Source organism: Panthera tigris, chromosome D2, assembly GCF_018350195.1.
Source record: "Panthera tigris isolate Pti1 chromosome D2, P.tigris_Pti1_mat1.1, whole genome shotgun sequence".
NCBI lineage: Eukaryota > Metazoa > Chordata > Mammalia > Carnivora > Felidae > Panthera > Panthera tigris.
Genome location: NC_056670.1, coordinates 39767752 through 39911930, shown reverse-complemented (window position 1 = coordinate 39911930; position 144179 = coordinate 39767752).

Sequence of the window (144179 nt, the reverse complement as noted above, 5' to 3'; positions counted from 1 at the left end):
ACATACAGATACCCCTAATAATGTTTCTACATAGAAGACATATGGCTATTTCTTTAAGTGTCACCATTCAATATATCCTTCCACAATTTTAGCAATCCATTATAAATTTGTAAGTCCCAATGTTTCTAATTTAATGGTAAGATTCATTTTTGTTTCTTGCTTAGTTCACTAGGTTTAGAAACAATTGAGATTTATAGTGTGCAAAGCAAATGCAACCAGACAATTAAGGACCTGATTTTATTTAGGCTACTGCAATAGGGTGAATGTTCATTAATGAGCAATATCTCAAAGAAAAAGAGGGAGGCCTGGGGATTTATAAAGGCAGGTACAAAAGGAAACTATTTTCAATCTTATGGAAGTCATGAATAAATATGGAAGCCGGTTTTATCTTGGAATATGTGAGAGGAGGGTTATTAGCAAGTTCTGAAGCCCAAAAAATGTGGCGGCATTCCTTAACTGTTGCTGTTTTCCAGGAGCATGGAGCTCAGGTAAGGCCAAACATTCTCAGTTAGTATGTGGTGTCGTGGGTCAAAGACACAATTTAAATGTTGGCTATCGAATTCCATAGTCATTTGTCTTGGTGACATGGAGACATAGACAAACCTGATGATTCATGATAGGCAGATAATTCTGATGTTTTCAAAATCAAAAGTTTTGTTAATTTTTCCTTTCCAGTCCCAAGAAAGTATTTTTAAATAGATGACAGCTATTTAGAAAACATGTAAAAATTTTCAAGCACTGGAAAATTCTTTCCTTTGCACTAGTCCAAGAGATTCCCCAGGGTACTCTACTTTGTTGCAGTATTCAAGTGAAGAAAGTATGTTCAGAAGGCAGTCTCATTAGTAGGCAAGTTGTAAAAGGAGCAACTACCCCAGATTTTTTTGTTTGTTTGTTGCTCATGACAATGAAATTGTGCCTGAAAAATAGAGCCAAGTGACTAATTATGGCTGAAATTGGGCAATTACTCCGCAAATTAGCCAAATGCAGGTGTAATTATTATTTTAATAAGACTAATTGCTCAGTGGTAATTTGCTAAGGGGAGCCTGCATTTGGTGGAGACACAAGAACTCCTGCTACTTGACATATAGCAAATATAACGTGATATAAGAATACAAAGTGAAACGAATTCACCTATATATGCAGTGTGTGTGTGTGTGTGTGTGCGCGCGCGTGAGAGAGAGAGAGAGAGAGAGAGAGGAAATGATGAAGTAAAGATCAAGAGAAATCTAACATCAAGCTATCAAATTTTCCATGAAAATGTCTGTGAAAATTGTCAAATAGGGAAAAATATTCTAGTACCTGAAGTTAAGACACGCGTTCAGCATATATAAGAATCCAAGATCTCCAAAACCAACCACACCTATTACAAATTATTTTAAAGTCACATCAAAAGAAAATCACCACTCTACGTTCCCGTAATTTCTTAATACTTTTAAGCTGTTGCTATGTCTCACCTGACTCACTGAAATAACTTCCTAATTAGGCTCTGTGTATATTTTTCCTAAAAAGTAGCCCAACATCCCAACATGATGTTTTAAAACCATAGATCAGAGCAGATCGTTCTCATGCCTGATACTTTCCAAAGGTATTCTTACCACACTTAATAAAACATTCAAAGGCTTTTGCCTTTGAATACCCATATTTTGCCCAATACCCATAATCAATTCCCAATACTGAGGATTTATTCAGTCCTCAGTATTGATCCTCACTGAATCCATCTCTATACCTTTTTACTTCTCTCTCCTACACTCCTTGATTCATTCCTTCTAGTGAGGCCAGTCTTGCTATTTCTCAGTGATGATAAGAAATTTCCTGTCCCAAGGTCTGGGCAATCACTTTGTTTTACAGATAACCTCATGATTCTCTCCTCTCTTTTATTTAAATGTGACCTCTCCAAACAGCACAACTGATGAACTTACCCAAATTGGAAACACTTCTATAATACTTTATATCCATTATCAATAAATTGTTCTTGAGGCACCTGGGTGGCTCAGTCCTTGGATGTCCATCCCTTGGTTTCAGCTTGGGACATGGTCCCAGGGTCCTGACTCTGTGCTGAGCATGGAGTCTGATTGAGATTCTCTCTTTCTCCCTCTGTCCCTCTACCCTGCTCACACACACTCTCTCTCTTAAAAAAAATTGTTCTGTTTCTTTATAAGACTTAACAGAATCCATAATGTTCTTGTTCATTTATTTGTCCATTAATATTTGTATAACATAGTGAATGAATACTTGAAGGATGAGGGCAGAGGTTTTGCTGATTTATTATCTCTATTTCCTGTAATTATATCTGGAACCATGACATTTGCAATGAATAGTTATTGAAGAATGAATAAATAAATGAACTAAGGGTGACCCAAGTTGGACTCTTTCAAAGTCCTGAAGTTGGGGAAGGGAAAGATAGATTTTGTGTTGAATGGAACATCAGTGCCCAAATAAACTGCATGAAGTAAAGTCAAAGAACCCTTTTCAAAGTAGCAGGGTTTGTCAGGGAAATGTCAGAGCCAGACAGTAGCTAGAGTGGTAAAAATAAATTTTACATGGGAACTACTCCAATACGGGAAAATAGAGCCCAGTATAGAACTAGATTCAATTCCAAATTGAGCGTGGACAAGGAATTTATAGCGAGGGAGCAGGGTCAGGGTCAGTGGTTGGAAAATTACTTAGGAGGAAGTATAAGGGGTAAAGGAGGATTCTGACTAAGCCAACTTGACAAGAGTCGCTGAAGGTAGGTCAGTGTGCCCAGAATAGTGGGTGAGCAATTTGATCAGCTATAGAAGGTGATCTGCTGGGGATTCTTGCTAAATTGACTAGGCACAGGATTCGAGGGCTCTTTATCTCTGCCAAAGGGAACTCTGACAGTGCAGGGGCTGTGACTGCCTTTCCCAATGGTCTACAACCTCTCCTGCTCAGGACTTCCCTCCTGGTGTATTGGAAATACAGAAGATGGGAAAGAATCATCAGACCAATTCAAAATCTGGGACATTCTACCAGAAAACTGGCTGGACTGATATATTGTTTTGTTTTGTTTTGTTTTGTTTTGTTTTGTTTTGTTTTTCAAGTTTATTGACTGCATTTATACCCAAATCTTTCCTCCCATCCTCCCTCTTTCTGTTTGTCACTACCTCTTTTTGTAATGCCAGTAAGCCAAATGTCCTTAAATAAGGTTTTTTTTAAACTTTATTTATTTATTTATTCATTTATTTATTTAAGAGAGCATGAGAGAGGCTGAGAGAGAGAGAAAGAATCTTAAGTAAGCTCTACAACCAGTGGGGAGCCCCTAAGGACTCGATCCCATCACCCTGAGATTATGACCTGAGCCAAAATCAAGTGTTGGACGTTCAAGGACTGTGCCACCCACACATCCCAATAAATAAGGTTTTATGGGAACAATGATCATGCTCATTCACTTATGTGTTGCCCACGGCAGCTTTTGCATCACAACAGTAGAGGTGAACAGTTCCTGTAGAGGCTGTATGGCTCACAAAGCCTAAAGGATTAACTGTCTGACACCTTACAGAAGAAAATTGCTGACTCTGCTTTAGGTTAGACAGCAAGGGGCTTCAGAGCCGAGTCAGTACATAACATAAATGATGGCAACTTCAATTTACTTAGCACTTAATAAGATCACAGGCATTATGTACATATTTTACACAAATCATTTCACTTAACTTTGCTATCAATAGCACTGAGGTAGATATAACTATTTTTTTTATTTTAGAAATGATAGAATCGAGTTTTAGAAAAAATTGAAAGACCAGATTAAGGTCTGAGTACTGACCACCATTCTAACCTACTGCAGGTTACAATCCAGTTCTGTAGATTGAAAACTTTTAATATTAACACTTAGAATACTTCTGCTGGAAAACATGGTTGCTTTCTTCAGATTCTTATTTTAAAATACTTACAGATTCACAGGATGTTGCAAATAAAAGTGCAGGGAAGTCCCATGCACTCCCCCCCCCCCCACCACCACCCGAGTCTCACCAATGCAACTCTCAAGTTGAACACTCTCTTTCCTTTAAAACGTTTGAGATTCAAAAGTGCCTCGGTTGAAGGATGAACTGAAGTAGTTAAAAGGAAAGAAGGGAGTGTGGATCTGGGTAATGAGGAACTTCAGGAGACAGTTCTTGCCTACCACTCTCCCAGTAGGCAAGCCTGGTACCTATAGGTCTAAAGTGCCAATGAGTGTTGAAAGAGAATTATTTGTGCCAGTAACAGTCCACGTGCTCTAGTCTATGGTTAGTTCAGGACTGTGTATACACCTTGGATGGCACTGCAGGGATTCTGAAGCCCTTGATAGGTTCAGGAGCACCACGTCAGGTGTAGACTAAGGTTTAAATACCCAATAGTTTCTACAGGAATATTTGTTTGATTTTTCATTTTTATGATAGATTCCTAAGATGTCATAAAGAAATGTATAAGGAAGTCTCACCTAAGCCTCAATGTTAATACTTGACATAACTCTACAAATTAACAGTATCAAATCCAATAAAATATGACGAGTGTAGTTCCGAGTGCTCGTTCAGATTTTACTAGTACACAGGCACTCAGTGGTTTGTGTGTACAATTTTACCACACGTGTAGCTTTACGTACCACCACCACCATCAAGATACTCCACGGTACATCACCGTGGGCTCACTTATATTAACTCTTTGGAGCCACACCTATCCCCTCCCACCCCACCCTTAACACTGGGCAACTCGTGATCAGTTCCTCTTCTCTATAATTACGTTCCTTCACAAATGTTACAACAACATGGAGTCACGCTGTTTATACCATTTTGCGTTTGGCTTATTTTTTCTCGTAGCATGATTTCCTTGAGGTTCATCTACGTTGTTAGGCATATGAATAGTTCATTCCTTGCTGAGAGTGAGGAATATGAAGGGTTCATTTTACTACTGAGGATAATTCCATAGTATTTATGGGTGTATCAAAGCCTGTTTCACCATTCATCCACTGAAGGATGTTTGGGTCCAATTTACGGCTGGGATGAATAAAGCGACTATGAACATTTGTATATAAATCCTCAGTAAAACTTGGTCTTGATTTCTCTGCAACAAATGCCCGAGAGTGTAAATGCTAGTTTGGACGATAAGCCCATTTTCAGCTCTAAAAGGAACTACCAGGTTGTTTTCTAGAGTGACTGTTCATTTTACATTCCCAACAGCAGTGTATGAAAGGGTCACTTTCTCCAAATCCTCACCAGCATTTGGTGTTATCACTATTTTTCCCTTTTGCCATTTGGATAGGCTTGTTGTGATAGCTCATTGTGGTTTTAATGTGTGATTCCTTAATTGCTTAGGAAGTTGAAACATCTTTCCGTGTGTTTATTAACCATGTATATTTCCTCTTCAGTGCAGTGTCTGTGTATGGCTTTGCCTATTTTCTAATTGGCTTGTTTTATTGTCAAGTTTTAAGAGTTCTTTATGTATTCTAGATACAACATCTTTGGCCAATGTGATTTGAAAATGTTTTCTCCAGTATACAGTTTGTCTTTTTTATCTTTTTAACGACTCTCAGAGCAAATTTTTAAATTTTGATGAGGTGCAATGTATCAGTTTTTCCACTTAGGGATCTTGCTTTTGCTGTTAAAACTAAGAATTACTTGCCAAGCTCTATGGCCTGAAGATTTTCTACTCTGTTCTTTCCCTAGAAGTTTTATAGTTTTTTGTTTCACATTTGATCTATGATCCATTTTGAGCTAATTTTTGTATAAGGTGTGAGGATTAAGTGGGTCATATTTTTGCTGAGGGATGTACAATTGCTCCAGCACCATTTATTGAAATTAATATTGTTTTTTCTATTTTTTGGCTTTTGTTTTTCTATGTAAATTTCATTTTACTTCATTAACATTGTTTAAAAATTTTTTTTGAGAGAGAGAGACAGCGAGAGAAAAGTGTGAGTTGGGGAGGGGCAGAGAGAGAGGGAGACACAGAATCCAAAGCAGGCTCCAGGCTCTGAGCTGTCAGCACAGAACCTGATGTGGGGCTCGAACTCATGAACCGCAAGATCATGACCTGAGCTGAACTTGGACGCATTATCAACTGAGCCACCCGGGTGCCCCATATGTAAATTTTAGAAGAAGCTTATCTATGCCTACAACAAGAGCTTTTGTCTATGTTGATAGGCTGAGATTTCGTAAGGAATTGTGTTAAACTCCTAAGTTAATTTAGAATTGACAGTTTTATTTTTTGTGTGTTTTCTAGCCCTTGAACATGATATGTCTCTCCAAATATTAAGGTCTTTGATTTTTTTCATGAGCATTTTATAATTTTCATCATACATGAAATACATTATACATGTTACATATACATTATACATGTTTTGCTAGACTCATTTCTTATAATTGCCTTTGGAAAAACTGTAAATGGTACTCTAATTTTGATTTGTTTCCACTTGCTCATTGTTAGTATCCAGAAATATAATTGATTTTTCTGTGTTGATCTTGTGTCCTGTGACCTCACTGAATTCACTTCTTAAATCCTGGTGTTTTTTTTTTTTTTGTAAATTCCTTGCGAGTTTATACACACAGAGGCAATCATATTGTCTGCAAAGAGAGACTATTTTGTTTTTTCTTTCAAAATTGAATTCATTTTTTGTCTTATTATCGTGTCTAGAACTTCCAGTACAATGTCCATCCAGTAACAGCAGTGAGAGAGTCACCTTGTCCCTAATCTCAGAGAAATGCACTCAGTCTTTCACCATTAAGTGTGATGTCAGCTTTAGGTTTCCTTTTGGATAATCTTTATGAAGCTAAGTTCCTGTCTATTCCAGTACAAGGAAAATTTTAAAATCATAAGTGGGTAATGACCTTTGCCTTCAATTAATATGATCATATGATTTTTCTACCTTGACCTGTTGTGGATTGCATAATTTATTTTTAAATATAGAAGCAAAGTTATGTAACTGAAATAAATGATTCAATATTGTGGCATACTTATTGTTTTTATGTACTGTTGAATTTAATTTGCTAAAATTTTGTTATGGTTTTTTATATACAAATTCATGAAGGATATTGTTTGTTTTTTGTGTTGACTTTGTCTAGTTTTGGAATTAGGGTAATGTTGGCTTCATAAAATGAGCTGGAAAGCATTCTCTCTTCTGTGTTCTAGAAATGATTGTGTAAATTTGGTGTTTATTTTTCTTTATGTGTTTGGTAAAATTATCTACTAAAACCATCAGGGCACGGAAATTGCCTTTTCTAAAGCTTTTAATTACAAATTTAATTTCCCTAATAGTTATAAGACTAATACTTTATCATCTTGGCTAATTTTTGGACTTTATTTTTTAAGGAATTCAATACTCATTGAATTGAATTGAAAATATAACTAAATTTTAAAATGTCATTTTGTAGGTAGTATTCCTTTATTAACCTTTTAATTATCGTAGGATTCATTTTGATATTTCCTGATATTCCTTATATTAGCAAACTGTGTCTTCTTTCTTTTTATTTTTGCCATTCTTTCTAGATTTTATGAGGAGTTCTATTATGCTAGCAGGAAGTTAGTGTGTGGTCAGATCACCTGAATCAAGTTTTAAATTAGTAAGGTTTAGTCTTCATTGAGGACTAGCCTGGGTATTTTTTTCAATATAATTTCTGGAGATTAGATAGATAGATAGATAAAAGGGTGGATGGATGGATGGATGGATGGATGGATAGCTAGCATGTGTATCTGATGGCATGATTGCTTGGATGATGTTATTATTTTCCTTTGAAGTTCTTTATAGTGTTTGAATGGTTTCATAATAAACACATTAATTTTACAACAGTAATGAGGTCATGGTTCTTAAAAACAAGATTTTTCTTACCTTGACATGATATGTAGTCAGAACTTTTAAAATTAAATGTCCTAAAATAAGGGCTTTAAAAATGTTGACTGCACTTTATTTTTTAAGCTGGCATAGACTTTTCAATTTCAAAAAAAATTGCTGACTAACTTTTGAGACCGATTAGCCATCAGGCAGTATGTAATTTGGAAATGAAATCCTGCTGTATTAAATTCTGATCCTTTTTAATAAGCTGCTTCTAAATGAGCTCAACTGTACACTGTCAAAAAGGTCAGTATTTATGATGTAAGAGAAATATGTAATGTGGTTTGAGGAAGCCCAAAAGGCCAACTTGACCAGGATTTTATTTCCCAGTCAGCACCCTAAATTTGCAACGTTAGATTCTCTCGGAAGACTCACATATTTTCCGCAGATGAGATGGCTTCAGGCAAAGCATAAATCAATGATGTGGATTGAATTACCAGGTACTTGGATGAACCTCGTCAGCATTGTCAAACACAAAATTTTAAGGCCTATTTGTTACTGTAGAGGGTACCACCACACTCATAACTGCCCCATCTTTTGGCCTTCAAAATAATAGATATTTGCCCAAAGATCTCTGTTTCTAAAGGCTCGAAGAGGCTAAGAGAATGTATATGGTGCCAGCCCTTCAAGACTGTCAAAGGGGCTTTTTTTAGTGGACTCTCTCTCATATTGTAAGAGGATGTTGTGACACATATATTGCAACCATGCAATGGTTGCAAGGTAGCAGACGCTACCGATCTTTTATCAAGAATTCTAGCTACCCCAAGTAGACTTCAATGTACCACCAGCCTTGGTGATGGAAGATCATTTAAAATTTTCTATTTTTTCAGATCACATATGTTAACATTGGCTTTCTCTCTTTCTCTCTCTTTTGTGGGAGAGCTACAATTCTATCAGTTTTAGCACATTTATAGATTTGTATAAGTACCATTATAATTACAATAGAACTTTTCCATCACCCCAGATAACCTCTCTTGTGAGAATCCTTTGAAGCCACAATTTCCCTAGTCCCTGACCTCTGGCAAGACACTGACCTGTTTTCTATCGCTAGATTTTGTCTGTTTGAAAACGTCATACAAATAGAAGCGTCGTATGTAAACTTTTGAGCCTTATTTCTTTTACTCAACAAAATGCTTCTGAGGTTCATCCACATGGTTAGGTATATTAATATTACATTCTTGTTTACTACCAAATAGTATTCCCCCGTATGGCTGTCCCAGGTTTGTTTATCTATTAGCCCATTGAAAGACATTTGGGTGGTTTATAGTTTGTGATAACTATGAATCCATATCAGCAAGATTAGGTAAATTTGAGGATTATTTTTTGAAACAAATCATGGGTTTGATTAATCATTCATGGTACTGATGGGAGGAAAAAAATAAGAAGCTTACTGAGTTTTTTGAAGACATTTCAATGCCAAGGAAACCAAGATCCTTATCTAGCAAGCTTCTGACTGTTTGATGAGCGTCAGGAAAGAAGCAGTCTGGGAAGACCGAGTGGTGTCAAAGTAAGGCATTAACCAGCAATGACATTTTATATGGCTGCAGAGGATGATAAACAAAGAAGTGTTTCCAGAAGTTGGAGCCTAGAATGTTAAAGAATAATGGACATAGGGTGCATGGATGGTTCAGTCAGTTAAGCAACCGACTGACTCTTGATTTTGGCTTAGGTATGATTTGCGGAGAGCCTGCGATGGGCTCTTCACTGACAGTGTGGACACTGCTTGGGATTCTCTCTCTTTTTCTCTCTCCCTCAATCTCTCTCTGCCCCTCCCCTGCTCTCTCTCTCTCTCTCCAAATAAATAAATAAACATGAAAAAAAATAATGGGCAAGACAGAAAAAAAATCAAGGTCTAATCAAAGAATATTTCCCTCTTTGTTCCTCTGCTATAGAACAACCACTGATCTGTGTTTCTCGCCCTTCTTTCCAAATGGAAGATTTACTATGGCTAAGCCATCTCTGTTCCACCATTGTGTATTGGTTATGTTGGAGAGTAGATAGAGCGAGCAATATCTTTTGAATTCAAAGGCCACTGGACCATGAAGACACTTCTACACCTAATGCAGAATAATGTGTATCACCTGGAAAACCAGGACCTGACCTGGATACAGTTAAGTAATGAAACTTCTGATGATCTCCTTTGTAAAGAGGGTATGTTCAATATGTGAGGGGAAAAAAGTTGAAATTGGTATTTGGTGATCAGAAGATCAGATCATAGCAAAAAAAAAAAAAAAAAAGAAGGTATTTTTGTCAAATTTTCAGTACATGGGAAAACTACAATCTGTAGATTTCCTGAAGGATTAATGGGGCTATTTGACTGAACTCTAGCCAATGGAATGAGGGTATTATTATTGATGCATATCAATTCTGAACTAGGTCCTTAATTTCACATATGATCCTCCATAATTTCTTTCTTGCATGATCTACCAGCCATACCAAAAAAAGAAAAAAAAGAAAGAAAGAAAGAAAGAGAAAAAGAAAAAGGAAAAGAAAAGAAAAGAAAAAGAAAAAAGAAAAACTCCAGTGGAAATCTGACTGAGGGCAATAGTGCAATCTCTACATCAGTGATTTCCAATGGGGTTGCTTTACCCCTCCACACCCACCTGCAGAACATTTGGCAATGTCTGGAGAAATTTTTGTTTGCCAAAATTGAGATGGTCCTACTGGACTCTAGTGGAGAGAAGTGAGGGATATTCATAAACATCCTACACGCATAAGACAGCTGCCCACAACAAAGAATTATGTAACCCATAATATCAATAGTGGTTCAAACCACTGAGAAATCTTGCTGTGCAGAGAGGACAGCTTGGAGCTTGCATGACCCCATGAGGCAGAGTTCCTCTGCCCACCTTCATCAGATAATAAATGTGAGACACAAACCTTTATTGTATTAATGCCCAGAAATCTGGAGATCGATTTTTGCAATATACTGTAATATAGAGAGAAGGCTAAATGTCTAAATGCTTATTAATAACTATCTCATAAGATTGATGGGAAGGTTGAGTTATTTTATTTGTAAAGCATTTGGAACAGTAGCTATTACAAGGTTAAGCACTCAAAGCTTATGATTAAAGAGAAGGATTGTTTGTTGTTCTCCCACAACTTTCTCCATCACATGATGTAAGTATTCTTATTTTACCATTCCCTTTTGTAGATTAAGAAATCAAGACACAGAAAGGTTAAGTAGGTTGACCACAGTCACAGAGATAATAAATGATAAAACTAGGTTATAAACCCAGACAATATGGCTCCCAAGTTCTTGGGATACTGCACTAGTACTGTTTCTCATTTGGAAGGAGCATGAGGTCCCACAGATGTGGAATATTTCACTTACTTGATGATATTTTCTTCCCTGTGTGTCCACTGTTATAAAATCAGCTGCTCTTAGATGCTCAACATTAATTAGAGGCCTTTCCTACAGAAATTCAGGCAGTTGTAAAGTCTCTAAAGTATATCCAGGTTTCACATGTAGTAACGGCCAGTAACCAAAGTAGACAGAAAATTAGATACTGAAATCTTATATTTCTTGTAAGGGTTTCCCTAAGTAAATAAGGAACTATAGTGAGATACAGCTCACTTGCTGAGACTGCTCGGCCAGCAGGCTGCTGGATTACTGAATGAATGATTGAAATTTATAGAAAACCCTCCAATAGCTTAGAATCTGGGAAAAATATTCTGACCTATTTTATCTTAAGAGTGAGAAAATAAAAAGAATATATATTCATTGAGCTTGGGGCAAAATGCCCTTGATATAAATCTCCACTCAATAAAAGCTATGAGAAAAAAACGAATCACTGAAGAAATGTGGAAAATAAAGATAGAACTTTTACATGTGACTGGTGGAGTGGGGGATATATATGGCATATAAATGATAGTGTAAGGTTAATTTTAATTTAATAATTTAAAAAAATGTAAAAATTTTTCAATTCATGGCAAAAAATTCTATGAACAGAGTAAAAGACAATTGACACAATGAGATAAAATTGTCTCCAAAGGGCTAATATCTTTAATATATTAAAACTACCCTCAGGGGTGCCTGGATGGCTCAGTCAGTTAAACATCCAACTTCGGCTCAGGTCATGATTTCACATTTTGTGGGTCTGAGCCCCACATCAGGCTCTGTGCTGACAGCTTGGAGCCTGGAACCTTCTTTGGATTCTGTGTCTCCTACTCTTTCTCTGCTCCTCCCCCACTCGTGCCCTGTCTCTCAAAAATAAATAAATGTTAAATTTTTTTAAATACTCCTAAAATTGAGAAATAAATTTCCAAATACCAAGTAGAAACAGGGTGAAAAAGACATGATCAGAAAATTTCCCACAAAAGTATAAAAAAGATTCCTAAAGGTATAAAAAATTGTCACTCTCTCACAGTTAAAGAAGAGCAAATTAAACCCTGCCGAAGGAATGTGAGGAAGAAAACACAGTCATTAAATCCTAGTGGGAATGTGAACTTCCATAGCCCTTCTAGGAGGGAATTTGGAAATACTTAACAGAAGTACTTATGCTTTTTCCTTTTGACTTTTCAATCTCACTTCTGAGAATTTTCTGTAGAGCTAGACCTCCAATAATAACAATTATATAGGCAAAGTTATTCACTGCACCATCGTTTGTAATTGCAAAACAATGGAAGCAACCTAAATGTCTACACATGCATAATGGTTCGATAAAATATGGTTAGTGTAAACATTGGAGTGTTATGCAGCTTTTTAAAAAATGAAGATCTCTTTGAACTACTAGTAATGATATCCAGTGGTTTCTAAGATCTAATAATGACTCTTAGCCAACAGCAAGAAAGAAGATGAGAGTCGCAGTCATACATACAACTAAATTAATTCTTCCAATAACTGGAATGTGGTTGGAAGTGGATTCTTCTGTGATCAAGCCTCCAGATGAAAATGTAACCTGGTCAGCACCTTGATTGCAGCCTTATGAAAACCTAAGTAGAAGAGCCAGCTAAGTAGTGACAATTCTCTTGATCTCAGGAAAACTGTGACATAATAATGTGAGTTGTTTAAACCACTTAATTTATGGTAATTTGTCTCACCGCAATATAGAACCAATTCAGTGATATTAGATAGTAAAGGTGAATGAATGTATGAATGAATAGGGGAGAAGAGACAGCTTTTCCTTGTATTGGAATTCTAGACAAGAGATATAGAGAGAATGATGAAAATAGGAAAAAAATGTGATTAGGCAAATGCCACAGTAATAATTAGTTTAGGCAAAGAAAGAAAATGCTAAAATTAGTGGGCAAAATGTAATGGAAAACAGAGTACTTACACAGTCTCAGAGAATCTCTCCAGAAGACACTTATTAAGTGTAACAGAAAAATAATGACTTCACAGAAGGTATCACCTTAATCAAGTAATAAATGTTCACACCAATGGTAAGACACATATGGTTATGTTGCATCGATGAGGGAAAACCATCACTTTTTGTCATAATATTGCCCCAAATGAATAACTTTTACTGAATGACATGAAAACTTAGGCAAATGGAAATTGAAAGACTGTCTGTAAAATAATTCTTTAAAATTATTAAGGTCCCGAAGGACAAAGAAAGATGCCACGGACTGAGGGAGATTAGGGAGCCACGACGACATATGCATTGTGCTAAGCCAGATTGGACCCTGAACAAGAAAAGGGGGTAGCCAGGAAAATTCAAAATTTTTGAGATTCAAAATTTTTGAGATTCAAAATTAGCAAATTTTGAATAAGGTCTGTGATTATTTATAGCATTGTATCAATATTATAAGAATTTTCTAGTATTGTTGATTGCACTACAGTTACATCAGACATTAAAATTAGTGGATAAAAATTAATGGGTACTCCTGAACATTTTCACATTTTTTCTATAAATGTAAAATTAAAGTAAAATTGAAAAACAAAGAATATGTCATAATCTTATTAATACTGAGACACTAGAATTAGTAAAAGCCCACAAAAAAAGGGATTTTAAAAAAGAGATGACTGATACACTCATGAGGAAAAAAAGAAAGGAAATCACAACCATAGAAGAGGAACATGTTGCTATAAAGGGTATTGTGTTGAAGAGTCCATTGATTCCTAAGCCAGATGAATGCAAATGATTTAACGATGGAAAAATGGTGATATTTTAGAACTCCAGAGGTAAAGAGAAAATTCTAAAAATCTCTAAAAAATAGAAAAAATTACAATTTGTAACAAAATTGAAATCACACTGGCGTTAGATGTTTTGGCAACAATATTTAAAAAACTAGAAGAAATTTTAGAAGATACTGGAAGATACAAAGTTCTAAGGTAAAAATCTTTAATAGAACTTCTAAAGAAAATTATTTTTGGATCTAGCATTTTACACAACTAAGCTAGTGTTCAAATTAGAGACCAAAGATATTTTTAGGACATTTAAATGTTCTTTTTGCATCTAGAAACCCTCTCTGCTATATTTAGTCAAAAAAACTGCTTGCGAAATAAAAAGTATTCAGAAATACAAATATTTGGGACACAAAATCAGTAATGAGGAAAGAAAAAAAAACCAGCACTGATTTTCCTTGGCCAAAGAATTTTTGACAAACATGTAGGCAGAAAATATTATTATTTCATCATGAAATAGTGAAGCAAACACAAAGCAAAATTGTATTAGAAATAAGTTAAAATACATCATGAATCATAACAACATCCAAAGAACAAATTTAGCAGAACACACAGAAGATTTATAAAAGCCATAATTAATATCCTCTTGAGAATGAGAAAAGATACTCATTTATAGATGAGTAAGGTTCAAGAAGAGGCAAATTAAAACATGGTAAAGGTTTGTTTTCTGTTTTGGTAGATGGCATAGATCTTTACTGACTCTATATGTGGAAAAAGTATGAGGCCAAATTTGTATGTGTTAAAATCATGTGTACGTTACCAGAATACTAGAAATGACTTTGATATACTGATATGCTACTGCAAAGACTTATGTAAATATTTATTTTTTTAAGTGTATTTATTTTGAGAGAGAGAGAGAGAAAATGAATGAGTGGCGGAGGGGCAGAGAGTGAGGAGTGAGAGAATCTCAAGCAGGCTTCACACTGTCAGAGCAGAGTCCAACTCGGGGTTGGTCTCATGAACTGTCAGATCATAACCTGAGTTGAGATCAAGAGCTGGACACTCAACTGAAGTGAGGTGAAGTACGTAGGGCATGGTGGATATACATAAACTTTTTGACTTACTGACTTTTTGATTTATATATATTTAACTTGGCTAATCATGTTACAGGAGATCGAACAATTCTGTACCCATCTAAGAGCTTCTTGAATATGCATTCATTTTTCTTTATACACTCAAGACTGCAGTTATATGATCTCACGTGTCAATTTTGTTAGTTTGCATATTACCTCAGAATTTTTTGAAATAATAAAAAAAAACTTGCACAAAAATTTGAATTTCAGTAGAAAGAACTCTTTTTTCCTCCTTGTGTGTTGACACATCACTCCATCAGCTCTCATGTGTGGAGGCCCTGCTGCTCACTCTGTGATATGTCATTACCGGCTACCTGCCAAGGGCATGCCTCTTACTCTGATCAAGTTCTGACATCCTGCTCTGGTCCCCTGTCCTCCCCCAATCTCAACTATAGACACCTACCTTGATGTCTTCCACCTAATGGATTTAGGACTGAATTGTTCAGGATGGAAAAATGGAAGAACTCTCATTTGTTTGTTTGTTTGTTTGTTTTAATTTAAAAACGTATTGAGATAATTTATTGAGACTTGTGTGCACATAAAAGAACCACTACACAGAAATCCCAGTGTACCATTTACCCAGTTACCCCAACTGGAGGAGTTTGCAAAAGTATAGCACAACATTACAAACACAGTACTGACATTGATATTATTAACTAAACATATTCGGTTTTCCAGTTTTACATTACTTATTATGTGTGTGTGGGGGGGGGGGTATATGTAGCTCTATACAATCGTGTCACTTGTGTAGCTTGGTTTATTCACTACCGTGGTCAAGATACCATACAATTCCATCCCCACAAGAATCCCTGGTGTCACCCTTTTATAAATCAACTCAACTCCCTCCAGATCCCCTTCCCACTTCATCCCCATCCCCCAGCAATCACTATTCTTTCATCACTTCTAAATTTTTTTCATCTGAAAAATGTTATATATAATTGATATATACAATGATTGATATTCTGTAATTCATATGGAAAGGCACAGGCCCTTAAATGAGTTAAAAAATCTTGAAAAGAAGAATAAAGTGGAAGGAATCACTCTACCTAATACCAAGGCACACTATATAGCTGCAGTAATCAAGGCAGTATGGTGTTTGCAGAGAGATAGACACACAGATCGGCGGGACAGAAGAGAACAGGATGACCTAATAGAAAGGCTAACGTGATTTTGTAAAAGGAGTCTGAGCAATTCAATGAGGACAAGTTGCTTTTAACAACTGTGCTAAATTCATTGAAAATGGATATGTAGAAAATTGAAGCTTGACCAAATCTCCATACCATATAAAAATTAACTCAAAATTAAGATAGACTTAAATATATAATGTAAACAAAACCTTGAGGAAAAAAATTTCAAGAAAATGTTTAAGATCACATGCTAAAGCAAAGAGTTCTGAGACTTGACCAAAAGCAAGATTATATATATAATATATATGTTGGTTATGTATAACCAATATATATAGGTTAACTGGATTTCAGCAAAATTAAACATCTTTGCTCTACCAATGATCCCATTAGGACGAAAAGAGAAATTATAGACTGGAAGAAAATATGTGTGAGCCAAAAATGCTCTAGTGTTTAGATTACACATAAAGAATTCTCAAAACTCAACAATAAAAACAAAACAAACAATAAAAAAAATGACCTGATTAAGAAATGAGCAAAGCACTTGAATTGATATTTCTCCAAAGATATGTAAATGACTAAGAAGCATATGAAAAGATGCTTACTATCACGGATCACCCAAGAATTGCAAATAAAACCCACAATGAGATGCCACTTCATACCCATTATCAAGATGGCTATCAAAAGAATACCAAATGTTAGTATGAAAGAGGAGAAATGAAGGGTGACACTGGACAGCTCAGTCGCTTAAGCGTCCTACCTCAGCTCAGGTCATGATCTCATAGTTCTTGAGTTTGAGCCTTGCATCGGCTCTGTCCTGAGAGTGTGGAGCCTGCCTAAGATTCTCTTCCTCTCTCCCTCTCTCTGCCCTTCCCTCACTCTCTTTCTTTCTTTCTCTCAAATAAATAATCTTAAAAAAAGAATGTAAGAGAAAGGAACTCTTGTACACGGTTGGTGGAATTATAAAGCGGTGCAATCACTGTGAAGGGAGAATGGCAGTTTCTCAAAAAATTAAAATAGAACTATCATATAATCTAGCAGTCCCACTTCTGGTTATATATTTTCTGAGTATAAAGAATTGAAAGCAGGGTCTGGAAGATATAGTTGCCTAACCATGTTCACAGAAGTATTATTCACAATGGTCAAGAGGTAGAAGCAGCCCAACCGTCTATCTATGACTGCATGAACTAAATGCATGGTATTCATACAATGGAATATTGTTCAGCCTTAAAAGGGAAGGAAAACCTGTCACATGCTACAACATGGATGAACCTTGAGGATATTATGAGAAGTGAATAAGACAACACTGAAAGACAAACACTGTATGATTCCACTTATTCGAGGTATCTGAAGTAGTGGAATTCATAGGAACAGAAAACAAAGTGGTAGTAATCGTGGGGGGAGATGAGTGGTTTAATGGGTGTAAGCTTTAATTCTGCAAGATGAAAAAGTTCTGAAGATCCATTGCACATCAATATGAACATACTTAATATTACTAAACTGCACACTTAAAATGGTTAAGATGCCAAATTTTCTGTTGTATGTCTGTCACTACAAGAAAGAAAGAAAGAAAGAAAGAAAGAAAGAAAGAAAGAAAGAAAGAAAGAAAGAAAAGAAACAGGAAGGAAGGAAGAAAGGAAGGAAGGAAAGAGGGAAAGGGAGAAAAGAAAAGAGAAGAAAAGGAGACGTATAGGGAACAACAAATCCTAGTTAGATAACTCCAGTACTGGGTTCATCTCAGTCATTAATTGTCTTTTTCATTCATGTTGTGATTTTCTGAGTTCTTGGTGTGAAGGGTGGTTTTCTATTGTATTCTGTACATTTTCCCATCGTGTTAGGAGAGTCTGGGTCTATATTATCATACTTTTGTTTTAGCTATCATCCACACTATTTAAGTTTAGCATACAGCATCTGTTGTTTTATGAGCTGTCATTTTAATGACTGTTAAAAAAAAAAGCTGCCTTGTTTAGAGTAGGAAAATATTGGGTCTGGGTCACCTTCTTCTATTGGGTGGGGATGACGTGTCTTGCGTTGTCCTGCTCATCCTGGGATTCCTAGCCACTTACCACTTTTCAGAGCTTCTTTGCATTGCCTCTTTGACTGCCTTTTCCATTATGTCTAGGGTTTGTAGTTGTCCCTAGCAAAGAGAAGCAGGGAGAACTAGGTGTGTAATACCTTGTCTAGATCGGAAATCTCTCTTGTTTGTAATCCCTGAAATTCCTCCCTAACCTCTTCCCTAGCCTTGGGCATGGTAGCCACTTTCTGCAGATCTGGCTCTCTGGACCATCAGAAGTTTTATTTATTTTATTTTATTTCCTTCTGAATCCTTCATACAGGTATAAATAATACTTTACACTAAATGCTAAGTTAACATTGCTGGTTTGATTTTAGGTTTCCTGACTGGATCCTGACTGATACAGAATGCACGGATTCTGAAACTGCTTCTGCCTTACTTTCCTTACTGTAGACATTTTATACTGAAATTAAAATATTTCAAATGTGAATGCCTGCAACATCAAACACCCTCCCTGTTTACATGGACTTTTACAAGATACAATTGGAATTTACGTGAATCTATGTGCACTTTATAACAGATTACAATCTGTTTTTGATACCCATACATAAAAGTTCATTATTCTTCTTATTACACCCTGTTAAACACATTTAACATTTGAGTACATTGTATAGCAGGTTTTAAACTAAATACCAACTGTATTGGAGCATTCAATTTAAATATTGAAGTAGTTTTAGATGGCTGTAGCATTCTCGGTTACTAGAAAGGACATCTGTGCTATGCATCATAACAATATAAAACTCCTAAATAAAATGCCATTCAAGATTGGGTTATGAAAGCACATGGTAATGAATGATTCAAGCATCATTGGAACATTGGTGCCCTCCATCTGATTTGAAATATAACATGTTTTTATACTAAAAACTTACTATCATTACCATTTTGGTGTGTTAATAAGAATTCTACCCACCTATTTATAATATGGATACTTATTTATATTTTTCAAATCCCATATGTTTCAATAGGATAACTGTATAATGCATTGAATAGAGTTTGAAGACTCTTGCAGTGACACAGAAATGAAGATTCTGAAATTATGAATTTCTGAAATTATGAGGAGGAATGAAAATTATGAGGGGATCATCTTAGACTTTCAGATGGAAAACCTCAGAACAATGGCTCCAAATCAAAATCAAAAAACAGGTAAATGGAGCTTAAATGAATTTTCCTGAAATCTAGGCTCATGGCAGTTTAGTCCCTGACTAAATTAAAATGATTAGCCTCTATACTGCCTATCAAAGAAAAGATAAGCTGTCTCTGGAAGAAGATAAAATAATCCAGAAAATCCACAAATCTAGTACACAATGTTCAACATTTATTTTTCTATTTTTTCTCTTTTATTTTACTTTATTTTTTTATTTCTTTTTATTTTTAATACAATTTATTGTCAAGTTAGCTAGCACACAGTGTATATGGTGTGTTGTTGGCTTTGGGAATAGATTCCCATGATTCATCACTTACATAGAACACCCAGTGCTCATCCCAACAAGTGCCCTCCTCAAAGCCCATCACCTATTTTCCCCCGCCCTCTCATCACCCCCACTCCCTTCCATCCTCAGTTTGCTGTCTGTATTTAAAAGTCTCTTATGGTTTGCCTCCCTCTCTGTTTGTAACTATGTATATTTTTTCTTCCCCTTCCCCCATGGTCTCCTATGAAGTTTCTCAACTTCCACATATGAGTGAAAACATATGATATCTGTCTTTCACTGACTGACTTATTTCACCCAGCATAATACGTTACAGTTCTATCCACATTGTTGCAAATGGCAAGATTTCATTCTTGTTCATTGCTGAGTAGTATTCCATTGTGTGTGTGTGTGTGTGTGTGTGTGTGTGTGTGGTAGATAGATAGATAGATAGATAGACATAAATAGATATACCATATCTTCTTTATCCACTCATTAGTTCAACATTTATTTTAAAAAGATATTGCAATTGCCAAATGACATGACTTCATGATCAAAGTAGAGGGTAAAACAGAACCACAAGTGATGAAAATTTGGGAGTTATTTGACAAAAATTTTTAATTTGTTTACATAATATATTCAAGGGGCACCTGGGTGGCTCACTTGGTTGAGCGTCCAACTTCACTTCAGGTCATGATCCCATGGTTCATAGGTTCAAGCCCCACATTGGGCTGACTGCTGTCAACCTGTCAGTGCAAAGCCTGCTTCAGATCCTCTGTCCCCCTCTCTCTGCCCTTCCCCTGCTTGTGCTCTCCCCAATAAAATAAATAAATATTTTAAAAATAATATATTCAAGAAAACACAGGACAAGAAAATAGACAATAAGATTCAAAATGTTAATAGAAAATTGAAAACTATGAAATAGGTAAAAATAAGACCTCTAGCATTAAAAATAATAATAATTAAAATTATAAGCTTAAAAGATATGTTGTTGCAGATTATACAATAACCCAAAAGATAATTTAAAAAGCTGAAAGGTGATTCAATACAAAGTTTCATACTGAGTTGCACAAAGGCATAAGAGTAGAAAATCTAGAAAAGATGGTAAAACATATATAGGATATAATAAAAAGCTTTCCCAAAAGGAAGAGAGGTAGCATTGACTAGAAGCAATATTTTAAGAATTAATAGCCAAATATTGCAAATATTTTCTAAAATTCATGAAAAATAGCAAGGCACATATTCAAGAAGAAGATTATAGAAAAATTTCATGCCTATGTACATCATAATACAAACTATTAAAAACCAAAAAGAAATAGAAACTCAAATATGGTTGATGTTCAAAAGAAAAATAGGAAGCAAGGACAACGGTTCAATGAAATTTCAATGAAATTTAAAAAAAAATCCCCCTGGAGAAATATCTTTTAAAAATATGGTTAAAATATTTTGAATAAATAAGAATTGAAAGAATTCACTGATCAACTATCTGTGCTTGGAAAAATGTTAAATAGAATTCTTCAAGTGCCACACCCCTCAAAAAAAAACAGCTGCAAGGAAATAAAAATTTGAAAAAGAAAGGAGTCCAAAATACAGTAAAACCTTGGTTTGTGAGCATAATTTGTTCCAGAAACATGTTTATAATCCAAAGCACTTTTATATCAAAGAGAATTTCAAGAACCATTGGCTCAGTTGTGATCACGTGCCATTCGGTATCACAAACTACTTGTATTATAAGACATCACTCATTTATCAAGTTAAAATTTATTAGAAATGTTTGTTCATCTTGCAGAACACTCCCAGAACAAGTTACTCTCAATGCAAGGTTTTACTGTATATGCAAAATGTCAGATAAATATAAACAAATATCAAGCATATGAAATAATAAAAACAACAATAATTTTATGAGATTAAAATGTATGTAGAATTAAAATGTACAATAGTATTGGTAAGAGAATAAATGGAGTTAATGAATTCTAAAGTCATTGCATTGTCAGAAAATGGGAAAAATAATAATTTATATTAGATTGTAATAAGTCAAAATGCCTGTTGCAATCCCTAAGGAAACAAAAAGTAATATTAAAAACTATAGGGGCGCCTGGGTGGCTCAGTCAGTTGAGTGACCGACTTCGGCTCAGGACATGATCTCACGGTTTGTGAGTTCGAGCCCCACATTGGGCTCTCTGCTGACAGCTCAGAGCCTGGAGCCTGCTTCGGATTCTGTGTCTCCCTCTCTGCCCCTCCCCGACTCATGCTCTTTCTCTCTGTGTCTCAGAAATAAATAAACATAGAAAAAAATTTTAAAAAAACTATCAATGAAAGACAGAAATAAGAAGTAGAAACTGAAAGGTAAATAACAAGACCATCATTATTTGTTGATGATGCAATTGTTTTCATAAAAAAATCTAGGTAAAATACAGGATCAATAAATGACCTTAGCAATATTTCAGGATACATGACCATAATAAAACAAAATCAGTTGATATCTTTGTCCCAGAAATGAACAAATAGAAAATACAATTTAAATAATAATTACATTTTGGATAGCATCAAATAATTCATAATTAAAGAATAAATCTAATGAAAGACTTGCAAGGCATCTACGCTGAAAACTACTAAAAGTATTGAGAAAATGAAAGAAAGGCCTAAATAAATAGTGAGATACAGCATACTCATGAGTAGAAGATTCAAACGTGTAAAAATGCAAACTCGGTCAATTGTCCAGCAGTTTTGAAAAAAATAAAATTGATGCATTGAGGCTCAAATTTAGATGGAAATGGAAAGGGTCAAGAGTAGCCAATGCTTACTGAAAAAGGGCAAATGGTGCACTTCCATTACCAGAAGCCAAGGCCTATTATAATGCTAATGTAACTCAGGTAAACTGGTATTTGTGTTGAGTATAGAGGAACAATCTGTAGTATAAAATTGAGAGTTCAGGAAGATGCCCACATGCATAGAGTCACTCGATTCATGGTAAAAGTAGCACCGAATTGTAGTGGATAGGAGTCCATCATCTCAATAATGTGGTGAGTCAATTGTATATCCACACGGAAAAAAATCAACTTTATCCCCTGACCTCCATCAACATAATTTCCATATGGTTTGCAAATCTGTATGTGAAAGGCAAGATAATTCATCATCAAAACAAAACAAACAAAACAACAATGAAAAAAAAAACAACAGGAAAATATCGTCACAGACGGGGTCGATAAAGATTTCCCAAATAAGACAAAAAAGTCCTAATTGTAAAGGAATAAAATAATATTGATAAATAGGACTTTATTCAAATTAAGAACTTTTATTCAACAGAAAACTATTAAAGTGAAAAGGCAGGACATGTTAAAGTTGTTTCTAAAACATATGTAAAATAAAAGACTCTTCTACAGAGTCTGAAGAGACATCCTAAAAGTCACTAAGAAAAAAAAGACTTAAACCTGCCAGAAAGGCCAAAATGCAAAAGACAGACAAAAGAAATGTTGACAGAGTCTGAGCAATTCCACCATGAGGTATTTACCAAGAGAAATATACACATAGGTGTACCAAATATATGTATAAGAACGATCACAGCAGTAACAATTAGTAATAATTAATGGGAAGCACTCAAATATGCCAATAGAAAATAGGAAATAATTTTTATGTTCATCAAATGGATTTTTATACAGTAAGAGTAAATAAACCTTCGTATGTACATGCCTATTCAGGGATGAAAATCAGTTACAATTTTTTTTAATGTTTATTTATTTTGAGAGAGAGAGAGAAGGAGAGAGAGAGAGCACAAGCAGGGGAGGGACAGAGAGAAAGGGAGAGAGTGAATTCCAAGCAGACACCGCAGTGTCAGCGCAAAGCCCGATGCAAGGCTCGAACTCACACACTGCAAGATCATGGCCTGAGCCGAAATCAAGAGTCACTCGCTTACCTAACTGAGCCACCCAGGCACCCTGGAAATCAGTTAACAATTTTAAGAACAAAAATATTTTTAAAAAAGACACAACAGAGTATATATAGCACAAACTCACGTATGTATGTTCAAACACAAGTCAAATTTACGGATTTAGAACTCGAAATAGTATTTATGTTTGACAGGAAGGAGTACCTGAGAGGGTACATTAAGGGATCTTTCCAAATTCTAGTACTGTTCTATTTCTTGTCCTGGGTGCTGTTACATGGGTGGGTTCACTATAAAATTCATAAAACTGTCTCCTTATGATTTGTTCAGTTTGCCTCATGTATGTCATTCTTCAATATTAATTTAAAAATATAATAGAAATATAAAGGGAAAATTGGAACATCAATAAATTAAATATTTCAGTGTAAAATTTAAACGGTGGTCAAAGTTAAATTTACATCAATTTAGTAAACTCGTTGCAATATTTCTGAAACCACTTATTGTCTTAATGTTCAAAGAATATTTGAAAATAAGTTAGAATAAGAGGCCAAAATAATAACAATATCTAGGGGTGCCTAGGTGGCTCAGTCGGTTAGGCGCCCAACTTCGGCTCAGGTCATGATCTCACAGTTCGTGGGTTGGAACCCTGCGTCAGGTTCTGTGCTGGCAGCTCAGACCCTGAAGCCTGCTTCAGATTGTGTCCCCCTCTCTCTCTGCCCCTCTCCCACTCACCTCTGTCTCTCTCTCTCTCTCTCTCTTTCAAAAATAAACATTAAAAAAATTAAAAACCACAATATCTAATAAGAAAATGTAATAAAGAATAGTTCTGTCTAAAAGAGCAAACAAAATCTTAGTAGCTAGTCAACATAGACATGAGAAATGCGTAAGTAGGAAACTTTACAACTTTGTGAAAGGACATAGAATAAAACCTAAAGAAGTTGAAAGACAAGCCCCATTTTGAAATAAGAAGTGCCAATATTATAAAAAGATCATGCTCCAAAGCATATTAGGAAGTGAGAAAGAACAATGCACAGAACTGTGGGATTTCACGAGTGTGAGAAAAATAGAAATATGTTATATGGATACGTATACGGGCACAATTGCATAAAAAAGGCACTGGAGAGGCAAATACCAGATTCTTAAATGTGCTTATTTCTGCTCCAGAGAGTTATAGAGATTATATTTGTGTGAGAGGCAGGGAGGTGAAACAAAGTTGGAAATTGAAGTTTTATTACAAGTTCTGAGGTATTGATAAGAATATATCACTTAAGAGAAAAAATAGGTGTAATATATTGAATATGTGCTCATGAAGAAAAATGCAAATATCAATCAAATACATGAAAGATGATTAACCTTATTTTTTTAAATTTTTTTAATGTTTATTCATTTTTGAGAGATACAGAGAGACAGAGTGCAAGTGGGGGAGGAGCAGAGGAGACACAGAATCCGAAGGAGGCTCCAAGCTCTGAGCTGTCAGCACAGAGCCCCACGCGGGGCTCAAACTCACAGACCTCGAGATCATGACCTGAGCCGAAGTCAGACGCTTAACCGACTGAGCCACCCAGGCGCCCCACTTACCCTATTTTTAATTAAAAAGTATATCATTTTCTCAGTAACGTATATATCAATTCAGTCTTGGAGAAAGAAAAAGAAATATTAATGAAGGACTCTGGTAGTAAGGAAAATAAAAGGGAGACAGTAAGCAACCAGGGATGGAATCCTGAGAAATAAATGTGACAGGATCTCCCCAGAGAAAAATTCTGTGGGAATGTGTTTCACCTTAGTCCTGATCTCCGTAGATAGACATGCACAGTCCTCCCTGCAACACACACACACACACACACACACACACACACACAAACACACACACACACACACGCACACACACACACTCACAACTGTTCCCTGAAGTAATCACAATAGAAAATGAATCAAAAGGCAAAATATTAACAGTTCATACAATCTATAAATGACTCTACTCAAAGATTCGAGATCTATAAAAACCCGATGTTAACCTTCTGTATCATTGATGGGCAGTTTCTCAAATCCAAATTAATAAAGGTGACAGAACAAAGAAGACTAGAAAAATCTAAATGAATCCTCCAGATTTTCCTACCTGTCTCACTTGTCTTCAACAATGTTGTGGTTGTGGTAATTTAATATGATTATGCTTGTAAGCTCTTCTTTGAAACTATAAATTTGTCTAATTAGATTATTCATGATGACCTGAAAAATAAAATCCTCTAAGACAGAAAATTCCATAGTGGAACAGAGCTTGAAGGCAGTCTTGTCAGTTTGTTCGGGAGCAAGCATAGAATGTTGTATTTGGGTCAGGACTTGGCTAACTATTCAGTCTGATTTCAGTTAGATTTCTAAATAATATAAGCAAATACTGATTATTGATTTACCCCCAAATTGTGATATTGGAGAATGGGATGGTGTGGTGTCGTGTATGTGTTAGTATGTATATATTTCTTTATCTGTTACAGAAATGATTGTATAAGGATTTGCCCTCATCTTCCATAACAGACATCAATGAATATTGCCTAAAATTGCAACCAGTAAATAGAATAAGTATGTTATTTAGAAACATAATAATATGTGAAGAATTAACAGTTAAAAGAGCTGAAAGTTTTTACCTCTAACTGGAGCACAGAAGTAATCAGATATTGAGTAGTGATCAAATTTTAGGGTTATAAACATGCAGTAAGTAATATTTGCCGACTGAATTATACATACGCTTTATTTGCTAAATTTAAAAATTAAATGTAAAAGTTATGTAAAGTAAAAGTTGAGTGGATTTTTAATTTTTTAAGTTTATTTATTTATTTTTAAAGAGAGAGAGAGAGAGAAAGTGTGGGGGAGGGACAGAGAGAAAGGGAACGAGAGAGAATCCGAAGGAAGCTCTGCACTGTCACCGTAGAGCTCGACACGGGCTCAAACTCATGAACTATGAGTCAAAATCAAGAGTCAACCAACTGAGCCACCCAGCTGCCCCTGAGTGAATTTTTAAAAAGCACTATTTCTTGTGTTATACACTTACTAATATACCACTAGCCACTTAGGTCTTCATGGTTTATTTCAAGGAGCACCTCTTGTGCTGATCTCCTTTAACCTCTCCAGTTGGTAATTATCTGTCATGTGTTTAGCATGTCACATTGCTTCCTTCTGCGTTATACCCATTATATTCTTCTACCTTAAAAAAAAAAGTTTCTCACATACCTGGCTCTATAATTTACTCACAGATTCGTTGTTGGCATATACCAGTTGGGGAATGCTCTCTTTTATGAGAGGAGTTCAATGATTTCTAACTTACTAAACATTTACTCTAGGTGATTTACTAAATTGTGTACTCAATATTAATATTATTAACCTGCAATTGGTGTATTTTTATAAAATAATCAATTACATTCAAACTGGATATTTGGATGAGGGCTAGAAGTATGGTTTTAAATTTTAGGTAGTTTTAATTTTAACATAAATAGCTTGTCTACCGTAGTATGACCATTCAAACTCGTCTCTGCATCTGGTTACATCCGCATTATACAAGGTCTTATGTAAATGTAATTCGAATACAAAGATCAGGGACAATTCCAAGACACTGGGATATAAGTATACTTATTTGATTATTTCTGTATGATTCCGAAACTTTTAAAATTTCAGATTATACAAAAAGCAGTGAATCAAATTGAAAAAGGAGGGGAAAACTCGGCAGTGATTCATTTCATGTTAGATTAGATATTCATAATAGACTATGCACATAAATTTGTTTAAAAATCTATTCTATAGAAAAATTTAGGGAGAAGAGTGATAAACAGGATATTAGTATTTGATCTCCTTCCTGCAAGTTCTGTGACCATGGACAAATCATTTAACCTTGATTATGCCTTGATTTCCTCACCTGCCGCGAGAGTGTGACACGTTTTATTATCTATTTCTAATGCTGATAGATACTAAATATGTTCCCCAAATAACATTCATGATAAAATGTCATTGGATAGTCAATTACAATATTAATGTCTGTTTAAAGATGTATATTTTGAAAATGACCACACATATTTTTACTTCTATGACAAACTCATTCTCAGTGTCTTAGGGTTAATGCATTATTAATTTTATGTCTGTACTGTTCAGGAGACACATCAGCTGGGCAGAAACTAATGAGAAATTCACAGTGAACTAGTTAAATATTAATAGTCCATTCACATATGGGCCATATAATGATTCTGTTGGCTTCCAATTTTATTATGAGCCTGCAGGTTGGTTTCTCACCATATTTTTCCCTTGTGCTAGGTCCATCATGAAACACAATGGAAGATTTCAGAATGAGAAGATTTGCAAGTATGTGAGATATCCAGGTTGCTTTATGGAAGGCAATTATTGCATATATAGCCACATATGATCAGAGGTAATATGTATCAATTCTTTTGCATAAGTATATAACTGACCTTTTAGATTTTATTATTACATCTAGTCCACTAGGTTGCAATAATTTTTAAAAACTACATATATTTAAGAGAAGACTCTAAGAAGAATATTCATTGAGCACCTACTATGTGCCAGGCACTTGTACATCTAGACTTTATGAAAAGCACTGTCATATTTCCAATTTCCCCAGATCATGATTTAAAAAAAAAAAAAAGGACATTTTGCTTTAGGAGCGAACATATCAGTTTTGGTATGAAACAATGAAACAATGCTGGAGGAGATCATTGAAAAGACATGAGCGCTGGTTGACCTTCCAGCTCGATCCAGGCAACCAGAGGCTCCTCACCTCCTCCTCTGTTCTTGGAATGTACATTTCTGCCCACCATTTCCACAGTGAGAGCCATTTCAAGGACATAACTTGGACACAGTAAGGTTTTGCTGAGACCACCTGAACGAGATACATGGCTGAACCGAGGTGAGGCCTCTATATAAACTTTAAGATTGTGGGGGGCCAGTGGGGAGATCTACCCATCTCGTGGCTGCCCAGGACAAACCTCGTAGGTAAGTTCCTTTTCTATTAAATCTACCACCTGTTAATCTAGAGCAGTCTGCATCTTTCGTAGGTCTCTCCTTGCCCTCTGTGTACTCTGGCCAGTTTCAGATTTAACCTGGGGCGCTTCCAGGGATGTGAACCAGCAAACGTGTCTTGTGTGATGGGTTTTCTCATTTGCTATTCGCCTATTATAATAAATTTCCCTCTCGTGTGTGTGTGAGTATAGCACCTTTAGCCCCTTATACGATGTATCCTATACGCATTATGCCCAGATGATTCTTTTTATTATTCATAATAGCAAAGTGAATTGGAAAGGCTAGATTTCAGATGCCTTGTAATATCTGCTTATTGTGGAAATGCATTTTAGGACATTATTACAGAATAGTAAGTACCTCGTTTCCTGGCTTCACTTTATCCACGTACACCTGATTTTAGTCAACATGAGAGATCTTTATACCAACTTCACTTCTATCTGTACCCTTGCCTTAACAGAAAGGCTCATTTATGATTTTCTTTCTTTCCAAATTTTATTTTCCTCTTAGTTCACAAAGATAATGCAGGTGGTTATTAATTACACTTACCTATCAACTCCTCAATAACAGGGATGTGTTATTCATCCCTGGCATCAGCTAGTGCTGAGCTGAATCACTTGATATTACTTAGAAGACAAGACCAAAGCAAGTGTGGGTTAAACTGTCATATAAAGGAAATTAACTCGAACAGATTCAAGCTAAGTTGTGTTTTGATGCTTGCTATTTGCTGCTGATTTTGCTCTAATTTGCTACCGTCCCTCTGTATATGAGTGTTTATGTTCTTTTCTCTAGTTAAATGCCTTCAATTCAGAGGTGTTACATGTATTATAATACAAAGATGATGAAGAAAACGCATTGCCAGAAGTAGATCAAAGTGGTTAATTGCAAACGAGCGTCGGTATTTTCGCCCCTGTTTGTCAAGAGAGGAAAACAGGTGGTGTGGGCTCCTCTGCGAGAACATTGCTATATAAATAATCATGCTCTTTGAAAATAATACCTGTAAGTAAGTCATTTCAAGATAATTTCAGTGTTTATAGATGTTTCTTCTGAAGGAGCCTTGGAATATTTTGCATTTGCCAACTGATGTTTAACCCTTTCTCCTATCAGTGTAATTGGATCATTCAGAACACTTCAAGAATCCATTTAGCCTGAAGGGTACTGATAATTGTACCAGACAAGAATTAGAAGAACCGGATTTTAACAAAGGTCATTACATCTTACTAGCGTAGTGAATTTTGTCCATGTTCGTAAACCACTCTCACTAGATATTTTGTGATTTTTAAGTACACTTTATATACTCATTCTTTTTTTTTCCTCTTCATTTTCTCTTTTCCCTTCCTTCCATATAAAAGGCTAGTAGATTTTGTTCCCCAGAAGGAATGTGATTGAACAGAAAGCCATCCTCCATATACATTAGGATTGAAAGAGGGGTCTATAGGAGTCCCTCATGCTCCCAGCCAGTCTACTACTTAGCCTCTTCCAACAGCCGTCTTCTTATTCCCAACAACTACCCAAGAACAAGCTCCAATTAGAACTGAGTATCGACCTCCCACTAAGAAGCTCTCAGGACAAACATCATTGTGCCTCGCATCCCTGGAGCCCTCAGACTCTGTGAGGAAGCCAAGCCTCCAAGATCCTGGGTCCGTGTGGCTCTAGCCTGACTCAGCTCTGTCCGCTGTCCAGTGCTTGCTGGGAACAAGTCTGTTTTTTGGAAAAACTTCCCTGTGTCCTCTAACTTTTCTCTGAAACATACCTTACATTTTTGTACTCTCAGAAACCTGCGTACTCCCTGAAAACACTGTTTCCCCTGTAGTCCTCTTGATATGTGGCTGTTTTCTTTCCATGTCATATTTCATACCTGGTTTACTCTCTCACTAGTCACAACTACCCTTGTCTTTCTGGTTATTTTAATACCACTCATATAATCTGTCCAACTCTCTGACCTCTCTGTTTTAGGCCTCCATACTCCTAATGCCTCAGTCCTCTATCCCATTTTCAGCTATTGTGTCAAACCCTAGAACTTGCAATTATGAATTAATACAGACCTTCACTTTATTTTTTTAATATTTATTTATTTTGGGAGAAAGAGAGAGAAAACAGGGGAGGGGCAGAGAGAGAAGGAGAGAATCCTAAGCAGGCTCCACACTGTCAGTGCAGAGCCTGATGCGGGGATTGACCTTATGAAACATGACATCATGACCTGAGCTGAAATCAGGAGTCAGATGCTTAACTGCCTGAGTCACCCAGGCACCCCTAGATGTCCACTTTAAGACATGTCAGTCTCTAACCACATTCTCTCTTTTTTACTTGCTCTCCAGAACCAACAACTCCTGTACCCACCAGGACTTCCATTTACCCTCCCACAGTTTTACTGTGTAACACCACCTCCCTAACACAGAATTGGGGTGGGGGGGAATGATCCATGGCTGCAATCACTTCCTTGTTTTCAGCCTTACTCCTTCACCATTCCCTTATCCCTGTTTATTTTCTGCCAAACCCCAACGCTAGTTAAATCCATTTTTGCCTCTCCATTTCTCCACTCCTCAGTGTAGCTGGAGATCAGTAACATGCTGATCAATCTTGCCTAAGATCGATGACCTCACATTTAAATGAATCAGTAGAGTCAGGTTCAACTCTCACAGGGTAATTGATAGGTATCTATAGGATAAGAAATGGGGGATGGACGTGGTAACAGCAGTGCAGATTTAAATAAGACTGCTTTACAAAGCTTCTCCGAGTAGGTAACATCGAAGCAGAGCCTTGAAGGAGGCATAGGAATGACTCATACAGACATTGAAGAGAGTAAAGAAGAGGGAAAGAGCTGGGGCAAGGCCAAGAATCAGGGGTGTGCCTGGCAAGTTCAGGTTTCCACAGGAACTTGAGTTGAGGGAACACGTGGATAAATGGTCAGGAATATGAGGAGAAATGATCCGCAAGGTCATGGGGAGCTAGATCCCCCCCCCAAAACATGTAAATAACTGTAGGATATTTGGATTTAATTTAAGCAAGAGGAGAAAGCATTGTGGAGTTTACGGTGGAAGACTCATATGGTCCGAATTACATTTTACAGTGATCTTACAATGATCTTTCCGGCCGCTGTGTTGGGATAAGACAGTGCTAAGCGAGGAACTAGAGTAATATATTTTGAGGTGATTGTAATGTTTCAAGAGGTTTGGACGAATTAGACCACAGCGGGAAAGATAGGCAGGTATTTCCACCTCCAGTGAATACCATCCAGCCTTGCCTTGTGAATTCAAGCCATTTACCCTAGCAATTACCCCTCTTTTCCTTTTTTCAGGATTATTCCTATCAGCATACACATGAGTCTATCGTATGCCCTTCTAAGCCAAATCATTTTCAAAATAGAAATTAAATTCAATACTTCCTACTCAAGGGTGCGCCCATTGCTCTGCCCCGCTTTATCTGAAAATTCCCAAAAGGATCACTTGGCTCTGTCTCTACTTTCTTCTCCTGTCTCTTGTACCAAACAAGTCCGGCTGTTGTTCATATCTTTCCACAGAGGCAACTCGCAGAGTCACCAACATTGAAGCTTTCTTTTCAACTGGTGCCAAAATGTTGTGTGTTTTATTTTAAATCTCAATATTTCCTACAAGCTTTTTCGTGAAGAACAGCAATCAGCTGCCCCATCCTGATGACCACTTTCAATTCTTGTAGCTGGTTCCTCTTTTGTTCGCCACCGTGTTTCTAAAGAACACACTCTTTTGTTATTTCATAATTATCTGTGTCGTACCCATACAATCACTATTCGCCCTGCATGGTCTTCCCATCATAATCACAATTTTTGGTTGATTACCGTTCATTCACATTAAGTGTCTGGAATTTAAAATATTAGTTATCCTTGGAGCACCTGGGTGGCTCAGTTGGTTAAGCATTACTTCGGCTCAGGTCACGATCATGCTATTTGTGAGTTCGAGCCCCACTTCAGGCTCTGTGCTTACAGTACAGAGCCTGGAGTCTGCTTTGGATTCTGTCTCTCTCTCTCTCTCTCTCTCTCTCTCTCTTCCCCTTTCCCACTCACACTCTGTCTCTCTCTGTCTCTCAAAAATAAACATTGAAAAAAAATTTTTGTAATAAAATATTAATTATCCTTGAGTCACTTTTCCTTTCTCGTATTACTTTTTGTTTTCTGCCAAGTCCTATGTATTTGTGCACTCTCTCTCTCTTTCACTTGTTCCATCAGTGTTTTACATACTTTTTATTAATTCATTCCTAACATTTCTTCCAGATCGGCAAATCTCCTCTGAACACCAGTAAAACATATTAAGAAAATCTGCAACCTCTAATATGTCTTTCGGGGGCCCTTTCCTCCTAGAATCCTCTTTCTCCACTCTGGACTAGATGCTCTGGAATGTAGTGCTGCCCTTGAGCATTTCTCCACCATCTTCCTATGGATTCGCATCGTTTCTCTGATATTTAGAACCTCTGTGCCTTCAGTTCTATATGCTTTTCTCTATGTTGGTTTACACTCTTATTTGGAGTATATTCTCTAGAAATTTCTGGAAATAGGATTCATGGGAGATGATTTTTTTAAATGTTTATTTATTTACTTTTGAGAGAGAGAAAGAGAGAGAGACAGACAGAGAATCCCAAGCAGGCTCCATGCTGTCAGCTCAGAGCCCAATGCAGGGCTCGAAACCACAAACCGTGAGATCATGACCTGAGCTGAAATCAAGAGTCAGAGGCTTAACCAGCTGAGCCACCCAGGTGCCGCGGGGAGATTATTATTATTTTTTTATTTTTTAAATGTTTTAATTTATTTTTGAGACAGAGAGAGACAGAGCATGAGCAGGGGAAGGGCAGAGAGAGAGGGAGACACAGAATTCGAAGCAGGCTCCAGGCTCTGAGCTGTCAGCACAGAGCCCGATGCGGGACTCAAATCCATGGACTGAGGTCATGGTCTGAGCTGAAGTCGGACGCTTAACCGACTGAGCCACTTAGGTGCCCTGAGATTTTTTTTTTTTTTTGTAATGTCCGAATGTGTGACAATGCCAGCACTATATCCTTTGTGGTGGTTTCTAACGGGATGCGGATAACTTGGCTAATCTGGAACAATGTTGACCACAATTTCTGTCCCTCCCTCAGATTCCAGGTCAGGTTTGGCCACAGGAAAATGTGGGTGAGATTCGGGAGTGAGAGTAAAGCAGCAGCCATTCGGCTCTATGGGCCCACGTAGGGCATCAGGTGCCCTTGCAGCTGTCATGCCTTGTCACTCATCTCCCTGGCTCGAGATACTTGCTCCTGTGGAGTGGCAGCCAGGCTTGCAGCTCCTCCAGCTCCTGTCTGATCTCTTCCTCGGCTTCTCAGAGTCCTGGGCCAGGTGCCACTGCAGTGGGAGGTAACAGGTGCCAGTATCTTTTGCAGGTTACCTGTACCAAGATTGGAGATACAAAGACAGCAAGCGTTCCAGTATCTCCCTTACTCTCCTCTGCTTCACGTCCAGCCTTATTGCCTATTTGCCAGTCCTGCTGACCTACGGTAACTTCATGCTCACCATCAGACATGAAGATAATAACCCTCCATAAGTTCCTTAACAGCCCCCACAATTGTGTATAAAATAATCCTTACAATGTTTCCCTTTATTACCTATCACTCAAGTGGTTCTACAATATACCCAACTTACTGAGTTGTAGTTTCACTGGATTCTAGGTTGGACTTCCCAGGTAAGAAATTCTTGGTTGAAAATGGTTTTATCTCAGATTTCTAAAGGCTGCTCCACTGGATTTGATTGTTCCCTCTTTTCTTTAATTTTTTTTTTTTTTATTTTTGAGAGAGAGAGAGAAAGTGAGAGAGAGAGAGAGAGAGAGAGAGCAAGCACGTGCTGGGGAGAGGGGCAGAGGGAGAGAGGGAATCTGAATCAGGTTCCGCACTAAGCATGGGCTCAGTGTGTGGCTTGGTCCCTCAACCTGACGGATTATAACCTAAACCAAAATCAAGAGTCGGGCATTCAACAGACTGAGCCACCCAGGTGCCCAATAGTTGTCTCTTAAGAGCTATAATGTTTTTTTGATTCTTGATTTCCTATTTTTGTCAATGTCACATGAACTTTCCCCCCAATGTCCTGAAATATCATGACTATTGATCCTTTAATGAATTACCCATTTCCTGCACCAGCCAGCTGTATCTCACAGCACCTGTTGGCTATAATTCCTGAGCATTTTTGGAAATCTGTGGGGCAAAGCAGCTTGCTCCTAGTCTTTACTGCTTGTATGGATTTTAGGTTTTTTTCCAGTATGGTAGGTCTGTCTTTCTGGTGAGCTAGTGTGCCTCTGATCTCCCTGCTTTCCAGCTCTTATAATTTTGTTCCCCTTTTCCCTCTTTCATTGCTTTATCCTTGGAATTTTATGTCTTTTCTGATGTCTCTTCATTAAGGGGGAGTTTTTGGAAAAAAATAAAACAATCTCTCTCCCTTGTCTAATATCAACTTGCACTGCTTTTCAGGAATATTTATTAACACTGGAATTCCTGGGCACAACTCGCCAGCTGATTTCCTTCTACCGTACTGACCACTGAGACGCCTTTATTATATTTCCCCACTCTTTATGTTTCCTTTTCTCTCTAACCTCCTCTATAGCAATCTCATCCTGTCCTGTGAATTTAAACGCAGATCTACGACAATGATTGTGAAATGTACATCTCCAGCCCTGCCCTCACCACAGAGCCTCAGACTGGTATACTCCAAATGTATAGTTGGATTTTTCAAAAGCTTCTCAATCACAACATTTCCATGGTTGATCTTTTGTTTATTTCTCCACCCTAATCCAATCCTCCCCAAATGGCAACCTATATATCCAGTGGCTCAAGACATTAACCTAGGCATCTGTCTGACACCTCATTCTCTGGGGGACCTCACATCTAATCCATAGCAAATCCTACTCCCTGTAACGTCAAGGTATGTGTCAAATACAAATAGCAAACCTGAACACTTCACAGCCTCGATGGCCTCCATATGAACTGCCAGGGCTCCTTGTCTGGATCATTGTAACAGTGTCTCCACAGGTCTCTCTGCTCCATTATTACTCACCTGTAGTCTGTTCTCTACAGGGAAGTCAGAGTGGTCCTTTAGGTCAAAGTCCTCCAACATTTTCCCATTGCATTTTGACAAACTCATAAACTAAAAGAATTAGTCATTCTTCAGATAAACCCGGTCTTTCTCACCTGAGAACCTTTGCACTTACTAGAGGACATTCTCCCATAGAATGTCATGTTTCAGTCAATAATATTCCTTGGGCCACTATTCAATTGTGACCTTTTCAGAAAAGTCTTCCCTGATCAAAATAGCTAAAATTGCATCCCTGGACACTCTCTATCTCATCCCATACACTACATGTCTTTAGAGCACTTATCACTACTTGATTTATATCATATATCTTGCTTATTTGTTATTGCCTGTCTCCCCACTACAAGATAAAGTGTTTGAGGTCGGAGGTGTTATCTTGTCCATGGTAATATCTCCAGCTCTGGAACTGTGCCTGGGACATGGTAGGAATTCAATAAATATTTACTTAAAGAATGAATATTGAATGACCAAAGTGCCAGGCACTGTTCCAAGTGGTGGACCAAAGCACTGAACAAGACAGATGAGCTCTTCTCTCTCATGACTCTTATGTTCTAGTGGTCACAGTCCTTCTATACCATGTACCATGTTAATAAATTTACCTTTCATGTGAACCTATCCCTTTGGCTTGAAAATGATGTCCTAGATGCCATCTTGCTGTCCTGATCCTAATCTAGTACCTGGAACATAAAATCTTGCTAAGACATTTTCAGTTATCCTACATATTTCAATCGTTTACCTTTATTTATAACAGGCTATCTAGCTCATCACAAAGTTTGCAATTATATTTTAAAATTCTTAGTAAGCAACTACTATCCTTTAAGTGAGGCTTAGGAGTTTAGTGGCAATGGTTAATATCCCCATTTACAACTAGGAAACCACAAGAGAGTGTTGAAGTAACTTTCCCAAGGTTATCCAATGAATCATTGCCAGAGCTGGAATTAAATCCCATAACTCATTCTTGTTTAGGAAGCACTTTTATTCCTGGTTCTAAGATACACTGTGAGAACACTGCATCACCATCATTTTTCATTAGAGAGTTTAGAATAGACAAGGCCTAAATCAACTTCATAATAGAGGTCTTTATTTCATTTTGGAATTTTAGCGAAATATGGTTGAGGATCATTAAATGTTACAGATTGTCTTAAGCTTAGATTGGCTTATTGATCATCAATCAGCTAGCGAGTTCTTAAAGTAATCAATTGCACATATTGGAAAAAATGTTGCTAGTGGTCAAAATTCATTGTACCTACTATGAAAGATGTCATTATCAATTGTGAAAATAGCAAAAAGAAAAAAAAAGTCAGCTTCTGTATAAAGGTATGACTTTGCACTGGCCATTGCTTGTATAGAGATTAATAATATTAAGAGTTCATTTACATGTAGTCAGAACACTCTTCTTTTAACAGTTTGCAATTAGGTTCTACCCATAAAGTTGACGGAGATATTTGTGGGAAGCAATAAACATAATATTGTAATGATAATTGCTAAAGCTATTACCTAAATTGAATTCTGGCTTCCTGAAATCAGCTAGTACTATTTTACTTTGAAAGACTCTTCTGTTTTAAACATTTTACACATTTCTTTTTTTTCTACCATATCATGATAACTCTACCTTATGAATTATAAAATCAGCTTCCTCACCTGTCTGTGTGAGGCTTTTATACCTCCTACAATGGTCAGAATGATTTTTTTTACCAACCTAAATAGTCGTATGCCATTATTCTATTTAAAAGAAAAATCTGATAGATTTCAATTTTATTTTCAATGAAGTCTAACCCCTTTTCATGGCCTCTCATGCCCTGTGTGAATTCATGCTTATAAGTCACCCCAATTCCAACTCCCACGCTATGGTTTTCATTATGGTCCAGACTTGCTAGACTTCTTTGTGAGTAGCCAAACCTCAAGTCTTAAAGACCACTGCATTAGCTTTCCCTTGTGTCTGGAGGTCTTGCGCCCTCTCTTTCCATTGCTCTCTTCTTACGGCTGTCGTCTTGTCAGAGATGACATTTTGATAGCATCCCGTCTAGAATGCCGCTTTCTATCCTATGGCCCAATTTCTGTTGTAGGCAATTTTTGTTTTTTTTATTTGCCTCCAACATGTTCCCCAGAACTCATTAGAATATAAATTCCATGGGGACAGTGTCTTGAAGTTTTTGCTCTCTAGCTTATCCCTACAGCTTCTAAAAAAAAAAATGGTGCTCATTACATACATTGTTTGGATGAATGAAAACTTTTTTCTTCAACATGGTTGGACTTAACAAATTGAGGTAGGAAACTGGACTCCATGTTGATTTCCTCTCCTTAATATTATATGAATGCAACTCCAGGCCTTGATATTAAACCCATTATTTTTTTACCCTAATTTTAAAAAAGACTGTGTACATAAACTACCTTAGTTAGAGACTTTTATAAGTTCATAACTCAATATGCACAACAAGGCAATATGCAGCCAATGACAGAATTTAATATCTGTATCTTCTAATTTGGTTTAAATTATATCATAACAAGCTAGTATACTTTGAAGTACATAAAGGCAGGCTTTTCCTAGTTTGAACATAGGTGTTTATGTTATCTTTGATTTATTTTTATGGTATTGGGAGTTAGGGCGGAGAGAAAATTAGAATATTCATTTATCTCTATCCTTCCTCAAAGTCTAAATATCCTTCAGAAAGCAATGTTCCAGAATGCAATGCAATGTGCACTGCATGAGGTCTTGTGATGTTTTAGGCTTATTCTACGAAATACAAGACCCTTTCTAATTCCCTTTTAGTTCTGCTTCTCCTGTTATGAGCAATCTTCTTTCATAATAAAGAGTAAGAACCAGGAGTACCTGTGTGGCTCAGTCAGTTAAACATCCAACTTCGGCTCAGGTCACGATCTCACAGTTTGTGGGTTCGAGCCCTGTGTCAGGCTCTGTGCTGACAGCTCAGAGCCTGGAGCCTGTTTCGGATTCTGTGTCTCTCTTTCTATCTGTTCCTCCACCACTCATACTCTGTCTCTCTCGCTCTGAAAAATAAACAAACATAAAAAATTTAAAAAAAAAAGAGTAAGAACCATAGTTCTCATAAGAGGCAGAGGCAGAAGGGGTTACATTGAAGCGTTACAGTTTTTTGCCAAAAAATTATTTTAAAAAAGTCTAAATTCATCCAGTAAGGTAAATTAAATCTTTCTCTAAAAAATCCAGCATTATTTTATTTTATTTTATTTTATTTATTTTTAATTTATTTTTGAGACAGAGAGAGACAGATCATGAGCAGGGGAGGGGAAGAGAGAGAGGGAGACACGGAATCCAAAGCAGGCTCCAGGCTCTGAGCTGTCAGCACAGAGTCTGAAGCGGGGCTCTAACTCAGAAACTACGAGATCATGACCTGAGCCGAAGTCAGATGCTTACCCCACTGAGCCACCCAGGCACCCCCAGCATTAATTTATTTTAAAAATTAAAACAATGCTTAAGATTTAAAAATCCTACATAGCATCTAAGGATAATAATGTTGTTAATTTATTTTATCATAATCACAGAATAGACTGTGAGCTATATCATCCAAGTTCAAAAGAAACATCTTCAGAAGCCCTCTTTCAGAAAATTAAAAAGTATATTGAGAGGTTTTTCATTATATAATTTAATAGAAAGGTTAATGCAGCATCAAATATAATTTATTACCTTAAGTTGGCATTCACAGAAGCAAAGCAAACTAGCCCTCTTTCAGGGCAGTTGTTTATATTTTGTCCATTCTTTTTTTTTTTAAGTTTGTTTATTTATTTTGAGAGAGAGATAGAGAGTGAGCACGCCAGAGAGGGGCAGAAAGAGAGGAAGGCAGAGAATCCCAAGCAGGCTCCATGCTGTCAGTGCAGAGCCAGAAGCAGGGCTTGATCTCATAAACCGTGAGCTCACGACCTGAGCCATGAGGAAGAGTCAGACACTCAACCGACTGAGCCACCCAGGGCCCCACATTTTGTTCATTCTTAAGCGTGGCTCATAATACAGCAGTGCCATTCAAGGTGGTTCCTGGACCAAGCAGTGTCAGCATTGCCTGGAAACTTGCTAGAAATGCAAATTCTCAGATCCTACTCCAGACTTATTGAATTAGACATTCTGGGCGTAAGCCACAACAATCCAAGTGTTAACCAGACTTTTAACAGAGTGATCCTGATCAAAACACAGTTTGGGATCCTTACTCTTCCAAAGACCACTTCTGGACAATTTGTCATTGTTTTTTATATAGATTTTTTAAATGTTTACTTATTTTTGAAAGAGGCAGAGCATGAGCAGGGGAGGGGCAGAGAGAGAGGGAGAGAGAGAATCTGAAGCAGGCTCCAGGCTCCGAGCTGTCAGCACAGAGCCCGATGTGGGGCTTGAACTCATGAAGCTGTGAGATCGTGACCTGAGCCAAAGTTGGACACTTAACCGACTGAGCCACCCAGGCTCCCCTAATTTTTTTTTAATATAGATTTTTTTAATGTGTCATTGTTTTTAAGAGCAAAAGCTGACCTACTCTAAGTTGGGAAGTCTGTGATAAGATTGATCAGACTCGATTGTGTTCATTGAAGAGAGATTTCACATCTTCCTTTTGGTTTCTGTTTGCTGAAATATCTTTCCATAACTTTTAATTTAATCAGGATTTATATTCTAAGTTACTTTCTATCTCCCTGTGCTATAAACTTTCCTCCTACAGACTCTAAATTTTCATCTGTTTGCAACCACACAGAATCAAAATACATCTAGTGGGTAACTACCATGGAGCCTAGAAGAATTAACAAGAGTATCTATTTTTCCCTTATCTCCTATTTCTCTAAAATTAAAAATGTTGAATGCCATGCAAATTTACACAAGCATATCTACCAGAAAAGCACACAACGCATTCAAGTGTCACAGGTGCAATTCAAGGTCCTATGTGATAAAGAACACTGGATTCTACACAACCAAAGTCATCTGCTGCCTTGGTTGTTTTCCGTCTTGAACGACCAATTGTGAGTCCTTCTACATATCACTTCAAAAATGACTAAAAATATATATATACGTGGAAATATACATATATATATATATGTGTGTGTATATATATATATATATATACACACACATATATATATATATATATATATGTGGAATCACAAGCATAATTGTGAAGGTTCTGATGTAAATGAGCTATATACCAGCTTCTCTAATTTGTGCACTGAAACCCTATTTATTTTGATGTGACAGGCTTCTAAAAAAGTCAGAGCATATTTTGTAGTTGATTCTATGACGAGAGCCACACACATGCACACACTCAATTAAATAGAATGTCGTATTTGCAATATGTGAAGGACAAAATGGGGGGCAAATTTGTTTGTAAATCAATTTCAGTTAAAATGCTATCTGCTACAATGAGCAGGAAATCTCATTAGAAAGTTAACTTCTGGGGACTCTGGGTGGCTCAGTCAGTTAAGCCTCTGACTCTTCATTTCAGCTCAGGTCATGATCTCATGGTCGTGAGATAGAGCCCCATGTTGGGCTCTGTGCTAGGTGTGGAGCCTGCTTACGATTCTCTCTCTCCCTTCCCCTCTGCCCCTCCCCTGCTCACACTCATGCTCTCTCTCTCCCTCAAAAATGTAGTAACCTCCACTAAACAAAGTAGCATATAGGATGTGAAAAAGAAGAACCTGCATTTTAAAAAAAGTTTTTTAATGTTTGTTTATTTTTGAGAGAGAGACAGAGCATGAGCAGGGGAGGGGCAGAGAGAGAGGGAGACACAGAATCTGAGGCAGGCTCCAGGCTCTGAGCTGTCAGCACAGAGCCTAATATGGGGCTTGAATTCACAAACTGTGAGATCGGGACCTTGAGCGAAGTCGGATGCTTACTCGATTGAATCACCCAGGCGCCCCAAGAACCTACATTAAAAAAAATATATATAAAATTGTTTACAGATGATATCAGCAAAATGAGAAGATGCCCAAAATGACCATGGCCTTTGTTAGCGACCATGATGAGTGAAACTCCAAATGTGTCATGGAATGACTAGAATGCATTCTTTCTGTGTAGGTGGGAAAAGGTTGGGAAATAATGCCAAAAACATAAATTAGCTCTCATAACTCATTCTATTGTACTGAGTGGGAGGAAGTAAAAACTTTCTTCTGCGCCTCCCTTTTCGAACAAACACCATGCCTACTTGCTCATCTTCTTCCTAATCTCCATTTCAAATTCCTTCCCTTCCTTATTTTGTCAGATGATTACATGGCAACTATATGTTACGCTACTTTTTATACCAAGTATGAAACCAGACCTGTCCCATCCTGCTTTTCATTCGAAGCTCAGCTCAGTTAGTAGTATCTCTCCCCACACAGTCAGGCCAGATGGCATCATAAACAAACTTCTCATTAATTCCTCACACTCACATTTCACATTCAAGTTACCACATCTTGTTAGCCATTTCCTCAAAATAATCATCAAATGCGTTGCCTCCTCTCTACTGCCATTGGCATTTTGTCTTAATTCAAACCGTAGGACTGGGAAGCTCGTTATCCTCCATTGTACTGGAATGTTCAATATTAGCTAGACCTGTGGCCTTCAGAAGAAAATCGTAATACACCTAAAATCTTAGGAGCTTCTGGTAGTCATGTGATTGAATTCTGGCTCCTGGGGAAGGCAGTATAGAAAAGAATCTTTAAGAGGAGAGTGCTTTCGCCCCCCCCCCCCTTCTTTTTCTTGCTGCTTAAAATATGACCAAATAGCAACAGCTACAGCTGACGCGGTGGCTCATGAAGTGACCTCAGGAATGACAATCAGGCAGGGTGGAAAACAAAAGAGACAAAACCTGTCGTCCTGACAATAGAAAGAGCCATTCTGACCTTCTACTGATGACCTCAAAACCTACTGAACATGAGAAAAAAATATTTATCTGATTAATATGGTTATTTTGTATGTTTTTGTTATTGGAGCCATACCTAATCCTAAAATATATTCCCTCAAATTTTTTCTTGAAAAAGTTTTCAATATTCTACCTGATCTGCTATGACTCCACTCCAAAACAGGCTTCAGATAACTGCCAACTAGAATTTCTGAAATCCAAATCCAATCACGTTTACTAACCTGGTTATTTCAACTTATTGTCTATAAGATGAAATTAAAAATATATAATCTGTTGAAAGTGAGATTCATGATCAGGCCTACATATTCCTTTATAGGCTCAATTCTTGCCATCCTCATGCTCTCTCTGTATTTTCCAGAATTTAATACTTGGATTTTTTTTTTAACACCTACTAAAGGTCTGCCATTCATTTCAAGCACTGATATCCCTTCCCAGCTCTATGGACCAGAACTTGCTGCTTCCTCTGCTTAAAAGTCCTCTCTCCTTTTCTGTTCCACAGGGGCTTACATTTTGCCTTAAATGTGAAGTCATTCCTCACTCTTTTCCTAATTCATCATCTCCTCTTCTTTCTATATTGCACTGCACCTGTTTTAATCGGTGATTTTTATGCCACATCACTTTCTTTTACATGTTGGTTTCCCATTAGACTATAAGTCTCTTTAAAGCAGAAATATTATAACCACCTCCAAATTCCTAGTATCCAGCAGGTGTCTTAGCCTCATAATGCCCAAAATTATTTGTGAGACAAATATTAATAAATTAAGTTCAGACCTAAAAGGGACATTTTGCCCACCCTTCTTTTACTAGATGAGAAAACAGAGATTCAGAAAGTTTGAAAAAAGTAATCAAAATCATACAACTCTTTATTATAAAATCAAGATTAAGTCTGGTGTTGTGTGGCTCACAAATTAGTGTCAATTTCCCCACTCCATGCCAGTTTTATTTTTATACTTCAATTATTTCAGTAATTAATCTTATTTTTCTGCTCATCTTCTCCCACCATATCTATTCATCTAATGTTAAATAACATTTATTTTCTCGGTCTCCTAGGATTTGGTATGTGTTCTAGAAATTAGAACGCTGTTAGAAGACAGGCTAAGAGAAAGGTTAATGGATAGAGTTAGCTGTGCAAAATCTTCATAAACCTTTGTACCTCCAAAGAAAAGATAAACTGCAACATTCTGAATTTTTCTCATGTACAAAATCCGCAATCTCTTATTACATTACTTCCCATAAAAATTGAAGCTCATTACTAATTGAGGTGTTAACTACCAGGCAAAGTTGAAAGCCATAGCTGCTTTCAGTGATGTTGAGGATGTTCACAAGGAGAAAAGCAAAGTGGTTTCTTTATGTTGTCCTTGCAAAATATCCAGGCGTTAGCTTTCGGAAGAAGGAAGAGAACTACAAAGTTGCCATCTCATTGTAGAAGAAATCAGTCAATCTTCTGGACCATACGCGTAGCATTATGGGAAAGATGTGACTGGAGCTACAATTTTCAATCTCCCCTAAACCAATCTCCTCCTTCTCCCCCAGCCTCTTCTTTATGTTTTCACCAAATTGAACATGTTTCACAAATAAGGAAAAAGAAAAGAAGAAATGTAGCAACCCTATTTAGGCAGTTCTAGATTAGAGAAAGATCAGAGAAAGTTCTTTGGGTGCCTTCATGAAAGACAGATGAGTAATACACTTACTTAATCCTTGTTTTGCACAACACACCTTTAAACCTTGCCTCAAACTTTACTTACTTTACTTGAACCTCACAAACACTTCTTTGCTATCCCTTGTACAAATGAGAAAACTATGGCATGAAGACCAGATATTTATCAAGAAGGGTCAACATTTCTTGAGCATTTACTGCACCAAGCAATCAACTAAGTTGTTGATAAGTATGATCTCATTTTCTTTTCACTGAAGCCACCAAGATAAGATGAGATAAGATAAGAGTTAAGCAATTGGCAGAATTTCACATAGATACTAAATAAAGGGATCGGAATTAAAGCCCATGGCTTCACTTTTGGCTCCATAATCAAAACAACTCTTCTTAGGAGGGGGAAAAAAATACTGCCTCCATGTGGATTGGAGAGCCTTGTCCATCACAAAATTGCAAGGGTAGCCCTGCATATGTTGAGGTGGTGAAATACTTGAACATGCCTCCCAGCTTGAGAAAATTGGCAAAAAGCATAAGCATTTATAAAGTACTAGATAGTGGTTCTCAAAGTCTGAGCCCTGACCAGAGGAACTTGTTAGAAATTAAAATTTCAGGGGCACCTAGGGAGCTCAGGTTGGTAAGTGACTGACTGGATTTCTGCTCAGGTCATGAGAACTCAACAGCAATAAAAAAGAATAGGATAAAGACAAAAGCAGCTTTTATTTTAGGAGGAATAGGAGAACAAACATCTAACTTCTCTTCTATGTGATACAACTTATCTCTAAATAATTTATTAAATGTTCCAAGCATGTTGACTGACCTGTAGGTCTATTTTTGAGCTTGACAATTTAGTCCACTGTGTTTCATTTTTTATTTGTTTTGATTTTAATTATTCTTTTCTCCATAGGAAAATGTATTACAAATAGTTTCTCCCCATCTACATTTTGCCTGTTTAGGCTTTGAACAGCATTATTTCAATGAGCAGGGCCTTTTAATCTGAAGGAAGTCCAATTTGTCTTTTTGTTTTATCTTATGCTTAGTGATTTTTGTGTCGTCTATGAAATTCTTGACAATCAGAGATCTTAAAAAAAATTTCCTATGTGTCTTTTAGAAAGTTTACTGGTTAGATTTTATACTTAAGTCTATGACCCATCAGAAATTAATTTTGTTTATGCTGCAAGGAAGGCATCAGAATTTATTTATCACATTAAACCTCATTTGTGAGAAGGACCTCTTCCTGCTGAATTGCCTCAATGCCTTTGTGGAATGAAAACTCTATTTCTCAGCATTTCTTGCCTTTAGAAATGGCTAATGGGATAGAAGAATCTAGGCAGAGTCCCTCCTTCTTTTTTCCTCTTTGGTAGTCGAAGGTAACCACAAAGTTGCCATCTTGGCACATGAGAAAGAAGTCACATATTATTATTGTTCTGCCCTCTTCAAGATAGTCAGGGTTCCCTTACTGATGAACATGGAGCCCACACCCAACCAGCTCTGTCTACTTCCCATGGGATTTAGTTGTATTGGAGAAAAGTACATTTATTTTGTCAAAAAAAATTTGTAAGAGGAGATAAAATAATATACAAAAATAAAGAATATTTTACTTCCTCTAAATTTTTTGATTGTTTCCATGTGTTTGAATGTCTTGGTATCCTTTTATATCCTGACTAGAGGCTGAAATCCATTAGTCAATTTTTAAATTTCAACAATTTATTTTCATTTCTAAAATAATTTCCTTCAAATTAGCTTGGTTATTTTTTGACAGTCTATAGTTCTTTGATCTATTTTATGATTTCACCTTTCACATGCTAAGCATTTGATATGTAGCCACATTATCTCTCTCTAATGAATGTAGTATCTGATTTTCTTGGCAAGATCCAAACCTTTTTGTTTAACTGGCTGTCAGTAACGGTGGGTTCTTTGCTTGTGTGTTTGGTCATCTTTTATTGTGACTTCATGTTTACTAATCTTAATGTGTAGAAGTAACTCAGACCTTACTTGGAGAATATCATTCTGAGAGGGTTTAAATTAATTTGTATCTGGAACCAGGGAGCACCAATAAAGTCATGTTCGTATTGGCCTCTTACAATATCCAAAAATATCCTGAGTCTCGGAATCAGTCACTGGATTTGCCATTGGAGAAATTTCTCTTGTAATTATCCAGCTCTGTTTTCAGATCGATGGCTCTTGTCCCTTAAATATCCCCTCCCTTCCAGCCTGGCAATACATCTTTATATTTTATGCATTTCAATTACTTTGTGATTAAAACACTTTTCAAATTTTCTACTTCATCAAATGGACAGAAAACGATATTTGAAAAAAAACAATTTTCAAAATAAAATATTCAATATCCAGTCAACCTGCAGTTTGACCTTCGGGCAGGACAAAGGCATTCACAACGTGTAAAGAATCAGAATGTTTATCTAAGAGTCTTCAGTATACATACCTGTAAAACAGCGAATTTAACAAAAAATGAAAATATTATATCCAGGGAAGAATGCATTTATCTCTGTAACTAAAGTACAGTCTGTACCCAAAAGTAGTTACACTTAGAGATCAGGCTTAGAGGACAAGCTGTTCAGAATGATCCAAGCAGACAAAAAGTACACGTTTCACAAATAAAGGAAATTAATGGAACATATAGAACAGACCTTGAGAGAAATTTAAGGTCTGAAATATATAGAGAGAGAAGTACCTGATGGATGGTAAAAAGGAAGTATAAGCTCATATTTGAATGTAGTAATATTTTCCCTTTCATAAAAAAAATGGCATGGATCTTCAAGGAAAGAATTATACTACAAGTATATTTATTGGTTCTGCAGTAAATAGATTTTACAGAGGAATAAACCATATTCTTCATTGGTTCTCAAAGTTTAGAATCACAAAACAAAAGCAGAAGACATAATTATGGCTACTAAATAGAAAGTAATTTCAAATTCCTAATATAGGAAAGGAGAGAAATGAGGAAGAAAAGAGAGCTGGGAAAAAAAAAAGAATAGATACAAACCTCTTAGAATAACATTCTTGCTATGATTGATGTACAAAGAATGGGCGTTTATACATGCTGCTAACAGTTGAAGGACTGACCATGAGGGATAAGGCAAATAATCACTAAATCGGGAGCATGGAAGACTATATGTTGAAAGTGGTCTACATATATTAACTCATCACCATAATAGTAGAATATTAACCAAAAAAACCTGAAAGAGAGAAGTACTAATAAAAATACATCATTTAAAAATAGCAACTTTGTATTAGTTTTCTATATCTGTTTGAAAATTTGTGACAAACTTAGTGACATAAAACGACACCTACTTATTCTTTTACCGTTCTATAGGTCAGAAGTCTGACCGGCTCATCTGGGTTCTGCGTTCAGGGTTTTGCGACACCGGCGCTCAGGGGAAGAATCCACTTCCAAGCTATTCATATTGTTGGTAGAATTCATGTCCATGTCACTGTAGAACTGAACCTTGATTTCTGTTCTGGCTTTTGGTCAGAGGATGCTGTCTGCTTCTAGAGGCACTTGTATTCCTTCTCCATGGCTATCCCTATCTTTAAATGAACAGTGATACTTCAAGTCCATCTTGCCTTGAGAATTTCCCCAACTTTCCCTACTGCCTTCCGCTTTTCCTTCCCTTTACGCCTCCTTTTCACCTTCATATTCTGCTACTAGTCAGAGAGAGTTCTATGACTTTAAAGGGTTTGTATGATGAGATCAGGTCCATGCCTTTTGAAGGTCAACTGTGGAATATCACATAAGACACCCACAGAGAATGATATCTCATGACTGTCACAGGGCCTAGGGATGAAGTGATGTGGCATCTTGGGGCCACTTCTAGAAACTCTGCTTGCCACAGAATTTGTTTCTAGAAAATCCCAAGAGAAATGCCTGGGATTATTTTTTTTTTCCCTATGGGGAAGATGGTTGGAGCTTAGATGATGCAAAATATGCTAGCAATTTAATTTTCTATTTTAAGAAAGACAAGAAATCAATTCTGTGGTAAAATAATAAGTTATTCAATCAATTTTTGGACTACTTACATGTGTTAGGCAAAAATAGATTTTGCTGTCTATTTTATACTACAGAATAATAAAACATAAGAATGCAATATGTTAGAAGCAGAGAAAGCAAATATTTTAAATGTAAGATTACTTAGAAAGACATGTTTTGGGGCGCCTGGGTGGCTCAGTCGGTTAAGCGTCTGACTTCAGCTCAGGTCACGAAGCGTCTGACTTCAGCTCAGGTCACGATCTCGCGGTCCGTGAGTTCGAGCCCCGCGTCGGGCTCTGGGCTGATGGCTCAGAGCCTGGAGCCTGTTTCAGATTCTGTGTCTCCCTCTCTCTCTGCCCTCCCCCATTCATGCTCTGTCTCTCTCTGTCTCAAAAAATAAATAAACGTTAAAAAAATTTAAAAAAAAAAGACATGTTTTATTTTATAATACCTTAACTTTTTAACAATTATCATAAATAGAGTTAAACAATCCAAAGTGAACCAGAATAAAGATTGCAACTTACAAAAAAAAAATGATTACTATACAGTATATCTTAAAATAACAAAAATGAAAAAAAATTGAAATTTTACATGGCTCATTAGAATAATGGATCAAATATATTAACAAATAATTCACAGTGGGAAATAGAAGTGGCTTATAAATTTATGGAAGGATGTTAATCTTACTGTAACCAAGAAAAATGAGAATCGAGAATAAAATGAAATACTGTTTTCCTCACCTGATTAGCAATTAAAAAGTATACACTTTACACCACTTCAGGGACACCTTAACTCTCCTCTCTGACTGGGTCTATTTCTCCTAATTTATATATTGCTGGAATCTTGAAAATTCACATTGCGCTATTAGTTAAGTAGCAACTTCATACTTATAATTAATATCTGCCTCTCCACTAGTTAATTCTCAGGGCTTAGCAAAATGTCTAGACTTTGAAAAACACTCACTAAATATATGTTTGAATGGATAAAAACGAACTGTTAATGAGAATATGAGATAATGCATACTTTCATATATTCTTGCCAGGAGGAAAAGCTGCTGTAAATCTTTTTTTGGAAATAATCTGGAAATTCTTACTAAGAGTATAATGAACAAATATTTGACCAAACTATTTCATTTCTTTTTAAAAACTAAAAAAAATATATTGAGGTATAATTGAAATGTAACATTATATCAGTTTTAGGTATACAACCTAATGATTTGATATTTATATATATATTGCAAAAAGTTCACCACAATAAGTCTAGTTAATATCCATCACCACACATGGTTACAAAAATTATTTTTTCTTGTGATGAGAATTTTTAAGATGTACTTTAGCAACTTTCAAATATACAGTATAGTATTATTAACTGTAGTCACCATTCTGTACATGACATCCTTATGACTTATTTATTTTATAATTGGAAGTTTATACCTTTTGACCTCCTTACCCATTTCACACCTTGTCCCCCAACCCCTGGCAACCACTGATCTTTTCTTCATATCTATGAGCAAGATTTTTTTTTAGATGCTACATATAAGTGAGATCATATGGTATTTGTCTTTTCTCTGTATGACTTATTTCACTTAACATAATGCCCTTGGGGCACCTGGGTGGCTCAGTAGGTCAAGTGGCTGACTATAGCTCATGATCTCACTCATGAACTCACGGTTCATGAGTTCAAGCCCTGTGTCGGGCTGTGTGCTGACAGCTCAGAAGCTGGAGCCTGATTCAGGTTCTGTGTCTCCCTTTCTTTCTGTCCCTCCCCTGCTCGCTCTCTCTCTCTCTCTCTCTCTCTCAAAAATAAATAAGCATTAAAAAAAATTTTTTTAAACCCATAATGCCCTCAATGTCCATCTATGTTGTCATAAATGGCAAAATTTCCTTCTTTTTAATGGCTGAATAATCTCTCTCTCCTTTTCTCTCTCTCTCTCTCTCTGTCCGTGTGTGTGTGTGCGCGTGCACGCGTGACATCTTAATTATCTATTCATCCATCAATAGTCATAGGTTTCTTCTATGACTTAACTTTTATAAATAACACTGCAATGAACCTGGGGGTGAATGTATCTTTTTCAATTAGTTTTTTTGTTTTCTTTAGAAGTTACTTAGAAGTGGAATGGCCGGATCATATAGTAGTTCTATTTTTAATTTTTTGAGGAACCTCCATACTGCTTTAGGTAGTGGCTGCACCAATTTACATTCCCATCAACAGTGCACAAAGGTTACCTTTTCCCCACATCCTTACCAACACTTGTGATTTTTTAGGGTTTTTTTTGTTGTTTATAATAGCAGATGTGAAGTGATACATCATTGTGGTTTTGATTTGCATTTCCCTGATGATTAGTGATTCTGAGCACCTTTTGATGTACCTGTTGGCCATCTTTGAAAATGTCTATTCAGATCCTCGGCCTATTTTTAAATTGGATTTCTTTTAGGGGTGGCTATTAATTTGTATGAGTTCTTTACATAATTTAGATATTAACTCCTTATCAGATCTATGATTTGCAAATATTTTCTCCCATTTCATTAGTTGTTTTTTTCATTTTATTGATGATATTCTTTACTGTACAGAAGCTCTTTAGTTTGATGTAATCTACTCGTTATTTTCCCTTTTTTGCCTTTGTGAGAACCAATTTTTAATATCTGAAGATAGATTTGCTGATTTTATCATCTCATTACCTATTAGTTAATACCAAAGTAAAAATAATAATGTACTTATCAAAAGGAAGAACCAAAGAATAATTTGCTCAGTTGTTTAAGACATTTCATATTTAAATTTTTCTTCAAATATTCAGCATTTTATGTAATGGCTTGTCACTCAGTTGTTCTAACTTCATTGCTTTCTTAACTTTATGAACCTTATGAACTGAACACTGAGGAATATTTCCTCCTACCTTGGAGGAGGTCAGTCATCTCTCATGGATTTTTTATAAGTTATTTCATAAGTAATTTATCAAAATTCAATTTTGTTCCATACCCTTCTAAATTGATTCAGACTAGAAATACTGTAACTGCAATAGAGAATGACATTCATAGCTATTTACCATAATCAAATGTATACAAATCCCAAGTTTATAAGCCAAAGTAAGCTTTAAGAGATTCTTAAAATGTATTGCATATCGCACACCAAATAAGCAATACCGGCTGATGATAAGTATCAGGGCACTTAGTATTGGGAGTCCTCTAGCCAGATGCCATTTTGTTTCAACATTTTTATACATTTTGCCATAAAATCTTGCACCACTGCCCAGTTCCCATTTTTAAATTACATTACTTTAAAAACTTGGAAGATAACAGAGTATATTTAAAGATAATATGTACTCCCCACTAAGAGAGACTTCTTCCTTTCAAAGGTTAATGAAAGCAGCTAGTGATAACTAACCTTGGAATATGTAAAACTGTATTTAGGTTCAGACTAGTTGTACTTACTGGAAGTTGTAGTGTTAAACACATTATAGTTTTCATAAACTACTATATCTAACTTTTGACTAATACTCTTTTTAACTGAAAACAATCGCTTAATTAATAAAATAGACAAAGTAAAAAAACTTTACCAAGAGAAACATGTTACACACATTCCTTAAAAAAACAGTATTTAACCATAAAACCTCTCCTTCCTACCAATGAATGTGATCTGAAGAAAAATCAATGGTCATAAAACGAAAAACCTATATCAACATTAGAAAATAGAGAAGGCTGACAGGCTGATTTCAAAATGCTAGAAAGTAAGAATTTCTCCCAGATGCAGGGAAGTTGCAAATAGAAGAAACACTATCAAACATGTAATTGAGTAACTACAGCTACTTAATAAGTAGCCAAGAATTTATTGGCTCTAATTGTTTTTAAGCGCAATGTGTACTTTACCTACAGCATTTGGGGAATACAGAGAAGGGTGTGAGTCGACCTTGACCTACTGAGAGACACTCTGGCAGGAGGGCCCACTTGTCTGTATTCACCAAGCCTTCGTGGGTATTTGGATGTATGTTCAAGTTTGAGAGACACGACAGCAGACTGACGTTTTCAAAATATTGTAATAAACAAGAACATCATCATCATAACTGAGGCATTGTATTGTGCCATAAATAGAATAAGAGTTAAATAAATACAGAGGGAATGTAGAATGGTTCCGTATTTCCTTCTCATTGTAATGTAAACAGAGAGATACATGGATTCAATGACCAGGTGACTTTGTCTTAGAAACAAAACACTGAGAGTGGCGGGACCGTTTGCCATGAGTCCACACAGGTTAAAGATAAGGAAAGATCTAAATAGAGCAGGGGCAATGACAATGGGCTAAAGACAAAGTGCACTTGATGTGTGTGTGGCACATATTTGCCAAGAATGTATAAGTGATTGGGTCCAAGAAATGAACTTAGAGGGAGTAAAAAGAACTCAGAGGGAGTGTCTCTTTGGGTCCCTGGGTATACAAATGAAGTGCTGAGCACAAGGTGGTTGCTTAACAGCTGCTTTATTAAATGGAAGCCAATTCATTGGAATAAAAAATGAAAAGCTGTGGTGTATGTCACGTCTTCTGTGAAGGCAAACCTGGCCAATGATGATGGGGCTTCTCTTCAGCCATGAGAGAGAATTCAACTTATTTTTTAAGTTCATATAACCCTGCCACTCCAATCAGCCAAGGACACAAGAGAATAAGAAACTATATGCCAACCTTGCCTATGAGCAAATATTCAAAAACACAAAAAATAAAATGGAATTACTGCAGGGATATATTACAAGACTATAATTCCATCTCAATTAAGATTTATTTATGAGAATAAGAATTCTCTAACAACAGAATAACTATTAATATATTTCAATAAATGTGAGGATTAAATGTGTATAATTAATTAGATACAGGAAACTATTTTAAAAATTCAACATAAATCGGTGCGTAAGGTGATTAAAACCCAAAAGTAAGAATGGAATTCATCTTCGTTGAATAAAAATGTTTACTGGAGAAAAATATGTATACAAGAAAGCTTCAGCAATAATTGTACTGCGTTTTGAAATTTAGATGCTTTCTCTATAAAACCAGAATGGCCAGTGTCCTGTTACTATTTCATTCAATTATGTATTGGGTGTTGAATACAAATAGCACAGTGAAGAAGTGATGACAATAGAGAAAAGACATACAGAGGCAAAACTGTTATTTATAGATGATAGTGTCATCTTCCTAGAAAATGTAGATAAATAACTTACAAGACATTAAAACTAGCATAAAAGAGTAACAAACTGCCAGATATAATTCAACATAAAACCATCAATTGCTGTCTATACATCTAGGAAATTGAAGAAAAGAGAGATCCTATTTGCAAAGGGAAAGAGAAAGAAAGAAAGAAAGAAAGAGAGGAAGGAGGAGGGAGGAGTATCAAACAAATATGTGTAAGAAAGTGGTGGAGAAGTTATCAAACTCGTACTAAATGACAGGGGAAAAAAAGATGAAAAAAATGAAAAGATAAACTAGATGTGTGAACAGGGTGAGTTAATATTGTAAAGACATCAGTTTGCCCCAAAAGTAGTCTATAAATTCAATTCAACAACAGTCAAGTCCCCAAATGGAATTTTGTTAGAAAGTGACAATGTGATTCTAAAAGTTACCTGAAATAGTAATTGTGGAAACTTGGAGATAATTTTTCAATAGATGAAAGATATGCCACTTGCAAGGGAGCTTGGGAAATACCATTCCCAGTGATAGAGCAGGGATATATACAAGAGCAGACAGGCAAATGTCCAGCACAGTCTTATCCTCTTAATAAAATATCCCTTTGAGTTTCTGCTGAAATTGCTTCATTCACAAGAATAAAATATGTGAAGCAGGGAGAATGAAAATTTGATTTCTAGCCGGACTCTCTTGTATAGAGATTCGGGATCTTCAATGTTGTATTCTGGCTGGTGACTAAAATAACTTTTCCTTAAGAGATGCTTTCCCCAAGCCTAATCTACCTGAGAAATGGAAGATCTAAATATGAGGATTAAATAGCTTATTTATTTATTTTTCTCCAAGCTGCTATTCTTTCAACATTCTCCTTTGAAATATGAATTCATAAATTTTAAATGGACAGATTTCATTTCTAAGTCAGTAATAATTTACTGTTAAGCCAAAGATTTAATTAGCTAACATTTTTTAAAAAACCACGATGCCCCCCAACATCACTTCTTTTGGAGCTGTCTGTTCCGCAGTCTCCTTTACTGACATCCATGCTCTAGAAGGCAAATATCTTTGATGAAAACTGATAAAACAAATTGTCTATCACCTCTGTTATAATATGTGAAATACACTGTATTTTATAAAGCACGTTTTCTTTCTTTCCCCACTAAGTTTTAATATCTAATGTTTAAAAATATATATTGCTTTAAAATCTGAACAAGTTACGATATTTTTTTCAGGAAATAATTCAATGTTCATTTTCTTATGGCCCTTGTGTATCATATTTACTGTAGGGTCTATAACAAATAAGCTTATAAAATACAAACAGAATGACATCAGTAGAAATGGGGGAGTAAAGAGCTCCAAAATATGGCCATTCACAAAAGCAACGACAAAAACGACAAAAACTGTTAGAGTCAACTTTTACAGAACTAAACTCTAACAAAAAGCCTGCAACAATTAGAAGAGTGTTTACTCTAGAAAAGTGCTTGAATCTCAGTAAAGGTAGTGAGTTTTCTGGCATTATAACTTATTCTAGTCTCATCTCTGGCTTACCAGCTCAGCCCAGTGCAGCGTTAGCCTTAAATGTAATAGTCCACATTCCTAGCATCAATACTGCAGGGAGCAGAATGTATCTAATTTGCAAAGAATTGTAATTATTTGTGTTGACCTGTCTAGTGGCTCCTGGGAGGACTGGCTCAAAAAGATTGTTTCTATTTCTACTAATTGAGAACTCGCTCAGTACTAAAGCTGCTACCTGAGAGGCATTTGTCAAAAATATTGACAATGTAGCAGTCCTCCAAACGTTTAGGTAGTCCCCTTTAGCCAGTAAATTGTTGCCCTAGGCCTTGATGATCTATTCCATTGTCGATAAATATATATATATATTTTGATCGTATAGATTAAGTAATACCCTTACTGGCTGACCATCCATTGTACTTCTAGGAACCAACTCCATGGCATTCTATAGGTCAAACCTTTTTGGCGGCTTGCTACTCGTTTTTAGTAATTATGGCTACTTTGGTTCTGAAGATTAAGCACGGCAACCTGACCTCTATTATTTTGGGATCTCAGAATTCCATTGGTAACTAGGCAGCTCTGTTCTTTCACAACTTTAGTTATATTCAGCCTTGGTGTTATGGAGGACAGCTGCCACTGAACTTCTCAATGATGATAGTGCCACCTCACCAGTACACTCTTTGTCACTTTGGTAAAGGGTGCCATCCAGCCTGTTCATGAAATATAGCACCTGGTGGGTCTTCAGACCTGACATAGTATATTCATTCTAGCACTGCCACTTGTGAGCTTTCTTATTCTTTCCTTCACAATCTGCCATAGATATTCTGACTTTTCTCCCTCATTTGGTAAGGGTTATCAAGTTCTCAAACTATCAAGAGTCATTCTACTAGCACAGTGTTCCAGGGTGTTTGGCAGATCACTTATTCCTATGTCCTGGGCTAGGGTTTATATACCAGTACACTCATCATTATCCAACTTTATGCCTGTCTCTCTTGATTTAGCAGCCTTGGTATCTTTCACATTAGTATATGTTGGCTTGGCCCTACATTAAATGTATAGCCTTTTCCACCCTTAGCTGAGCCAGAAATCCCCCTCAGTGATTTTTGCTGACATTTAATGCTTCATATATGTTGGGTAACCATGAGGGGAGTTGTGAGCAGAACCCAAGAACAGCACTTCTTATTTTTTCAAGGCATTAACCTTTATTAAGTCTTTAAGTCATGGGAAGGAAGCATCAGGTATTAATTGGGAATAGTGATGCACATTTAGCAGAAGACTCCAGGAGTTCTGGGAATTCTGGAGTTTCAAGGTTCTAAAATGCAACCTACATGACTCAATCCCTAAGTCTTGGAACCCAAGTCTTAAGACTTACACTCATGGCAAAATTGAGAGAAAGATATAGAGATTTCCAATAAACCCCCTGTCTCTGAACATGCATGCATGATAGCTACTTCATTATCATTTTATATTTAATACTTAACACTTTAATTATTTATTTTGTTTACCTCTACAATATAGCAGAGAAGAGTATACACTTTCATGTAGCAGTTTAGGACCTGCCACAAAACATGAGTCAGAGAATTTTTTGTTTCAATTTTTGTTGGAATTATTCTCTTAGATTTGTTGAATGTCAAATGATTGAATACATACTACTTTTGCAATGTATTATCATTTATAGGCAAATTTTTATGTTGACCAAGAACTGTTAACCTCATAATGACACCGGGTCATTTGTGTTGTTTAATAACTAATAATAATTACAGACATTTGCAAAATATTTCACTACTTGACGTTATATTTTAACATATTAGTATCACACACTCATACAATAGAATTATGTATAAGATTTGGAAAATGTGGTTAAATATAACAAAGAAAAATGTCTGTTGTTTTGTTTAGTTAAAAAATGGTCAAGATGGCATTATAGAAGGATCCTGAAATCACTTCCTCCCACTTTCTCCCACATATCCCCTAAGTGAACATTTTGGAACAGATCAATCTTAAGAAAAAAAGATAACATGGAGAAGTTGAATGTTTGGAAATTGATAGTGTTAACCCATACTTACATGCTTTTTACAATATCTTTGTGTTTCGCTAGGGTCTTACATCCCCATGTTTGGAGACTACTATTGAAGATATATTTTTATTCAGTAGAGGATTTATATGTGAGTTATATTCAACAACATGAATTAACGTATGTACTGATGCTAGCCCCATGGTGACATTAATGGTATATTAATACCTAGAATCTAAAAGATGACATAGTGCCATTCTCTTTGTCTCATTTCTCCTTCTTTTGCATAATTAGTTAAATATTTCTATGTTTTATCAGCATTTATTTATATGTAAATAAATGTGAAATGTGATCTGGTCTCTTTTTCACTTGTTCTCCCTCACCCTCACGTGTATCCATTTCTACTAACTTTTGTCTATAACACTGGATCTGGTAGCCTACAAACTACATTGCCCAAGCTCACATGATAGCTGTTAGACTTTGCCAGAAGGAAGAAACCATGGTAGATTAGAAGAGAGAAAGGAAGAAAGGAAAAGAGCACTTCTCTCTTCTCTTACTGCTTTCAGATGCACCTTTGAAAGTAGCTGCCTTCTTTCTATGTTAGAAAATTCAAGCACTGCTTCTTTTTTGGTGAATCATGTAGGGAGCTCCACTGTAATTGAACTCTGGAAGGATAGGTTTTTTCTTTCCAGTTCTAGGCTTGGCTGACAAGAACCCCAGTAGTATAGAACCAAGCGTCCAGGATCTTGGAGGCACCATTTCTTTCTTTACTCATCCTCCCTAGTTCCATGAATGGGAGTGGCTTCTTCTTTGTTTTTAATGTTTATTTTTGTTTTTGAGAGAGAGAGAGAGTGAGGGACAGAGAGAGAGAGAGAGAACAGGAGGACAGAGAGAGAGGGAGACACAGATCTGAAGCAGGCTCCAGGCTCTGAGCTGTCAGCACAGAACCAGACTTGGGGCTTGAACTCAAGAACCATAATGACCTGAGCCGAAGTTGGACACTTAATGGACTAAGCCACCCAGGCACCCCAGGAGTGGCTTCTAAAGTTACTGGCACTAGGTATCAGTCTTTTGTTTGTTTATTTATTCTCCAATACTCTTTTTCCTTCCCACATCTTCGAATCGACAGGGAACAAATCCCCTTTATTTAATTAGAAGGAATTAAAATTTGTAAAAATTAAATTAAAAAAACCTGGGATTTTTGTTTTATTTTATTATCTTCCCTAATTGAATCCTGTCTGATGAAGTAATTAATATGAAACTGAATAAACACAAGTCTAGCTAGGTAAGGAAAGAGTTAAGCTGAACAGAGCTTTATTTTCAACTTCACTGAGAATTTAAAACTTCTTATTCACGTCAAGATGATGTACAAAGTCATGAGTGAGCCCTGGAAGACATAGAACTCGCCACATATTGGACATTTGGTAATTGATGTACTTCCTCCTTAGAAGCTACTTATGTGTGTTTGAGTTGTCCTTCTCTTTTAACTTCATTTTAGTTAAACTTTCTCTTTTTAGATTATTGTACATTCCCATACAGTTTTAAGACATAATACAGAGAGATCTCAAGCACACTTTACATCTATAGCACAATATCATAACCAGGACATTGATATCTTGTTCAGATTTCCGGTTTTACTCACTGGGTTTATTTGTGGGTGTTTACTTCTATGAAATATATTGCACGTGTAGGTTCATGTATCCAAAAGCAGTTTTAATATAAAACATTCCTATTACCACACGGACTCTTCGACTTGCACTTTTACAACAACAATCTCTTCTTTCTGTGCTCATCCATTCCTTAAATACTAGCAACGACTAGTCTGTTCTCCATTTTTATAATTGTGTCATTTCAGAAATGTTACCTAAAATGGAACAATACAGCATGGAAACTTTTTTTTGTTTGTTTATTTATTTTGAGAGAGAGAAAAAGCATGAGAGGGGGAGGGGTAGAGAGAGAGGGAGAGACAACCCTAAACAGGCTCTGCCCTGTGAGCGCAGAGCCCCATGGGGCGCTCAAACCCACAAACCGCAAGATCACGACCTGAGCCAAAGACCTGAGCCGAAATCAAGAGTCTGAAGGTTGGGGCAGCTGGGTGACTCAGTTGGTTAGGTGTCCTACTTTGATTTAGGCTCAGGTCATGATCTTGTGGTTTATGGGTTCGAGCCTCCCATCGGGCTCTGTGCCAACAGTGAGGAGCCTGCTTGGGATTCTGCCCTTCCCCTGCTCACATGTTCATGCACTCTCTCTCTCTCTCTCTCTCTCTCTCTCTCTCAAGAATAAATAATTAAATTTTAAAAAATTAAAAAAAAAAAAAAAAGTCAGACGCTTAACCACCTGAGCCACCCAGGCACTCCCAGCATGGAAACTTTTAAGAATGGCTTTTTTCACTCACTCTATTTCCTTTGAGATTCTTCCAAATGGCCATGTGTATCAAGAGTTCATTCTTTCTTATTGGTGAGTAGAATTCCATAGTTTGGATGTGCCACAGTTTAATTATTTCACTGCTGAAGGCCACCTGGGTCCTATGTGGTCTTTGGCTCTTCTACAAATACAACTGCCATGAACAACTTGCGTGCAGGTTTTTACGTGAACGTACATTTCCTTGTCTCCGGGATAAATGCGCAAGGGTGCAATTTCTGTGTATGTGGAGATCTCTTGTTTAGTTTTATAAGGAGCGGCCGAATTGCAAGCTATCCCAACGGCTAAAATTAAAAATACTGAAAACACCAAAAGCGTTGGAGAGGATGCGAAGAAACTGATCACTCATGCGTAACTGGTGACAATGTAGAAAAGGATACAGCCACTCAGGGAAAGTTTGGCAGGGTTTTTTTTTTTTTTTTCCTTTTTTTTAACTTTCAAAAACTACTTGAAGGTACCTTTCTATCGTGGCCCGCTGCAGCCCTTCTTCAATCATGAACCCCAGAACGGCCACTTCTCTCCCCAGTCCGGCTGAATGAGCGATGACCTGCTCGCTAACCTCTAACACATTTCCAACAATGCTGACATGATAGAGAGGAAATTGCCTGCAGTGTGGATATACATTAACAAAGCAGTTTTTCACAGATGTCTTTGAGGAATCTTTATAAATTACTGTGGCCATTGTAAACACACAACAGAAGAAAAATGCTAAACCTTGTAAAACATGGGCTATTCATTAGAAAATGCTTTTGTGGCATAATGTTAGTGTGTATTTGAAAATGTTTTTAAGCCCCACAAGGAAAACGCTTTGCATCTGATGAAACAGAAAGGGTTATTAATGGAGACCGAAGAATACAGAAAACAGCTGTTTAGGAAAAAGCGCCGCAAAATGCTTGAATTTTATCCGCGTCTTTCAACTTGAATTCTGTAGTAAAAAGGCAGTTTGCTAAATACAAACCCAATAAGTATTTGGAAAACATAACCTACAAAAAAAAAATCAAAAGCTTATTATATGATATAGATGTATTTATGCAAGGAGATCCTTCAACCTTGATGATGACGAAGATGATGATTTGCAATTCACGTTTTAACAAATGAAGAGAAGACATGTAAACTGAGTCATTTATCCTAATGACAGATGTGCAGATAATGGTTCAAAAAAATAAAAATAAGCACATAAGTAAGAACATTTCATGAGAGGCAAAGATTAATGCAATCCAAGACATACCGTGAGAACCAATTGAAAGCTTCAGATTTAAACTGGGGGGAAAATTAAAATATACACGCATCTTTTTCCTGTTTTATTGCAAAGGAAATAGTCTTTACAGACTAATTAAAAATCAGGTGTAAGCAAAAGATAGCAGAGCAATTCAGACAGAAATATTAAGAATTTAGGAATTTTGTCACATGCTTTTTAAAACATTGTAGCGTGAAGACCTTAATATTTCCCTAAATTAATATATTTTGAACAACTACATAGTATTGCATTAATGGAATATATAACAAATTAAATAAACCCCCAGAGTTTATACTTTCATTAATTTAAAATATTTTGGTATTAGAAAAACACTGCAGTGGTCATATTTTATACACACAAACACACACACACACACACACACACACACACACATATCCTATACTATCTTTGGACATTTGTCTATTATTTGGGAAAGCTCCTAGCATAAGTAAAAGGTCAATAGCATTTTTCATAGTTAAAGTTTTGAGACATATTGCCTAATTCTTTAAAGAAATGTGTCCTGGGGCGCCTGGGTGGCTCAGTTGGTTGAGCATCGGACTTCGGCTCAGGTCATGATCTCACAGTTTGTGGGTTCAAGCCCCGCATCAGGCTCTGTGCTGACTGCATGCTCAGAGCCTGGAGCCTGCTTCAGATTCTGTCTCCTTCTCTCTCTGCCCCTCCCCCGCTCACGCTTTGTCTCACTCTGTTTCTCAAAAATAAATAAAATGTAAAAAAAAAAAAAAATTAAAGAAATGTGTCCCAATTTGCATTCCAACTGATAGCATATATTCCTGTCAGTTAATTCACATCTGAACAATCTGGATATTTGTGTACTAATCTCATAAGGAAAACTGTTATCTTAATTTTCATCTCTTTAATTAGCCTTAAAATTTTAAATTTTCCTATGTTGCCATGTTTCTTATGAGCATTTTTTTTAATGTTTTATTTATTTTTGAGCGAGAAAGAGACAGAGCATGCGCCTGCCAGCAGGGGAGGGGCAGAGAAAGGGGGTGGGGGACAGAGGGTCCCAAGTGGGCTCCATGCTGACAGCAGCAAGACTGATATGAGGCTCGAACTCATGAACCCTGAGATCATGACTTGAGCCAAAGTCGGACATGCAAATGACTGAGCCACCCCAGCACCCCTATGAACATTTGTTTCAATAAAATTTTCTAAATGCCGTTTCTTTAAACCATCTTTATGGACATTTCTATGTTCATATTTTCTAATTAATTTAAAAGGTTTTCTATATATAGTTCTGGTATTTTGTAAATATTTCCCCAGTTGGTCATTTTATTTATAGTTATTTTCAACATAAAAATTCTTAAGTTTTCTATAGAAAAAATATTTTTTCATTTTTATGTTTCATTCTAGGAGTTGCTCTTAGAAGGCTATCTCAAAAGAAAGAGGAAAAGACGTATCATAATGATATCTCTTCTAACTCCTCTGGTGCCATTTTTTCATTTTTGTTCTTTAAGTTTTTATTTAAGTTCCGATCAGTTGACATACAGTGTAATATTAGTTTCAGGTGTACAATATAGTAATTCAACACTTCCATACACAGCAAATGACCTCCTTAATCTCCTATTTCACCCATCTCCTCACCCTCCTCCCCTCTGGTAACCATCAGTTTGTTCTCTATAGTTAAGAGTCTGTTTCTTGGTTTGCCTCCCTTTTTTTCCCTTAAGATCATTTGTTTTGTTTCTTAAACTCCACATATGAGTGAAATCATATTGCATTTGTCTTTCTCTGACTGACTTGTTTCACTTAGCATAATATGTTTTAGCCGCATCCACATCGTTGCAAACGGCATAATGTCATGTTTCAAAATCAAAACATTCTATTTTTAATTATTTTTAAGGATGTTGTGAAGACTTTTTCAAGTTTTAATAATTCAGACAGAATTTATAATTAATAAAGAGTTATAACAAATCATTTGGTATTTTTGAATGTATATTAAAATTTAAAAAATTAATGTTTATTTATTTTTGAGAAAGAGAGACAGACAGACAGAGCGTGAGTGGGAGAGGGTCAGAAAGAGGAGACACAGAATCTGAAAACATAGCTGTCAGCACAGAGCCCAACGTGGGGCTTGAACTCATGAACCGTGGGATCATGACCTGAGCCGAAGTCAGACACTTAACCAACTGAGCCACCCAAGTGTCCCTAAAATTTTTAAAAATTTGGAGATATAATATATTCATATCGTTGACTAGTCAAACTCAGGAATGTGTTATTTCTGTAGGTGTAATTCTATTGTGATTTGTTATTTTCCTATTATAATTAAAATGAATTTGTTTTTTAAATGCCAGCTTTTATTTTTTGCTTCGTTTATTACAGTATTTTATTTTGCTTCATTTATTACAGTATTTTATTTTTGCTTTATTACAGTATTCAATTAAAAAATAGGATATTACATCATTTTTTACCACTTTTACAGAGGCTGCAAACAAGATTGCTTCATGGGATGAATATAACAAATTGGCCTAACGCATGAAATCTGAACCCCATTCTAAAATTTTCTCTTATTCATTTTCCTTCCTATATATAAATATTGGTGGTTTAGTGATGCGTGATGAGCAAAAATAAAGACCTTTGAATTGTACAGCTCTTCTTCTGAATCACCCATGTGATACTTATTCATTGTGTGAATTTGGACAAATATTTTAACCTCTGTATCATAAGTTTCTAATATATTTGACACACACAAGTGTGAGGATTAGATGAAACAAAATTAAAGTTTTGAATAAAATCTTTGTTTCTTAGAAGACACTTAACACACTCTATCTTCCCTTTTACTTGTGAAGGATTTCATTTAATAATACATCAACACCAAAATTACTGTTACTATTTTTTAATCTAGTAGCTGTAGGCCCAGGGCCACCCTTATTTATTTAATCTTTGATATTCAAAAAGTTGCATTAGATTAATATATACAACTTAATGAGCTTGGAGAGAAATATACAGCCATGAAACCATCACCACAATTGATACCATAAGACTATCGTCTCCAAAAACTCCCTCCTATTCTGTGTTTTGTGATAAGAACAACTTAAGATTTACCCTCTTAACAACTTTTTTTACCCTCTTAACAAATTTTTAAGTATAGCATGTAAGATTGTAAACCATATAGGCCTTGAGTTTACAGTAGATCTTTAGGACTTATTAATCTTATAAAATAAAAACTTGGTGCCCTTTGACTAATATCTCCCTATTGTCCCCCCTCCCAGCCCCTGGAAATCATCATTCTACTCTCTGCTTCTGTGTTTGATTATTTAGATTCTTCATATAAATGTATCATGTAGTATTTGTCTATCTACAATTGGCTTTTTTCAACTAGCAAAATGTCCTCAAGTTTCATCCAAGTTGGTCACAAATGGCAGGTTTTCACTTTCCTCTTGATTACGCCTTGGTAGATTGTATGTTTCTAAGAATTTATCTATTTCTTTTATGTTTTTCAAAATGTTAGTATATAATTGCTCATAATAAATTTTTGATCTTTTTAATTTTTGTGGCATCATTTGTAATGCTTCCTCTTCTATATATAATTTTATCTGAATCTTCATTCTTTGTTTTTAGTCTAGCTATGGGTTTTTCAATCTTGTTTCTGTTTTCAAAGAACAAACTCATATTTTAATTGATATTTTCCGTTGTTTCGCTACTTTTGTTTTATTTGCTATTGGCTCTCATCTGCATTATGTTCTTTCCTCTGCTAACTTTGAGCTTAGTTTGTTCTTGTTTTTCTAGTTCTTTGGGATGTAAAGTGAGGCTGTCTATTCAGATCTTTCTTTTTTCTTAATGCAGGTGTCTGTTGCTATAAACTTCCCTTTTAAAACTGCTGTTGCTGTATCCTGTAAGTTTTGGTACATTGTGCTTTCATTTTCATTTGGCTCAAGATATTTTCTCTTTTCCTTCTGATTTATTATTCGACTCAGTGGTTCTTTTTTTTAAAGTTTGTTTATTTATTTTGAGAGAGAGAGAGAGAGAGAGGGCAGGGGATGGGCAGAGAGACAGGGAGAGAGAGAGAAACCCAAGCAGGCTCCACACTGTCAGCACAGAGCCTGATGTGGGGCTCAACTCATCAACGGTGAGATCATGACCTGAGCTGAAATCAAAAGTTTGATGTCTAACCAACTGAGCCACCCAGGTGCTCCTGACTCAATAGTTCAAGAGTGTATTTTTAAATTCCCAACCATTTGTGAAGTTTTCTGTTTTCCTTCTACTGTTTATTTTCTAGTTTCATTTCATTATGGTCAGAAAACATAGTTGGAATAATATCAGTTCTCTTAAATTTGTTAAGACTTATTTTTTTCACATAGCATGTGATTTGTCCTCAAGCATGTTCCATGTGAGCTTGCGAAGAATGTGTATTCTAGTGTTGGGTGGAATGTTCTGTATATATCTGTTAGGTTCATTTGGTTATAGTGTAGTTTGAATCTGCTATTACTTCCTTATTGATTTTCTGTCTGGATGATCTATTATTATAAGCGGAGTATTGAAGTCTCCAACTGTTATTTTGCCTTTAGATCTGTCAATGTCTACTTTATGTATTTAAGTAACCTGATGTTGAGTGCATAAATATTTATAATTATTATATCTTCCTGTTTAATTGACACTGTTATCATTATGCAATGACCTTCTTTGTCTCTTGTGACAGTTTGGCTTAAAGTCTATTTTGTCTGATATAAGTATCACCCCTGGCTAGTATTTATAAGTATAACCACTCCCTTTGGGTTACTATTTACATGAATTTGTCAATCTTTTGTCAAACTTTCGCTTTCAGCCTATTTGTGTCTTTAAATCTGAAATCAGTCTCCTAGAGACAACCTAGAGATGGACCTCGTTTTTTAAATCCATTCTACCATTCTATGTCTTTTGTTTAGAGACATTAATCCATTTACATGTGTAGTAATTATTCATTGGTAATGACTTAGTATTGCTATTTCAAAAATTGTTTTCTGTCTCTTTTGTAGTTCTTTTTTTCTTTCTATCCCTCTCTGGCAATTTTCTTGGTTTTTGAGAACTTTTTGTAGTCATTTGTTTCCATTCGTTTCTCTATCTTTTTTGGATCTCTGTATGTTTTTTCTTTTTGTCTACCATGAGGCTTGCAGATAACTTCTAATTATTATAATAGTCTACTTTGGGTTGATAATAACATCATTAGTCACATACAAAACTCCACATTTTTATTCCTCTTCCCTTATCCTTTTTTTAATTGATATAAGAATTTATTTCTTTTTATATTATGTATCCATTAGCCATTTTTGTTGCTACACTTATTCTTAATACTTTTCTCTTTTAACTTTTATACTAGGGTTTAAAGTGATTTATACACTACTCTTACAGTATTGCATTATTTTGTATTTGTTTATATATTTATTGTTACCTATGAGATGTATTCTTTTATATGCTTTTGTACTACTATTTAGTGTTCTTATATTTTGACTTAAAGAAGTCCCTTTACTACTTCTTATGAGTTAGTTTTAGAGGTAATGGATTCCCTCAGTTTTTGTTTGTGAAAGTCTGTATTTCTCCTTCATTTTTAAAAGACAGTTTTACCAGATATACTAATATTGGCTGGCATTTTTTTTTTCTTTCATGACTTTGAATATATCATCCTCCTCACTCTTGGACTGCAAGGTTTCTGCTCAGAAATCAATTAATATTACTATGGGGGCTTCAGTTGTATGTGACTAGATATTTTTTAGTTGCTGCTTTCAAAATTCTCTTTTGCCATTGGTTTTTAACAATTTGATTATAATGTGTCTTTGCGTAACATAAGGGAAGGGAAACAAAAATCATAAAAAAACAGGGAGGGGGACAAAACAGAAGAGACTCATAAATATGGAGAACAAACTGAGGGTTACTGGAGGGGTTGTGGGAGGGGGGATGGGCTAAATGGGTAAGGGGTATTAAGGAATCTACTCCTAAAATCATTGTTTCACTATATGCTAACTCATTTGGATGTAAATTTTAAAAAATAAAAAATAAAATTAAAAAAAATAATGTGTCTTTGTGTAGATTTCTTCAAGTTCTATATATTTGGGGCCTTTGATACTTTACAAATTTGGATGTTCACTATCCTTCCAAAATTTGTGAATTTATCAGCCATTATTTCTTTAAGTAAGCATTCTACTCCTTTCTCTTTCTCTTCTCCTTCTGTGACTCCTGTAACATCTCTATATTGGTTTACTTGGTAGTATCTCATAAAGCACATAGGGTCCCTTCACATTTTTTGGTTCTTTTTTCTTTTTTCTCCTTTGGATAATTGAAAATGGTCTATATTTGTGTTCACTGATTCTTTCTTCAGTTTGATTAAGTCTGATATAGAAGCTCTCTTTTCAATTTTTCACTTCAGTCATTGTGTTCTTCTGTCACAGAATATCTTTTTGGTTATTTTTTGGTTTCTCTCTCTTTGTTGATTTTCTTGTTTATCCATGTATTGTTTTCCTGATTTCATTTTGTTCCTGTCTGTTCTTTTGTAGCTCACTGAGCTTCTTTAAGGTGATTATTTTGAATTCTTGTCAAGCAGTTTATAGAACTCTGTTTTTATAGGGTCCTTTATTAAGGCTTTATTTTTTTTTCCTTTAGTGGTGTCATGTTTCCCCGATTCTTTGTGATCTTTGTAGTCTTACATTGATATATGAGCGTTTGAAAATGCAGTAACTCTTCTAATATTTAAGGACCCGCTTCAGCAGGGAAAGACCTGTACCACTCAGCCCAGGCAGAGATTGTATGGACACTGCTTAGGGTCTGTGGGAAGGTACCGTGTCTCAGGTTTGTTGAGTGACCTCAAGCCTGGATCTGCCTGGAAAGACCTGCAGCCTGTGTATGCAGTGGCCAGGCTGATGGTGGGATGCACTAGAATAATCCCAGAGCCTAGGTTCACAAGGACCAGACTGAAACCTGTTTTTATGGGCGTAGGTCTGTAGCCAAGGTCGACAGGAGCAAGCAGTGTTTATTGAGGTGGGTGTGGTACTGGGGTCCATAGTGAAGTCAGACACTCATTTCCCCACTGTCCTTCCCCCACAGGAGAGCTCCTAGGCAGAGGGAATCTTTCAGCGTTGCACCACATGGGCTTGGGGAGCATGTGCCGTGAGTGAAGTCAAACCGTCTTTCCTACCCTCTTCAGTGTATCTTTTCTCATTTCTGTGTTCCACAGGGGTGTTGTGATCTTTTACTTGGATTCCTGAGTTCTTCTGAAGGTATTTTGGTCCATGACTGCATGTCAGATTGGCGGTTCTATATGGGAACAAATGCGGGATCCTCTTATTTTGCCCTCTTGCTGATACGGCTCCCACCAAAGTCACTAAGCACCTGTGTAATGCCAGCCATTGGTGAAGCAAGTTACTCCATTAATAGATGGAAGCTTACATGTTAAAGGTGGCATGAGTGGAGAGTAGGAAAGAAAGGTCATGGTATGCTAATTAATTCATCAATCAACGTGATATCTCACCAACTGAAAGGTAGTGGGAAGCGCTACAAAAATAAATGGGCACTATACTAAAAGTGCCTGCATCAGAGGTGGCTTTGGCTAGAGTAGGGAAGGGCTCCTGCAATGTTGCTCAACTTCCACCTAGTTCTGGAAGAGAAATGGTATGAAAAGACTGAGAAACAGCAGCCCAAGCAAAAGGATGATCTGGTGAAAAAAAAATAATCACAACTCTTTAGAGGATAGAAAGAAGAAAAACTTGACTAAAATAAAGTGGACAAATAGACAATTTAGAAAGGATCCTGTTGAAAATGGAATTATAACATAATTACAACCATAACTTGAGATACTTACAGCGAAGGCAGAGGAACATAAGAATTTGAATTAGAAATAATATAAAAGATGTGGAAGGCAAGACTATAAAATTTCAGGATAGTTAACCCTAATTGTTTTTTAAACCACATAAAATGTAAAAGAAAAGGAAGGTATAATAGAAGAGAATATTCTGGAAAAAATGGAAAGTTGGGTCTGTTGTAATTCAAGTATATTATTTATCACAGACAAAATATGTTTACGAATTAATAAACAAGAAAAATATACTCTAATTAAGTTATTAAATTATAAGTGTTAAAGTAATAGGCAAATAATGAGGGAATAAGACAATCATTTACTGAGAGAAAAATTCAAGTTGACATTAGAATTCTTCACAAAGATTCAATCTCAGTTCAATGTAAAGTTGTACAATATCCTTAAAATTTGGAAGCAAAGGAGGGTGATCCAAGATAATAATTTCTAGAAAAGTTGTCTTTTGCATACACGCTGGTAATCGGCCTGTGTCCTCAAGCATTTAAAACATTAATGTCATGCATATATGAGTAAAAAGCACTTTGCGAGGAATCCAAGAAAATAAGGATTGAAGGAGTTGTGGTAAATCAATAGAAGGCTAGTGTCTAGTTTATATTAATATGAAACTAATGCTAGACAAGCAAGAAATTATGTTTATAAAGCAGAATCTTTGTTATGTTATAAATCTTGGTAATGAAGGAATAATGATTTAATAGAATATTTGAAATTATTGTAAAGGGAAACGGAAGGGAGGATAAGAATGTTAATTTCTTAATGTTTAAAGAAGAGAATAGACAGGCTCTAAAATTAAACCACATTGTTAAAATTATGATGTTTACAAAACTTTGTTTCTTGAAACTTTATAGCATCACTTAGCAACAAATTTCTTTTGTGTTACAAAGATTTATCTCAAATTTAGTGATCCTTTTTAGTTTTACAACAGCAGTATTTTTTGTTGTTCTTAATTGGCGTTAAGCTAAATGCAATACATGTTTCCAAAATTATCTTTGTCTGTCTTTCTGTCTATTCATCTGCATAGACATAGGACTGAAATAATATCCCCGTCATAATATTGATTGCTATTTCTGGTCATAGGATTTGTGTTAATAGGATCCTTTCATTTTGATATCATTTCAAATGATACTAAATAGATATAAGTTAAAAAATTATTAGGCCCGATTTCATTTTCTCACTGTGAATCAAACTATCAGTTTCTTTATTTTTTTCCAGGCTCCTGACTGTACTGCACTGAGTAGGATGGCCAGAAAGGTCAGCAGCCAATTTCTCCAAGTTCATTCCTCCTAGAGTCAGAATGTCGGCAATCATACAAAGGCTAGCTAGGAGTAGCAGTAAGTCTTTTTAGTAATATCCCCACACATCCATCAGAATTATTGATGTGCTGGTGTCCCGGGAAATCTCGTTGCTCTCCGACGATAACAAGGACTCTAGATGTGTCATTTAGATCCTGCTATGATAACTGTTGCCCATATTGCCATAGCTGAGTTGAGGTTACAGTTTTACCACAATAAATATGTTATAATTAGTCCTACTGGCAGCATTTTATGAAGAAGAACATGTTGTTAACTGCAATGCATTTTGTGTAGGGTACCAAGGTACCAAGGTCTTTCCTATCCCACCTGGCGTTTCTTTCTTTGATGATACTTGATACATACATGCTTACTAGTTTCATGTCTTTGGAGTCAAAGAAGCAATGACGTAGATTTCAGATGTGTGGATGAGTGATGTAATTCACAGTTTGGGTTAGTACAGTGTCGTTAGCATAAGGGACAAGGAAGGTTCATCACACATGATCAGCAAACCCCCACCCAAATGGCTTAAAGACACGGTGGGATGAGGAAGCATATCAGACATCTTAAAGTACTTCACTGTAAATCTTGGGTCTTTCATTTATTTTGTAATCCTGGACAAGTTACTCAATATTTTTGAAGCTCAATCCTAACATTTTAAAAGACGTAAACAAGATACATAAAAATGTAGAACAATGACAAGTTCTTTCAAGATCAAACAATTTTTGTTTTGATTGTGCTTTTAAAAGATTGCATTCCAGTTTCATGAAGAACATCATGACTCTAACTCTAAATATTTTAATTAAAGGTAGAAGTATATAACAATCCTTTATGTTGAATTTTAATGTCCCCTTGGAAACTATCATTTTTGTTATCAGAAAATGAATAAGAAGTTAAGAGATTGAACAACTTTCAGGCATAATCCCTCTTTAATCTAGTTTTTAAAATAAAAACACAACAATCATTTATTAAAATAGACACTTATATGATGATTGGTACATAAAGATGTATTATCAGCGTAATGTATAATTTAAACCACTAAACATACATTAAAATTTTAATAAAATAACTATTCTCTGTCAACCTACAAATTAAAGTGCTAGGATTACTTGTTTCAAAATGCCAAAATAACCACCATGATTATTAAATATTTGGAGATACAAGATGGGTATGAGTGTCCATACTGTGAACAAGGAAGAAACGCCAGGTTAAAACAAACAAACAAACAAACAAACAAACAAACAAACAAAAACAGCTCATTTCCAAACCTTTCCGTCTGGACCTAACACAGCAACTGTGGCAGAGGTTCAAAGACCATACAACAACCAGGAATCTACTCTTCCTTTGCCTCACCTTACCCATGAGCTCCAAACTCGTGCCTGGAAATGGGCATCAGTACCTAATCTGCAATCTCTAATGTCACAGGATGCAGAACAGTTGACCCAGAGAATGATTTTTGTCCAAGTCTGGTCCTTCAGGCACCAAGTTCAAGGCATTGTTCTCCACACTGAACTTGCTTGTTCAATCAAGGAGCACTCCCAGAGGAAGCACTTCGCACTGCACTTGAAAGTCCTCAGACTTTATTCACAGCAACATGCGTACTCTGTGTCATCCTAGAACGCAATTTGCTGAAACATTTCACAGAGTATCTGTCCTTCAACACAGATGACTGAATTTCAGTAGCATCGCCTTTATTTTTTTATTTTTTAATTTTTTTTTCAACGTTTTTTATTTTTTTATTTTTGGGACAGAGAGAGACAGAGCATGAACGGGGGAGGGGCAGAGAGAGAGGGAGACACAGAATCGGAAACAGGCTCCAGGCTCCGAGCCATCAGCCCAGAGCCTGACGCGGGGCTCGAACTCACGGACCGCGAGATCGTGACCTGGCTGAAGTCGGACGCTTAACCGACTGCGCCACCCAGGCGCCCCAGTAGCATCGCCTTTAATAGGAGCACTGTACGATCTGTATTTTTAAATAAAATAATCCATCAAATCATCTTTCAGCCTTGTGAAAAATCTCATGAGATTGAATAAAATTATGGAGACTGAGTCAGGACATGGGAAAAACTGAAATTCTCTGTTGTGCAAGCTTCAGAATCCAAAAATTCTTGTGTTATGAGGTTACAGACACCAGGATCTCTGACAAGAATAATCCGTATAGGTAATGCGGGGAGCAAGTCAAACCAAAATAGATAAGCATAGTCCACACCTTAGGGAGGACAATGGCCCTAGTAACGAAATGTTCTATATCACGTGAAACAACATGGTGAAGTGGGAAGCTGAACAAACAGGATGCCAAAGTTCTGGTAGCAGCAGCTCCACCCATCACTGGCGATATATCTTCGGCTCTCATTTCATACTCCTCCATTTCCCTATTGTTCAGATGAGGGAATAGGTTAGATTTCTCAACTAGGGAAGATTATAACTTTTTGGCAGGGTCAAAATTAATGTTTTGCTCAATTTGAGCTTCCTTTTTTATAGCTAATTAAAAGTTCTCTTATTTTTAACCAGAACCAAAAATGAGACAATCAATTAGCTTCTCATGAAAGGAGGACATTGAAGTGACATATGTCAAATGGCCGGCATTCCAAAAGAATGCCAAGGTGGCCAAAAGAATTGTACAGAGAAGAATTCGTGCATAGCATAACGTAAGCCATTCTTACAGTTGGTTAGGCCAAAACTGTGCCATCCTCCTTGACTCCTCTCTTTTTCCTTATATGCCAAACAGAGTATCTTGTTGGCAAGACTTTCACGACACATCCAGGCTCCAACCACATCTAACTGCTCTCTCTATCCCACCTGAGTTCATGTCACATCATCTCTTGTCTGGATTATTATTACCGTTGGCTCCCTGCTTCCACCTTTGCTCCCCCAGAGGCTAATATCAACCCAATAGCCAGGACCTTCATTTTCAAACCCAAGATGTTACTTGTCTGGTCAAAATTCCCCAGTAATTTCCAATCCTCTTCTGAGTAAAAACTAAAATCCTTGCATTGACCTGGCAGCCCCTTATTGTTTGACTCTATTCTTCTACTTCCCTGAACTCAACTCCTACGCCTTCCTGTTTCACGCCCTCCGCCTCAGCCACTCTGGTCTGTGGTTCTTGAGCACTTAAAGCACCCTTTAACTTCTAGAAGTTTCCACTTCATATTTTCCCTGTCAGGATCATTCTTCTAGTCATCATTATGATTTGTTGCTCACCTGCTTAAGTCTTTCTGTGTTCAGATGGCACTTTATCGACATCCATGTGGTGGAGGTCAGGAAGGAGTGGACTGCTTTCTATAACTACCTCATAAGAAATAATTAAGAAATATTAACTCACTACCATCCTTGTCAATATCTATCCTCATTACTGTTGTATTTTTTCTATATAACATATATTGTCATCACTATATACTATCTTCATAATACATTTTATCCATCTTTCCTCTCTAGCATGAAAAGACAATGATCTTCCATTGGTTTTATTGACAGGCATATTTTCCGTGCTTATATAAAACCTACTTTGGAAAAGGTACAATACTGTGACTTATAATAAATATATATTTGGAATCTCCTGAGTGATAAGAGCAATGGAAGGATCTTTTGGTATAATATTTGGTCTCTTGGCCTTAGTTTCTGAAATTGTTTCAGAGTCAGACAGGGCATATGGGTGTCTTGTTATTCATTATGAGCCCCTTTCCACAACAACTGGGTTTATGGTCCAAAGGTAACTTTTGGAAAGCACCTAAGGATGGGCTTGTTGCCTAGGGAACCAGCCATGAATAGAGAGTTGGAACTTTTAGTCTAGTCTCATAATTTCCAGAAAGAGACTGGAGGTTCAGTCAATCACCAATGACTAATGGGTCCATCAGTCATGCCTAGGTCATGGAGCCTCCATAAAAACACAAAAGGGTACGGTTTGGAGACCTTCAGGGTTGATGAACATGTGGACATTTGGGAAGTTCCTTTCACTTTCTCCAAACCTTCCCCTATATGTATCTCTTCCATCTAGATGTACCTAAGTTATGTCTTTTTATAATGAACAAATAATCTAGGAACCAAAACATTTCTGAGTTCTGTGAGCTGTTCTAGCAAATTAATCAGACCAAAGGAGGGGGTGGGTATGCTGGTTGGTCAGAAGCAAAGGTGGCAACCTGGGCTTTTACTTGCTTCTGAAGTGAGAGGTGGGTGGGAGTCTCATAGGGCTAAGCCCTTAACCTGTGGAATCTGATCCTGTCTCCAAGAAGATAGTGTCAGAATCCAGTTAAACTGTAGGAAACCCAGCTGGTGTCTGAGAACTGCTTGGTGATGTGGGGACCACCACACGCACATACAACCTGGACATGATTATCTGAATCTTTACCCTTAAGCCCCCTTTTTGCTTCACATTATCAGTTTTGTGTCCTGGCTCCCTGTTATACTCTCTCCACAAGACCTGCTGTGAAAGGGTAAGGGAGTAACCTCCTGGAAAACCCAATAAAAATTGCCAAAGCTCTCAGTTTTCCTCACTCAGACTTCATTTCCTCATTTCAGGCTTCCTCGTTCCCCCTAATTTCTGAAGCACTCCATTCCTACCTCCCAAACCAATGTACACACCATGGATTTACATCCACTAAAACTTAATACCTCTAAAAGTCTACACTTAAACAACACTAACTACCACTTTCTGTTTCCACATAGCATTTTAATTCACCAACCCCATATCTTCTTCCACCTCATTGGTATCATCTGCTCATTGATTCCTACATTCTCACTAACAACTATGTTACCTTCAATTCTTTTCCTCTACAGATTAGATTTCTTGGTCAATTATTTCAACCATTTCTTTACAAATCTCTAAACTCCTTTATTTCATTGTCTTTCCTTGGAACGTGCATGGCAACACTAGAGGAATAGAACAACCACTCTTCTTTCCAACCACAACTGATCACTTAAGAAATTTTGTAAACAATATCAGAATTAGGAGACGAGGATTCACAAAAATCTATGGTCAAAATTCCTAGCTGGGCCCTCCACATCTTCCTGAAACCTAATATATGTTCCTAAATTTATTTGCTCTCCCTTTATCTGCAACTGCTGTTTCCAAACTTTGCCTTTAGCTAATATTTATTTACTTTTTAATCTGAGAGAGTTCAACTATCATTTGCTCCAGAAAGCTTACTGATACCTAACTGGATTAATCTCCCTTGTCATATATTCTTATAGCACCTTCTATTTTTCTTTGTATAACTTATCACCTTATGATTACTTGTTCAATGTCTAACTTTCTTGTAAAAATTAAGCCTCCACGAAATGTGTTTTCTTCATGTACCTATTTCACAGTTTCATCCCCAGCCCAATCAATACAGCTTCTTTGACACGGTGTTTTCAAAAATACTTCCCTAAAATCAAAGACAATTCTTTTTACAACAGAAACAAGAAAGAACATGGCATCTCTCTTTTCTCAACCTAACTTTTCTCTTACCCATCAAAGCCCATTGTTATTAACTACCTCAGTCAGGGTGGTTTGCTCAGAATAGCCTACATGTATTAACCCTACTGTGATGTTAACACCTGTAATAAACTCAGTGTGCGTGCAAGCCCCTCTTCTTATTTTAACCCATTCCTGCCTTCAGACTCAGGTCAAGACTTCCTCCTCCTAAGAAGACAAAGAACAATATAGGAGGAATTTCACTGGCTTTGAAGGCAGAGGAACTATTCAACACAACCTATGTGATCTTTGGAAATTTTTTAATATTCTGTACTCATCATCCTCAACCTTAGCATGTATGTAATTCTAAAATAAATATGCCTTACAGTATTTTTGTGACAGTTTTTAAACATAATATGTGCTGGAAGTCCCTGACAAGATGGGGACATACACTCAATATCTGTTAAATTCCATTGGTGGAACAGGGATCTTTTCCTCTCCTCTCCCTACTTATTTGTCTCAACTCACAGTTGGGGAAATACCTGCCCATAGATGATGTTCATTAACAGCACTTCTGTTTTGGAGAAACAGCTAATTTGATCGGTCATATATTAAACATTTTCTTAGTTGTTTAGGTTTACCATGAATTAAAGGAGCGATTTTGCTTTCAGAAAATGCTTTATGGTCCCGACTGTTCTGAATTAAAGGAGGACTTACCTTCTCTTAAGGCTTTCAGGCCATGGTTAGATGTGCTTGGTGTTCTAGCTATGGGTTGCGTTTTATTGGGTATAGCTATTTTTTGGATGAAGGTTTATAATAAGTTCATTATCATTAATACTCTTAGCAAGTCTTTATCGGGAGCTTCAGACATCATTTCAATGATTTTTGTAGCTCACTTTGGAGCTACAAAGACTTGGGTTCAAAACCTAATTATGTTAACTCTCACTTCTGTGAGTTTTTTTTTTAAACCTTATTGAATGGCAGTTATTCCGTCTATTAAGTGGAAAACATTACACTGACATTTATGAAGGCTGTGAAGATTAAATGGAAAAAAATACACGTAAACACATGTCCCAATACACATTATCATCCATAATTATTAGTTCCATTTAAACATTTTTAACCTGTAATGCACTCTGTGCTTCCTGAAAGTAGATCTCTGCCTCATGATGGCTCACAATGCCACCTATTGCTACTTCTAGAAATACATTATACAATAAAGGGACTGAAGGCTCTTCTCTGTCCTCAGTCCATCTAAAGGTGGACATTGCATTGCTAGCCAAGTGATTGAGCAGAAATTTGAATCCATGCTTTTTGCCTGGATAGTAAGTATTATTATTATTATTATTATTACTATTAGTACTCTAATTTACTCCACCAGCAATAACTTTAGGTGGAAGGAAAAAAATTGAGCAATCTGATAGAACCATTTCCATGGAACACGGAGGTGGCTTTTATTTATTCTTGCTTCGCACTTAGGCAGTTTTGTTTTTAATGTACGGACTATGCCCAGAATGTAACACACAAAAACAGTGAAATAAAATATAAAAGTGCCATTAAGAGATATAGAAGACTGATTGAAAAGCCCCATTAAACATTTAATAGTAATTATAGAAGAATACAATAAGAAAACAATGAAAAAGTAATGTTTAAAGAGATAATAGATGAACATTCTTAGGAATTTTTTAGAGCCATGCTTTTTTATTGGAAGCCCTCTTTAAAAACCAAAGAAATTTTTGAAAAATAAGTAAATTGAGATCCATCTATAGGATCCATCTATAGTTTAGGAAACTAAGGAGTATGAAAAAGAGAAAATCTTAAAAAGCTACCAGAAAGATAGGCAAATTAATAACAAAGTAGTTCTAATTAGCTGATAGACTTCTTATTAACAGCACTAGAAGAAATAATATAGTTTGTTTATATCTATCATGCACAAAGGGAAAGTATTGTAAACCTAAAATTGTATACATAGTTCCACTATCAATAAAGAAAGAAAGCAAAAGAGAACATTTGCAGATAATGTAATGTTATCAAGGGTAGACCCTGAATAGAGGGATCAAAACTCGTGAACAATATGGCTTATTTGAAGAGTGATAGATGCAGAAATTTTAAATCATATGAGCAATTTTAATTTTGTATTAACAGTAAAAGGAGATGAATTATTTTATCTATTAAAAGGTAAACCTCCAAAACAAAATAAATAATTGTAATATGGAAGAATGCTCACTGAACACATAAGTATTCTATGTCTTCTTGGTATGCTCAAGAAGAAGGATAAAATTGTTTCTATGTCTAGTTTTTATATGTAAAGATTAAAGACAAACATACATACGGACATAGAAATAGCTTTCTAAAGTAAAAGAAAAATAAAAATTAGAGAAGATCTGTCCAAGCATAAAAGTATGAAAAGCAGAAAAAAAGAAAGTGAATGGAAATTAGAAAATATAAAATAAGTGTTAAGCATTTAATCTTATATGTGAATAAATGGAAGTTATCACAGTAGTGTGGAAACAAAGCAAACTAACCACATGGTGCTCATAAGATATATATCTAAAACAAAGCCTTACAGAAGTGTATGAAATATACCAATAGAAAGACATATATAAGTCAAACACTAACCAAAACATAATAAAGTGGTGTATAGGTAGTTCATGTCAGACAAAAAATAATTTCAGGCAAAAACATATAGGACACTACATAATAATAAAGAAGTTAATAAATCAAAATGATAAAAAAGTTATATATGTAACTAATAAAGCAGTGATATAATACACAAAACAAATTCTCAAAATTGTTGTTAAATTTAACAAATCCAATTACAGAGTTTGAAGGAGCTATACTACCTAATAAACATATGGCATGTAGACAAAAAAATAGTACATTTAATAACGGTTTAAAAAATAATGAACAACTATGTTTTTGACCAAGCTTAATTATATATGTGTATGTATATTCATATACGTATTTATATATGTATGTATGTATATGTATGCATTATGCATTTGCAAATTCAAAACAGATAATTTGCATTCATTTTATTCATTTCATGATCAAATGTAAGTTCAAAAAATAAAATTGTCAAGGTATAATGTCACAATGGAATAAATTTCCAAGAATTCATATTATAAAGCTATATACTAGATGAAAGCAATTGTATAAAATTCATCCAGTAAGATGATACAGTTTACAAGTACAATAAAAAAATGTATAGTAAAAGGAGCACAATAAAAACATGATGTTAACAATTAAAAAACATTTTTTTAACATTTATTCATTTCTGAGAGACAGAGAAAGACAGAGTGTGCCTGAGGGAGGGACAAAGAGAGAGGGAGACACAGAATGCAAATCAGGCTTGAGGCTCTGAGCTGTCAGCACAAAGCCCAATGCGGGGCTTGAACTCAAGAAACGCGAGATCATGAGCTGAGCCAAAGTTGGACGCTTAACCGACTGAACCACCCAGGCTCCCCTAAACATGAGGTTAATAATTTACTCATAATAATAATGTATAATGTAATCTACAAATCATACACTTTTAAATAATAGCAAATTATCATACATGATATCTTAAGAGTTTAAGCAAAAGTATTTAAAAGGAAGTTATTTTTTAAATATATGTATTAATAAAAATTATTTAAAAGGATAATGAGGTGCCTGGGTGGCTCAGTCAGTTAGCCTTCCAACTCTTGATTTCAGCTCAGGTCATGATCTCACCATTCATGAGATAGAAGCCCCTATCAGGCTCTGTGCTCACAGCACAGAGCCAGCTCTGGATTCTGTCTGTCTCTCTCTCTCTCCCTCTCTCTGTCTCTCTGCCCCTGCCCAGCTTGTGCTTGCTCTCTTTCTCTTTCTCTCAAAATAAATAAATGAACATTTAAAAAAAGGAAAAAATATAACAAAACCAAGAAATTTGCAGAATGCAGGATATATGTATAATTGCAAAATTAATAAAATAGAAAAACAATGAAAGAATAGAAAGGGCCAAAAGATCTCATTCATTGAGGCCAGTCCTATCTCCCCTGCTACCTCGCCAAACAAATCAACACTCAACGCTCTACAAAACTGTAGAGATAAAAGAGAATGATCACAAATAGCTTGAACTAAGGGACACAACCTAGATATATGGAAGTTATGTACTTTTGTAGACAGAAGTAAACATTTTGAAAATAAGAAAATTTTTAAAATGCAATACATTTTGAAGTCATTTATTATTAAAATGGACTCAAAAAGAAATTAAAATTCTGAATGAATAAAAACAATCGATGCTAAATTTGTAATCAGAATTATCCCTTTTAAAGGCCACTAGATGGCTTTATACACAAGTTTGAGCAAATCTTCAGGGAACAGATAAACCCTTTTGTTACGCAAACTCAGAGAATAGTGAAACAAGATTCTTATCAAAACATTTATTTGGTTGGGGAGTCTGGGTGGCTCAGTCGGTTAAACGTCCAACTCTTGGTTTCCGCTCAAGTCGTGATCTCACAGTTGAGACCCACATCTCTCTGTGCTGACACCACAGAAAAGCCTGCTTGGGATTCTCTCTCACCCTCTCTCTCTCTGCCCCTTGCCCCTCACGCTATGTCTCTTTTTCTCAAAATAAATAAACATTTAAAAATGTAGTGGTCTGTGTTAATATATTTATTTGCAATATGCCCTTACAATGAAATACCATATGCAATGGTCTGTATTAATACAGTGGTCTGTATTAATATATTTATTTGGTTAATATAAATCGGATACCTTTCTGGCAAAGGTACAATTCCAAAAATATGAATTCATCTCGTCAATAAAATATGTGCAATAGTAAAGCAAATTCAATGATGTATTCAGGGAAAGAAGATATTTCAACATTAGAAAATCTATTAGTACCAAACACCACATTGATAGGAAAAAAGGCAGTATCTTTCTATTATCTATCTATCTATCTATCTACCTACCTACATACCTGTTGAATATTACCTATGTGTAATGTGTGTTAAATTACATACTATAACTACATGTAATTGTATAATTACTATATAACATTCAGCACTCTAGATTAAATGTTTCCTCTATGAAATTGTAAATTGCTTCATGGCTAATAGCAAAGAATGGTAGAAATATTCTTGCTAAAGTCAAGAACAAGATAAGACTGTTTCATATCACCACCCATGTAATCAGCTAGGAAATGAAACGAGGGGCCTAAAGTCTTTAAATATAAAAAGAAAATGAAAAAGTGTCATAATTTATGGAAGATTAACTATGTAAAATTAACCCCCAAATTCTGGCCAACTATTAGAACAGAGTTCAGTGTGGAAACTGGATAAAATATTAACAGGTAAAATATGGTATGTTATTTGTGTTTCCTTTTTTTCTATTATGAGTTCATAAGATACCACAGAATGTCAAGAAGAAGAAATAATATGAGTATATTTTACCCATTATATGTCATAAAACTTTAACAATATATTTGTGTCTTGGTGTTTTCCTTCCTGATTACACCAACATTCTTTCCTCATAGAGTCAAACACTTATTTTGGAAGAGGACTGTCACAGCCACACATTATTTAAGATTTTTGTTTTTATATATCTTATTTAACCAGTAGGTTAATAGTTTGAATGTTTTAAGTGTTATAAATAGAATAGTACTGCACATCAGCATAATTCTTATTTTTTTTAGAATTAGGTTTTGGTATTTATCCATATTGTCATATATTAGTATATATTTTTAGTTTATTTATTTATTTGGAGAGAGACAGAGATGGTGCGAATTGGGGGGGGGGGGGGCAGAGAGAGAGGGAAAATCCCAAACAAGCTCTGTGCTGACATGAACTCATGAAACTGTGAGATCATGACCTGAGCAGAAATCAAGAGTCAGATGCTTAACTGCCTAAGCCAGCCAGGCACCCTACATTAGTTTATTTTTATTGCTTTATGGTATTTCATTGTAAGGGCATATTGCAATATAGTCATATTTTTTTATATTGGACACTTTATTTGGGTTCAATACTTCTGTGATTTAAAATATTGCTTCTATGTACATTCATATAAAGGTCTCATGCTACATTTGTGAAATAGTTACTAGAGTTTACACATTGAGTAGAGTTGATGAGTCATAGGCTCTGTGCATCTTTATCTTTAAACACATTGCCAAATTCTTCTCTAAAATATGGATACAAATGTACACTCCCCAAAGCAGAGTAAAATAATAATCCTTATCATTGGTATTGACAGAAGTTTTAAAACATTTTCTGAATTTGAAGACTATTGTGGTATTAATTTTGCTTCCTTGACTAGTACAGAGGTTAAATATCTTTTCACATATCTATTGGTCACTTGGGTTTTTTCTCCTAAGATCTACTTCTTAGTAATTTGTCTGTGTGTGTGTGTGTGTGTGTGTGTACTGAGGGTTATCTTGCTAACCATACATCTCAAATCCTTTCTAGTATGCAAAGGCCAAGAAGTCAAAATCAACTATTTCAAAATTCCCTTGACCTGACAGTTTCCCCTTCCCTTGCATGGCCTGACAGATATATTCATACTACACTTTGATGTGGAAATGAGTCATGTTGGGGAGAGGCATCATTTTGCTTATGTTGATTTTGATAAGGTGCTGAGCTTCTGAGGTCAGGCACTAAAGATTGCTAATTTTCTTTATAAATTGCTTGCATACTTTTTTATGCATCCATCAGTGTTATCTAGTTATTTTTCTATTGATTTATTTATCAGCTTCTCAAACTATTTATCCATCTATTTAGAGTTCCATGCAGCTGCTTAGAAGACAAGGGTCTTCTGAGTTTATAGATATGTATCTGTAACAGCTATTTTACACAGTTTTAAATGTCACGTTTTTTCCTACACTTTCTAACATCTGTTGCTTGTATACTAGCATTTCTTGATATTTAATTTTTTTAATGTTTTTAAATGTTTTTATTTATTTTTGAGAGAGAGAGAGAGGCAGAGTATGAGCAGGGGAGGTGCAGAGAGAGATGGAGACACAGAATCTGAAGCAGGCTCCAGGCTCTAAGCTGTCAGCCTGGAGCCCAACATGGGGCTCGGACTCATGAACCATGAGATCATGACCTGGGCGGAAGTTGAATGCTTAACCAACTGAGCCACCCAGGTGCCTCTTTTTCTTGATATTTTAGTAATCACTTTCACTGTGAAATAAACCACCACAAAATTCAGTCACATATAAGAATAAGCATTTATTCTACTGCTCACAGATCTACAGTTCAGCTAAGGTGACTTCACCTCAGGTTGTATGTCTATGAGTCAGTGAGGCAGGTATGCTTTCTGTATGCTGCAGGGGAGGGATCAATAATTTTCCCTCTACCTTTCTAGGTTGTTGGCTGAGCCCTCACTGTAATAAAAAAACAGATTAACAGGAGAAAAACAGAGAAGTCCAAAAACATATATACCTCCTGTATTCATAGGAGATACCCAGGAAAACTGAGTAACTCTCCAAAGTGGCCCAAGCCACCACCTTAGGTACCATCTAGAGTTGAAGACAAAAGAATATGTCAGGGGAAATGGGAAGCTAGTTATGGGAGGTTACCAGGCAAAACACAGTAATCAAGGGTAAGATTGCTAAGCAGATTTAAGTGCTTACCTTCTCCATTGATAAGAGTTTCTAGAAAAGTAGACATGTCCTCTTCCTGGTACAGAGAAGAAAACACTTTTACAAATGGAGATTTTCCTTATAAATGTAAATATCTCTTACAGAAAGGTCAGGTCTACTGTTTTCAGAGCTTCTCCTTCATCTGCTTCTTAAAATTAGGCCTAGAAGAGTCCTTGTGCCAAAGAAGCATGTTTTGGGGTGACATGTTCTGCTCCTTTTCAGTGTTCATTCTGGAGACCAGACAAAGGAGAAGCAATAACACAACTTGTCACTGGTTACTGACCCACATATTCATTCAAATTCAGAATGGTCTAGAACAGAAGCCGACAATCACAAAAAACAAAGTGCACTGGTAAAGGTATTTAAGCAATCATGAAAGACCGTGTAAGTACTTGTTTTTCTTCTTTCTTCTATATAAAAGCAATTGTATGAAACAATATGAATATAATTGTATTGTTGGAACTCTAACATAGAGAAATGTAATATATTTGCTAATAACCTACAAGAGTGGCTGGAAGCAAAGCTGTATTGGACTAAGAAAATTAAGCCAGATGGTAACTTAGGCCCACAGGGACAAATGAAAAGAACTATTAATGGTAAATAAGAAAATAAATATAACAAGCTTTATAAATATATATTTGCTCTCCTTTTCTCTGAGCTTCTTTAATTAACATAAATAATATAAAGTAATAATTATAAAAATTGTTGCAATGTATTATTGGGTTTATAGCATATATAAATGTAATATGCACAATCATAGTAGCACAAAAAGGAGGAAGAGGGACTAGAGCTATCCAGCAGTAACATTTTTACATCTCAGTTGATTAACAAAATTGATTAAGTTAAATATAAATTAAGTTAATATGAAGTTGTTTTTCATAAGTTAAGATATATGTGTTAAATCCTAGAGCAAAGAACCAAAAATATAGTGAAAAGTTTCTTTAAGGAATGAAAATGTTACACTAAAAATATTCATTCAATGCAAAAGCAAGTATAAAGACGGACTAAAGCATCAGAAAAATCATGGTACTGTAGAAAACAAAAAGTACAAAAGGCATATGTAAAGCCAGCTCCGTTAATAATAACATTAAACTAGTTGATTAAGTAATCGACTCAATGGCAAAAAAAATATATGAACCAAGTCTATGCTCTTACAAAAGGACACATTTTAGATTAAAAGACACAAATAGTTAAAAGTAAAACAATGGAGGGGTGCTTGGGTGGCTTAGCCACTGAGGCATCTGACTCTTGATCTCAGCTCAGGTCATGATCTCCTGGTTCAGGGGATTGATCCCCGCATCAGGTGTGTGGAGCCTGCTTGGGATTCTGTCCCTCCCTTTCTTTTTGCCCTCCCCCCACTCTCTCTCTCTCTCTCACTCTCTCAAAATAAATAAATAAACTAAAAATATTTAAAAAATAAAATGTTGGAAAAGATACATCGTAGTTACTATAAGAGAGCTGACGTGGCTATACCAATAATATCAGACAAAGTAGACTTTAAACTAATGTTTATAGTAGCATCAGCCACAACTAAAAAAAGAGGAAACAGTTCTAATATCCATAAACTGATGGGCAAGTAAGCAAAATGTGGTATCACAAAGTATTATTTAGTTATGAAAGGAATGAAGTGCTGATACATCTCCAACATGTGAAAGTCTTGAAAATGGAATGTCAAATAATAGAAGCCAGAACAAAAGGCAACATGTAGTGTGATTCCATTTATATGAAACACCTTAAATAGGCGAATCTGTTAGACATAAAGTTGATTAGCTGTTACCTGGGTCTTGGGTGACAGAGAAATGGATAATTACTACTAGTAATGACTACAGGATTTCTTCTGGAGGCTATGAAAATATTCTGGACCTAGACAGTGGTAATGGTCGCACAACTTTGTATATACTAAAACGCACCAAATCGTACACTTTATAAAATAACAAAACAAATCTTTTAAAATGAACATTTTAACAAAAAGAATTGTAAACAGAACAATGGGGCAAACATAAAAGTAGGGAGGAAACAAAAAAGTTGCAATTCAATGAAACACAGGCAAAAAGAGAAAGAGGTAAAATTGGAGACAATTAACAAAACAATGTAGGACTAATGAAGGAAAAAAGAGAGATGAGGCAAAATGGAAATATAGTCATAGAAGAGAATTAAAAATAATAAAAGTGTCACGATCTCCAATGTCAATTGTGGGTGCTGCAGAAGACCTCCAGCAAAACCCATTGATGAAGCAAAGCTAAAGTTAATAGATTTACTGTAGTAAAGGAGAACATAACTCGTGTTTCAAAATAAAAAAGCAGACAAAGATATTTATAGGGGTTATATCCTGGACTGAGTGATTTTGAAGTGAGATGTAGAGGTTGGGCATGACCCGGAATTGGGTAGTGTTATTGACGTAATGACTTTGGATTAGTGTGCACAGTGAGGAGACGGTTTTGACATATCTGTTTTTTAAAAAAATTTTTTTAATGTTTATTTATTTTTGAGAGAGAGATATAGTGCAAATGGAGGAGGGGCAGAGAGAGAGGGAGACACAGAATCAGAAGCAGGCTCCAGGCTCTGAGCTGTCAGCACAGAACCTGATGCGGGGCTCGAACTCACTAGCTATGAGATCATGACCTGAGCCGACGTCAGACGCTCAACCTACCGAGCCACCCAGGCGCCCCTTGACATAAGTCTTGATGGGAGAGACTCTTGATCTTCCAGGAGCAGGTATCTCCTAAAGCAAGCAGCTTACTCTTTATTGACCTCAGTATGGCTTATTATAGAAACAAACAAACAAAAATGAATGATTCAGTCTAAAATTGTTCAGACCAGAACAAGAAATGATCCCTGTTTCCAGTATTGTGCAACACAGGAAGAGAGGATTATTTGGTTTAAATTCTCAGACATAAACCAAGAAATTAAAAGCTTGAATGAAATGTAAAAATTCCTAGGAAATTGTAAAGATGTCATAAAGAGTAAATTTGAAAAATAGAACATTTAACAGGTGAAAAAATATGTATATTTTTAATAGTCAGCTAAATAAAAGGCATACACAGGGGAAGAAATAAAATTCTGTTTGCAGATGACATTTTATATAATTCCAGTGATTTAACAACAACCACAAAGACTTGTAAAACTAAAAGTGAATTCAACAAGGTCATAGGATATTAAGACCAATAAACAGAAACCGATTGCATTTCTATATACTGGAATTTTAAAGTTATTTTCTTAGTGGCTGATCTGGAAATTATACTTAACATCTCAACATGTAACAATGTAGTTGAGATTAATACCAACTTAATTTCAATAGTGTACAAAAATTGGGCTTCTATATAACTCCATTGTCGCTCCACTCCTTTGTGCCTGAACACACACACAGTTACTCGACATAAAAGAGACATATTGGCACCAGGCAATAAGAAATCTCCGTCAAATCATTAGCTGACCACTAAGCTAACTAAACGGAGATTTCAGTAGCCACAAATGGCAAAGAACACAGACTTTACAGGATTAGTTTAGGTCAATCACTAAAGAAATAAACATCCATATCAGCAGCAAAACAAATCCTGTGAAAGAGGGAGAATCTGATTTCCAGAGTTACCAAATGATATTATTTAAAATTTCTATCACTGTTTTCTGTTTTTCGTAATTTCTCTCTCTTTGATGTTCTGTATTTGGTGAGACAGTGTCGTCATACTTTTCTTTGGTTCTTTCAACATAGTTTCCTTTAGTTCCTTGGACATATTTAAGAAGTGCCATCTACAAATCCAATATCTGCTTACTTACGGATAGTTTCTACTGACTGTTTTTTTTTTCTTTGTATGGGCCATAGTTTCTCCATTGTTTGGTATGTTTTCCTGATAGTAAATTTAGTGCTATAAATTTTCTTTTGGTTTCCATCAGACTTAATGAGGTAGGTAACAATTATTGATCTGCTTCCAAAATTATCTCTCTGTTGTCATAGACTTGTTTTTTAAAAGACTTAATTTTTTGCCATCTCTACGAGGTTTTTCAGTTTATTTGCAATAGGCCATGAATAACTGAAATTTAATGCTTCATTTCTAAAAACATGAAAAGAATATGGAAAAGAAGTAATTGTTAAAACCAGGTACTTGGCGGTCAGTGTTCATAGTCTAATTCCTTCTATATATTTTTTAGGATTGCTATATTTAACAATTTAAAAGCAGGTATGGTGGTGATAGGAACTGAAGTTCTTTGGTTTATTTCTCTTGTCACACCTTTCTTTAGATATTCAGTGATTTTTTTCCCCATTGAATTGGCATATGAATTCATTTATTCTACTTAAGTTCCATTTCATAATCTAGGTAAAAACCTTTGTGATTTCACTCTGAGATCATTGTTACATATCTATCATTTGATCCTCTTTTTTCCCTTATTTCCTTCTAATAATCATCACTTATTCAGCACCAGTCTTCTCTTAAACTTTTCACGCTCAAACCGTAAAACCTAGATTTTCTTTTAATGTTAACAATTTTCCTATATTTCAATCACTCCATCATTTGTCCACAATCTACACGTAGGGATGTACAAACAGAAGCATTTCAAATTCTCTCTGGCATCACAGACACTTGAAGAGTTCTCTCAATCTGTTTACTTTTATGCTTTAAAATACTCTTTTAAGATATGCATGCCTTCCTACCATCTCAGAAGACTTCAATAAGTTCTTCAAATCTAGATATCGTACCACGATATATACCTCAAAAAGTTTACCTTGATTCCTCCCATTGCTTCAATTTGCTATTCATATTTATTTTACAAATTTAACCACAAACGTTTATGGTAATAGATGAGCAGGACAAATCACTTCATGACTTAACTGCCCAATAACAATTTGAAGATATTCGATAGGATAGGGGCACATATCAATGAAAAATATTCCAGGTTATACATTCTACAGAGAAATATATAATAATGTATAAAGATCTGTGTTTTTAAGAATGTAGAATATGTATAATTATATGTGAATGGATATGAGGTATGGTTTCAAGCTTTCCAAAAGATTCGTCTTTGATAGTCAATACAGCAGATGAGTTCAGTGTGCCTGGGTTGACAGGTGCTTTAAGACAGTTTAGAAAATATCGATGATTGTCATGTGAAGTAAAGAAAATTAGCTTCTATGCATTATGAAAAACAGCTGTATGCTATCAGACCTGACTGGAGAGTGTTTTAACTATTTTGTTGGAAACAGTTGCAAGAATTCATTGTATCATCTGTGACATCTGTTTGTTATAAGAAGGGCATCTGGTTGCAAGATCACTGGTTGGGTATAATTACATAAAAACGACAATTTTTTTCATGTCTTAGGATTGGTGAGAGGGGACATTAGAGATGGGACATATTTTTAAGGATGTATTTTTAAAAATGCGTGAGTACGGGGCGCCTGGGTGGCGCAGTCGGTTAAGCGTCCGACTTCAGCCAGGTCACGATCTCGCGGTCTGTGAGTTCGAGCCCCGCGTCAGGCTCTGGGCTGATGGCTCGGAGCCTGGAGCCTGTTTCCGATTCTGTGTCTCCCTCTCTCTCTGCCCCTCCCCCGTTCATGCTCTGTCTCTCTCTGTCCCAAAAATAAATAAAAAACGTTGAAAAAAAAAAATTAAAAAAAAAATGCGTGAGTACAAAGATAAAATTTCAACTTTAGCTTTAACCTTATTTTCTTCTAGGAACAGGACCGAAAAATGTTTTGAAAGACAAATTATCTGTTATCTCTCTGTGTGATGTAAAATCACAAAAGGAATTTCCCGGGAAAATGTACAAGTATCCTCTTCCACTTGCCAAATGGTAAATGCAGATTTTCCCCAGGTCCTACCTTTCTAGTTTATGTCGTCACTTCTTTAGGCTTTGAAAACCTACCTGTTGGGGCACCTGGGTGGCTCAGTCAGTTAAACGTCAGACTTTGGCTCAGGTCATGGCTCAGGTCATGGCTGAGGTCATGATCTCACCGTTCGTGGGTTCAAGCCCCGCATCAGGCTCTGTGCTGACAGCTTGGAGCCTGAAGCCTTTTTCGGATTCGGTGTCTCCCTCTCTCTCTGTCACTCCCCAGCTCATGTTCTGTCTCTCTGTCAAAAATAAACATTAAAAAAAAATTAAAAAAAAGAAAAACTATTTACATACATTTAGTGTGACTATAGTGCAGGCCTCTCTCAAAGTTCTTCTAAATGTCATGTCAATTCTACATCTAAAATACATTCAGGCCTATCTTTTCATCTCTATCTCCCATGCCTTCTCATAAGTCTGAACCTCTGAAGCTATTTTTTTCCCCCAATAATCACACCAAGTTTCAGTCCAATATCAAAACAACATGTCTGAGCCAGAAGCTTTCTGGCTTACGGTAGCACTCGGAATTTTCCAGCTATAGGTAGAAGAGAAAGCACTGAACACTTCTTAAGCAATTAAGAAGCGATTATCTCATAAGATGTCCAGAGGTAGTTTATTTTCAGCAGCTTTATTACATATCAGAACGCCCCTTACTTCACTCATGTATCCACTCAGTACACAGTAACTGTGTAGTAAGTGCCTATTGTATATCATACTTGCTTCTAAATACTAGATTTATATCCATGGATAAAATAGTTGCAGATCACTGCCTTGTGGAAATTATACTCCCACTGTGGGTAGAGGGTAAATAAGAAATGCTACATACATTAAAAGTAAATAATTTACTGTGTTAAAAGATAATAAAAGCTTATGGGGAAAAAAGAAGCAGAGGGAGAAAAAAGGATTGAGGGTGGAGAATGTGGAATTTTAAGTAAAATGAGCAACCTTTGAGAAGGTGGCATTTGAGCAATGTCTTCAAGGAGATGAGGTACTTTCCCAGGCCGATACCTGGGGGCGAAAATCCAATTAGAAGAAACATTTAATGCAAAAGTCTCAAGGGAGGACCGTGCCTGACAAGTTCGTAGAACTCTAAAGATGTCAGAGAGGCTATAACAAAGTGAGCAAATGATAGACTAGAAGAATTTAATTTAGAGAGGGAATCAGAGCTTCGTAAATAACTTTAAGTGCATTGGCTTTTATACAGTTTGAAATGTTAAACAATTGCCAGCTTTTAATTGGAGGAATGGCATACGATGATTTGCTGTTTTAAAGGAGCACTCTGGCTGCTGTATCAACACCAGACTCTAGAGGTGGCTGGAACAAAGTTAGAAGCACTTTTGCAACAATCCAGCGGAAGTGACAGGGTCTCACAGCAAGGGGCTGGTGGTAGAGTAGTCAATGGAATCTGGATGTATTTTGAAGGTAGAGGCAGTGTGCTCCTTAAACAAGTTTGAAACATGTTTGAGAGAGAGAGAGAAATTAGGGATGACTCCAGGCTCTTGTATTTTTATTGTTAATGACTTTGACCATTAACGAGGACGATGATAACAACAGTGCTTAACAAAGACTGTGATTAAATAACATATACTTCATTACTCCGTTCTCCATGAAATATTTCCCACCTAACTCAATAAGTATTATTCTTATTTTAGAAAATAAATCAACCATTCAGGGATCATCTATAAGATGGTATACAGTTGTTAATTATTTATAAAATCCACACATTTAGAGTTTAAATACGTGAGCACATTAGAAGAAAATGAGAGCTCCACTTGGCCCAGCTATCTACACCCTTATTTGCAGGCTTAATTACTAACAAATATTCTTTACATCAGTTTGTGTCTTCTTATCATCCTGGATATTTTAAATATAGATTTTCTGGGAAAACCATGTTATAAGAACTTTAAAAAATAAAACAAAATGAAAAAAATAAAATAAAGTTTCCTTAAAATATATTTAAATGAGCAATGCTACGTTTACACCTAGAATCTCCCTTTCACATTTATATTTCCCATTTATACAGCTTTCACAAGGATTGGACTTTATTAGGAGTTCATCTTTTTGATATTTGTCTTCCCTATTACAGTTTAATTGCAATTCTATTGCTGATATTTTGCCTTTGTAAGATTAAGTATAATGAATGTTTCCAGATTTTCCATCCAATAATTCCAATAAACTGATTTATATAATTTATATGTTTTTCTTTAATTAAAAATTCCCTGCATCATGTATTTTCAAGAGAGTATATCTTCAAGGGACAATGATAAATTTTCTATTTTGGATTCCTAAGATTCTTTCTTCCTGGATTATTACCTATAATTTATTTCCAATGTCTCTTGCTATCCCAATCCAAATATTAAATACTTATCACTGTGGTCCCCCTTAAATGAAAGTCCAAACATATTAATATGATGTTTGAAATCCCTAAAGAAATATCACCAACACAATATAAGTATTTCTTTCCTTGGGGCGTCAGACATGCCTATCAAAGGTGTTTGTTTCCAGTGATCTTTTTCAGTCTCATTTCTTGCCACCAGACTCTCAATCTGTAGCCACTCTATTTGGTTCATCCTTAACTGCACTATGTTCCTTCACATTCTGTGCCTCTTCTTAGAAACCTTCCCTTTGTTAGACCTGTGTTTATACTGTTATCATAGCACTCTGTATACTGAACTACAGGAAATAATTGTAGGTGTGAACCATCCATCTGAGGAGAGGATTAAGACATAGACATTTGGGATTGCTAATTACCCTCTAACACAAATTTATGACTAGGTGACTAAATGTGATACACCCAATGAGTATACTTGGAAATAGGGGAAGTCCTTAGCCATGACTACTTGTGAAGGGTAGGACACATAGTTTATTTTCTTCATCTGACAATTTTTGCTTTCATGGGTTAAAGCTGTTTTAAATGTTTTTTTTTTTAAGGTTTATTTATTTATTTTAAGAGGGAGAGAGAGAGCGCAGGGGAGGGGCAGAGAGAGAGGGAGAGAGAGAATCCCAAACATACGGTACTCAACCTCAGGAGGCGTGAGCTTACGACCTGAGCTGAAACCAAGAGTCTGACACTTAACCGAATGAGCCACCCAGGTGTTCAAAGCTCTTTTGGTCACTACCTCTATACTGAGTGGTTGTCTTACCTTCATTCCATTTAAAGCCTCCAATTTTCCTAATTACTTAATGCTTAGCCTAATAATTAAGCTGATGTCTTCAAATCATGAAATTCTAGCCAAAATAATTTCTATCTTGTAATAAATTAACATGTGATATAATGTGTGTGATATTTTGTTAGGGATAGAAACTCCTCAGGGGATTATAAAATCAACTCCTTTGTACCATCGTGACTAGGTAGCACAGCTTCTTTGGGGGGCAACCCTTAATTTATTTCTTCGTGGTCTTTATTATTTTTCTTTTGTTTTGCCTTAATTAGCTTTTGCCTAGATCAAAGCTGAACTCAGACTTTCCTGGTTTGTTCTCTCTCTGCTGTTGCAAGAAAGAAGCGGGAAAAGAGGAAGGAGAATGACAACTCGACATCTTGGTGAAGGAGAATTCAATATTTAACAAATTTGTAGGTCATCAGCAAATGCATTAGCACTTGAGCACCTGGCTTCTTAAGCAAACACTTTAATAAGCAGATGGTTCTGACTGAGTGACCATTTGGAATACTTACTCCACGTAGGCTTTGACAATTTGCTTGAGACGGGCTGGTATTGCTCATCAATTCTATGGTGTCTTCAAGAGCAGTCAATCTATTTACACTTTCCAAGATGTTACAAATCAAATTTAAACTATGCACATATATTATAATTTAAGTCCCCTCTCTTACTTGTTGCCTACGTGGTGCAAATGAATTGTTTAAAATTATTCGTATCAGGTCATCTCCCCTGCCCCACTTAAATACACCTTATGCCTCTCGCTGACATTTCCATGTGTTCCATCTTGCTTGTCTGTATCACCCTTCCACCTCTCCTTCCAGACTTCATTTTATCATTTCTTTCACTGAGATTTTACTGAGCCTTCTCCAGCCCGAATTAGGCACTCTCTTCCTGTATTCCCACAGCATTCCATTCATCATGGCTACCCTGAATTACAATGCCGGATTTTAAAGGGAAGCAGTTGCCTCTACCTTCTCAGTGCTAACATGGGGCAGGAATTCCTTTGAAAACGGAAAGACATGACTTTATACTTTTATTTATTTTTTATGATATTCTTGCCTTGTGCGTGTGTGTGTGTGTGTGTGTGTGTGTTTTCAAGAGATTAATTTAACCTAACATTTGACACTAGGCATAAATTCAGAGAAGAACACTGAAGAAAGGAGTAGAAATATAGCTTCTTATTTTGTGTGAAGTGCAATTTATGTACCAGGAAAAACCACAGCTTCTATGTTAGAGATGTCTTTTATAATTTCCTTCTTATTTTCGAGAACGTTTGTAAACCTACACTTTTGCCTTAAGCCCACTACGTGAGTATTTGAGGCATAAAAAGTAGAGAACTAATATTAGGATGAGTAAGTTGAGTGTAATAAAATACATTATGCATTAGGATCAAATCATTTCTGAATAAATATAAATAGCAATTCCAGAGACATGAGCAAATGGATTAATCTCTACAGCAAGAAAGAAACAAAATGTGGTGTTTTATAATACAGAATACATTTTTAACTCTTTCTACAGTGGCCATTCCCCTGGATTCTTCCTTAAAAGTGAAACAAGTCACCTTGATTCTCAGACATTTCAAGTATTCAGCACAGAGAAAATTTTCAAAGGAAGAAGTTAGTAAATGCTGGACCCTACACTTTCTTTAGGCCACTCCCGTTTTAACAGCTAGCATTTACTGAACAATCACACTGTGCCAGGCTCTGTGCTCAGCATACTTGATATATATTTTTGAATGTTTATTTATTTATCTTTAGAGAGAGAAGGGCAGAAAGAGAGGGAGAGAAAATCCTAAGCAGGCTCCATGCTGTCAGCTCGGAGCCTCACACGGGGCTTGACCTCATGAACTGTGAGATCATGACCTGAACCAAGATCAAGAGTTGGATGTTTAACTGACTGAGCCACCCAGGCGCCCCTGCTTTATATTTATTATTCCATGTAACCCTTAAAATAATCTTACAAGGCAACAAATATGAAAATATGGGTTGAGAAAATGTAGGTATTTTGTTGAGGTTCAAACAGCCTTAAAGTGTTAGAATCACCACACACATTCATGTCTCAGTGAGTCCAGAGTTTAGAGCTGTGCTGAATCCTCCCTATGCCAAGAAGGAAATGAGAGTGACTTCTAATGTTTTAGAGGATATTTTCAATTATATCCCCAGAAATTTATTAGGAACCTATATTTCTTGCCAACTGTGTTTGAGGTGTCTTGAATCTCTACTCCCCTGTACAGATGGGTATTTTCATCGTATATTCTTACTTTTAGTTTATGAAACAGTTATTCTTTTTTTAAATGCCAATAAATATAAAGACAAAAATGATTGTAAGTACACTGCTTACATAAATCTAGTTGACATTACAAAATAAAAGTAAAGCATGGATGTGGTTATAAAACTGAAATAGTAAAGGCATAACATAAAAATATTAAAGTATTCCTTTTCACCCTCTTCTGAGTTCATTGTCCCCCAAATAACCTTTTAAAAATTTCCATGTAATTCTTTCCTGAAAAATAGTGCCATGACTCTTTAAGCACATATTTCTATAAATTACTTAAACAAATTCAATGATCTCTTGTAAAGCTTATTAATTTCACATAACACTTCTTCTACATTTGTCCAATATATATGGTTCTACCTCATTCTTCTTAACTCTTTTATTTTTCATTAACTATAACTTAACTGGTTATCAGATAATAAATGTTTTGGTTTAGCCCATGATTTGCTGTGAAATCAGTACTGGAATGAACATCTTTGTACCTTTTCCTTGGCTACTGTATACAAGTGAATTCTTACATCATTTCGCGATGGTAGTGTGTATTTATAATTAGTGGTTTCATGTAAAGCACTTTTTGTATTGGAAAATGTGTGTGTACGTGTGTGTGTGGTGTGCTTCTCTGTACAAATTAATGTCTTACTCTCTCCCATTAACCTTAAAAATCAAACTTGATTCCTCCCTTTTATACATACCACACAATCAACCAACCAATTCTATTGGCCCTACTTTCTTTTCTTTTTTTTTTTTTTAATTTTTTTTTAACGTTTATTTATTTTTGAGCCAGGGAGAGACAGCATGAACGGGGGAGGGTCAGAGAGAGAGAGAGAGACACAGAATCTGAAACAGGCTCCAGGCTCTGAGCTGTCAGCACAGAGCCTGACGCGGGGCTCGAACTCACGGACCGTGAGATCATGACCTGAGCCTAAGTCAGCCGCTTAACTGACTGAGCCACCCAGGCGCCCCTCTACTTTCAAAGCATACTCAGAATCAAACCATTTATCTTGCCCTATGGTCTTCGTGTCTCACCTGAATGATTGTGACATCTTCCAAATCAGCTACTCTCGACACTTTTATTTTTTTTTATTTTAATTTTTTTTTATTTATTTGAGACAGAGAGAGAGCAGGGGTGGGGCAGAGAGAGACGGAGACAGAGAGAATCCCAACCAGGCTCTGTGTTGTCAGCACAGAATCTGATGTGGGCTCGAACCCACAGACCATGAGATCATGACCTGAGACAAAATCAAGAGTCAGACACTTAACCAACTGAGCCACCTCTATTCTTGACACTTTTAAAACGTAAGCCAAATCATATCATTTTTATACTGAAAGCCTCATTCTAAGCAAAACATAAAATTCATGGATGGTGTAAAAGCATTGAGTCATTTAGTCCTTGGCTCTTCTTCTGACTTTGTGTCCCACTCCTCTGTCACTCGCTGACCTCCTTCTGCTGTCACTATTTCAGGGCCTTTGTACTGGTGATTTCCTCCCGGGCCCCCCCACAGCTTTCAGAGCTGTCCCTCCCTCCCTTCCTCAACCTCTTAAAGCTACTGTCCTTCACCAGCCTGTGTAAAAAGCAGTCCCCCAAGAGCACATTTTCTTTACTTTGGTGTGCTACTGTTATTTGTATAAGCAGCTCATCAACCCCTAAAATATTATGTGTTCTTTTTCAGATGGATCAATTTTAACTTTAAAAACAGAATCATAAGAGTTCTGAAATATATAGTAGAAAGGATTCATGAATAACATCTGTGAATTATTTATAATCATTGAGGGTAAAGGTATTTCTAAGCAGAGAGAATGGGATCCTGATTTACTAACATATTCCCCATCACCCGTTATTGAATGATCTCTCTTTTCCCCACTGATTTGAAAATACCACTTTCATTTCTCACTGAATTCCCATATCTACAGAAAACTATTTCGGGGCCACTTTATTTTAAACTAAACTGCCATGTATATTTGGATCTATCTTGAGGTATTACTTTGCTCATTGCCAAAGTTCCCTTTCAGAAAGATCATACCAACTTACAATGCCAACAAATACATGGCAGGTTTATTTCCCCATACCATTCACCAACAATCATCGATTTACTCTAAAAGCATTTTATATCTGCATATTCAGATCTTTGATTATTTAAGGCAGGGCATATGTATACATGACATATACTCATATACTTGAAAATAATATATATGAAAATAATATATATGAAACATTTATATTTATATTGTTTTTTACATAGGTATGAGTTTCTTAAATATTAATCCTATTTAGTTTGGATCCATTGTTACAGACATAAAATAATTTTATGAATCAAATTGTGCCTTTCAACTGTATTTATGGAGGGTTTTTTTTTTCCATTTTAGGGAAGTTATACATCTTTTACATTATAAAATGTTAACTTAAATATTACAGTATAAAAATACTTATATTATTATTTAACTTATGATCTTCTAAGGTATATTTTTCATGGACCCTGAGAAATATTATTGGTTTAGTGGTCAGCTCTTCAGTTTCTTAGATTTAGTCTGGCTCAGATTTGAATCTTTCCTCTTTTTATCTGATTTGCATAGCCTTGTAAAACTACCTTCTTTAGTCTCTATATCCTTATATTTGTAGTGGGGATAAAAAATATCAAACAAGAAGGTTGTTTATTTGATTAAATGGGAGAAGACATAAATAGCTTACTGTGGTAATTGGCACAATTAATACAGTAACATTATATAACAAAATTAAAATATATTACCACCTTAAATTCTTGGGTATTTGCTACAGTATTTGCTCTATTATTTTCTAAAATTAGGCACTGAATTAGAAATATGATGCTAATGGATTTTGGGTTTAGATATGTGGCTTTGGGAGATTTTTCCTCTGTGCAAATTCCAAAATCTCGCCATTATCTTTGTAGGTATATCTCTCGTAATTCATTTCTCTCTATAAGTAGCCATACCTTTTCATTCTTTTTGACTCATTTTTCAATTCCACAGTTACTTGTCATAACCCTTGTACTTCTGGGGGGAAATCTGCTCTGTCCTACAGGGGTTTCCAGCATCTCAGACCTCCATACTTTTCATATCACATTCATCATATTTATTGCTTTTTTAAAAATATTTTATTTCATTTTATTTTTTTTTTTAAGTTTATTTTTAAGAGAGAGAGTGAGAGAGAGAGAAAGCTCACTTGTGTACGTGAGCGGGTGAGGGGCAGAGAGAGAGAGGGAGAGAGAGAATCCCAAGCAGGCTCTGCACTGTCAGCACAGAGCCTAATGTGGGGCTCAATCTCACAAAATGTGAGATCACAACCTGAGTGGAAATAAGAGTCAGACACTTAACTGACTCAGCCACCCAGATGCCCCAGTCATGTTTATTTCTTTACCCTTAAGCATATGTCCTGTAAATTTCTTTAGTCAATTTAAGCTTTATTCTTTGAGCTCCTGCTTTTGATAGTTTTCATGACATAAAACTATAATATTTTCATGGAAGTTTTAATTTGATATGAAATACTCACTTTCTATAATGGAACTTCTTCTTTACTATCTGACATACTACATAAAACATGTCCAGCTTCCCTACTGTTTCTGGCAATGAGCTCAATGAACGAAATTTACTACCACTGAATCTTCAGAAGTGTCCTTTTTTAAGGCTACTGAACCTTTTCATACATTTATCGATGAGTGTGTAAATTGCTTTTCAGATTGGTGTGATTTCCTATTCATATGTTTTAGTCTAAGTCAATAGGAAAGAAAGATGTTTACATTGTAACCATTTGTTTCTCTATATTGGAGTTATGATGGCGAGGAGGCAGTGACGAAAAGGACAACCAGGCAAGCCAGTTGCAAGGAAATTTACTGATCAAAAAGCGGTTAGTTAGCTTCCATGTCAGTTGTAGAAAGCTGATTAGAGTGGGGATGGTCTCACCTCCTCCGACTCCCACTACAGGTAATACATAATACCCCTGGTGCAGTGCCTCCCTTCGCACAGCCACCCCCATTTGCACCAAATTTCAGCTGACTTCTTGGCCAGTTACGTCACAAAATCTTTTCATTTGGAGCTTCACAGACTAAACCAGCGCCTCTTACTCTGAGCTTGGTTGTTTTACTGTTTTATACTTACACAAATAACCTGTTTATTAAATCTTACTGCACCTTAAAAATGATATTGTATCAAAATTTAAGCCAAAATACTTATTCATGCCACCACCTTCGATCAAATGATGGTTAGAAGGTGATTCATTTTTTGCTTTTCATTATTTTGTATTTGCACATAGAACATGTGTTAAATGCAGAGGTAGAACATGTTTGTGTGTCAGGTCTGGGAAAATAGGGAGAACCAAGCCAGGTGCTTTTTCTAAAATGTCATTTAGGTCATCATACCGGTAACTTAAAACCTTTCAAGACCTTCCCATCATCTTCCTTCGGACGACTTGTCTCGAACATTTCCCTTACCATGATATATTTTTAGATGTATATTTTAAATAAACAGGGAGTTTATTTGAGTGTGAAACACGATTTTTCTCCAGTTTAGAAATAGGATAATGGAGTGGAAACAATAAAACCTCTAAAGAGCTGACTTTGAGTTTCCTTTTTATCATTTCCTTGTTTGGAATATTGAGAAATGCATTAAACTTCTCAGATCCGCCTTTTTTTTTTTTAATCTACAGAATGGCAAAAATACCTACGCTGTAGAATTTTCAGAAAATTGAATAAGGTGTTTAAAGCACTTGCCACAAACATGGTTAGTCAATGATGAATGCCTATTTTCTCCTTTGTGGAAGCTTTAACTTAACAGAACTGTGATAGGTGTCTAATTCCTCTTGTATTTCCTTCTCCCCATTCTCTCTCCCTTTTCCCTTCTGCCGCTTGCCCCAAAGTGAAAACGCAGCAACTGGAAATGATGTAATTGCATTATTAAATTTCTGTATGTGGGGCAGAGGCAAAAGTACATTATTACAACTGCGGAGCGTGCAGTGACAATGGCAAAAAGTGCAGGGAAATGGAAGAATAGTTTTTTCAGTCTATAATGTTAGGATTTTCCTTTTTATAACAAATTCAAGATGTAGGAATGAATAAGTTGTTTGAGAGAGCAGTTCAGCTGTCAATGTCACATTTCATTATACATGAATCAAATAATTCTCTTCGCATTCATGAGAACTTTGACTGACAACATGATTAATTTACATATGGCTGTGATGTCACATATCTGATTGAAAACAGTCTTGATGTCTAACAGATGGGTCTTCTAATTTGACACAAAATGAGGCCACCTTAGAGAACTCAACTATTGCAGCCTAACTTTTTCAGAATGTTGCTATTTCTTTTATTCTTCCACAAGATGACACCAGTAACTTCAATGAAATTCTCTGTCACTGTGTGCTTTGGAAAGACTAATTATGTGTCTTTCCACACCAAGAAATATGCATTAAAGGAAGAATACTTTCCCGAATATATTTATGACTCTCAACACCTTCAATATGCTATATGTCAGAACCACCTACTTCTTTGAGTAACTCTGACATACTATACATCATTAGTATGAAAGCGGCCCCAAATTTTGTTTGACGTACTTCGCAAGACTCAACATAATTTGGAATTTATTGATCATCCATGATATTCCGGATGATACTCCGGACACTGTGCTAGTTCCTCTGAAAGTTACAACCACAGGAAAATTACAGTACAAGAAATTTTATGCCATCAGAATATTAATAAGGTATTCACAGTAATTCTAATAGAAAATAAGCTGTAATGGATAAGTGCCATAGGAACAGATAAATGGATATATTTTCTGACCGGATTATGGTGGAATAATTTGTGGAGTAGTATTTGATCTGAGCTCTGAAGGGTAAGAACTTTGCATGTAACACTGGAGTAGAGAAAGTATGTGCTTAGAAAGAGATTCAGTTAATAGCGTTAAGAGGAAACCTAGTAGCTAAAAGAAACATTATGATGAGCTAGCTCAATGCAAATAAGCATATGTGTACTAAAATGGAAAATAATCATCATATACTAATACAGAAAATAAACACAAGACAAACTTTCAGGAGCATACAAATTTTAGTCTAATTATTGTGAGAAGTATAAACACTGTTAATTTATTTATATAAGTGCATTGACTGAAATCCAAAAGAAAATACACTAACATTTTAGGAATAATTGGTTTAGGTGGTGACAATCTAAATATTCTAAATTTCCTTAATAACTGTAATATATTTGTGTTATACACTTTTAGAAAAAGCTTGACATTTCATTAAATCCTTCCTTGGATCAGATACAAGTTGTTTGAATTTGTGATTTTGGATAGGTTACAGGAGCTTGTAAAACCACAAAATTAAGCATGATGGGCTCTAAATTTTAGTAAGTCAGTGAGTTCCTAAAGATGAAGTTTAGTCTATTAGTGAAAACTAAAGCGAATTGGGTCAAAAGTAACAAAATGCTGACAGATGGCACAGGGGATCAAGAAAAGTCTTTTCAAATATTTCAAACATAAAAGTAATTCAGAACATGAAGTCCCGAGTCCATTAATAAATAAAGAGCATATGAAATCTACAATAACATCAAAATAGCTGTGCTGTTGACTTGCTTTTAAGATGGGTAGCTAACAAGAGCTGCTTCTTTTAAGATGATGTAGTAATCAATGAGGGTAAAAGTGATAGAAATAAACACTTTCAACATTTAAGACGAAACAAATCACTATCTAGGCAACATTTTTTCCAGGATGTTAAAAATTAGACGATAAATTGATATAATTCTGCAAAACCTTGAAGGAACTTGAATGGTGATTTCTAATATTACATGAATATATAGAATAATGAATGATTAACAAGTTGTGAAACATTAGGTTTTAAATGTGATTTTAAAAATGAGAAGGACTATAAAAGGAATTTTTGAAGAGGTCCTGGTGTGAAAATTTTAAAGTCACTTATATTTAAGTAAAACTGAAGACTTTTTTTTTTTTTTGTTAGAATCTCAAAGTTTTCATTAGCAGATACAGAATACTTTAGGATCAAAATTAAATGGGTGATGTAGGTATGCTCATCAAACCAATCATTTCTTCCCTATTCATTGCCATATATTCCAATTTTTTTCTTAAACTCTGGCACTCATTTATAATTACTAAGAATATGTTGCTTCGGATAAATTATTCCATTATTTTTTAAAAATTTTTTAATGTTTATTTACTTTTGAAAGAGAGCAGGAGAGAGGCAGGAAGAGAGGGAGATACAAAATCTGAAGCAGGCTCCAGGCTCTGACCTGTCAGCACAGAGCTCTATGCGGGCCTGGAACCCACAAACCATAAGATCATGACCTAAGCTGAAATCACTTAACTGACTAAGTCAAGCCAACCAGGCGTCCCTAAATTATCCCATTATTATAATTTACCTAGTAAATCATATACTCTAGAATCTTTATCAGTTCCTAATGAAATTTTAGTTAGTTAGTTAGTTAGTAAGTAATTAGTTAGGCTTAGCTAGATCAACTTTGTACTGGCATGATTTTTCTTATGGACTGTTTAACTTGCAAATAAATTAATAAGATAATTTAATTTTTTTTTCTGTTATACTTCAAATACATACCCATGAAGGAGTACATTGTTTTAACTCCATGACTTATTCAAACTGATATTATGTTGAAACCTGTGGAAGATGTCTAGACAGGAACACAGTTGATAAGAATTTTTCAGAAATACATATATTTTCCAAAGACCAAACACTACTCCCATTTGCAAAGCTAACTTCTAAATGTAGTAAACATAACCTGGACCATAATTAGCCTAAAACTGATATCAGTCACCAGTTTAATAGAATTTATAAAGTGTTATCACAATTAATGTTCACAATAACACGTTTTAAAAGAAACATTAACTTTTAACTTCATTGAAGGGATATTTATGGAATATTTCATATGTCTGTTACAGTTTCATATGTTTTTATAGCTAGCTCTTTCACATTTACTTCTTTACATTTCTATTACAATTTATTTGTTAAGTGAAAAATTGAGGTGAGATTTTGGTTGAGGTTAAATTAATTATATTGTAGTGTTGTATAGATAGTACAGCATATTAATTGTATTGTGCTTTTTATATTAACTAATTTGGAGAACTAACTTCTTCGTAATATTAAAAGTCATCATATCCAAGATCATGGCAAAACTTTCCCTTTATTCAGTTTTAGGTTTATAAATTTCAACTTATTTTATAGTTTTAAATAAAAGGATTTTACGTTTGCTTTAGACTTATCTTAAGCAATTTGCTAGTCCCGGAATACACGTCATGTTTCAGCCTCTCCGACTCATGTACCAAAAGCTCATTATCCAGAAGCAACCATCTACTGAAGAAGAAGGAAAGAAAGAGTGGAGGGTTAACACTCTTAGCAGCTTTTGCTGTAACAACCCAGCAAGTGACCCTGATACATGCTCTTTGCCAGGTGTATACTCAACATTCCAGGCATTCAGCACAAAGGCCTTACCTTTTGCAGAAGTACTTTCCAGACTGTCATAGAACTCGGTTCCATTCTTCATTAAGATCTTGTCACCTTTCTGTCTTTCAGGCATTGTTTTGTCTGGGGGTGAAGCACCTACACTTACTTTTTACTTTTTTTATAAATACATTTTAAAAATATGCATCATTTTCATCATTTGTGGGGACTTTGAGAAGTTGGTGCTGGTCCAGCATGATATAAAGGTATATGATATATACGAAGTTATATATGAAGATATATGCTATATCTTCAATATATCATATAAAGCTGGGAAAAAATACTAATTCCCAGACATGTGATAAACTTTGAAAAACATAGTTACACTCACTAATTGTGTTTCCTAGATTCCTCAGTCTGTATTAATCTGGCTTGTGGCCCCATCATCCTGTAAACAACCACTTATCAAGGAAATCAGTGACCTCTAGCCAATATATCCTTGTATATTTCTAATTTTTTAAATCCTGTAAATTTCTACAAGCTTATTTCTTTTCCTTCACCACCAGTAATGTTAAATTTTGTATCTGAATTTGATCCTGTAAAATATTCCTTCTAAATAATCCAAAAGGTTATTTGATCACTTATTTTGCAAAAAAACAAAAAAAAACCCCAATTATAAGAATAATGCATCATCAATTTACACCACCTGTGAAAAATGAGGAATTTAACATGCTATCATTTCTGTCCCTATAACAGACTCACCTTGACTTATAATACACTAAAGACTTATATTCAGATGATCTTTATATATCTTCTTATATATCTTCTCTTGATCTTTTGTATTTGGACTGAGTTACTATCAAGACATTTATTTGGACATTAATTTTACTATATTGGCTAAATTACTCACAGACACTTCTTTTAGATCTTTCTTTTTATTAGGGTCTATATTATGAATTGTTTTTAGTGGGTGAAGTACTTCTATCCATTTTTTTAGACACTGTATGAGTGGTAGTTTTTTAACTTCTTCATACTTAGTAGTGTTGGGCTGAATCGAAAATTCTTATATCACAATTCTTTGAAAACAAAAGCAAAAAGTAAAGATGCTTAACTATACATGATATTAGAAAATAAAACTTTAATATTATAATTTCTGCACAAAAATCTGTGCTATATTTTTATGTTGTAATACCATTATGTTATTATAGCCAGTGAATGTGATTGAGGAAAAGTAGGAAACTCAATTTAAAAAAAAATGAAAATTTTGGGGCACCTAGGTAACTCTGTAAGTTAAGTGCCTGACTTTGGCCCAGGTCATGACCTCACAGTTTGTGGGTTTGAGCCCCGCGTTAGGCTCTGAAAAGAAACTGTCTCATGATCTTAAAATTTTTGTATATTTTCTAAAAATTTGCCCCAGAACAAATATTTTCAGTTTCTCCGTTCCAAAAAAACCCAAAAATTGTTGATAAAACTCTTAAAATGAATTGTTAAATTAATAGGCTTTTATTTTTTGGATTTAAAAGCATTCCTAGGAATTACGTTTTCATGAAAAATATTAGTATTTTTAGAATCAAATTTTAATGACTCTTTATTTCTCCATGTAAATATACTATCAAAATATACTGCTTTAAGCTTTTTTTCAGCTCCATAGATTCAATTTATCAGCATTCAATATGCCTTTTGCTGTCGGAGCTGATCTCTTATCCAATTATCAGCTGATTCCAAAGTCCTCATAGCAGCAATCTGGGTTAGAGAGAAAACTTTTACAACAGGGATATTATTTGATATGTGTAATTTCCTATAGGAAAGTTAAGGGAAGGTTCTCCTAAAGACAGTGTAGTCCTTTGATTCCATATTTTTAAAGTGGAATGCTTTGTTGAGTAATAGTCTGTAATCACCTCACTTCTTTTGCTAATTCACATAATTGCTGAAGATTCAGTTTTACATCTATTCTGCACATTGCTTGAGAACATGTGGTAATACAGTCTGAAATAAAATGGAAAAAATAATCTCTGTAATTGCCTACAGGCAAGTTGTGTGCTTTTCTAAAAATGCTTTTAAATTCATGTGAAAACTAATGAAAATATTTAATCAGAAATTGCAAAAACAATAAACATTCACTGAACTACTTTTCTTTTACTGCTTTTGAATTTGTTTTGGTGCATCTCATTATCAATTTAATTTTTTAATTCAAAATGTAACATTAAGGAAATAATAAAAAATTTAAATTGTCAATAACTCAAAGGCTATAATACAATTTAATTTGATTTCTTTCTCTGTCTCTCCCTATCATCTACCTTGTTATTTGCTTTCCTATATCATAATCTATATTTATATACATTTAGTATACAGTTGAACTTATAGTGTAGATACTTTTCCATATTACATTTCAAAAATTAATATATAAAAATGTTCTGTGAAGAAACATAATGTTTTCAGTTATCTTGCTAAGACTGCATTTCTCTGAGAGGCAGACTATCATAACAATTTATTTCTACTTCTTTTAGTCAAACATCATGTATTTCCTTTGCTATGCTCTGTGATTGATCAATAATAGATTACACTTACAAAAAAGTGACTGCATTTGATGAGTAAATCTTGATTCTTTTAAATATTGACTCAAGATTCACAAACATGAGCATTCACAATTTCATGAAAACTTAGCTGTTTATTTATTTATTTATTTATTTAACGTTTATTTATTTTTGAGAGAGAGAGAGAGAGAGACAGAGAGCGTGAGTGGGGGAGGGGCAGAGAGACAGGGAGACCCAGAATCTGAAGCAGACCCTAGGCTCTGCTGTCAGCACAGAGCCCAACGTGGGGCTCAAACTCACAAATGGCAAGGTCATGACCTGAGCCAAAGTCAGATGCCCAACTGACTGAGCCACCCAGGCGCCCCTCTTGCTGTTTATTTTTACATTACAAAACAGTGTGTAACAACTTCAGTAGTTATTCCCAGCGCTAGATTATAATATTATTTAATTTCTGATTTATACTTGCACACGTTTACCCCAAGTCCATTTAATCTACATTTTAATGTCTCCAGGGAGTGAATATTTTTCCATGTTCAGTATTGTTTTCTCTAATGTATTCACATACTTTTGTCTGACAATAAAGTAGGCGTCAAATCCTTTACTATAATTTCCAGCATATACTCAATATGTTGTAAATAATAATCTATTTCCATTGCATACAGCTATCTACTGTCATCTTTAAAAATTTACTTGTTTAAACCAAGTAAAAAAAATTAAATTTCACCACAAATTGTTAACACTAGCAAAGCAAACCCTAAAAGGCCAATACATTTTGTCAATAACATGAAAAGTGGGAGATAAACTTATTTTATTTGAGGTAACTTAAATTAAATCTTAGTAAAATATAAGTGCCCCATTGGTAGCAAGTAAATATTACTGGAGTATTTCTCTAAATATTATAATAAAGGTATGTTTGAAGTTCTTCAATACTTTGTAAAAAAATTGATCTTAATGTTTATTAAAGATTGCTAGTATTGTAAATCTTTCTCAGACTAAGTCTTAAAAAATATGCTGTTTTTGGTTGCTATTGGTTGAAATTTTAATGTTAAAATGTATCACAATTGCCTCCATAAAAATATAACAGTAATTACATTATTAAAAAAAATTTATTTTATTAGCCTTTAATGGTAGGTCAACATTGACAGTTAAATTTAGAGAGGGTATTAATACAGAGTAGATGCCAACTTTTACTTTATAAAAATTGATATTATTATCCATATGATAACAATATGAGAGCTCTATAAGACCAAAGTATGTACCAAGGCACATTGTTTTTTTCTAGTATGGATAACTTTTTTTTCTAGTAATGATATGTTTCCACAGACACATAAAGATTCAGGAAACAATTTTGTGTTTAAATATGTAGGTTTGGAGTTCGATCTAAATAGTGACTAAGACTTTTTAAAAACATTACTGTTTCTCAATTGTTTGATCTCAACTTGTTAATAGCTAATATATGTGTAAACAGTTTTACTCATTAGAGTCTCCTTCACTGTAGAAACTTCCATAATAGACCACTGGGGACTGTTAAGCATCCTCAGTTGTTCACCAAGAAATGAAGTGAAAAGAAACAATTCCAAATTAAAAAATAAGTACAGAAAAAGAAAAACATTTTGATAAGAAAAAGTGTCAGCTATATCATTATTTCAATACCAAAAAAGTAAAATATATCAAAAAACAAGTTTGTCAGGTTCTAGCACCTAAAGATAATGTTAATATTAAAAATATGCAAATTAGGGGAGCCTGGGTAGCTCAGTCAGTTGAGCATCTGACAGTTGATTTTGGCTCAGGTCATGATCCTAGGGTCCTGGGATCAAGCCCCATGTTGGGCTCTGCACTGAGCGTGGAGCCTGCTTAAGATTCTCTCTCTCTTCCTCTCTCTCTCTCCCTCCCTGCCCCTCTTCCTTACTCAAGTGCTCTCTCTGTCTCTCTAAAATAATATATGTTTATATGTATTTATATATGTATATATATACACACTAACTAATAACATGGGGAAAAGATTAAAACATAATATTGAAGGTAAATACCTACAGTATAGGAATAAAATTATCTATTAAAAAGTAATCACGGGGCTCCTGGGTGGCTCAGTTGGTTAAGCATCCAACTCTTGATTTCGGCTCAGGTCATGATCTTGTAGTTTGTGTGTTCGAGCCCCACATCGGGCGCTGCACTGGCAACGTGGAGCCTGCTTGGGATTCTCTTTCTCCCTCTCTCTCTGCCTCTCCCCCACTCGTACTGTCTCTGTCTCTCTCAAAATAAATTAACAAAGGAAATAAATCAAAACCAAAAGGGGTTTGTTAATGGTAGTAGAACAAGTAATAGTTGAGTTAAATTTGCTCTTTTTTTATCTGAAGTTTCTTTACTGTGCTTTCCTTACACTTTAAAAAACTACATGAAGAATATCACAGGAAGACTAGACAGTTCACAATGATAGTTAATGCTTCAATTTCCTGTAAGGATATGCATGTTTGTGCACAAGTACAAAGTTGTTAATTTGAGGGCTTAAAATGTAATTAAACATTCCTATATTTTCTCTGGAGCCCCTGGGTGGCTGTTGGTTAAGCATCTTGATTCCAGCTCAGATCATGATCTCACGGTTCATAGGATCAAGCCCCACATTGGGCTCTGTGCTGACAGCGTGGAACCTACTTGGGATTCTCTGTCTCTCTCTTTCTCTTCCTCTTTCTCTCAAAATAAATAAATAAACTTTACGAAATTCCTGTATTTTCTAAATAAACACAGAAATATGGAAAATTACAAATCATATATTTATTCCAACTGTTATAGATCTTTCAAGTGTTTTTGTATCTTACATCTATTCATAACAAATGCATACATGTTGACAAAATTCATGTAAGACTGAAAATGTGTGGAACTTTAACCCTCATTTTATTAAACTAATATAAATAAATTTATTTATAGTATATTACATATTATATGTTTCATATTCATTTTATATTTTTTAAGCAATTGGACGACAGTTTAACACCATTGTTGACCGCATCATTACCCTGTAATTAAACTAAAGTGGGTCAAGATACATAAAACATAAACTAGCAAAACTAAAGGGAGAAGAAGACAAATCTTAGAATGTAGTTGAAAATATGAACACTTCTCTTAACTCAGAAAAAAATAGGTAATATTGGATTAAGCATGTAGTATATTTGAGCAAAACTTTCAATGACCTTGACCTAACTGACTTTTCTTTAATAGCCTTCTTGAGATTATAATTAATATATCATATTTTTGTTTATTTAATGTGTACAATTCAATGTTTTTCAATGCATTTACAGAGCTGTGCAAACACCACTACAATCTCATCGAGGACGTTTTTGTCATCACAGAAAGAAACCTTGCAGTCTTTTTCATTCGGTTCCATCCCTTACATCCATCCTTCCAACTCTGGGCGGCTACCAGTCTACTTTCTGTCCCTATACATTCATCTGTTTTGGACCTTTCATAAAAATAGAACCATACAATATGTGACCCTTGTGACTGGCTTCTTTCATTTAACATAATGTACAAGGTTCACTCATGTTGTGTCATGCATTAGTACTTCATTCTTTCTTATTGTTGAACAATATCTCATTGTATGGATATATTTCATCTTTAATTTATCCAGTCATCACTTGATAGATATTTGGGTTGTTGCTACTTTTTGGCTGAATGAATAAACCATTGCGAATATTTGTGCACAAGCTTTTGTGTGAGGTATGTTTTCATTTCTCTGTGACTGAGTTTTATAGAACACACACCCAATGGCGACGGAATGTACATTTTTGTAAAGTGATATGACACACTGGTCTTGTCAAGATCAGTCAGTAATTTGTGTCATAAGTTTCAACATATTTTTAGTAATTGAAAGCTTACATCCACAGACCACAATGGAATTCAATTAGAATGGGGCACCTATGCCCAGCTCAGGTCATGATCTCATGGTTCACGGTTCAAGCACCGTATTGTGCTCTGTGCTAATGGCTCAGAGCCTGGAGCCTGCTTTGGATTCTGTGTCTCCCTCCCTCTCTCTGCCCTTCCTCTACCCATGCTCTGTCTGTCTCTCTCACCCCGAAAGATAAATAAACATTAAAAAAAAATTTTAAGAAGTAAATAGCATATTGCTAAGAATTTTTATAATCTTAACATTTAATTCATTGATAGATATCTAATTTTTGACCTGTATATGTGTCTCATTTCATTTCTTTCTCATGTAATATCATTCCATCCTGTTATTTTTTCTGATATTGATAACATTCTCTCACTTCTATTCAGGTTGTCATTATTTCTATTTTTAAAATGTCTTGTATTCTATTGGGGAGCTTTATGCCAAAATGTGTGAAGTGATCTTCTCTCTCTCTCTTTTTTTTGAACATACGTAGACATATTTGTTTCTTGATTTAACCTGCTGCAGATTTTCTTATGAAAGATAATTTTGCTTTAGAGCAAAATCCTGTACTTACTTCTTTTGGGAGTTGAAATGGGTCTCCCCATATTTTGAGCGGTTTCCTTTTCTTTTCATAATTTCTAAGATTTCCCTTTCTGCTAAAGAGTGTCCTTTCCTCGTTTGTTAAGGCAGCCAGCAAGTAGACTTGCTATTTTAAATGATATATAAATGCAATATGTTATGTCTGTGCCAAGTATAAGATGAAGGAATACTTTTTGCAACCTAAGGTACTTTTCAAAATATTGGTACAGTTTCAACATTGACCCAACTGTCCCACAGCTGACCTATCCAGTCATAGCAAAAGTTGTGTGTTTTGTGAGGCTCTCTTCCACCTAAAACACAGTAGGTCCTTTACATGAGGTAAGTGACTAGATATGTTGACTTTTCCTTCCATCTGAGAATATCTTTATATGAAAATAAAGTAGCTGATGTTTATAAGACTCAGAGATCCTCTTTGCCTTATTAGTGGCACTAATATACTTTTCTGTTTCTATTTTTCATGCTCTATAAAGTATTCTCAGGCTAATCTATAAGGAGGGAATTTGGATGCATTTGCTCAATTTTCCATATTTCTTGGAATTCCCTTAATATGTCTACATTAAAAGGGAACTGTTTAATTGATGTATCATATAATATTTTTATTCTATCAAAAATGTTTTATGTAAGTTGATCAATGCTTCTCGCTAACCTTCAGAACAATGGGCAGACATTTAAGAGAAAAAGTTATGAAATTTCTATGGAAAATAGTTTGGCAAAAATGTACCACTTTCCTCATATAATTAATGCTTTACCTGCAGGACGATAGAGATTTTATTTTGTTCTAATCATCAGCTTACACGTTTTTTTCTGACTCCTAAATGTGATGATACCAATACACAAAAATAAAATGTCTTTAATATTTCTTGCCAACAGTGAATCATTTTTTTTCTAACTTTATGTGCTTATGGATGTCATCATTCTCTCATGATATAAATATAGACTTAATTAGCAGAAAGAAATGACTGCATTCTGTGTTGAACTTAGGTCTTTCCAAAGATGAAATTTCTTCTTGGACAAGAATACCCTTCCTCCATGAATTTTTGTTTGTGGTGAAATCACATACACTTTAAAGACAGGCAAACTTGAAAACAAATTCCAGTTTTTCCCATAAAATGTGTGAACCTAGGCATTTATCATCAGACTTCCCTTTTCCAAATTGAAAATGATAAGGTCTATCACGTGGGGAGGGTCAGAAATTCCATATATACAGAACGAGAGTCAATAAAAAATACAAGCTTTCTATAAACGATTGATATCTGATACAAATTTCTTTCCGATTTCCCACGCTGGTTAAACCAATTGGAAGTTGAAGAAAGTGATTTTTTTTTTTCTTCATGTTAGCCCTTGGGGTGAAGATGGCCTTCTTAACATCGTTCTGTTTCTTCCTAGGCTACTTCCTAAAGGTTTTGAGGCCTCTGACAGGTCAATATTTCCTTGGACTCTGCACCACAGCACATCAAAGGTAAAAGAACAAAGAAAATTAGGCCTTTGAAAGAGAAGAAGGAATCTAAGAGTTATTAGCCCTGATTCTAAAGAAATCATTTTGTTCTTGAACTATTTCATAGATTCTCCTGAGGAGGAAGTGAGTGTGGAGTTACCACAAGCTATTAGAGGTTTTATTAACAAACGCCATCCATTCTACAGAACTGGTGTGAGAATTCCCCAGACGCTGCAATGCTAAACCAACTAACCAGCATGTAAACAAGCAAAGCAAATGCATTTCTTTCTACTAAAATTTGTTTTCACACTCTCCAAGTAGAGCCATCACATGTTATTCCTATTTATGTATGAATTCACTAATATTTTGCATATTAATGGGTTTGTTTCTGAAGCTTCCACTCTGTAGTATCTGTCTAGGGGTAAGTACTACCCTAATAAATACCGCTATAAAATATGTGTTAAGGAAAGTTCTCATATTTTGTTTTTTTTGGCAGAATTTTGTCATTACTCGTGTTTTAGTCCTCTTCCATATGTTTTAGGATTTATAAAACAACTTCCATAAATAATAGGATATTAATCATAAATACATTGTTTTAATTAATCTGAGGTTATATTTATACTATTTAACCTATCTATGAATATAGTTATTTTTGAATTTTCTCCATAGAGGTCTTTTTTTTAGATACGAAGAAGTCTTTTGCTGGCGTGCCTGGGTCAGTTTAGCATCTGACTCTTGATTTCAGATCAGGACATGATCTCACAGTTCCTAGTTCGAGCCCACATTGGGCTCTGCACTGACAGTGTGAGGCTTGCTTGGGGTTTTCTCTTTCCCTCTCTCTCTGCCTCTCCCCTGCTCGCTCGCTCTCTCTCTCTCTCTCTCTCTCTCTCAAAAATAAAATAAAATAAAAGTCTTTTGTTAGGTTCCATTTAATAGATATCATATGGGTTCAATCTATTATATTGGCTTAGGTATCACATATATGCGTTTACACGGGTTAGCAATATACCTGGAACATCATAGGGATTCAGTAACATTGACTTTTTCTTTCTAAAATGCTCTCACTATGTCATTCATTCCTATTTAATTTAGGTATCACCATATCATAAAGAAATAATGTATTCAGGAATGTAATTTCAGTTTTATGACGCAGGTGACAAATAATTTAAGTAGGAATATTCTTTTGAAAACCTCCAAACAGTGTTTTGATGTACCTAAACAGAGAGATACAGTGACCCCCTCCATCAAAACTCATGGGAATATTTCCTGGGTCTAGACATTTAGTCTAGTTGCTGTACATCTTCCCTGCTTTGGGTTATTTACCAGGAGAGAGACAAGATCTCCCATGGGTAGTGAAGGTATTAAACTGAAGTTCAGGGCGTGTGGGTGGCTCAGTTGGTTGAGCGTCTGACTCTTCATTTTGCTCAGGTCATCTCATGGCTCGTGAGTTAGAGCCCTGGGTCTGGCTCCGCACTGGCAGCAGGAAGCCTGCTTGGGATTCTCTGTCTCTCTCTCTCTGGCCCTCCTCTGCTTGCGTTCTCTATCTCCCTCAAAAATAAATAAAGTTTTCATGTTTCATAAAATGTGTCTGTTACCTGGCTGCAATCTTAGTATGAATTCCTATAAAATATGAATGCTTCATTCGTTCATACATTTAATTTACATAGGTAGCTAAAGGTCAGCAGAATCACAGGGGTCACTTCATTACTCTATTGTATTGTAATTATTATTAGCAAATTACTTTGTTTCTTATCTGCACGTGTTTTGTCAGCGTATGTATCACTTCCTTGTTCTTATTGGGAGATTTTTTTTTAATTTTATTATTTATTTTTTAAAATTGACATCCAAATTAGTTAGCATATAGTGCAACAATGATTTCAGGAGTAGATTCCTTAGTGCCCCTTACCCATTTAGCCCATCCCCCCTCCCACAACCCCTCCAGTAACCCTCAGTTTGTTCTCCATATTTATGAGTCTCTTCTGTTTTGTCCCCCTCCCTGTTTTTATATTATTTTTGCTTCCATTCCCTTATGTTCATCTGTTTTTTTCCTCTTAAAGTCCTCATATGAGTGAAGTCATATGATTTTTGTCTTTCTCTGACTAATTTCACTTAGCATAATACCCTCCAGTTTCATCCACGTAGTTGCAAATGGCAAGATTTCATTCTTTTTGATTGCCGAGTAATACTCCATTGTATGTATATATACCACATCTTCTTTATCCATTCATCCATCGATGGACATTTGGACTCTTTCCATACTTTGGCTATTGTCGGTAGTGCTGCTATAAACATGGGGGTCCGTGTGTCCCTTCGAAACAGCACACCTGTATCCTGTGGGTAAATGCCTAATAGTGCAATTGTTTGTTCGTAGGGTAGTTGTATTTTTAGTTTTTTGAGGAACCTCCATACTGTTTTCCAGAGTGGCTGCACCAGCTTGCCTCCCACCAACAATGCAAAAGAGATCCTCTTTCTCCGCATCCTCGCCAACATCTGTTGTTGCCTGAGTTGTTAATGTTAGTCATTCTGACAGGTGTAAGGTTGCTCTTATTGGGAGATTTTGATTTCTAGAGAAAATCCAAAAGACTTCTTTAATTTCCCAAACACTAAAAACCAGAAAACCAAAGCACAGACATTTCTTAAAAATATATAAATTATATTTTCCCTTAAGTATTTTTTTAAATCATAGAGGGGTGGTAGGGTCTAGAAGTGCCTTATGTAAAATGGCTGGTGCACTATAGATTTAAATCTATATTCTTCATGGAATGAAGGAATAGATAATGGGATAAACAGGATGATACACTGACATTACAGAGATTGATAAACCATGAGGTTCCAGAATAAAGAATCAAGATTAGAAAATAGTCCATTCTTTTGAAAATACATCTCTTTTAAGCGAGTTAGCTATACCATTTCAATTCCATTTGAATGTTCAGTGTAGTGTAGGCATTACAAAATTAAGAAACAGTATGCAAATTAAATATATACACAATCCCATACAACATCAGCAAAGAATTACTTGCTTATGTTTAAAAGAACTCATTATCGTGGAAATTTTCAAACACACAGAAATAAAAATAATACAATGAAAACACATGTACTTATCACTATGCCTCTTAAGTGATAGATTTATCAAATTTTTCAAATTTATCAGAGTCAAAGTTTTGTTATGTTTGGTTTCTTTCAAAGAATCCATTTTTGCTGTTGTTAATTTTCTCTATTTTTCTGTTTTCTTGTGCTACTACCCTAATACATTTTATTTCCATCATTTATCTTTGCTCTTCTTCTCCCACTTTCTTAAGGTGAAAGTTTAGGTTATTGATTTGAGAGTTTTCTTCTTAAAAAAACAAACAAACAAGAGTTCATAGTTACAAATTTTCCTCTAAGCACTGCTTTAGCTCAGCACCTTAGGTTTTATTTTGTTTCATTTTCATTTGTATTCATCTTATGTTATTTGCCTTATGGTTTCTTCTTTGACTCATTGGTTATTTAGGAGAGTATTCTTTCATGTCTACATATTTGTGAATTTTCCAAATTTCCTTTTTTTATTGATTTATAATGTCATTTTATTGTGGTTGGAAAACATACTTTGTGTACTTTCAAGGCTTTTAAATTTATCGGTGTTGGTTTTATGGCCAAGCATATGGTCCATCCTGCAGAATGTTCCTTGTGCTCTTGTTAGATTGAGCACTGGGTGGGTTTAGTTGATTTAGTGTTGTTGTCCAAGTCATCTGTTTCCTTGTTGATCTTCTGTCTAGTTATTCTAAATGCTGTCACATTGTGCGTGTTGAAATCTCCAACTCTGATTGTAGAACAACTGAATTCTCTCTCCAATTCTGTCACTGTGTGCTTCATATAGTTTGGGGCTCTGTTTTTCCAGATCATCCTGAAGCAAATGCCAGACGTTATATAAGTTTAGCTGTAAATATCGCAGCACATATACCTGAATGTTAAGAACCTGCTAACATAACAACAATACCATTGCTTCCACCGTTGAAATTGACAATAGTTTCTTAAATCGTCTTTTCCATTAGTTCCAATTTCCCACATTATTTCATAATTTATTTTTATTTTCATTGCACATTTTCATTAGCTTTTTTTACTCCCTTTTAAAAATGCATGTATCTATATAACCATCAAGACATAGAACATTTCCATCACCCAGATGGTTCCCTCATGCCCCACCAATAAAAAATTGTATATTCACATGTAACTTCTGTTCTGACTTCTATTGCCACTGCGTTAGTTTTGCCTGCTTTTGAAAATCAGATGACTGGAATTATAGCTTGTTTTCTTTTGGCATCTGGTTTCCTTTGCTAAACATTTTGCCTTTGAGTTTTATCTGTGGCATTGCATGTAGCAATCATTCACTCTTTATCATTGCCCTACTGATTTCCATTGCATAACTATGAAACTCTTTATTCATTTGGTCCATATTAATGTTTATGGGCACTTAGATTGTTTCACAAAGCACTCAATGATAGGGTACACATATGTCTAGCTTTAGAGGATAATCTCAAAAAGTTTCCAAAGCAGTTATGTTAATTTATCCTTTGACATCAAAGTATAGGTGTTTCATTTAACCCATATTCTTGCCAATACTAGGTATTGTTGTTACTTTCAAGGACAGTAAGTCTTTAAATCATGATCGCATTGGTTACTCTATAACACCTTCAAACAGTTGTTTCTTTGTTTTTTTAGTTTTTGTAGTTGGTTTTGACAGGAACATTACTCCTGTATAAGCAAACATAATATTTTTTGTACAGTTTATTTAAATCATAACCCAATAAGGTGTATGCATTGCAATTGATTGATTTGTCTCTTAAATCTCTTTTAATCTATAGGTCTCCTCTCCATGTTTCTTCCTTCCTAGCTATTATTTACTGAGACAAAGGGTCATTTGTCTTATAAAATCTCTCAGAGCCTGTATTTTTCTGATTTATCCCTACGGTGTCACTCATCATTTTCTTCTTGTTTTCTGTTATTTGCAATAAGCAAATGTATCAAGCTTTATATAATGCTGGTTTAATGTATTTTGGCAAAAACATTGTTTAGGTGGAATTGTGGTCTTCCCACAGGGAAATACAACCCAGTTGTCACTCTTCTTATGATGTTAACATTCATTAATAATTTTGCCTTGATCCTTTATTTCATTATGTGTTGAAAATGGTGATGTTCTTATTTGTCTTTCTTTCTTCATTTATTAGCTGAATACTTCTTTAAGGAGACATTTTCCATTGTCATCTGACTAGTTATCTTAAAATACAACCAGGGAAAACAAGAAGACACAAGTTAAATATTTGATGTTTTCTCGTTCCTTACCAATTTTCTGACTGGTAAGTTGAATACCTTGCATACTCCAAAGACAATCAATGGGCTTAGTATTTTTGTACTTTTATGCTAATCAGATGGATTTTAATACAAGTATTTCAATTGATAATAACATTTTCTAACTGGAGCTTAAATGTGTTCCATCTTTGGTTACAGAGAGCCTTCATGCATTAAATCCTAAATCCTTTTGGTTGTGATTTAGAAATTGTTGAGAACATCCTTGCTGTGTGGTAGGACAAAATGTTCCAGGTTCATCCTGTGCTTTTCTTGCCCCAGACTTGGATAGGCTCTCTGTACAAGAAGGTTTGGCTCCTTTTAGTGAAGAATGGTATTTAGGATTTCCAATATGGGCACTAGTGGTGTTCTTTGATGCTGGAATAATACTGTGTCCAGGCACTTTTCGTGAACACAACTAGAAAACAAAATGTTCAAGGATTAAATTGAGAGTGTTGGTAATGATACTTCCAAATTGAATTCAGGAACATAAGATTTTTGTGTAACCCCACAAATCTTACCTCTTTTTTCTTTTTCCAGTGCTGGAAATTCTGGTTCTCAATGGCATCCACATAATTAATCATTTCCTTGGTGCCTTAATATATCCACAAAGGTATCAGAAAAATACTTATTATAACACCATAAACAATATATTTATTATAAATCATTTGGAATTTTTCTTTTTATTTTAGACTAAACTTTACTAAGGCTATCATCCAGCAAAGTTCAGAGATATAAAGTCATTTAAAATGTTTGTGTCTTGGGGCGCCTGGGTGGCGCAGTCGGTTAAGCGTCCGACTTCAGCCAGGTCACGATCTCGCGGTCCGTGAGTTCGAGCCCCGCGTCAGGCTCTGGGCTGACGGCTCGGAGCCTGGAGCCTGTTTCCGATTCTGTGTCTCCCTCTCTCTCTGCCCCTCCCCCGTTCATGCTCTGTCTCTCTCTGTCCCAAAAATAAATAAAAAAACGTTGAAAAAAAATTAAAAAAATAAAATAAAATGTTTGTGTCTTAAACTAGGTCACAGGTATACTCATTTGTTTCATCTTTATTTTAGTTACTTTATAAAAGTAATTGCTATCTAAATACACATGTGTTTCCAAATGTAGTCCTTCTCTTATATTTGTCTTCATTTCGTCTAATGATAATGTACTTCATTTACTTCATTTCGTCTAATGATAATCTTCATTATTTTATTGGAAAAACTTCTAGTCATTTATGCATTATGCGTATATTGATATTGGAAGTATTAGGATTAACAAGTAAAGATTAGAGTGTACGAATAAATGAACTAGGTAGGCTCCTGCTATATATAAAGGGATATATTGGGTTGTTCTCACATACTTTCTTTCTTTTAATTTTTTTTAATGTGTATTTATTTTTGAGAGAGAGGCAGAGTACGAGCAGAGGAAGGGGCAGAGAAAAAGGGAGACACAGAACTGGAAGCAGGTTCCAGGCTCTAAGCTGTTAGCACAGAGCCCAACACGGAGCTTGAGCTCATGAACTGCAAGATCATGACCTGAGCTGAAGTCAGGGCTTAACTGACTGAGCCACCCAGGCACCCCATACTTTCTCTTTTTAAATTGCTATTGCAACTTTCTGATTGTCAGACTATGAATCTGGAGTTCTGTCTTCTCTAGCAAGAGAGCGGATGCAGAATTAAACATGATAGAGGCTAATGTCCAGGAGGAGACAAGAGCCCCAAACAGGGGTTTCATCTAGTATTTATTGAGCTCACAAGATATTACCCACGTGATGAATGTGAAGAAAACATGATCTTACACACATGAACAGGGTGAAAACAGATAGTAATCATTAACTTGTCTGAGTAAAAAGCAAAGGATCTGGGGGGGGCAAGTGGAGTTTGTGACCAAAGTACAATAGTATATTGGCACCAGATGGAAAATAATTTCCTGCAGGGTATATAACAAATTACTCGTGATCCCATTACAATATCTCGCTAACTAACTTTGGGCACTTTTGGCCCATGGTGTTGGCTTCCCGCCCTAAGCTTTTTTCTAACCTATTTATGTAAGTAGAACCTATTTCCCCACATCTGATTATTTTATTTTAAAACAATTACTGAAGAATAAATTGAGGATCAAATAGGTTAGGTAGTCCTAAAAGTTCATAAAGATTTACATTTAAACCCAGCTCTATAAGAGGGAAACCGTTGTGATGAGCACGGGTGTTACATGTAAGTGATGAATCATTAAATTCTACTCCTGAAACTAATATTACACTGTATTTTAACTGACTGGAATAAAAAAAAAACTTGAAACAAAACAAAACAAAAATGAAAACAAATCCAGTTATAACCTTGAACATACTCTTTGTTGTGTATCCTATCATAGTAAAATAAGTAAACAGATTAATTAGTTAATATTTGCATGGTTTCTTACAGAATTATTTCACACCTTATTGGATTTTCAAAATAATACTGGGAGGAAAGTTTTACCCATGTTTTACAACAGAAATATTGACTTCAAATCACAATCTTTCTGCAGTACTTCTATTTCATGTCTGTTTTCCAGCCACTTACTGTCTGGTAGTATACTGGATTGGATCCACATTCTTATATGGAAAATTTAACAAAAAATTGAATGGAAGGACAGAGTTACCTTTTTTCATACATAAAGGCAGAGTGATGTACTTTATTTGCTGAGCGTTTAGAAGATGTTTCAATATTAGTTTTCACAAATATTCCATATTGTTAAAAGTTGCCAAGGTAGGTATTCTCTCATTTTCCACTCTAAACTGTTGGGTTTTCTTCGATACACTTTAAGCAGCGTTACAAGTGTTCTGATTTCCATTAAGGAGCGCATTTCATTAGGAATGCAGTTTTCCTTTAAAAATGAGCAACATCCTGATGACATTGAGAGCAGGAACACACAACAGATAAGGCGGTTCAATAAGGCATGTGCATTTGGTTTATCTAGTGGGACCGACTGCAGAAGTAGAGTGCATTGGAAGCTGCTAACATCAATTAGCCAAATCTAAAGGATGGCTGATTATCTACTCTCACAGAGAATCTCCCCAAGACCTTGATTTAACAGCACATAAAGCTTGAGAATTTTTACCAGGTCTGAAACATGGTTCAATTTTACAAACTATTTTATCATTGTTCTCACAGTGAGATTCTCACACTGGTGGAAATGCTTAACCTTGGGCAGATCTGCAGTCCCTTGTTTGGATGAAATGAATTCCACCATGGCTAAAATGTTTTCTGAAATCATTACACAGAGGTAAGGGTCTGGTTTCTTCCACCTTTATCAACCTGAGAACAAAACAGGTAGATAATGAACAAAAGATATTGATGATACTGAATGTTTTTATAAAACCTCAATTTCAACAGAAAAAAAAATCCCATTATTTTCTCATTATATAAAACAAGTTTAAAAAGGAAAATAAGAGGCAGCTGGGTGGCTCAGTCGGTTGAGCATCCGACTTTGGCTCACGTCTTGATCTCACAGCCCGTGAGTTTGAGCCCTGCATCGGGCTCTGTGCTGGCAGCTCAGAGCCTGGAGCCTTCTTCAGATTCTGTGTCTCCCTCTCTCTCTGCCCCGCCCCCCCTCATGCTCTGTCTCTGTCTCTCTCAAAAATGAATAAACATTTAAAAAAAGGAAAATAAAATCACAAAAGAGTCAGTCAGCTGTGGTTGAAAAGACATCCCCGGTTTGGCTTCCAATTTATGATGCTAACAAGCCATTCGTGCCCCTTTTGCTTCTCCCAGCATCCCAGGACACCAAAGTGAATCAGTGTTTTGGCTAAATTTTGCAAAATCTTTGACACACAATTTAGGAAGATTAGCATTTATCTACCCAGCCCTCTCATTATAGTGGCCATGGTAGATGTCCTGGTAGTCCATGAACATAGGCTTCACTGGACTCCTCACTGCAGAATGCACAAAGGTCCCTAGGGAATCTGTACCCATCTAGTGGTGGGTCAATATGTTACTATTTCCATTGAATATTTGAAGTGTTTGCTGAAACATAAATCAAGGCTTAACTGGGGCACATTTGCAGTACCCAGAACTTTATTGTGGAGCAATGGTTATTTCCATCACATTCAATGAAATCACCAAATATATTTTTTAAAGTTTGTTTATTTATTTTGAGAGAGAGAGAGAGGTGAGGGAGGGACAGAGAGAGAGAGAGAGAGAATCTGAAGCAGGCTCCAGGCTCTGAGCTGTCAGCACAGAGCCCAATGTGGGGTTCAAATTCACAAACTGTGAGATCAAGACCTGAGCCAAAGTTGGAGCCCAATGTGGGGCTTGAACTCATGAACCACAAGATCGTGACCTGAGCCAAAATCAAGAGTTGGATGCTTAACCAACTGAGCCACCCAGGCATCCCCAAAATTACTTTCTGAAGTATGTATTCTGATTCTTTTTTTATAAGTGACTTAAATAACTTTCCCATGTCCTATCTGATAAAGGATTAGTATCCAAAATGTATAAAGCACTTATATAAATCAACTGCCCCCAAATAAATAATCCAATTAAAAAATGGCAGAAGACATGAACAGGTATTTCTCTTAAGAAGACATACAGATGGGCAGCAGATACATGAAAAGGTGTTCAATATCACTCATCTTTAGGGAAATGTAAATCAAAACTGCAATGAGATATCCCCTCACACCTGTCAGAATGGCTAAAAGCAAAAACACAAGAAACGATCGATGTTGGCAAGGATGTGGAGAAAAAGGAATGCTCTTGCACTGTTGGTGGGAATGCAAACTGGTGCAGCCACAATGGAAAACAGTATGGAAGTTCCTCAAAAAGTTAAAAATAGAACTACCTTATGATCCCGAATCACACTACTTGGTATTTACCCCAAAAGTACAAAAACACTAAATCAAAGGCACACATGTCCCCTCTGTTTATAGTAGCATTATTTACAATAGACAAATTGTGGAAACAGCCCAAGTGTCCATCACTTGATGAATGGATAAGGAAAAAGTGGTATATATATGCAATAAAATACTATTCAGCCATAAAAAAAGAATGAAATCTTGCCCTTTGCAAAGACCTGGATGGAACATAATGCTAAGTGAAATAAGTCAGTCAAAGAAAGACAAATACCATATGGCTTCATGCATATGTGAAATTTAGGAAACAAAACAAATGAGCAAAAGGATAAATGGGGGGGGGGGGTGGCGCGCGTGTGAGAGACAGAGAGAAAGAGAGAGAGAGAGAGAGGAAGAGAGAGAGAGAGAGAGAAACCAAGAAACACTCTTAACCATAGAAAACAAACTGATGGTTACCAGAGGGGATGTAAGTGGGGAGATGGGTGAACTAGGTAATGGAAGTTAAGAACCGCACTTGTGATGAGCACTGGGTGATTATGGAATTATTGAATCACTATATTGTACACCTGAAACGAATATAGCACTGAATGTAACTATACTGGATTTAAAATAAAAACTTAAAAAATAATTTAAAAAATGTCTCTATGTTTGGCTAGTGAAGTGTCAGAGACAGGATTTGAAACAAAAGTCTGTATTTCTTGGCCCAAACTCTTTTCAAATATCATTTCATTACCTCTACTTATATAGTGGTTCTGTAGTTTGAACTCTGCCCTCTGAGTTGACAAACCTAACAAAAAAGGATAAGGATGCATGTGAATGAAAGGAAAAGCCACCACTGAAAAGGGAAAAATATAAAGGAAGAGAAGAAGGGCCTTCAAATAAAGACTTAAGGTGTGATGAAACCTCAGCAAATATATTTTATAACTTCTACTACGTTCCAGTATACTCCTTGTTACACATAAATGTCAAAAATAATTGTAGTTCATTATAGTCATAATACATTACATAATAATAAAAATGCTTTTGACACCCATTAGCTCATGCTTACTTTTCAATAATTTTGCAGAATAGGCATTATTATTATTATCTCATCTTTATAAATGAAGAAATCCAAGCTCAGAGAAGTGAAGTGACTTGCTGTTTATTTACTGAGCAAATTACAGAATCAATATTTGAGCTGAGTTCCCCTGACTCCAAACAGAAGATACCTTTTCCTTCCCTATAGTCTTCTCCTATAATACAGGAGCTTCTCTCGAGAGTGGGGACTGATGTTTTTCCAGTCACAGAATTTAGTGCCAGACAATAGGTGAATGCTTCCAGCACATTTTGCCAAAGTAAACCAAGAAGGCTGTGCTGTGGGAGCATCACTGCATACCTGGGTCTTGGTAAGAATAAGGAATTTAAAGGGCACCAGGGTGGCTCAGCAGTTGAGTGTCCAACTTCAGCTCAGATCATGATCTCACGGTTTGTGGGTTTACTCAGGTCATGATCTCATGGTTTGTGGGATCGAGCCCTGCTTTTCTTTTACTGGTTCATTGAAAGATTTTATTTCAGGGTGCCTGGGTGGCACAGTCGGTTAAATGTCTGACTTCGGCTTAAGTCATGATCTTGCCTGGAGCCTGGAGCCTACTTTGGATTTTGTGTCTCCTTCTCTCTTTGTCCCTCCCCCACTTGCATTCTCTCTCTCAAAAATAAATAAACATTAAAAAAAAAAAATGGGCGCCTGGGTGGCGCAGTCGGTTAAGCGTCCGACTTCAGCCAGGTCACGATCTCGCGGTCCGTGAGTTCGAGCCCCGCATCAGGCTCTGGGCTGATGGCTCGGAGCCTGCAGCCTGTTTCTGATTCTGTGTCTCCCTCTCTCTCTGCCCCTCCCCCGTTCATGCTCTGTCTCTCTCTGTCCCAAAAATAAATTAAAAACGTTGAAAAAAAAAAAAAAAAAAAAAAAATTTAAAAAAAAAAAAAAAAAAAAAAAGAATAAGGAATTTAGGACTGAAAGCTTATTTTTTAATGTTCTTGCAGAAAACAACATTGGAAATGCTTACGTTATAATTTGGCTTTGGATTGTGGAGCAGGTTAAAAAAATTTCCTTTAACAATAGAATAATCTAAATAATAGAAAAGCCTGAGAAGAATAAATCAAGTTGTAAAAGCTGTGGTGTTTTATAGTCAGTCTACAGTATTTACAACCTAAGTTTTGACAAATTAAATCATTAAGAATTATGTGGGTGGAGCGCCCAGGTGGCTCAGTCAGTTAAGAGACAGACTCTTGATTTCAGCTCAGGTCATGATCTCACGGCTCATGAGATCAAGCCCCACTTCTGGCTCTGGGCTGATGGTGAGGAACCTGCTTGGGACTCTCCCTCTCCTCTCTCTCTCTCTCTCTCTCTCTCTGCCCCTCCCCCATTCAAGCTCTGTTTCTCTCAAAATAAATAAGCACTTACAAAATATATGTATTTAAAAAAATAATTATGTGGGTGACTATCTTTTACTATGTTTATAAATCCACTAGGTCCTGACTTTATAAAGGGCATTATTATCAAGATTACAGAACTGAACATGGTGATACAAAAATGAATCTAAATAAATTTAATTTTGTTCTCCTTTTAAGACACTACATCTGGGTTATAAATTTAGTGACGGTAGATAATAGAAAACACACTTAAATTTCCACTGTCTTAAAACACATTTATTAACAATCACTGTAAGGATAATTCACTGTTTTTCCTTCCCTATTTCTTTTTTTTTTTAACCAAAGCATAGTTGACACAGGCTGTTACATTAATTTTAGATGTACAGCATCGTGATTTGAAAAGTCTATACGTTATGCTCTGCTCACAAGTGTAGCTGCCGTCTGTCCCCGTACATTGCTATTACCATATCATTGACTATTCCGTATGCTGCACCTTTCATCTCTGTGACTTACTTATTCCATAACTGGAAGCCTTACTGCCTCACCTCCCATTCCCCTTCACTAAGTTTGTCCATCCCTTGACCCTGCTCCACTCTGGCAAGCATCTATTTTCTCTCTGTATGTATGGATCTGTTTCTGCTTCTCTTGTGTGTTGGCTTGTTCATTTGCTTTGTTTTCTAGATTCTGCGTGTAAGTGAAATGATATGATATTTGTCAAGATCTCATTCTTTTTTATGGCAGATATATCATATATATCTGCATATATATCTTTGCATATAGATATGGATAAAGGATATATATATATATATATATGCAATATGTGCATAGATATATATCTCCTTTATCCATTCATCTATCAGTGAACACTTGGGTTACTTCCATATCTTGGCTATTGTAAATAATGCTACAATAAACACAGGGGTGCCTTTTTCTTTTTGAATTAGTGTTTTCACTTTCTTTGAGTAAATACCCAGGAGTGGAATTATTGGCTCATATGTTTTTTCTATTTTTAATCTTTTGAGAACTCTCCATCCTGTGTTTCACAGTTGTCGCACCAATTTGCATTCCTACCAATAGAGCATGAGGGTTCCTTTTCCTCCACATCTTTCACAACACTTGTTCTTTCTTACCTTTTTGACATTACACATTCTGACTAGTGTAAGGTAACATTCCATTGTGGCTTTGGTTTGCATTTCCCTGATGATTAGTGACGTCCACTTCACGTGTCTGTTGGCCACCTGTATGTAATTCTGACCCCTACCTCCCTACCTCATACCACATAAAATAGTTATCTATTTTTATCTATTACCTGTATGTAATTCTGACCCCTATCTCCCTACCTCATACCACATAAAATAGTTATCTCTTTAGTTTTTAACCCAAATAGTAATTGCACTTAAAGAGAATCAAGAAATATCTTGTAAATGAAAAACAGTGTCTCAAACTCAGATGGTGCTATTAATTTTCATGATTGATCTCTTAAAACCTGACATAATGATGCCAAGCTGACATGTGCAAGACTATTGCATGCTCAGAAAGCCCATTAACTTCCTTGAGAGATGATGGTCGAGATGGTAATAATATGAACTTGGCCAGGACACACTTGAATGAAACCTGGTCATCTCAAATAGAAGCTCCTTTTCTTCCCCCCCTACCAAGCTTTTATAACAAGGCATTTTAATTATACCATGAAATTGCAAGAAAATGTAATCATAGCAATTAAAAGATTCCATTTAGAATGGCACACGAAAGACTTTGTGAAATCTATTAATTATAAATTCTAGTCATGCTGTTAGAAAAATGGAAGGGAGTCAAGATTCTTCTCAAATGTGACTTTTGTCTCCCTCAATAGTTGCTCTATACAAAAAAGGTTTTTAAATAAAACTAGGCAGAAACATATTGTTTTTTAAAATATTTGGTTGTAATTTATGACATTAGATCTAAACAAATGACATATGAGACTGCAGATGTGGGCAGCAATTTCTGAGAAAAAGCAATTTAAGCAGTGATGTTTAAATGTCATTGCTGGTGGCAGTTCAGAAATAATTCTGTACCTCTGTTGCCCAGCGAGGCACTTTTCTCGAAGAATTAAATGTATTAGAATTGTTTTGGTTAACCTAGAAATGTAAACTCTTACAAACACCACAGTGTTAGTGTCTTTATTTAAGCCTGTATTCATCAGTATTTCTGATTTTCAAATAATCACCAAAAAACCTTGATTATTGATTTCTTGAGAAGCAAAGATATAACATACAACTGAAATTTTTAGCCATTGGCATTACAAGGAAAGTGGTTCTTGATGCAAATTTACTGGTCTGTACACAATTTGTAAGCATTAGTATGCTACCACTGAGAAATAAAAATTGATATTGTTTTTCTTAGCTTTGAGGTATAGCTTGCATCACTTTAAGTTTATGGTACTATCTCCCCAACCAGGATTTAGTTTAATTTTTGCTGTCAGTATTTTTCAGAAAATATAAGGCATGTTTCAACAAAAACATAGTACGTTTTTTTTTTTTTCCTACAAATATATACTTTGGTCAATAAACTCATTGGACATCAGATGGGTCAAAATCCAAAATGAGAGACCTGTGAATGTTATAGCAAATGTGTCTTAGATATTGATTTCCTTATTTAAAATTTCAACTACAAACACACCACTAATAACATAAGACTTTAATATATGTCCATTATAGTTCATTTGTTTTGAGGTTCCATTCCTCCCCTAAAAGTAATTTTGCCCAGTTGTCTATCAAATGAAGTTGCATTGCAATAACCAAAAATGGTAGCATAGAAACCAAAACTTTATCCATGAAAACAATTATTATGTTGGCAAAGACTGTCAGAATCACTTTCCTTGGGGGGCACCTGGGTGGCTCAGTCGGTTGAGCCTCCGACTTCAGCTCAGGTCATGATTTCACAGTCCGTGAGTTCGAGCCCCGCGTCGGACTCTGTGCTGACAGCTCAGAGCCTGGAGCCTCTTCGGATTCTGTGTCTCCCTCTCTCTCTACCCCTCCCCTGCTCATGCTCTGTCTCTCTCTGTCTCAAAAATAAATAAAAACATTAAAAAAAAAAGAATCACTTTCCTTGGAGCTCTGGAATGGAAACAAAAATGTACAATGACCAGAGGGATGCTAAATGAGGTAAGACCCTTTATCATTGGCCAAAAATAGATGAATGCATCAGTGAAACAAATAAAGAACCTAGAAATTAACCCACACGACAGTGTCCACTGATCTTTGACAAAAGTGCAAAAGAGATTCAATTAAACAAAGATAGTCTTTACAACAACAGTGCCGGAACAACAAGACAATCACATGCAAAAAGTGATTCTAGTTATAAACCTCACACCTTTCAAAAAAATTTAACTCAAAGTAGATCACAGACATAAACAAACCACAGAATTATAAAACTGCTAGAAGGTAATAGAGAAGAAAATCTATGTGGCCTTGAGTTTTGCAATCTATTTTTAGATATAACACCAAAAGCAAAGCCATGACAGTAAGTTAATAATTTGGACTACACTAAGTTTAAATATATCGTCCTGTGAAAGACACTATTAAAGAATGAAAAGACAAGCCACAAATTTGGAGAAAACAATTACAAGATACATACCTAATAAAGGACTTGTGTCTAAAATACACAAAGAGCTCTTGAGGCACCTGGGTGGCTCAGTCGGTTAAGCGCCATACTTTGGCTCAGGTCATGATCTCACGATCTGTGGGTTCGAGCCCAATGGTGGGCTGTGTGCTGACAGCTCAGAGCCTGGAGCCTGCTTCAGATTCTGTTTCCCTCTCTCTGCCCCTTCCCCACTCATGCTCTCTCTCTCATTCTCTCTCTCTCTCAAAAACAAATAAACAAAAAAAGTTTTAAATACACCAAGAACTCTTAAAACTTAGCACTATGAAAAATGAAAAATATCCAAAAGATCTGAATAACTACATCACCAGAAAACATCTGTTCATCGCAAAAAAGCATATGTTAAGATGCTCCACGTCATATGGTTGATTGATTTCTGACAAAAATGTCAAGATCACGCAACAGGTAAAAAGTAGTCTTTTGAATAACATTTCTAGGACAAAGGGATATCCACATGCAAAAGAAAGAAGTTTGACCCCATGATGATTAATTTTATTTGTCAACTTGTCTTGGTCACGAACCCAGTTTTGGTCAAACACCAGTCTAGACACTGCTATGAAAGTATTCTTAGACATGATTAATATTTAAACCAGTAGACTTTGAGTAAAAAAGATTACCCCAATAATGTGAATCAGCCTCATCCATTAGCTGAAGGCCTTAAGAGAAAAGATTGATGGTCTCTCAAGTAAGAAGAGATCATCCCTCAGTTTACATTCAGACTCAAGTCTCAACATTTTAACTTCTCTGCTTGCTGGCCTCCCCTGCAGATCTTGAGTTTACCAGCCCCCCACAATCTCATGAACTAACTACTTAGAATAAACTTCTCTCTCTGTCTCTGTCTCTGTCTCTGTCTCTCTCTCTCTCTCACACACACACACACACACACACCCTAATTCAGACCCATACCTCGCCACCTCATACCACATAAAATAATTATCTCAAACAGATTAAATACCTACAGACGAGAGGTAAAACTACCATGCCATTAGAGGAAAACAGGTGAAATCTTAAAATGGTGTTTTTTGTGTAATGTGTATTTTTCCGTAATAATTTTTAAAAGTGTAGGATTCAGAAAACTCAAACTAAATAGTTCAATGGAAAAACATATTTGAAAATGGGACAACTGTACGTACATTTTTCCTTTATTCCATCCTGCCCCGCACCATCCCTCCTCTGCCATCCATAGGTTGGAGGGCTCTTAGTCAAAGGCATATCTATTTTAGTAATCTCTGCCGCAGTTTTTTCCCTTCCTTTCAAGTGCCTGGCTTGGATATAGAATGACATAAACACGTTATTCAACATTCAATCACTAGAAATGTCTACCTGAGTTTCATCACTGATTTAAACAGCTCAGAGTTTGTCTCTGACAATAATAACGACAAGTGGTTCTTTCATGAAAATATTCTATCTTTTCTGGTATGGAACACGGTTGAAAGAATGTAAATTTGCAGGGCTAAAATCACAAAAATCAGGACTGAAAATTTAGAAACATATGAGGCAGGAGAAACCAAGATCAGTAAATAAGGTGCAATGAATGCTATTCGGTGGTGTTTGCATTTTAGAGATTTGCTGGCAGTAATATGGAAAAATGGAGAAAAATTAAAATGGTATTATGGTAATATTTGTGAGAGATGAGACTACAGGGATTGACTTAGAAAGGGGACATGCATTGTATGGAGAATGAATTGGAGGACATTTAAAGTCTTTTCCAATCTTATAGAAATATTATAATATCATGTATTTCTATTATATATAACTATATTAATTATTGGATTAATAACAGCATATTTCTATAATTTAAAGTATATTTAATTATCTGATAGTGGGGATAAAAAGGATGGTTAGAGCATTGTTGAAACATGAATCAGATATAGGTACATACTGATGGAAATAATGACTTAATGTTAATCAATAATTTTCAAATTACCTCCTGTTGTTAAATAATTTGAAATACCAGGAAACCTACTAAGGAAATTAGAAAACCAAGAGACAATTAAGTTCTTGCTAGAGATGTTAGCTAACATTTCTGTGGATAAAGACAGAGAAAATATCATGTTCACATAAGTATGGCATGACATGCACATTCCTCTAAAGTAAGATTTAGAGGGGCGCCTGGGTGGCTCAGTCGGTTGAGCGTCCGACTTCAGCTCAGGTCACGATCTCGTGAGTTCGAGCCCCGCGTCGGGCTCTGGGCTGATGGCTCAGAGCCTGGAGCTTGCTTCCGATTCTGTGTCCCCCTCTCTCTCTCCCCCTCCCCCATTCATGCTCTGTCTCTCTCTGTCTCAAAATAAACATTAAAAAAAATTTTTTTTTAAAAATACTTTTTAAAGTAAGATTTAGAAAAGTAAGGTATCTTTTTTGGTACCCCACAACAATAATCTTCTGAAACTTAATGGTAAAAATGGGGATTACTGTGGATTGGGATCAAAGAGTGAGGGTGTAAGACAATTCTGGAGATATGAAAATAGATATGAGACCAGGGGAAAAAATTTAATGCTATTCAAAGGATTAAAAGAATAGAAAAGGAAATAGAAAAGAAATATCTCAGAAGTAAAGCACGTACAAGGCAAGTAGGCATGAAATTGATAATTATTTTTTAAATGCTAACATGTTGAATTCATTTTAAAACCTGGCTTTAAAAAGAAAAGTAGGCAAGGGTATTTTGCACAATTAGATAGTAATGGAGAATTTGTAAAATGTCTATTAATAAAATGTAGCAAAGTGAATATTTTTTGAAGTGAGCATTAAAAACCATTAGGTTTAGATAAAGTTATTCTAACATTAGATGAGGAAATTATCTAATTCGACAAAAAGAATTTATTTTGAAATGGCAAAGTAAGGTAGGACAAGCAATGCAATTAGGAAAAGTACAGATAGTCTAGCTCTTTCATCAAATATACTAGGCTATTCTGCAAATTATTTCTATTCACATTAGTAGAATAAAGATTTTAAAATAAGCTGAAATATTAAAGTGGCAAAAGAGATTGATCACCATATAGTGACTAGAATGTATGAGTTGCATTTGGAAGAGATCAATTGTCCTGTCCGACAAGTCAGGTTCTCTTATTCCTGCTTAGTTCTTTGTCTAGGGTACTGTATAGAACTTCCATTTATCAATCGAGAGTGCCCTCCCATGTCATGGAGATGCTTCTAGGATGTTCTGGCTTTGGAACACGCTCTGTCTCTACAGCAGCCAGAGAAATTGTTTTATTAAAAAAGTCTTCTGTTCAAAACCTTATGAAAATTTCTCTTAGAATAAAAATTTAAGTCCCAATTTGGACTTATTTCAAGCTACCTTTCCAATATCTTCTGATATTATCCTTTCTTTATCCTTCTCCCCCATACGCACAATTCAGTCAGTTTGGGCATCCCCTTGCTGTCCTTTAGGATACTAGTCATGTTATTTCCTTAGAAAACTCAAGGTTGCAATTCCTTCTGCCTGATGTACCCTTATCCTAAATATCCTCATTAGTCATTCAACTCATTTATATCCCTGAGCAAAAGTCATTTCTTCAAAGAGACTTTCTCTGGCCAAGCTGTGTGAAACAGCACATTAACGTACTGTGCTTTATTTTTCTTCTAACAATTGTCACTACATCTACTTCATTTATTTGTTCATTTGTTAATTCTTATGTCTCCATTTATTATCTGTCTCCTCTACGAGACTATATGTTTCATGAGGTTGATGCCTTTGTCTGTCTGGTTTAAGGTTAGATTTCCAAGTTTGGTGTGAGGTATGTGCTCAATAAGCATATATTGAATGAAATAAAAGAAAGAAAGAATAGATGAATTGCCCAGTTGAAGGTCCCCCATGGTGTGGTTCAAAGAACTCTAAAAGCCTGTCTAAGAAAAAGTTCCTCTTACTGATATCTTAGACATTTCACTTTTTGTGTCATCTTTTGACCCAAGGTATATAAATACCATATTTATGCTGCTTCTTATGCTTTATTCTTCTATAATATTTCTTTTTCACGATGTGGGAAGCTTTCCTGAATGGAGGCTTTTATGGGAAGGATCAGAGGTGAGGGTATAAATGGCATGTCTATTAGGTTTGAGGGGGAAAGCAAATAACAACTGTGAATGTAGAAAAGAGGAAGAAATATGGAAGCAATGACTTATAAAACGTGATGTCATTGACAACTTCCAGATGCTGAGTTTCTTCATATTGACTGGGTTCAGGGATAGTGAAGCATGGAAGTCACCTCGAATAATGACTTTGAATGGAACTTCAAGCCCAAGATGTCCATAATGAATATGATACATAATAATTGCACGTACAAACTTTATTCATAGCTAGACTTATACCCCAAACTTGTTTTGCTCTTTCTATTGAGCGGAACAGCATCAAGTATAATCATCTTGGACAATTTCATCTCTTGGGCCTGAAGTCCCAAGTGAAAGTCATTACCCAAAGAAAGAGTCAGTCCATTAGTTCTTCATCCTGAAGCTTAACTTCAAAGAATAAGGCCATCTCAATTAGAGAAGAAGAGACTGCACCCCACAGTTCTACTGAGTGTTGTTATGCTGTTCTCACTGGAAACTATATTCCAATGATTTCCAATGACAAATTAATAAAAACCATCAAAAGGGAAGATTGGAAGATATAAAGAAGACTTGTAGAAATCATTACAAATGAATAAAATTAAATTTGATTAATTTATGTTAATTTGCTTTTCTTGATCATTAACAATGTTAAACATCCTTTTTGCTTATTTCCCACCTAAATATATTTCTTGGTACAATGTCTATTCATAGCTTGTTGCCAATTTTTGAGTGTAATACTTGTTTGTTTTTGTTTTTGTTTAGAGAGAGAGAGACAGAGACAGACAGAGAACATGAGGGCCAGGGAGAGGGGGGAGAGAGAGAGAGAGAGAGAGAGAGAGAGAGAGAGAGAGAGAGAGAATGAATCTGTAGCAGGCTCCATGCTCAACATGGAGCCCAAAGCCAGGTTCAGTCCCACAACCCTGGGATCATGACCTGACCCGAAATCAAAAGCTGGGCACTCAATCTACTGAGCCACTCAGGCATCCCATAATGCTTGTTTTATTATGGTTGAGTTTTGAGAATTCTAAAAACATATTCCAGATGCAAGTACTTTATCAGTATATGGCTTGCAAATATTTTTTCCCATTCCATATCATTTTTTTCTTCTTCATAACAGGATCTTTCACCAAGAAACAATTTTAATTTTGATGAAGTCTATTTGCCAATTTTTTTATGGGATTGTACTTTTGGTTTCATGTATATGAATACTTCACCTAGCCCTAGATCCTGAAATTTTTCTTTTATTTCTAACAATTTGATAATTTTTATGTTTTACACTTATGTTTAGTGTCTGTCATTAATAAGGGCAAGTTTTTGGCTATTCTTTCTTCAAATGTTTCTCTTATTCTTTTCTCTCTTTCTTTTCCTTTTGATATCCCAGTTAGACAGATGTTACACCTTTTGCATTTCTCCTGTCTTCGGATATTTGCTTTTTTCAATTTTTTTTGTTTTGTTTTGTTTTTGTTATGTTTTTCTTGCAGTTCAGTTTGGGAATTGTTTGTTATGAGTCAAGCTCAATAATTTTTGTCCTGAGCCATGTGAAGTTTACTGAAGAGCCTATCAAAAGCTTTCTTCATTTCTATTACACTGTGTTTGATTCCTACGGTTTGTTTTTAAATCTTTCTCCAAATTTCCACATCTCTGTTTACATTACCACTCTGCTCTTGCATACTGTCTACTGTTCCCATTGAAATCCTGAACATATAAATCATAAATATTTTAAATCACCCATCTGATAAGTCCAATATCTATGTCATGTTGAATCTGATTTTGATGATTGCTTTGAGTATGTCTTTTGGGTTTTTGTTTTTTTTTTTGAAATTCAAACATGATGCATTAAGATATTAAGAACTGAGATATATAGGCATATAGTATAAAGATTTGTGTTAACCTGAATAGTCTGTGTGTAGTGTGTGTGGTAGCCATAGAGCTCAAAAGATTCAAATTCCTCTAGCTTTAGGGTTTTTGGAGTGGGGAGGGGAGAATATCTTCTTAGTCTTGGGCTTCCCTAAACACCCACCATCAAAAAGAAGCAATATCTTGCAACTCTTTTAATTGTAATCCACTGTTATTATATTGGAGCCCTCTTGGTAGTAAGGTATGGAGTTATGAAGAACATTCTATAATATGTCTATGATATATCACTCTTTTATGGGTCTGAGTCTACAGATAGTGACTTTCACTCACATTTCTCCAGTGACATATCTTTTTCCTCCATCCCCCTCATTACTTCCCTGATATTCCCAGTCAATTTCCTTGAATCCCTGACCTCTGTTGACTATGATATTTTTCTCCTCTAGATGAGGAAGGAAGGTTGGAAGTGTTGTAGGGAAAGAGATGCCATTTTTCCAGCTGGAACAAAGCTTTGGAAAAATGCCTACGATTTAGGCTATTTTTACAAAAAGGTTCTGAATATATTTCACAATGATTATGCTTCCCTCCCCCTGCCGCAGAAACCAGAACAGTTTTCCCAGATATTCACCATGAGAGCTTGGTAGAGTACCAGAATGTACAGACACCAAAAGTGTAGGAGCCTGAGTAATGACTGTAGCTCCCAGGAGTTGCTGACTCTCAATTTATCAAAATTATCATTTGCATTCCTACCAGTTAATGGCTCCATTAATGTCTGCTCTAGATAAGCAGATCTCAACTATGTCTCTGGATGACTTTGTCTTTCCTTATTTCTAGCCCTGTGACTTCAATTCACTGACAGGCCCAAAGAAAACTTGTTGATCTTCAGTTTGTCAAGGTTTTCCTTGTTGTAAAGATGAGGGTGGGGATTACCAAGCCCTTTATATGTGGGTGCTGAAACTGGAAGCCTACTCTCATTGCTTTAAAAAAAAATTAATGTCTAAACTTGTATGTGATTGGTAATAGCAGTGCAGAGTATTTAAAGAATATATAAAGATTACAACAATGAAATGGCAATCTATAATGGCAGTGTGATAGTTCTAGATATCCTGTCAGTAAATGAAAGACAAAAACTAAGATTTCTAAGTATACAACGTATTTTAAAACACAAATAATAGAATTTTCTGAGAAACACAGACATAAGCCTATGTTCAATCCATCAACAGTACAACAATAGTTGACCTTTGAAGAACATTGGTTTGAACTGTGCAGGTCCACTTATACATGGATTTTTAAAAATAAATAGAGTACAAACCTATAAATACATTTTTGCTTCCTTATGATGTTCTTAATAACACTTTCTTTTCTTCATCTTACTTGATTGTAAGAATGTAGTATACAATACACTTAATATACAAAATATGTGTTAATTGACTTTACGCTATTAGGAAGGCTTCTGGTGAACACTAAGCTATTAGTAGTTAAGCTTTTGAAGAGTCAAATATACATAAATTTTCAACTGCACTGGGTGTTCAGTGCCCCTCACCCTCATGTCGAATGGTAACCACTCTAAAAGGTGGGAATGCTATCCCATTGTGGTTTGGATTTGCATCTCCTTGATAATTAGTGATGTTGAGAACATTTTCATGTACCTGTTGGCTATGTGTATGTCTTCATTGGAAGAATGCCTATTTAGTTCCTCTGACCACTTTTTAATTTGGTGGTGTTAGAAGGTGGAGAGAGAGCAAAATGTCCTCTAAACCGAGAAAGTCACTTTGAGACTGAAAACCAAAGCAAGCCACTGCATACCGTATACACAGAGTTTTATTTAAGTTAACTAACTGACAGGAGGGCTCAGGCAGTGGACAATCCATGGCAGCTATACAGTTATTCTCCACAAAGTCTGGACCTTAATCCACAGATTTTATAGAGTGAAGGGATCATTATAGTGAAGTCAAAGAGTAGTTATCTCAAGTGGCACCATCTGTGCATCAGAGGGAAGCTTAGTACAAACCTTCCCGCATTCTGGTCAGAGCATTACCTTAACTTTCAAGGGCCCCCCTGAACACATAGCCTCAAGGGAGGTCATTGCAGAGACAGGAACAAAATGGGAGGCCGAAGATGGACTCGGTGTTGTCAGCATTTCTACAAATGGGTTTTTACTGTTGACTTGAATGAGTACTTTATATACTTCAGATATTGCCATTTATCAGCTACATAATTTAAAAATATTTACTATCATTCTGTAGGTTATCTTTTCATTTCGCTGATTGTTTCGCTATGCAGAAGCTTTTGAAGTTGGTATAATCCTACTGTTTTTGTTGTTGTTGTTGTTTTTACTTTTGTTACCTATGCTTTTGGTGTCGTATCTCAAGAGTTGTTAAGTGGTTTCCAAGATGAATATCAAAGAGGTTTTGCCCTATGTTTTCTTCCAGGAGTTTTAGGGATTCAGGTCTAATGTATAAGTATTTAATCTATTTTAGTTAATTTTTGTGAGTGGTTTAAGATAGGGGTCCACTTTATCCTTCTGCGTGTGGTTATCCAGTTTTCCCCAAATCATCGATTGAAGAGACTAACCCTTCCCCACTCAGTATTCTTGACTCCCCTGTCCAATATTATTTGACCATACACGTGACGGTTTACTTCTGAGTGGTAAATTCTGTTTCATTGGTCTCTGTCTATTTTCATGCCAATGGCTGTAATGTTTGGAATAGTATAGCTTTGTACTATAGTTTCAAATGAGGAAGTGTGATGCTCCAGCTGTGCTCTTTGTTCTCAGGATTGCTTTGGCTATTACGAATAATAAATACTGCTATGAACAGTTGTGTACAAGTTCTTGGTGCGCATGTTTTCATTTCTCAGGCTTCTTGTTCACTCTGTGTCGCTAAAACTTCATAAGTGAACTCTAAAGCTGTCCCAGAGCTGTTTTCGTTCATGCAGAGCTGTTTAATCATTGATCTTGGTGGCAGACCTGGAGTCTGTGTTCTCCTATGTTGCCACTTTGGTCTTTTCTTATCCTCAAATGTCGTGACTCTCTTTGTCACACCCATTTGGAAAACTCTGCACTTCCACCTGCATTATGCCTGTGTCCCTTCCTAAATGGTGCTTTAGTAAAATATATACGAGTGGATTTCAAATTTATGATGTGGGTCTTTAATGTTGCTGGTAAATTAGATTATGACTTCTTAGTTGATTCAGTAACAACACTCAACTCTTTTGCACTTTTTTCTTTCTCCTCAATTTCCATATTTCTTCCGGTATAGTTACTCAGAGCTAAAGAACATGCCTTTTGTTAGGAAAATGTAAACGACCAGAATATAATTTTCACAGGCACCCAAGACCACATTTACCCATCAGCATATGTACCCATATATTTATCATTCCTTTTTGTGTCTCATGTCCAGTGAAATACTTGTATTCTAATTGGATTCTCTCTCTTTTTTCCAAGAATTTTGGTCTAATAATTTTTGAGAACTTCTACTGCAAAAATCAGTTTTCCCACCCTATTGAATCATTGACTCATCGGTTATTCACTTCAGTCGACACATGATACTAAACATAATGCTTTTAAAAGGCACTCTCCTGATGCCTTAACCAGAATTTCCTTCCTAAATATAAAGCAAATTTAAACACGATATTATATTTTGATCAATAGTTGGTGAGAAAGAAATTTTGAATGTATCATTTAAAGGGACAGTAAACTTCCTACAACGTGAAAGGAAACTGAACTACAGACAACATTTAAGGCTGGTGCCTTCATATGACCCTATTTTTAGACTCCAGGTCAGTGTTGCCTCAGAACATGTATTACAGTAATAATGGAAAACGAATTGGATTTTTATTATGGGTATAAGTCCAATAAAAACAAAACACTGTTTCCCAAATAACAAGAAACTTACCATCTCCACTAATATTTCCCCAAGAGTTCACCTTCTAATTCATCTTTTTTTTTCTTTAATTAAATTTTCTTTTCTTCCACTGTCTAAGGATTTCTGATTTTGGCAATAGTTTGTGGTTAAAACCTTCCTTAGACACAGTATAACAGAAAGAATAGAGAAATGCAAAACTATCAGGTTAGCATTCAAACATTTCCCACTTTCAATGCCAGTAAGTAAATACATGTTCAATTCCTACATGAAACAAAGCCTCAATTGATTAGATTTTCAGAGCAAGTCCATTCCTATGTGTATCATTTAATCCGTACCCAGTATTAAATCGCTAAGAGGTATCTGGTAGTATCTATAAAGAATACAACTCTCTATGAGCAGCAATCAACATTCAGAGATTTTTAAGGATTAAAAAAAATTGGTATAACGAATCCTATTAAAAGGTCAAAATTAATCCAGTCTGCTTTATAATTCCCTTATGCAAATTGTAAAGTTTTTTTTTTCTTTCCAGCTTAATGGGTACTGACCATTAGAATTCCAAATATATGACACTTATTTAAATATAACTTATTGCTAGACAGGACATCTAGCAAGCCACAGTGGGGAATTGAATAGATAAAAAATAAAGTCTAAGAGAAGAGACTATCTGGCATCAAAAATGGCTCAGTAGGATACAAATAAGTAAAACATGGGGATGAAATGAATTGGAACTGAATCTATTTGCATTAGGGATTGAACATGATGTGCTCAGTAGGAAAGTTTGAAACACTTCACTGAACAATAGAAAAATAAGTTGAATATTTTAGCAATGTTTCAGTATTCCCTCAAATGAGCTTTTGCCGTATAACCCATTTCAGCCATTTTCTTTCCAAAAGGAATGGTTTCTTAATATGTTTTTTTTTAAATTATGTTTTTCCCTTAAATGCAGTCAAAAGTTCCAATACAAATGAAATTTCTGTCTGAGCAGCCACTTTCTTTTGGTGGTTCCTAAGGACTTTTGGTTGATGTTGTGGTGTTGCTGGTTTTGACCTGACCTAGTTTTAGCTTCTTTTGCTCTTATCAAACCTCTTCCCTTCGAAGGAAGGGCTTTCAAATGAGAAATCAATAACATGAAACAAGTCCATGACCCCTGAAGAAGTCCTGTGTCTTGTGATTATTATCAAACTTAATTAATTGCATGATAACAAAGCTCTGCCTTTTGCCATTTGTTTGTTTGTTTGTATGTTTGTTTTTTTCAGCTAATAGTATGCATACATCCCCATCTGTATTAGTTTGCAAGGCTGTCCTAACAAAATACCATAAAAGGGGTGCCTTCAACATCAGAAATGTATTTCTTCACAGTTCTGGAGACCAGAAGTCCAAGACCAAGTTGTAAACATGGTTGGTTTCTCCTGAGGTGTCTTCTTGTCTTGCAAATATCCACCTCACTGGTCCTCGCATGGCCTTTTCTCTGTGGGTATGCTTCCCTGGTGCCTCTTTTTGTGCATCCAAATTATATCTTCTTATAAAGGCACCAGTCAGATTGGACTAGACCATTCATATGACCTCATTTAATCTTAATTACCTCTCTACAGGCCCATCTCCAAATACAGTCACATTCTGAGGTCCTGGAGGTTAAGGTCCTAAATTATGAATTTGGGGAGGACACAATTTAGCCCAGAACACCATCCAGAATGAATCTGTCACACCATATAAATTTTCAAATGAGAGAAGTACAGAAATTATCCTAAAAAGTAATCAAGACCATTATTTACATTATTTATAAGTTTCTGTATGAGACCCAGTATAAGTGGATTCTAATACTTTATGGTTATGACTACATACTAAAAATTCGACTTTGAAAAGAATCAGAAATAGTTTCTTGGCAAATTTTATCTCTTATAAGGCATGACAATGTATTATCAGTGCAGATAAAGAACACCAGGAAACTAATAAGAATGGAACTCTGCCTGTTCAGTGAACAATCTACACTGAATTTTGTTGAATGAATAAATGAGTGAATGAAAAAGGGAATTAAGGGCGTGCCACTGGGACATTTTGGTTACTTAAAAATGCTGATGCCTTCCTATAATATGCATATGAGAATGAAATAAAATACTTTATGAAGTGATTTTAATGCATTTGCAGATTAGTTTGGATTTATTTTACATAAGCAAAGAAATAAACACTAAACTGACTGTAACCTTAAAAAAAGTTTCTAGGATTTAGCCTTCCATACAAACCTCATCTCCTGCCATGATCCCCACTTTGCTGTTTTGAAAATTCAATACATGGCTGCAGGCAATCTGTTTTCTTCACAGCCCAGGGCTAATCTCATCCAATTAGGTGTTCATGTTGCCCTTCTTTTCTATCTCAGCTCTATTCAAACAAGATCACTAGTTGGAAGCATTTCCATATTTTAGACCACGAGGTAGAATTAAGCATTCCATCCCGTTGCCTCCATTTGTATTTGGTGTGAACTTTTGTTCATAGGTATGAATATATACCATGCAACCAATATAGGGAACATTTTGAAATTTTATTTACAGAAACATGTGTAATTCTCATTCCATACCTAAGTCTTTTATTTCTGACAAAGCCCAGGCCATGAAATCAAATTGAGAAAACACCCAAAATTAGCTAAATTTGGAGAACTCTGCCAATAATGGCATACACCATGGTGCCAAAGAGGCCTGGGGTGAGTGCAGAGGTTTTCTCGAAGACTCAGCCCTTGTTTCTGTTTAATAGGGTGAGTTGTATTGTACTTATATCTTGTGCATAAGTCCATTAATGTTCTTAAAATGAATTTGAACCCTATCATACAATAAACAATAACACAGGCTTTGTACTTAATTAATTTTTACTCTTTTAGTTTTTTTTTAAATTTTTTAAAATGTTTATTCTTAGAGAGAGAGACAGAGCACGAGCAGGGAAGGGGCAGAGAGAGAGGGAGACACAGAATCCGAAGCAGGCTCCAGGCTCTGAGCTGTATGAGCCGTGAGATCATGACCTGAGCTGAAGTTAGACGCTTAACCGACTGAGCCATCCAGGTGCCCCTGGAGTTTTTAAATAAGTATTCCAGCTCTTTCGCCTCTGGTTTATTCAACTCCTTCACCTACTGAAAGATAAACATGACCATAAGACTTGCTGTGACCAATAAGATATGAACAAATCAGATTTATATGTTGCCTCTCCAAAGATGCTTTAGAGACAGTGGCTACTTCACCACATTCTCTTTTTCTAGAAAGAGTAAACATTTGAGATGGTAACTGATACTCTGCGTGCCTCTGCTGACATAGATGCACATACAGGGAGCATTGTTGTTTTTACGACAGTGAGATTTGGGGATTGTATAACCCCCAATCAGGAATGTAAAGTCTTTTATATTTTTTTTAATTGCACAATATGCATTTATAACAATATAGTCACTCACTTTCCAAGTGCTAAATGTTGGATTATTCTTTAACCAATCACCTTACTTACTGGTTTTATCTGTAGAGGACAATTTCTCTAAAATTTCTGGGTCACATGGACTGGTCGAAGTGTTCACATTGCTAGTAGCAAGGCTAAATAGGACTTTGAATAAATGATGGGAAAGACATGAGAGGCATGAGAAATTATAATAATCACAATAACCAATATACTAATATACATAAAAAATTATAATACAAAAACCAATATGGTAATACATATGAACAATTATTGTGGATAATTCATTGTTCTAAGTACCTTTCTTGTTTAATAAGTTCATTTTATGAGGCAGGTGCCAGTGCATTCCCATTTTACAGAGGTGAATTAACTAAAGAACAAATAAATGAATTCATTGCTCAAGGTCACATGGATAGTAAAAGTTGGAGCTAGTAATTGAAGGCAGCTAGTAATCTAAGATGATATCTGCTCTTTTATGGGTCCATGGAACTAGAAACACACACACACACACACACACACACATTTTTCTTGATGAAAGTATTTCTCAGAAGTGGCAAAATTTAAATAAAAACATAAATAACTACCTACCACTACCTCGGGTGTCAACCTTACTCTCCCACTGCTCCCCCCCAAAATCTCCTCTCTCATTCTGATTTACAAAATGAAATAATTTCCCCAAGATGTTAAAATATGTGGGAATGAAAGCTGGTGCAGTAACTCTGGAAAACAGTATGGAGGTTCCTGAAAAAACTAAAAATAGAACTATCTTACGACCCAGCAATTGCACTACTAGGCATTTATCCACAGGATACAGATGTGCTGTTTCAAAGGGACACATGCACCCCCATGTTTATAGCAGCACTATCAGCAATAGCCAAAGTATGGAAAGAGCCCAAATGTCCACTGATGGATGAATGGATTAAGAAGATGTGGTATATATACATACAATGGAGTATTACTCCGCAATCAAAAAGAATGAAACCTTGCCATTTGCAACTACATGGATGGAACTGGAGGGTATTATGCTAAGTGAAATTAGTCAGTCAGAGAAAGACAAAAATCATATGACTTCACTCATATGAGGACTTCAAGAGACAAAACAGAAGAACACAAGGGAAGGAAAACAAAAATCATATAAAAACAGGGAGAGGGACACAAAAGAAGAGACTCATAAATATGGAGAACAAACTGAGGGTTACTGGAGGGGTTGTGGGGGGGGGGGGGGCTAAATGGGTAAGGGGCACTAAGGAATCTAGTCCTGAAATCATTGTTGCACTATATGCTAACTAATTTGGATGTAAATTAAAAAAAATTATAAATAAAATTTTAAAAAGATGTTAAAATATGAATAAAGTGAAGGTCCATTTCTAGTGATTTGCATTAAATGAAAATAAAGAGAATGTATAGAAAATATATAGAATACAAATGCATGGAAATTGAATAATTTTCATGAGAGTCCATATCCAGAAAAAAGCCATGAGTACTACTAGTTACTGTATTGTTTTATTTTTCTGTAGGTAGTATTTAATACTTTAGTTCCTCACAAATAATGTTTCCATTCACTTTATATTTATACTCACTACACAAATTAACATTTTCATATTTTTTTCTCTCTACCTTTATACTCCGTTGAGGCCATGGCAGATGATTTCATAATGCTAAAAATTTGTCGCTTTTTAAAAAATTGCATTTTCCTATAACCTGTCATGTTTCAAGATTTTGCATTTTCATCTCAAGGTCCTCCTTGTTTCCTGGACTGCTTCCTCTCTCTTTAATCTCCAATGAATTCACACGTTGTTTGTCTAGCTGCGTTAGACAAACCCAGTCACTGGGTTAAGGTTGTTTAATTAAATAAACATTATCAAATTTGGCATTTGGTGTATAAAAGTAGTTTGCAAAGATGTGATGCTAGTTACCCAAGCAAATCACCATTTAAAAAATTGGGGGGAGCTTTTTAAGTTTTTATTTTAACTCCAGTTGGCTAACATACAGTGTCATATTAGTTTCAGGTGTACAATACGGTGATTCAACACTTCCATATGACTCTCAGTGCTCATCACGACAAGTGATTTGTATTTCCCTGATGATGAGTGATGTTGAACATCTTTTCATGTGTCTATTATCCATCTGGATATCTTATTTAGAAAAGTGTCTATTCATGTTTTCTGCCCATTTTTTAACTGGGTTATTTGTTTTTTGGAGTTGAGCTTGTTAAGTTCTTTATAGATTCTGGAAACTAACACTTTGTCAGATATGTCATTTGCAAATATCTTCTCCCATTCCATAGGTTGTCTTTTAGTTTTGTTGATTGTTTCCTTTGTTGTGCAGAAGCAAGCACAAGCTTGCAGAAGCAAGTCTCAATAGTTTATTTTTGCTTTTGTTTCTCTTACCTCAGAAGACATATCTAGAATAAAAGTTGCTATGGCTGATGTCAAAGACGTTCTCTTCTAGGATTTTTGCCTGTGTTCTCTTCTAGGATTTTTATGGTTTCAGATCTCATAGTTATGTCTGTAATCCATTTTTTTCCTCTTTTTTAATTTAAATTTTAGTTAACATACAGTGCAATATTGTTTTCAGTAGAATTCAGTGATTCATTACTTACATACATTACATATATTGTGCTCATCATAATAAGTGTCCTCCTTAGTATCCAACAGTCATCTAGCTTATCTCCCACCCACTTCCTTCCATTGACCAATAGTTTGTTCTCTATCATTAAGAGTCTTCTTGTGGTTTGTTTCCCACTCATCTTCCTACCTTCCTGTATGTTCATCTGTTTCTTAAATTCCACATATGAGTGAAATCATGTGGTATTTGTCTTTCTCTGGTTGATTTATTTCACTTAGCATAATACAATCTAGCTCCATCCATGTTTTGGCAAATAGCAAGTTTTCAAGATTTCATTCATTTTGATGACTGAGTAATATTCCATTGTGTGTGTGTGTGTGTGTGTGTGTGTACCACATCTTCTTTATCCATTTATCAGCTGATGGAGCTTTGGGCTCTCTCCATAGTTTAATTATTGTTGACAGTGCTACTATTAATATTGAGTTGCATGTACCACTTAGAATCTGGATTTTTGTATCCTTTGGATAAATACCTAATAGTGCAATTGTTGGATCATAGGATAGTTCTATTTTTAGTCTCTTGAGGAACCTCCATACAGTTCTCAAGATACTAACCCTTTATCAAATATCATGTCATTTGTAAATATCTTCTCCCATTCTGTAGGCTGCCTTTCAGTTTTTTTGATTGTTTCCTTTGCCGTGCAGAAGCTTTTCATCTTGATGAAATCCCAACATTTCATGTTTGTTTTTGCTTCCTTTGCCTTTGGCAAAGGTGTCTAGTAAGAAGTTGTTCTGGCCAAGGTCAAAGAGGTTGCTGCCTGTGTTCTCCTCTAGGATTTTGATGGTTTCCTGTCTCACATTTAGGTCTTTCATCCACTTTGAATTTATTTTTGTGTATTGTGTAAGAAGGTATCCAGTTTCATTCTTTTGCCTGTTGCTGTTTAGTTTTCCCAGCACCATTTGTTGAAGAGACTGTCTTTTTCCCACTGGAAAAAAGAATTTTTTCCTGTTGTGTCAAAGATTAATTGACCGTTTAATTCTGGGTCCATTTCTGAGTTTTCTATTCTGTTCCAATGACATGTGTGTTTATTTTTGTGCCACTACCATACTGTTGTGATCACTCTAGTTTTGTAGTATAGCTTGAAGTCCAGAATTACGATGCCTCCAGCTTTGCTTTTCTTTTTCAAGGTTGCTTTGGCTATTTGGGTATTTTTTATTGCAATACAAACTTAGGATTGTTTGTTCTAGTTCTGTGAAAAATTCTATTGGCATTTTGATAGGGACTGCATTAAATGTGTAGTTGTTTGGGGTAGTATAGACATGTTAACAATATTTGTTCTTCCCATCCATGAGCATGGGATGTCTTTCCATTTCTTTGTGTCATCTTCAATGTCTTTCATCAGTGTTGTATAGTTTTCTGAGTACAGGCCTTTCATCTCTTTGATTAAGTTTATTCCTACATATCATATTATTTTTGGTGCAATTGTAAATGTGATCTTTTTAAATTTTTCTTTATGCTGCTTTTTTATTGATATATAGAAATTTAATAGATTTCTGTACATTGATTTTATATCCTATGACTTCACTGAATTCCTTGATTAGTTCTAGCAGTTTCTGGTGGAGTCTTTTGAGTTTTCTATAA